This window comes from Perca flavescens, chromosome 18 (genome assembly GCF_004354835.1).
Source record: "Perca flavescens isolate YP-PL-M2 chromosome 18, PFLA_1.0, whole genome shotgun sequence".
Classification (NCBI taxonomy): Eukaryota; Metazoa; Chordata; class Actinopteri; order Perciformes; family Percidae; genus Perca; species Perca flavescens.
The window spans coordinates 11193436-11315331 of NC_041348.1; the positions used below are offsets into that span (position 1 = coordinate 11193436).

A 121896-nucleotide genomic window follows, 5' to 3' on the forward strand; every position below is an offset into this window, starting at 1 on the left:
TATGACTACTGCTGCTAGCCAAAGTGAATGCTGCCATGTTTTTTAATGTTAAAATCTGCCCAATGTCCACCCCAGCTATGAAGCTACTTGGAATTACTGGCACCTATGGGGGTTTACTCCCTGATATGTCCACTGCATTGATGATTATAGAGCAAGGAAGAGTGCATCACTTTGTGGTTCTGGATGTCACGCCATACCAGGCTTTTCACATCAAAAGTGCAAAATCATCATTTCCAATGGAGATGGATTTGTGCAACAAAAGTTCAACTAATTTGAACTTAGAGTCCAATCACGCTGACCTCCACAACCAGCCTGATCTCACAGAAATACGTGAAATAACCACAACCTCTTAACACCACATTAGGTGGTGGTTCATTACGTGCCGGCATCACAGAAACAATGGCAATGGAAATGATCCTTTGTCGTATTCCCCGGTTTGACCCTGTCTCAAAGTCTGCAGAGGATGGGGTGGATGGATAGGTCAAATTAACACAGGACTTTCACCCAGGAGACTGCTGTCTGTGTCCCGTGTGAAGCCAAACGTCAACCTTGACTTTTTTTTTAAACTTTCCTACATAAGTTAAAACACGTAAAATACTTAACTTACGTCTTGTAGCCCACGCAACGTACTTAACATATGTGTAACCTTGGTTTGAGAAGTGGGGGGGACACAAAACAGAGGGTCTGGGGGTCCTACGCATAGACGTGGATATTAGAAGCATTTTTCCGGACAGCGCTGAGCATTACTGCGCAGCCTCCAACTGAGAGAGACGACGTAAATGTGACGTGAGAAACCTGTCTGAAAGTTGTAAGTCTTCTGGTAGCTGTGCCAAGAGAAATCTCAATCATTCCCAATCTTGCAGAGACGGAGAGCGTAGGTATATGTATGGAGATAACATGGACGCAGGCTAATTAGCGATAACTAAAATGCTAATTAACATTAGTAATTAAACTTAAACAGCTCATGTAAGTCGAAACTGCCTGCAAGCTTCTCCTGTACTATACGGTAATTCCTCTACTATGTGACAGTAAGTCGCGTGGTAATGACACAATCGTTAGCCTATTTTTATAAAAACGTCAGCTACGGAGCCTTAATGTGAGATACAAGGTAATGGAGCCTTTTATACATTGTCGTGTTTCTTTAGAAATAAACAACGGACAAAAAAAGTCTTTAAATGCTTCAGATGTAAAGTTATTCGCTGTCAAATTGACGTCAAAATGAATGGCAGTCAATGGAATGCTAATGGCGGGTGATCGTTTGGTATCATCAAAATGGCGCCATAGGAGGTTCGAGTTCTGAAGTGAAGCTTACCCCCTTGGTCCTACGCCAGTAAAATGTTTTCTATTTGAATCCTATTTCCTGCACAGTGGATGGTACTCTACCGCTCAGCAGTGTGATTATTGCCTAAAGGTACTCTATATAGAAGAAGCATTGCAGCACCATAGGCAAGATAAAAAAACAGTCAAGCTAAGCCTTTAATATCATTTTCTGAATAACGGTTTGATATCCTGGGTTTTGTCTGAATAGACTGTATTAATCATTTGATTAAAGACATTTGCACATCTGACTGTACTGCCAATCAAGAGTTTTATTATAAACAGAAAAAATTGAAAGACTGCAAGACAAGGTAAAGAGAAGGAAATGAAAGCAGGATAGAGAGAAAGAAAGAGGAATATGAAGTATGAACCTAAGGAGTGAAAGCATCATCGGGGCGGAAAAAGGGGAGCAAGATAAAGGAGGACGGAAATGAAAAGGGTGTAGTGAAAGTAAGACGGAGGCAGAGTGTGAATGTAAAAGAGGAGAAGATCATTGAGAGGCGCCGGCTAGGAAAAAGTGAGAGATGTGTAAAGACAGACTGAAAAGGAGAGGAAGGGAGATGGAGACAGAGGGAGGGAGGTCTGCATTTGCGGCTCCAGTCCACAGTCAGTGGAGTGTGGACAGGGTTCAATAAAAGCTGCATGCTGTTGATGCCAGCAGAGGCTTGGGCTGGACAGAAAAGCTTGACATTGACTGGGCAACATCAGACTTTAAGCTTGTGTAAAGGTGTCGGTGATATTGCCTCGGCTTGACTGCCTCTGACGGCGAATGCAAGAGAACATATCCAGAATAGCAATTAGCTGCTTGATGTACAGTTTTATGTGGTGTGAAATTGGGTTTTTCAGGTGTTATTTCTCCCTGCATTTACCGTAATTTACTCAAGGACTGTCACAAAGTGCAAACCAGCTGCCACTCCCATAATTGGGAAAATTCAGCAGAGGATGGCATAATATAGCCTACTCGAGTATATATATAGCTTTTTTTTTTTCTGCGTACAGTGAAACTGCCAGTTAGTCAGGCATGTATGACACAGAGCAAAAATGCCATCCAATTTCCTTTTTTCAACGGGAAAAGGCACCTTACTATCAAACATCTCTCTGAGTCTGTCAAAACAGATTGCTCTGACAAACTGGTTTGACACAAGCAAGGGCATTCTCAACTCCTCAGAGAGGCTTGGTAGAAGATACAGAGACGGACACCGCTCATAAAACCTCCTTCACTGACAAACCCGATATCCCATAGGAGACGATGCTGACAAATTGACATAACTTTACAGTATGTGTCGGTATTTCTCATTTTCTGATGCAATAATCCTCATGCAGTACACACTGCGAGGCAGCAGAGATAACACCGTGTTTCTGACACCCGTGGCCATTTGTGATGGGTATAAGTCAGTTAGATAAATTAGGCACACTCGCACATGACACACACACACACACACACACACACACACACACACACCTTCATACACCTCATTCTGCTTATGTCATCAAATGTGGTGTTAAATTTGCGCTCGGAGCAAGAATACACTTTATGTCACCATGGCAGCTGTGTAGGGTGATTGCAATCACACAATCAGCGGAGGCTCGTGGGAAATAAGCTTGAAAGAATGAGTTCTCTTGAGAAACAGAAAGGACAGACAGAAGAAGAGAGAGAGAAGGAGGGAGAAAGAACAATACATCTATGATTAGGAATTATCAAAATCTCGTTGACAACGCTAATCAAACTAAAAATCAAGCCTTGGATCATGATCACAACACATAAAAATTGAGCCACATACTGTTAAAGTATGTGGCTCACTTTTTATGTGTAAGGACAGTATTTGAAATAATGATAATCTTATAACGTGTTTTTTTTGTCTGCTTTTTGCAAACACCATTTCCCCTAAGCCCTAGACCATCTTTATCTGCAACAAGTTCAGACATGTCTGTAATAACAGCAGGACAGAGACTGGCTGGTTTTTAACACAGTCGAGATTACAGCTCAGATTTGGGAAAATGACGTTAGAAGAGAGCGTTGGTGAATTGTATGGATATGGACGAAACCAATGACATAAATGTATGGAAGTAAATCTGTTTCATCGAATTTTGAAATTAAAAAGCCATTGAATTTCTAGCACTGAATATTTATGCATTGAAATTATGCATCTGAATTTTTTGCCACTCAATTTTAATCTTCAAATTTTCACCTTTATCGTTCTAAGTTCATAAATTCAGAATCCAAAATTCAACCAGCTCGTTAACATTACGCCCGCAATCGCTTGTGGACCTTTTTAACTCCGAAAGGCAGATAACAGCAGGTTGCCGTTTATCTTATAATGGATAATTGTGTTTTGTTATTTAAAACTACATTGTGAAATTTTTGGAGTTGATTTTTAGCAAAAAAACCTTTGTTCTTTCACAAATATGGGCTCATTCATGTGTAAATACTTCCACCAACTAATAAAAGTATTGTCGTAAGCGTAGAATCTGCCATTCAGAATCATTCAGAATACATACGAGCGAGCCGCTCGAATGACGGCAGCCATGTTGCGCCTCCATCTTTAAAATACATTAGCCAAAGAGGGACACACCTCCGCCTTTCAAGCTTTTACACTCAGTGGCACCGTGACGAATGCCTGGGGGAGATGACTCGCGACTGCCGGCAGATTTGAAAGCCTGTTGAAGATGGAGGATCACACCTATTCTCAAGGACATGTAACGGAGTCGCCAAGGAAGTTAAAAAGAGAATTAAAACGACAACGCGACAGGCAAAGCAACAAGACCAAAGTTAATATTGGAGTGGCTTTTACATGATGGAAAGAGCTCATAAGGAGCAATGATTTTAAAAGGGATGCTGAAGTTGCCTGCTTTGCGTAATTTAGCCTATTTGTGTAAATTCTAAGTTTTGTAGTTGCTTGGCTAACTATGGCATGGTTGTGCATAACGTTGTGATTTCCCTGGTAGACAACTCACGTCATGCAGTTGTAACACAGACAGCTACAACAGCTGTGTGCAAACGATGGAGATACTAAGAACTAATTTCGTGTTCGGCCACCGTAGGAGTTAAAACGCGCTCGGAATGGGGGCAAGAAAGTAATATTCAGTTGGTTGTCATATACAATTTCACCACTAGATGGGAGAAATACTTACACAATGTAGCTTTAAACAAACGATTGAGGAAATAAACTTGTCCATGAGTCTATTGTAGGAGCCACATATTGTATGTTGTTTATTTTATCATCCATATTATTTATTGATTATTATATTGTGCACTTATATTGTAGGTGATGGGCGTTTTATGATAACATATTGGTTTGCTTCACCTGTTCACCTGGTTTTTTGGGCTTTGACAGAGAGGGGGTGAGCCTGGGAGGGAACACGTTCTGTTGATCGCCACACTAACGCACTTATTTCGTTACATTTGGTAACTGCAGTGCTAGTTGTATTTTACATGTGGAGGAAAGAATCATTGCAATACAATCTCGACAATGCATCTCTGAGTGTTTAGTCCCTCGCGGCAGCACTTTGTTGGACCGCTTACAGCCGCAGCATCTATTGAGAGACTTCCAGCTGACAGCGGGGTCTGTGAGCATCACTGGCCGGCCGGCGAGCAAGTGATCCCAGCTGCCACCAGCTGACTGTCACGTCAGACTGGAGCTTCTCAAGTCCGACAACATCAGAGCAAATGTGCAATTTGCCATCAATTTTTGTAAAAATGCCCATATTCGAACTGTGCACAGTTGATTTCTTGCATAAAAAAGTCTCAGAAGTGAATTTAGTGGTGAAATATCAGACGAAAATTGTAAAAAGTTTCTAGTTGTTGGCTGCTGCTACTATGGCACACACTGAATTTGGCCTGTTGACTTTGAGCAAGTTGAATATGTATTAGTTGAATTTTAAACATTGTATTTTGCAACTGAATTTGTTATATTGAATTTGTTTACGTTGCATTTTTGATTCTGAATTTATGAACTTTGAAAAATAAATGTGAAAATTAGTTGTTGAAATTTTGAAGAGTAAAATTCAGAGGCAAAAAATTCAGATACATAATTTCAATGCATAAATACAGTATTTTGTGCTAGAAATTCAATGGCTTTTTAATTTCAAAATCCGATGAAACAGATTTACTTCCATATAAATGCCCCCAATGCTGCGCCTGTAAATGTTCATGGGAGCTGAAGTGTTTTGTATGCTCACAACATAGTAGTCTCTCTATTGAAAACTCTATTCAAATTCTAAAGTTTCAATATCTAATGTTTATGTAGTGCAGTAGTGGATGCTAACTTGTCTTAGAATATGGAAAGTAAAAGGAATATGCTTTATTTTGAAAGAAATGCATAATGACAGATGCATAAGTTGCATAAGCTGGGGAACAGAGGCTACCCTAACTTGTGGTCAAGGCTTTGGCTGTCTATAGTTACTGGTTACTTTTCAGATTATTTTTTACATTTAAAATAATGGAAAATCTAACATTGTTAAAAATTTGAACCAGTCTGGTTGGAGCTCTTTGTCATGTTGGTAGCAGTTCCACCAAAGAGGTGACTGCTCGAGTGGTTTCATTTAGATAACTGTAGTCAAAAGAGGTGCATTTATCCATTATTTCACACAAAATAGCAAAGATTAGAGAAAAGTGTGTATCATTAGTTTTTCCTCTGTCCTATCACATTAATCAATCACAGCCCCCGTCATTCATCATCAAAATTAACTCAGAATGAAAGATGAATACTCCTCCATAACTGGAGGATGTGTAATAAGCAACTGTTTGCTAACATGTTAGCCATATCAACTTAAAATCTGATCGACTGTATTGCAGGTTAACATAGGATTTTTCCTTGTAATGGAGCAATTTTACATTGTCGAATTGGTACTTTTTATTGAGTCACGGCTCTGAATATTTCTTCCACCCTTGCGAGCAGGTAAACCAAAACAGGTACAACATGAAAATTAAAAGCCAAGAAATGGCAGGCTACTTAATAATGAAAATGAAAATGTAAACAAACAAAAGCTCTTGAGGCCTGTTTTTTTTTTTTTTTTTTTTTTTTTAAAGCACCCAGAGTCGACGGAGCCCCTGGGTGTCTGTGTAGTTTGTTCTGGCAGGAGGGGGGGAGAACAGCAGCAGAGCTCCCTGTGGTGCAGAGCTCCGTCCTGGGGGCTTGGAGGGGCAGGCTATTGCTTGACCTGCCAGTGGAGGATTGTGGGATAACAGGCTTTCTGAGTTATCGTGGCAGAATTTTACTGTCTGTAAAGGCAGCAGAGAGGTTTTATATTCAGTCCTGGAGGAGACAAACTCCCACCTGACCACTCTTTTACAATTCTATGATGTAACTTCTTTCCTCCCCCTTTTATATCTCTTCTATATACCACCCACTCTGTCTGCCTCTCTTGTACATCAGCCCTCTGTGGGAATAAACTGAATGAGTGAACCTGACTGGTTGAGTGAGTCTACTCTTCAGCACATTCCCTGTCCGTATCGCTCCACATTAGCCTCATTGCATTTGCTCTCCCTTCCTTCCCCTCTGGGCGTCAAATTAGCCTTTAGCCCCCGAGCTGATGCGAAACATGACAACACGATTCACCCCTTAACCCGCCCAAGCCCATCTCGCTGTCATACTCCTCATTCCCATAAGCGCTGTGTGTCCCAACATCACCTTCCACAACCCTGCCCTCCACCTCTCCCATCGCTCTCTCTTTCTCTCTCTCTCTCTCTCTCTCTCTCTCTCTCTCTCTCTCTCTCTCTCTCTCTCTCTCTCTCTCTCTTTGTGTCTCCAGCAGCTACCTCCAGCTGCATGAGAGAGCCATATTTAGCATAAGATGTGGAAAATAAAAATAAAAAAATAAATAAAAATAAGCTCTGTTGGAAGATGCCATCGCTGTGTGTTAGTGGGTAAAGTTTCACACTGGGGCCCGGGGTGTGTGTTCTCTCAACTACACGGCTCAAACCGACCAGATGCTCCACAGGGAGATGAAAGAGCACGCATAGCAGTTTTACAGCGCTGCTATTACTTCACGCTTCACGAGAAGAGGATGAAGAGGGAGGCTGAAGGAGAGCTAGTAACACATAGCACCTTTAGAGAAATGGAAACCACAACAATGCTGTATATCAGCAGGGTCCTGTGCAGAGAAACAGACAGTCAGTCAGTACGCCTCTATGTTGTCGTACGTCTTTCCGTGTCTTACCTTTTCGCCCCCTCTGAGGAATCCTGCACATCTCTCAGTAATGTATCCCACAAACCTAAACAAGTGGGTCTGGTTTGACAGAAGTTGATCCTGTCCCTCACCATTAGAGCAGTATAGGATCATGCCTCTCAGTGAATGACTGTCAGACAGGTTCCGTCAGCCACAGCACAGTCAATACAAGTGCAAGCAGAGTGGAATATATTATTAACCCGAGGCATGCTTTTGCCCTGCAGTATGCCCTGGTTATCAATGCCCAACAAAAAAAATAAATAACGATAATCTTCAGCACTGTGAATACTGTGGAGGAATATTGAGGCCCAAAAAAAAACATTCCAGAGAGTCAATTAGAGTTTGGATGACTGGCTGCAGAGGGTGTGGATGAGCAATGTGCTGCACACCGATAAATCCGATTGGCCCTATTTATTGTTGTTTCCTCAGCCTTTTTCCTCCCCAAAAAACTTGTTCCCAGGCTCGGTCGGTTAATGATTGCTGATTGGCTGATTGTTTCATTAATCCGATTACTGGCCAAACTGTCTGTTATCTCAGTTTGGATACAGGAGATTACAGCGAAGAGATGCATGTTATCTTGCTGGGCTTGATGGTAATTACATTCATGTTTTTTAAATTTAAAAGTGCAAAATAGACATTTCTAGAATTAGCTAATTAGAATGATAAAAACAGGAATTCTTTGGGGATCTCCACGGGTTGTTGTTATTATCTCTGCCAACCACAGTCACGGGTCAGAACCTAGGTGCTATGACTGACAATAAACTACATTTTGATGCCAGCACTCGCACCCAGAGACTTCCTGCATATTACATGTTTCTGACATCACAATCACAAAAAATATTCTTTCATTATGTTTGTGCTCTTATCTTCTTTTATCTCATGAACAGAACCAGTGATGACAATTTAGCAATTGTTTTGCTAGATTTAGCAACTTTTCAGACTACCCAGGATACTTTTTTTCCCCAAAAAGCACTTAGATCATTTTAAAATTTATTTCCCTTGAATTTCCAAATTTGTTAATTTTGGTTCCTTGGTTTGTTTTACGTATTAAAAACTACAGTGTTCTTTTTGTCTTGTTTCTGTTTCTAGAAAGCACCATCACCAGACCCAAACAAACTAAATGTAAAGCCCCGTCAACTCCCCCTCATATCAAGCTTGTTCTTGACATTTACATTCCCCTTGTGGCTTGGAGGGGGGTCTGCAGGTCTTTGTCATTGGAAGTGATGTTTGTATTGACTCTCCACTCACACCGCAGCTAGCCCTCTCAATGGAGCTCTAATCAATGGACGCTAATGCCTCTATTATAATCCATGCCCTCAAATTAAGGTCGCATTGATCAACAGGCCTTGGGCTGCTACAGTGTGGAGATGCGTGAGGTACTGGAGGGACATTTTTGGTTAAGGCAAACAAACTCAGAAAGGCAGCAAGAGACGGTGAAGTGAGAGTAATACGGAAACAGTTTGTTTTTTGATTCCTTTTCAAACTCAATCTTTAATTTGTAGCATTTCCCTGAGGCTTTTAAGTATGCATTGTTGCTTTTGGTTTAGAGAGAGTGAGAAAATGCATCATGCGTGTCGATCAAAGATCTGTGCTGGATATTAAATACCACTGAGCTTTGGGGCGCTCAGTGAAGAAATTGCTGCAGGTGTTTTTCGAACAAAACAGAATTGCATCAGTAAGCCCGTTTGAGCATGACATGCATCAATTTTTTTTTCTTGTATGTTCGAAGTGAAATATGGAATGTGGATTTGGAGGTACAGGTATTGCAGATCTGAGCTGTGGAGGAGCATCGTGATCTCAGTGACTCTGCCCTTTAGTTAGTTTTTTTTCTAACAGTGAGATGTGATCGCTAAAGTCTTCATCATATTTCCATCCACCACATATATACCCAGTGTTGGGGAGTAACGGAATACATGTAACGGCGTTACGTATTCAGAATACAAATTATGAGTAATTGTATTCCGTTACAGTTACAATTTAAATAGTTGGTATTTAGAATACAGTTACATTGTTAAAATCAGTGGATTACATGACGATACTTCTCTGTTTCACGAGCTTATTCACTCTGAATAAATTAAGGCAACTTAATGCATTTTCCAGAAGCCCCGATATGAAATAGAAAAAAATTGCTATTTGCGCGATCAGTCACAATGGAGTTGGAACGGGCACGACAGAGCCAGGGCAGGAATAAGTTTCTATCTTGGAAATTCAAACAGTATTTCACATTAAAGAACGAACAGGGAGAATGAAATACAGCTAACTGTGTCGTGCAGCCTCTGCTTGCCAGCAACCAACCTCCTTTCAGCTCCAAATTACTCCACTTCCAACCTGAAGAAGCATCTTAAAGTAAGTTATTTTTTTTAATTAGCCAAGGGTAGTCGTCTGCTGTAGTTTTACTGGTCACCTTGCTATTTTAACATTGACGTGGGACTTTACATTCTCCTATACGTATACGTGCTGATTTACTAGCTCCAGAGCCGTTTAAAGACTGACTAGCCCCGTTTGACATGCTAACTAACGTTAGCTAAAATTAGCTCGTGGTAGCTTAGGTTTAGATTTTTGTAGTATGCAGTTCGGGACTACCAATACAATAATCTATCTGCTTGTTCAGGTACACATTCAGCTAGTTGGAATGAAAAGAACACACCATTATAGGCCTGTTTAGTAAACTGGATGTGATGGTCGCATTCACTTATAAAACGCAATTCAATGTAGAAGTAATCCTGAAGTAATCCAAGTATTCAGTAACGGAATATGTTACAAATTACATTTGTGGGCATGTATTCTGTATTCTGTAACGAAATACGTTTTGAAAGTATCCTTCCCAGCTGTATATACCAGTGGTGGATCAAAATCAAACTTTAAATCGGCTGGTTGTGCCATTTCTTTAAGGAAACATTCATCAATTTACACATCCAACAATGCAAATGTACAGCATGACAAATAAATTAACACATCACGGATGCCATAAGAAAAGAGCATGCGATAGCTTTTAGTATAACAATTGTTAACGCAATGAACACAAGATAATGTTGTTTACAGCTACCTAACTAGAGTGTCATTTGTTTGACAGAGCGATGATTCCCATGTGTTGATATTCATCATTAGGACTCCAGGTGTGATTAGATAAATACATTATCCTGTTCTTGTTTCTTAGCATGCTCTGTCAGACAGACAGCCTTGCTCTGCATCTGCTCTCTCTCTCTCTTTCTCTCTCTCTCTCTCTCTCTCTCTCTCTTTTCTCTCTCTTTGACCTGAAGGCCTGTTCATACAGCCACTCACTTCTCTATTTCCAAGGCTGACCAGGGTAAACTCACCTAGAAAAGGTGAGCAAAACATGATGGAAAAGTCAGAAATACACAATGTCAGGGAGATATGCCAGGGATACATCTGTGAACATTTCACTTGCAGAATATAGAAGTGACTGTTTCTGATTACATAGTGTGAAGCCTCCTTATCATTTAATACTGTACAACGCAGGGTACGAACTACGGGGGAGCTAGGGGGAGCTCGGCTCCCCTTAATAAGACATGGGCTCCCCTGAAAACGTGATTTGTGAAATTTTGGGGGGTCTCTAAAAATATTGACAATGTGTCATTTTGACGAGCAATTTCAGTTTTGTGTAACGTGATCATCGTGGATTATTATGTGTAAAACTGCAAAAATATCATTCATTCATGCATGATGGCGATTTAAACCGAATTCACTTCAATAAAGATAACTATACATGCTATTCTTGTTATGGGCATCAAGGTGTGGTGGCGCTGCGGTGCAAATTCAACTCATTTTTAGTAGGCTACATGTTAACTCAAAGATTCGCAGAGACTGGAGAGACTCCCCCCCCCCATGGAAAAAAAGTGGGCTCCCCCGAAGGCCACGTTATAGTTTGAACACTGGTACAACGCAACACTAAACTCAATAGCCTGCATCACCTACTGCATTTATTGCTGACTCTGTGGCAATATCTGAACTATTGTCACTTTACCATACGATTGTCACTTTACCTTGCAGTGTATGTCTTCTTCAATTTTCTTTTATTATTTAAGTTTAGTTTGTTATATACCTCTTATTTAGGGCTGGGCGATATATCGATATAAAAAATATATCGATATATTTTTAAATGAGATATGGAATTAGACCATATCGCATATATCGATATAGTTCAAATGTGATCCTTGCTCCCATAGATATATACACAGATGTCGCCTTGAGGTTCTAAACATACGTCAAAACCGCCGCCATCTTGGAACAGGGGTCCGAAGCATTCAGATCAACGCTAAAGATGCCGGACTTTTGTACTGCTTAATTATGTTCGATAGAGGAAATGAAAAGAACAAACAGCAATGGATAACATTTAACAGGTGACAATGTGTTTTATGATTATGTATGCCGCCGACCAGCAATCTGAGCTCCGGCGGCAGCGGGAGGCGGAGAGCTCCGTGGCGGCCGCAGCGTCTCTTCCCCGGGAAAAACACAGCTTTGCCTCGCTGCTGCGCTGGGTCCCCGCTGATCCAAATCGGACCAGCCAAAGACAGAGTGGTGATCGGTAGGATCTTACACGTAGTCCAGGACGACCTGTATGTCGATATCGGCGGAAAGTTCCACTAAGTTTGCCGGCGGCAGGCGGACGGAGAGAAGCTACAGCGGGGCAGCAGAGACCGTCTGCGGCTACAGGATCTGGAGCTCAGTGCCCGTTAAAATTACATGTAACGCATAAATACATACAGAAATAAATAGTGGAGGAATGAGCCTGGACATTTCAGTCTGTTTTAAACTTCACCTTGAAGCAGAAACTCTTAGTTCAGAAGGGTGAAGTTTCCGTTTGGACTCAGATCTGTGAACCGATCATAATAAATATTCTTTGTATTAACACATTAATTAGTTTCTTTGTTTTGTAGTCGATAGTTCATCTTTTAGTTTACTTAAGTGTAAGCAGTATCAAGTGGAAGAATGGGACTATAAACCTAGGCTTACAGGCATGAGGCATTACATTTTGAACAAAGTAGATTATATTAATATCAAAAGCTTAATTGACCTTTGGAACGAATCACAAATATGGAGCTTTGATTTCAAAAAAGGTACTCCTGTTATACAGTATTTAGGTTTACATTTTATTATTTGAACAGCTGAGCATTTAATCATGAACCAGGTGAAGAAACCGGTTTATTATTTATTTGATTTTGCAACTGTTTCTATGAAACTACTTGTGACAGGTCATATTTGATTTTGGCTTTGACTGAACATTTGCTCTCACTTTGCGGAAAAAAATATCGGGATATATATCGTATATCGATATTCAGCCAAAATATATCGGGATATGACTTTTGGTCCATATCGCCCAGCCCTACTCTTATTATCTATTTTTTTACTTTCTTTATCTGTCCTAATTGCTCTCTCTGTGTTGGTGCTGCTGCTGCTCGTGCTGCAACAACAACAACCAAATTTCCTCTGGGGATCAATAAATAATCCTTTCTTATATGTTTTAACACAAATCAAGGCAATGTAAGAAAATAAAATATAATAGAACAAATACAATACTTAAAGTGACTATGTGTAACTTTTTAATGTTTCTGAAAATGTAATTTTTCATCTGATGATCATAAATGACCTGTAGCAGGAAACGAGACTAACAGTGAAAAGAACGCTATGTTTATATATTTTTTATTAATGCCTCTGCCTGGGTCCGATTTTTTCCGACAAAATGATTTACGGCAGGTAGACGTTGAACTATAGTTGAACTATCATTGCCTGATTGTATTCTAATTTCATTTTAGAAGTTATCTGATGTAGTTATGGCTGATACTGGGGCAGGACTATCACAGAAAAGATGGAAATTAAACGAAGCACTAATAGCTAAAAGGGAAAGTGAAAGACAAAAGATGATCACGGAGTCACACTTGATCAGGCTTTCAACAGACAACTACGGGATTGTAAATGATTCAAAAACGTCCCTGAATTGGCCCTCTGGTATGAAATAGGTCTATTTTATTCGTAAAATATCTTTACAACGCGCAATGTGGTTGTACGTCAGTAGCCGACAATAAATTATGTCCTCCTTCAATTTAGCGCAAACGTTTTATTCCTTTTACTCCGTGTTTGTGTTGGCCTACTATTTTCTTTTCCCTTGTCCCCCTGTAATAGTGTAAAGCGTCCTTGGGTTTCATGAAATGCATATAGTGCATTTTCATGAGACCCAAGGACAATCTAAGTTATTATTACGTTGATTGCTACAACAATCTCTTAATGCTTTGGCTTGTGACACAGTAAATGCAACGATGCATCTGTAACTTATTCTTTTATTGTGAATTAATAATTTTTTGTCTGAGCAAAATACTCATCGCGACTATATGACCTTAACGCTAACCCAGTAATGTACAGTGGGCAATACAGCACCGTAAAGAAAAGACCTTTACGACAGCAGGTGTGGTAAAAACTAGGGCTGTCCTCGACTAAAGAAATTCTTAGTCGACTAACGCTTATACGATTTTGTCGACTAATCGATTAGTTGATTTAATTGACAGAGCTGTGCGCTTTGAGAGGTGGTTAAGACTAGAAAAGCACAATATAAATGTAGTTAATTAACCATCTGTAAAACTGAGTTTCTCCACAATTAATCCTGCAAAAGCACAACTTTAAATCTTGTGTTTACCATAAATGTGCTCAGAAGTGTCTTGGAAATAAGTAATTAAGCATGAATAAGCATAAAAAATGTAGATTTAGTCGACTAAGACCAAAAGACCGATTAGTCGACTAATCAACTAAGAGGTGGCAGCCCTAGTAAAAACACTACCGCTTTTGTCCAAAGCGGTCGCTAAAATCAACACAAACTGAAAGTTACATATAGCCACTTTAACTATCATTAGATAGATAGTTAGATGTCATATTAATGACATCTTAGTCAAGAAATCTTGAATATCACACTTATCCAGTGAAGTACATTAACATTACTTATTCAGTAGATTTTGTTTTATGGTGTTACTGGAATGCTGGCTCACTGTATTGGGACACTTGAGCCATCGTTAATGTTATTAGTAACAAGTGTACTTTTCTGCTAGGACAAGTCAAAATGTCTGCTGTGAAAAAGGCCAATTACCACTCAGAGTCGCCAAAGTAAGACATTTTACACAGTGGCTTTAAAAGTCAAATGGGGTTTAAGGCCCCTCACACACACACCGGTGCTTTCTTTTATCATTCTCAGGATTGTGTGGGCATGTACATGTTTCTTTTTGTCTTTGTTAGGGTAGGGCAACTTAGTTTTACCATTTGTATTAGTAAATGGATTGTTGTCACTTCACATAATTCCCAGCTCCCACACAATAGCTCCCAATAAACCAAAGTTTGTTAATATAGAGCAGCTTTAAAGGTCCTGCACACCCACATAGATGTTTTCACTTGTTTGTTGATTAGGCCCCTGCTCAGGTGGATTACATATAATGTCAAAGGGGTCAGTGGTGACGTCTGTGTACTTACACTTGCTATTTTGTGTACATAGTGTGTTCACACTGACGAAGTGTGGCCAACTGCAGAGTACCCGGTTGCTGCACTCAAAGCGGTCAAAATGTTGAGTGTGGAAAGCTGGACACTACTCGCACTCAACGGTTGCCATGTTTACTACGGAGCGGAAGCTACGTGACCAACATATTTTCAAATGAATGTGAATGTGAATGTGGCGTGCGAGGAAGCTGCAGCAGTTATTATTGAAACAGGCTACGGACTGTTGTAGCATCTTTCAGCTCATTATTTTCGTTTTCGTTTTACAGCCTGCATCTTTATGTTTGAATTACTCTCTCACCACTCTCTTGTTTTCTAGCAGCAGCAGGCAGTTGTTTTCTGTGTTAGCTACCTGCTAAGCACTAAACAACATATTAGTCACAGTTAGCAGAGTGGAGCATTTATCAGCTATAAATATAGTTTGTTTTTTTCAGGAGTATGTGGAGACCAAAACAGAGCTAAAAGAAGAGATAATATTGGAATTATTTCTTCAGGTGGCCAGAAACATGACTCCAAATAAATGCTAACGCTGCTCTGGGTCTGCCTGTTAGCTATGGTAGAGAGCGCTAGCTATGACATGTAGCTGAAACCAACCTAAATTATAGGAATCTTCTCTTTAGCTTCTTTTAACTTACCCCGACAAAGACAGCCCCAATTCTTGTATCACCACCATTATCTCACAGTCAAGACATTTTGTCAACGCCAACCTTAAATTACATCTTCCTTCTCAGGCTTGCTAGCTGCTCATTTGCACTTCTGTCTTTTTATTCTTCTCCCTTTCTCCCTCTATCTTTCTCTCGCACTCTGCCTTTTCTGTGGTGACATTAATTACAATGAGGAGCAAGTGATGGCACTCATTACTTCAGCATTACAGCGGGCATATTCAGCAAACACGTAGCCTGATGAAGTGTCCACATCACACTGCACCGTTATTTATCACTTATTTCTGCCACAATGCTTTGGCCAATAACTCTCATTCTACTCCATTTACTGCAAAGACGTATGTCTCACACGCAGAGTAGGGGACTGGGTCGTTTCTATTGCAGGCTCTGTGTGTGTGTGTGTGTGTGTGTGTGTGTGTGTGTGTGTGTGTGTGTGTGTGTGTGTGTGTGTGTGTGTGTCGTATGTCGTACCAAAATTATGATATAGTGTGGTTATTTTTGAAGCAACATTATGCACATGACCGGGCTTTTTTCAATCTAAGGACACATATATCTGCCTGTGGGCAATAAGCATACAGTCCAGTTGAGTTGGTCTTTAGTTCTCAGCAAAAGGTCAAGAAAAATGCTTTCCTCATACTGCGAGCCAACTTCCCCTGACTTGTTTTTTTTTTTATTTAGAGAGTAATCTGCCAACTTGCCAAGTCCCTTCATACAGAGCCATTGAGGATGGTTTATCTGTACGTGACATATCACACGAATGGGACATCACAAAAGGAGTAGCTATGTGAACTCGCGCCTTTATAGGTGAGCATAAAATCTGTGAAAAGATATAACGGATATCACAGCTACAGTTTTTCCGGTGGAGAAGATGGTGCAGGAAATTAGAACGAAAAAACAAGACAGGTGGAATCTAAAGGGAGTTTTGACAGAAACAGAGGCTGACGGACAACAGAAAGAGAACGAATGAGACACAGGTAAGACTTAAAATGAAGCCAAAGGGACATAGACGCACAAAACAGATTGAGAATTAAACAAAAAGACAGAAGAGGAGGAAAGATAAAAAAAAGTTCGTTTAAATTAGTCTGAACTCCGAGATGCCAGGAGAGTCTCTAATCCTCTCTCCCTTAGGCCTTGAATCACCTGCCATCCACAAAGTCACCGTCCATCCCACAGGAAAACACTCATTACAGGCTGCCATTACGTTTGACTGCATCTCTCTCCGTAACCTTGAAACACTGTTCACTCAGCCAGAAACACTTCAATCCAGCGGGAGAGCCGGGTCAATTGAGTCAATGTCGAGTGACTCCTTTTTCCCAAAGGCACCGCAATTAAGATATTTTGGTTTTTTGGTTCGAGAATGTTAAAAGGACAAGTGTAGGTATATTACATGGGAACGTAAAGCAGTGGTAAATATGTGCATTGATCTTAGGAAAACCACCAGAGGGGCTCAAACCTCAAATGAAAATGGTTCTTGGCAAGAGATCAATGCCAATGTGCTTGAATACTTATATAAATATGTCCTTTCCATGTATTGTGCTATTTTGGTATCTGTTACCTACTTCTCAAGTAGGTTTGTTTAACCTTTATTTAACAAGGTAAGCCGATTGAGAAAAAATTCTCATTTGCAAAGACGACCTGGCCAAGACAAAGCATAAACATGCTTAAACATAGAGAAATCAAGACTTTCCATCTCATCCCTTCTTTCTTTCTGAGTTCACTGTTGGTGCCATTTTTCTTGTTTGATGTAGCTGTTTGTGGTGATTGGAAATCAGATGGGACATAAAACCTAGACAATCTCAAGGCATCATTGTACCATTTTACGTCCCCCATAAACAATTTCATACTTTTAACAGTCTCGTCTTTAAATAATTGAAAGAGAACCTCTCAGAAACTGCCAGTTAAAAATATGTGTACTCATTTGAAATGCATCACACATTATTCAAATTTGTATCCTATATAGTGGCAGATTATCTTACTGAATTGCATTGAATGTGACTTTTCCACACCACTCTGCAGTGCTGACCCCTAATAATAAGTCTAATCTGTATTTTTCTGCTGGTTTATTTGTAATGGAAAGTATAGCAAAGAAAAACAGCAAGGGATGAACTGATCTCTATAGGGAGAAAGATCACAGAGGAGGGGAGCTGTAGCCAATTTCATGCCTTGTATTTTTCTGCCATGCATGGCTAATTCACAGTTCAGGCCGGCGCGATGAAATGCATGCCCTGTGATCTTCCACAGTCCCCCCTCGCTTGGACCTTGAGTGGTGGAGCCTGAGCTATCTTTATGTGGAAGGCCTTGCAAATCCATATTATGGTTTGCTTTCATACAGTGCTAATTCAGAGAGAGCCTGATAAAACCAAGGGGGAGACAGTAGTGGCAGTTCCATTTGGGTTCGCTACCCCTGACTGGCTCTGAGATGTAAATGACTATCCACCCCCACCATCCAATGTGCATGGTCTTGCTCCATTTGTAATGATATACCTTTGATAGAATTGCACTAGTTGGATGAAAATATGTATAGGAAAAATACTATTTATAATTCTATGGAAATAAAGGCTGTTTTAAAGGAATAGTTTGGCATTTTTGGAAATGCACTTATCACTTTCATGTCGAGAGTTAGGGTTGAGAAGATCGATGCAAATCTCGTGTCTCTACCTGAGACTCTATGTGGCTGGAGCCAGCAGACAGTTAGCTTAGCTTAGCATGTTAATTTCTGAGATTTGAAGGTGTTGAGCTTTAAGCAAGTTTTATGGTTGTCGTAGTGTCCCCGGCGCAAGGTTCGTGCACCAAAGAATGACGTCACCGTGCCTTTCACGTCCAGTTTTGTACAGATTAGATAAACAAGATCTAACATGTTAATTAGCTGTGTTGAGCCAGTTTCTTTACTTATCGAAAAAGCAATTACATTACTGCCTTACCAAGCAGCAAAATAAATTAGTAACATTTCACGTTACATCACTTTCAACTCAGTCCACACTTACATATCACATCTTCTAACACATTCAGAAATTTAAAAAAGACAGATTTTTGTTTAAGGAGAAGCCAGCCAGTTTACAGGGATTTACTGACTATCCACAGCTAGCTTAACATTAGCCCCGTAGGATTGCACGTAGCACTCAAGTTCTTTCCTTACAGTGAAGTCACAGGGTTCACACACCCTCCAACACTGAACAAAACCCATTGTCACGTTAACAGGCCAGCTAAAATTACACAACATATGAATACTTATGCTTCCAGTTTCTATGCTAAGCTAATAAGCTAACCGGCTGCTGGCGGTAGCTTATTTACCGTACACACGTGCGAGTGGTGTCATTTTTCTCATCTAACTCCCGGCAAGAAATCAAATAAGCATATTTCCAAAAATGTTGGAATATTCATTTAAATTAACTCAAAATTTGTTGACATACTGTATGCATTCTCTAAATAATCAGTGAATAGGGTTGCATGTGCCTACATTAAATCCTTCCATCCTTAAATACTAACTCTACAAGGTGAAACGAACCCTGAATATTGCAACTGCAAGTCTCCCTTCTTCCTCAGGAGACAACGCCAGCTGAACTGCTTCCAGGTATGTGTGGGACACAGCTGCGCATTCTACCTCCCGCCTCCTTTACCTGTCTAAAGCAGTTAGGGTGGAGTGGCCCCATTGCACCACCTGCTACCGAAACATGTCGTCTGGTTGCTGTGGAGAATTCAGCTGTCCCTAGGTGAAGCTCGGCGGCACTCATTCTGATAATGAGGTCCATTGCAGCACACTGGGTGCCAGTGGTGGGGTATAGGGTAAGGTTCAGCGAGCATGTGTAGATGGGGGTGAATGGAAGAAATAAAATGTAAAGGAAATGAGGGAAATTGGGGGGTGGACTGCCTCGGGGAACCTCCATGCATAAAGATGAAAGAGCAGGGGCCACCTTTGCTCCAACAAATAAATCAAACAGTGGTTTGAGGGCGTAGCTGGCCTGGCAGTTGCCCAACTGTGACAGGAATATGCCCCACATATAGCTGTGTGGGTGAGCAGATTTATGTGCAACTTTTTCCACTGACATACATAAAAGAATCATGCACCTCACCACAAACACACACACACACACACACACACACACACACACACACACACACACACCGGTTTGTTGTACTATCTTTGTGGGAACCTGTCATTGACATAATGCATTCCTTAGCCCCTTACCCTAACCTTAACCATCACAACTAAATGCCTAACCCTAACCTTTACCCTAACCCTAACCATAACCATAACCTAATTCTATCCCTAATCCTAAAACCAAGTCTTAATATAATATAATAGAAATAAATTGGATAGAATGGCCATTCCCATTCAAATGAACGTAGCAGAATGGTAAGAGCGGCAACCATTTTATATGTACCATTGCCATGGCAATTCCTCTACTATGTGACACAATCGTTAGCCTATTTTTACAAAAACGTTTGCTACGGAACCATAACGTGAGGTACAAGGTAATGGAGACTTTTATACATTGTCACAACAAATAGAGTCTTTAAACTCTTCAGATGTTACATTACATGTCATTTAGCTGACGCTTTTATCCAAAGCGACTTACAATTGCTATATATACATCAGAGGTCGCATGCCTCTGGAGCAACTAGGGGCTAAGAGTCATACTCAGGGACACATTGGTTGATGTATTTCAGTGGGATTTGAACCTGGGTCTCCTGCATCAAAGGCATATGTCATATCCACTGCGCCATCACCTCCAACGTAAAGTTATTTGCTGTCAAGTGGCGCCAAAATGAATGCTAGTCAGTGGAATGCTAACGGGAGGGGATGGCCAACAAAATGGCACCATAGGAGGTTCGAGTTCTGAAGCGAAGCTTACCCCCTTGGTTCGGGCCCGCTGACCCGCTGCCGCTGGGTCCAACGGTCCCTCCGCCTCACTCCCCGCTGCTCTGGAGAATATCCCCCAAGCTGCGTCGGTCCGCTCTTCTCCCAGCGAGCTGCGAAACACTTTTTGGCCCCACTGACGCGTGGTTTGTCCGTGACAACTATACAACAATCGCCATATTGTTTAGCACTAACCATATGACCACAGCAAACAGTTCAATGGCCTTGCTATTCATTTCGTTTCTATATGCACACACTTCCTTTTTACCCTTACAGAACATACACCGGAGGAGGATGCTTTTAAACTTGCCTTTCAAATCCTTTGCTTCACTTCGAGGGCTCTGTCTCAAATCTGGAGCGATACATATCTATACTGCTGGAGCTGCTGCTCACTATCAGCACCCTTCATCGAGCGACATGCTCTGGAGATTAGCCCTGTGCGCTGCTGCTCCCACTACCACCGCCTGCATCTCCCCTTCCCCTTCTCAAGGTCAGATCAGTGGCGAGGCGGTAGAGCGCCACGTGCGACAAGGCAAGAACACGGCATGAAATGGGGTTTATCAGAGAGCAACTCCGCTTACTTCTTTATTTGAGCACACACAGCAGGCTTAGTAATTGCGTAAAAAGGCTGTCGATGTGTGCTGAGAGCGTTTTAATTAGCTCTCCTTCGCCACTCTCAACAAGCTCGCTCCGAATGACAAAGCAATTCTGCGTCGATTAGGAAATTAATGACTTCCTCTCCAAATTGCGAGGCCGATGATGGGACTGCTGGTGCTGATGCTGAGTCCACCTCCCCCCTGGCACCTTAAACGGGATGTGCACTGCACAAGCTGGAAAGAGTCCAAACACAGAAGAGGGGAAGAGTGTCTCAGAGAGCCGCCTGCTGATGTCAAGAGGCCCTGACTGGCCGCTGCTGGCTCCCTCACTCTCACACCCTCTGCTAATGCTTTCTCTGACATTCACAAAGAAGAGTGCACAGGCACACTCACGTAGAAAAAGCGTACAGTCGCCTACAAAGCTACAGCATCATCTCGCCATTTCAACGTCTGTGCCTCTCTCATGCAAAACAGATGCAGTGTAGTAGAGCTCAGTGTCGTGAAAACACCTGCAGGCATCTTTGTTGTCACTAGTGAAAGTGTATGTGCTTGGATTTGTGTGTACAAGACTGACAACCCAGCTTTGAGTGGTGCTGCCATCTAGTGGTGAATGTATGAACTGAAGACCACACTGCATCTGATGTACATGACATGGTTCATTCGTCATATAATCAGCCCATGGGTGAATAAACACATTGCCATGTCACGTACTCATCCTTTCATTTTTAATGAAAAAGGACAACATGCAATTAAACAACCATGCAATTAAGATAACGTTCCCATATTACAGCGCAGTTGAAATACCTTTACATCATATCCAATTTGGCTAAAAGATTGCTCAGTCTAGCTATTACATTTAGTTGAAAGAAAATGTTTTATGATTAACAACCTCAAGCAGAAATGAAAGAGTATGATGTATAAATATGTTTATGCTTTTTGCATCACTGCATAAATGACGTGGTCAGAAACACTGAATCATCCGTTCTGCTGCAGACCTAATCATCCATTCCGATGACCTAATTATGTCCATAAGACAAATGTAGGCCTTTTTTTAAATAAGAGAGCTCAGTGAAACCAAATCAGACTGACAAAATACTGGTACACAAAGATGAAGAGTGACGTTTTTACCAAACAGCACGTCATGCACATGTTTAACCCCCCACACCCCCACCCCCCTCCTTTTGCTCCCCTTCCTTTAGATTAAAGGCTCCACTGGCAGTGCCTGCGGTTTGTTTAGCCCTCATAAGCTGTGCAAGCCCTCTGCTGACCTTGTTTGGCCCTGTCTTTCTCTGAACTCCATCCCAGCGCTGGCACAGAGGAGCACTGAGCAGGAGGGACTCCACTCTGGGAGGGCCAGATATCATTGCGTGCCCCCCCTGAAACAACTCTGGGTTAAGGTCAGTGTTAAAGGTTAAGGAGAATTTACCAACCATTAAAGCAACTTATAGTTTCTCTCATTGTGCTTCTGCTTCTCCGCCTTTCTGTTTCATTGTGTGTCCATCTTCTTTTCTCCCTCTTTTTTCACAGTATGACAATTATTTTTACCTCATATACCCACTAAAAATCCCAACAGCAGTGTAACCAATACATTTATAGATAATAGGCAGTCTGTGAACGCACTAATGACCAGGAAACACCAGCAGCACATACAGTAGCTCTCCATACCTGTCTCCTGGATTTACGAAAGAGGTTTTGCCCAATATACAGGAACACACATCCATGTAATTCAAACTGATCCCCAGAACCGCTGCAGACGGGAACATTAACGACATCCACTGTGTAACCATATTTGGTAAGGAGTGAATGGAAATAGACCTAAAATAATCCAAAACCATCTTCCTGCCATCTATAATCTATGGTGACACATGTGGGATTGTTAAATCAGGTGGAGGGCTGCAGTGCAACAATGAATAAGCAAAGTGCCACTATAGCATTGCTTCACTTTGTCAAACGTGCCGTGCCTCATGCAGTAAACGTCCTCTCGAGCATCTCAATTTGTGCGTGTGAATGCACATTATGCGTGCGTGCAAATGTGTGCGCGTGTCTGTGCGTGTGCATTCACCAGACTGGGAACTGGCAGGCTGCTGACCCACTTTGAGTTGTTTTCATTTTTCATTCACTCCCCATGAGCTGCCACAAGGCTCTTGCTTTCTCTCTACTTCTTTCCTTCTTCCCGTTCTCCTCCCAGTATTTACCTGGTAATAATTGCGACATGAATCATTTCCGACAGGGAGGAGCTCAGCTTTGAGAACAAACTCCCGCTACAAGAGCCAGGGAGAGGAAGAGAAACTTTATTTTGATTCCCACAGCTCAAGCGACTCCCTGTGTTACCGTGTTTACCTTTTGAGTGATTTTAGTGGGAAACAGCATCTGAGGTGGGCAGGGAACAAGAGATGCTCTATGCAGGGAAAAGGCAGTAACTTTCTTTTTTTTACTTCTTCAAATAAAAATAATGTAAGGCACGGTGGTTTGGACAAGTATAGATCACCATATGTTTAGGTAAGGAAATACCTAAAATAGACTGGGTCAGATTGTAGTTTAACAGTATAACAGCGGTCATGAAGTGGTCTAGCATTGCAAGACCTATCTTCACAGCGCTGTGGAGGAAGGTCTTGCTACACCACAGATACATTCTAGGATAGGAAAAAAAAATGCTCTGGGTTGTTTGCATTTCTTTAAACCAATCACAGTTGTCCTGTGATGGTGGCTCTGCAAAATGTTCTCAGGAAGGAACTTGTTTCGGTGGAACAATTAGACCATGCAAAAGAATACACCGCATAGAATATTAAATGAAGTAAACTGTTCAGACAATACACAAATGTGAGCTATTTAAATAAGCTGGATACATGGTTAAACGTAACTTGCTCTTACCAGTATATTGCTGTGTGTACTTCGTCCGTGGCAATCTCGCCATTCAAACCCAAAACATCCCAGTTAGATAAATTCCGCAAACATATTCTTTGTAAATCTTTACAATCATTCACCGAAAGAACCAAGCAGGCCTGTCTTGATGCACGATGCAAATTTTCTTCAAAAGTTGCCATTTTCATTGTGTAGCTTGCTAGCTCGAAGGTTGTTGTTTCCCGTATTGAAGGAATTTTGAGAGACGGCAACACACAGAAAGCAGAAGGTGAGGGGCAAAGCCTGACATCCGGCACGTGTCAGGCTTTATCCTAGAAATTTATTTCTGTTGATCAAGACTATGCTAGAAGAAATACGACTTAGTAATTGCTTCAAACTTTTTATTTTTTATATCACGGTTGTGTGTCTTGATTTACAGTATTTCAAAAAGATCTACAATAAGAATGAAAGATTTACATCTGCTATGAGCTGCACGTCTTGCACGTCTTGCACGTCTTGCCCATTTTCACCACCATATCTGAAAACATCACTTGGATGATACAATACGGATCACAGCTGCAATGGTGAATGTCCACTGGCATTGTATGCTAGGCATGAGAGCCCTGCAGTGATGTGATACGGTGATCCTCATGGATTTGCTCTCTCTAGACATGTTCTTTGGCTCCTCAATCGCAGATGCTATAACAGCGATTTCATTGGTTGAAAGAAGTGAGTGTCATAATGCTATCATCCTTCTCTAGTAGGAAGGGGGGTACCTGTGGTCGAATTTCCAGAAACACCATGTTGTGATAAGATGAGACAAAAGGGGCAACTAAGATAACTCAAATAAATCAGGTCATAGGTTACAAGTCAGGGGACAGGAATAGTCGTCCAGACTCTAATAACCAAACATGTTACAGTTTTTTACGATCGCTATGACACTTTTTTTCAACACTTTTAACAACTTTCCTAAACTCTTAACACAGTTAGCACAACATCTGTCTGTGTAGGCTATACATTTCTTGTTGCTTTGACACAAAATGCATACAGTTAACACACATTTAAAATGCTTAAACTTCTTGTACACACAAGCTCCAACAAGACCAAAACAATGGATCTTTACTGCCAAATTTACAAATGCTTTCACACTGTATGTCAGAACAGATAACATCATGTTCTAAACCTAACTTATAGGCTAAAGTCAAAGTGAACAGCTGATCATATTGTAAATTGAAACACAAATATATCCGCTGCATTTTATACATGCATTTACAGTTTTTTACGATCGCTATGACACTTTTTTCAATACTTTTAACAACTTTCCTAAACTCTCAACACAGTTAGCACAACATCCGTCTCTGTAGGCTATACAATTAACACATTTCTTGATGCTCTGACACAAAATGCATACAATTAACACACACAAGCAACAATGGATTTGTATTGCCAAATTTACAAATGCTTTCACACTGTATGTCAGAACAGATAACAACATGTTCTAAACCTAACTTATAGGCTAAAGTCAAAGTGAACAGCTGTTCATATTATAAATTGAAACTCAAATATATCCCCTGCATTTTATACATGCATTTATTGAGAAACAGCTGATTGAAGTTATGCAAATAGATTGATCACAGCTGATTCCCTTCTAGGAAACACACTCAGGTGTTGAGGTTCTTTCAATCACATGATCATATGGTAGTACAGTAAAAGAGGACCTATTTGAATAATATACTGTAGATGAACACAGAAAATAAGAAAAATGCCTTCACGAGGGATAGGAAGAGGAATACCAGGACAATTCTGTCTCTGTCTCCTTTTTTTCATAAACCGTACATTCTATAAAGCTACTCTGAGATGGGTCAATCATTTTTGTATTGAATCTCTGCAGCAAAAGAAACAAAACAGTGGCCAGGTTGGATCAGTGGGTAGAGCAGGTGCACATATACTTGGAGGTTTGTCCCTCAACACAGAGGTCCAGGGTTCAAATCCAGCTTGTGACAATTTCCTACTTGTCTTCCCCCTCTCTCTCTCTCCCCTTTCTCATCTAGCTGTCCTGTAAAATAAAGATGGAAAAGCCCAAAAAATAAACTTTAAAAAATATTTAATAAACCCAACAAAACAAAAATGTAGAGAGGCTTCAACAGAAACTGCAGTGCAAAACACAATCTGTGATCAATACAATCACCATTGTTTGTTGTATAAGGGCAGACCTGACACATATAAAATAATGCACTTTTCTGTAATTCCATGTGATAAATGTTCCTGTTGGGAGAGAACATGTGTTAGTGTTTTGGAAGAATTATTTGATTTTGAGACATGTTTGCATTGTTTTGGTAGACATAGTGTATTGTATAGTGTATTATTGTATTTTGAAAATTAGTGTTGGAGTTTAGTTTACAATGTGTGATTTTGAGCATGAAATTAACTGTTTTGTCAATTGTGTGTTGTATAACTATCGTGGGGTCCAAAAACCGGGAGTCCAGTATACTTGTGGGGTTCCGAAATGCCAAAATGCTAGACCCCACAACTTTAAAGGGCTGTTTGAGGGTTAAGACTTGATTTTAGGATTAGGGATAGAATTAGGTTATGGTTAGGGTGAGGGTAAGGGTTACGGTTAGGCATTTAGTTGTGATGGTTAAGGTTAGGTTAAGGGGCTAGGGAATGCATTATGTCAATGATGGGTCCCCACAAAGATAGTACCACAAACATGTGTGTGTGTGTGTGTGTGTCACCTTTTGGAGGTCGGTGGAAACAGGGTAAAGGGACCTGACACACTTTAGCATAAATCCATGCCATCAATGTCTTGGCATAACAAACTTGACAGCTTGAGCGAGAGATATATTCATCTGGGGGAGACACAGGAACCTCAGAGTTGGGACGGCACTACCCGATAACACATCATGGTGTCATCTGTACTGTCTGCCTAATTTCTCCTCGATTGAGGTTCCATTAAAGGCTTCTGTGTAAGTCCTCAAAGTCTCCTGAACCTTCATGCATCCAGAAGTCAAGCTGCTCCTGAGGTTTTCTGTAACCACCCATCATGTTACATTGGCCACAGTGAAGTTTAGGTTTATCAAGAGAGAGAGAGAACACCTAAAGACCCACACTCACATGTCAAAAATGATTTCAACAGAAATCCAAGGAGACCTTTGGGCTAGCGTTTGTGTAATAACAGTAATACCAGTAAATGTCATCACCAGCTGTTTTTCTGGGAATTACCGCGGAGACATTTAAATTAGTTCAGGTTTAATTTGGTTTGCTAAAATTACTTCACTGTTGTACTGAAGCCCAGGAGGTTCCGTCTTTTTGTGCATTTCAATGACTTGTCTACAAGTGCAACATGATGTTAAAGGCGGTTTACAGATCACTAAATTAAAATGGGTTGCACCGCACTGCACTAATTCATACGTTTAGATTATTTGTTCCCTTAATATTTACACCCAGTAACCACCAGGTGTAACTGTTATAGCTAACAGACAAAGCTAACGTTAGCTTGCTAATACTATTTGACCTGTTTAGAGAAATGTCGACATATTTGACCCGGCATTATAAAAAGCTGTTTCATAATGATGTAAAGTTACACAAATATAACACAGCATACCTCAATATCCCAACAGCATGAGACTAACAGATTTTGTAACATCAGCTAGCTTAGCATAATACAATATTTCCTTAAACATATTAATCATAGTTTTAATATGCAGATGCACATACAAAAAGTAAAATATAGAATTAGCAGTCAACATAAATAAATAATGTGCCCTAAAACTATAGTTTAGATACAGCTTGTGATGCCAAAGTGACTTCCTGTTTACATAGTTGGTTGCTTTTGATTGGACGGCACTAGAGATGTTTCCTAGAAGCTGATTTACACATTAATAACCTGGCAAAGACATTGGTTAAGTGTTAATGGTGCACCCAGATTTATTACAGTTTTTTACAATTGCTTACACACTAAAATTAAAACTTTCCCACAATTAGCAAAACCTTACACTCAAGGAGCAAAACACTAGGCTAGATTTGCACAACTGTAAGCACATTGTCAGCTTCACACTTTTTGCAAAACATAACACACAGTGATTGCAAAACACTAAACACACTTGTATGCATTTGACACAGAAATTTATCATGATGTCACTTCCTTGCAATTTCAAAGCAAAGGCTTTCAAATGAACACACATGAACCAATTGGTTAAACACAGCCACCAGGTACGCAAACACATGACTGCTAAATTGTAGACACACCAAGCACTATATAAAATGCAGCAGGTAAGTTCACCTGCCTTCAACCAAAATGGAAGGAGTCAGAAGAAGAAGAATGAGAGTGAGAGGGAGAATCCACAAAGGAGGAAAAGGAGGTAGAGGAAGAGGAAGAGGCCCAGCCAGAGGTAGAGGCACACTAGTGGACCATGTTGTGAACCAATGTTGATGCTGAGGGAGACTAGACTAAGGGTCAGCCAAATCTTAGTAGATATACAGCGGCATCTGTCATAAGGCCATTTCAACAAGTAAACAGGTAAAAGAAAATCTGTCTACAGTTACAGTCAGCTGCTCATTGTATGCACCATATCAGCACTTTTGATACCCATCCCTGTGACATGAGGATTGAGGGTCGAGAACGACAAGGAGGAAGGGGGCCCATATTCACGCAAGGGTTTACGATCTCCGGCCCCAGGCTCAGGTAGCCCTCATTCAGGCCATGGAGGACGCCTGTGACCAAATCTACGCTGCAGCTGTGCAAGGATGGATTCGACATTCAAGACGGTTCTTCCCACGTTGTCTTGCCAATGAGGATATCGCCTGTGATGATGAAATTCTCTTGGCCGGATCCAGCTAGGCGAAGAGATAATGTCTGTTATTTTCTGTACTTTTTCAGATCTTTTTTTTTAGTTTTGTCTGTTTTTTCTGTGATTGTAACCTGTACTGGATAGAATATTTTAGGTTTTTTGTTAGTGGAGCTAACAGTTTTATGCACACTACTGTCGTAGAATGAAAACTGGGACATGTTTTGTTGTTGATTCTCCATGTCGACTGATTTGGGTGTATGGAGAGAAATAAATTATATTTCCTCAGTCTGCAGCATTGGTCTTGTGTAGTGTTTGGTGAACTTATTGTAAATGTCTCCGTGTACTTCATTTACAGTACTCTAATCACTGAGAAGTAGAATTGCTAAAAGTGTATTAGGTTAGCAACAGCAGTGTGTATATGGTTAAAACTTAATTAAGTCAAATGAAAGGTGTGTGTTTCATATGGTAACAAAATATGTTTTTTATAAATTAGTGTATAGTTTTTGCAAGAGTGTTTCATTTTCCAACTGTGCAAAGGTGTTTTGCTAATTGGGTGTGTGGTTTTGAAAACACGGGCCCTGTTTTGAAAATCGTGCTTAAGCAATCCAAAAAAACTGTAAAACATTTAACTAGTTTGTTATTATCAAGAACTCAGGAAGGACGTTACCTACAAACCTAAGACGTAATCTACAAATAGCCTGTGCATCCCGATCCTAGCCGATACAGCCTCGTTAGAGCACTTGTCTGCGTGAAGTAGGCCGATTTACAATTTCTAACAGTCAGTTGAAAGGGTGAATCATGACTGCTTATGTGTCTGTTCATCTTGCGCTCCTCCAGTTTGATCTGACTTTGCCCTGGTCCCTGTGTGCACAGTGACACTAGAGATGGGGCATGTGATGAGAATCTGAGGTACCACAGAGCATGTGTTGCCTTCCTCAGCCTCACACACTTCTATTGCTGGGAGCATTAACATAGCAAGTCCCACCTCCATGTCGGCTCGCATCAAAGCCTTCTGCCCCGAGCACGTGGACGCCCCATCCCATTGTTAGTCTGGCCTCATGAGGATGACAATGAACATTGTTGTCCTTGTTGTCATGGTCGGACCTTAAGCTGATGAGTACATTACAAAAGATCCTGCTTTGATTTGTAAATCCCACTCAAGAGACTTTTTTCACAGGCTATATATAAAGTTTTTTGGAAAAAAAAAAAGAATTCAAACATCTCCCACCATCCTCAGGAAAACACTGAAAAATATACAGCTCTTTTTTATAAGCCCCCAGAGGGTGATTTCAGTTGAGTGGTAAGACGATGCCTGCTCCATCAGTCAGCCTGCAGCAAGTCCAGGGAGGGGCGGTCCAAATGATATGGAGCTACTCAATGCCAAATGCCAGGCACTGTCGAAAAACAGAAGCACCCAGATGATTGGGTGTATTAAAAGCTTTCTTGTCCCGTGCTGTATGGTGATTGATCTCCTTTGACGTGTCCTTTTACCCTGTGTCACATTAGTAAAGTACGTCTCCGCTGAGAGACTGACAGACTGCATCCTCCTCCTCCGAGAAACAGAGAGGGAGAGGAAGGAAGAAAGATGGCAAGAGAACAGAGACAGATGAGATAGGGAGATGGAAAAGATGCAGACACTGAGATAAAAGCATTATCAGTGAAAAAGAAAGAAAGAAAAAGAAAGAAAGAAAGAAAGAAAGAAAGAAAGAAAGAATGTGAGTCAGACACAGTATAAGGCAAAGTCAGAAAACCAACAAGTACCACTCACCAGGTAGACTGATTCTACCTAATTCTACACAGTGTGAGAGAGTGTAGAAAAGTTCTAAGCAATGTTTGCACTACGTGAGTATCCCTGGTGTGAAGGACTGGAATCAGTCATGTGCTTATCAGTCACCGTGAGAATAAACGAGGCTATGGTCCATTTATCAAGTCAAGTCAACTTTATTGTCAATTCTGCAATATGTGCCAGACACACAGGGCAATAGAAAATACGCTTCTCTCCGACTCACGGTGCAATAGAGACACGTACAACGTAGTATAAGTATAAGTACAAGTATAATATAAAAGATAAGAAATATATACAAATAAAGATAAAAAAAGATAAGTAGTATATACAAATAAGATAAAGAAAAATAAGTAATATATACAGTACAATAATACATTCTAAATAGTGCAAATGTAAGGCAAAATCAAACAGTACAGAAAAAATATTTGAAATGTGACATATAAAGGAAGAGTTCCTGAGTCTCTTCTTTTATATAGAATGGTCAGTGCAGATGATGGGGGGGTTGGGGGAGGGGGGGTCCAGAGTCCAGAGTTCTTGGGGGCAGAGGGGAGGCGAGGGAGAGAGGGGAGGGTGTTGAGCTTCCAGACAGCCTGGGGAATGAAGCTGTTAGCCAGTCTGGTGGAACAGGCTTGGATGCTCTGGTACCGTCTCCCAGATGGCAAGAGGCTGAAGAGGCTGTGTGAGGGGTGGCTGAGGACACCCACAATGCTGGTTGCTTTGCGGGTGAGTTTGGGTTTGGTAAATGTCCAGGAGTGAAGGGAGTGGGACACCAATGATCGCCCCAGGAGCTTTCACTATGGTCTTACGGTTAAAGGCAGTGCAGCTCCTGTACCACACAGGGATGCAGCTGGACAGGATGCTCTCAATGGTGCCCCTATAGAACACATGATGGGTGGGTGGGGGGCTCTTGCTCTTTTCAGTTTGCGGAGGAAGTAGAGGCGCCACTGGGACTTCTTGGCCAGTGATGCAGTGTTTCAATCAAATGAAATCAATGTCCTTATTTTAAAAACTGAAATCTACAGAAATAAAGAACTTGATGCAATTATAGTATAGTAAAACATAGATATAGGTTGTAAGGATTGCATAGGATGTAAGCAGCATTTATAAATAAAGCAACTTGCTGGAAACCAGCTAAAATTACTGTTAAACTGTGAATGAATTTTCATAAGAAATCATGTAAATAAAAGATTTAATAAGTAGTATATTTTGACTATACACACTGTAACCCTAACCCTGAAAAATGATATGTGTAGTATGATGCTTTTTTCATCTAAAGCCATTAGTCTGCCACCTCTCTCAACGTTGACCAGATCGTTACATGCTAATATCAAATTATGCTCTCTGAGCATTGATAGGCCTGTATACCGTATATACACATGATATGGTCATGGCTTATTTGGACAATTAAACATAACAGAGACATAGTTTATGTTGATAGCATGTGCTTCAAATCAAATGTCTGCTGTAAAAAAAACAACGTGATTTTGTGGATATCCAGTTTGTGACTCAACATGACTTAAGATAAAACTCAACTATCAAATTACTTTGAATGAATTATGGAATAATACTAAGAGTGTATGTAAGCAAAGAAAAAGGTTCTTGCTGGTTGCGCTCTGTTGCTCTGTTTGCTCCTTGTTTGCTGTATTACCAGACTCCTTCAGATACAAATAACAGACTCTTAAATGGGATTGATCACTTTGGAGAGAAACTACATGCAGAGAAATCCAAACAGCTTTGTTGTATTACTTTTTAGCTTGTTAGGAGAGGCTAAAACTTCTCCTGACTATAATAGCTGCATTTCCCTGTTTGATATGTTACATTACTCCAAGAGTAGCCTTTATTATGTACTACTAAGCAATTGACAAGAAGCACACTTTTTGTAACTTGACCTGGAAAAAACATAAGGGTTATAATCAACTAGGTCTAGAAGTTTGTGAAGTTTTTTGGTAAGAAATTTAATATTTTTACCACTATAGGTGATCCCTAAACCATACTGTTCTCTTGGATGTATTCTATTCTAATTTATTTTAATTTAATTCTCTCTCACTCAAATAAGCTTCATTGGCACACTTTTGGATGTTACATTGGCTCATGCTTAATGTCATATTGTTGAATATTACATTTGAAAAATAAAACACAATAAAAGAAATAATCCCCAAAACTATATAAGATTTAATGAAAAGGGTAAAGCAATATTTGTTATATTCTATTCTCGCAGCTCCCTCTTGATGTAACATTTAAGCTGAAGTTCATATTGTTGAAATTACATTAAAAATTAAAAATAATCCCGAAAGAAAACGACACATATCTCACAGTAAAATCCTTAGAATACATAAACTAACAGAAAAGGGCAGAAAAGATCTAGCTATACTAGTCAATTCCAGCACCACCGCGCATGCCCAGTTCATTGCTAAGGAAGAAAGAGGAAAATGTCTCTGGCGAGGTGAGTACCGCGACCAGGTCGTTTGTGTGTTTTTATTCCACGAAATGTTATCAAATGTCGCTTCACTTTATGTTATACGATGTATATATTGCCTCTAATATGTCACATTGATGTCTTTGGCTTGCCCGCTATCGTGCTCTTTTTTTATCGAAGCTATTAGCACCAGCTAATGCTAGCTAAAGTTAGCTGAGCTGAAATTGTAGCTATGTCGATAGCTAGATAAACATTTGGCATTAGCTAGCTAGCTTAGCAGTACGCAGCCATGGTCAACAACACGAGTTTATCAACGGGTTGTTTGTGGTGTGTTAGCTAGCTATATGCCTCAGTTTGGTCCTTGAAAATGGTAACAGCGTGTTATGTGAAGCCTGACTATTAGCTAGCTGGCTAACGGTAGCATTTGTAGCACTTTAAGTATAGGTAACGTTATTCGGTGCCACTATAGGCTAACGCTAGCCATGGTTTGACGTTACAGCTGCCGCTAAGCTACTGTACAAACAATGAGACTTAAACGTGTAACATTTTGTGTCCAGCTTTTTACCGGCGCCGACCCAGCTGTCTCAGGACCAGCTGGAGTCGGAGGAGAGGCTCCGGGCCCAGACGGCCTACTCCACCGCCCTGGTTTCGTCCCGCAGGGAGCCCCCTCCTTATGGACACAGAAAAGCCTGGGTGCCTCGCTCACTTGAGGTAAATAAGCTTATTTACTCACTAGTTAAACACTTATCACAAACATGATTAAAACAGATTTTTGTTTAGTGGTGGTTGGGGGTATTTCTTGTCTGATGTATCACAGCTGGATGGCATACTAAATGTAGAGGAGTATCTGCCATAGTGCTATATAAAACTAATCAACACCACGTCACTCTTCTCATTGCTGTACATGTTTTTGTTTCTGTAGGACTTTGGAGATGGAGGAGCTTTCCCAGAGATCCACGTGGCCCAGTTTCCTCTGGAGATGGGTAGGAAGAAGAAGACCTCCAATGCCCTGGCGGTGCAGGTGGATGCAGAAGGAAAGATCAAATATGATGCCATCGCCCGACAGGGACAGGGCAAGGATAAGGTATACAGGCAATTGAAAAATATCTATAGTATCCGTCTATAACTTGAAAAATATCAACTGTAGATTAAATTACAACTGTAGTCTAATTTTCTCGAAAGATGGTAGTTTAGGTCAAAATGACAAGAGTAGACACTCATTAAGATGAAATACACCTGCACAGTGCACACATCTTTTTATTCATTGTACATATTATGAAGGTTGCTCACAGATCTCAGTCATAGTTGGTATCATACAACACTTGCCAGTGAGTCTAGGCCTGACAAAATCCTGCTTTGATTATTGCAAGAGTTGCAATGCTATTCTTAGTATTACCTACGCTGAATACCATAAGACAAAATCAATCATAAATACACATTTTTAATATGTCCCCTTTGAGTTACAGAATACGCACACCACAGTATGATACACATTGTCAAAACAATCCATTGCCAGGGTGCATGTCATTTTCTGATGTGGTTACAAAAAGGGTCTTAGTTGGCTTCATGAGTTAGTTGTTTCTAAGCATTTCTCATCCTTCATTGTTGCAGGTGATCTTCAGTAAGTACACAGACCTTCTTCCAAAGGAAGTTCTGAATGAAGACACGCCAGAACTACAGAAGCCTGATGAGGAGGCCGTAAAAGAGGTAAGCCAGCTGCAATGGGAATGTTTGGAAAAGTGAGTTACACGCAGGGTGCCATTAGATCAAGTTATTCATGGAACTGTAGATTAGAACACTTAAGGTCATAGAATATTCTTTACACCATTTACCCAAGGAGAGCAGTCAGCGTTTTAAACCATTGGTTACTGTGTGATTTAAAAAAACAACCTTTTATTTAGTTTGTACTTTACTGAGTTAGAATTGGTCATTGTCTTCGTAGCTGACAGAGAAGACCCGCAGTGCCCTGGACAAGGCGGTGTCTCAAAAGATTGCTGCTGCCATGCCTGTAAGAGCTGCAGACAAACAAGCTCCTGCACAGTACATCAGGTATGTATTGTACAACATTTCAGAGCACAAAAATTAAATAGTGAGAGTAGGATTGTTGTTTAGGCTGTGCTTTCATCTAATGCATTGACATCATGTGGGATATAAGGTAGTGATGACATTCAACATTATGAACACAAACACTTAAGTACATACTAGTAAATCAAAATTGTCTTAATCTCCTGTGTTTGTGCATGTGGCTGGTGAAGTTAGGTTTTATGTATTTCTTCCTTGTTGTCTCTCCCCAAGATACACCCCGTCCCAGCAGGGAGTGGCTTTTAACTCCGGGGCCAAACAGAGGGTGATCCGCATGGTGGAAATGCAGAAAGATCCGATGGAACCTCCACGTTTCAAGTAAGTAAATATGTGTCCAACGCAGCAACTTGAATTTCTTTTAATTTCTTCATCATGTGTTCTTCAGTTTGAAGAGTTCCCATTAGTAGTTTTTAAAGGTGTACTTTTCCATCGGAATTGAACATTAAGTAATAGCCAAAGGGAATCTAAGTGAGAATTAAGCACTTAAAAGTAGGGGTGCACCGATCCAATATTAGGATCGGATATCGGCCCCGATATTGCAAAAATAGCTGGATCGGTGGATCGGAAGATCCAGTTTTTTTTTTTTTTTAACTCAGTCGCAGCACCGGGCCCCTGTTAACTGTGTACCCTTCTCACTCATGGAAGTAACTTTCTAACACAACAATTAATAACCCACAACTAAGTCTCTTAAAAGATAAAACACCAAAGCATATAACAATTTGAGACTTCAACAGTTTCTAACACTAATAATTTTACATTTACAAATGTAGCTACACCGCCGAATGGCATTCTGGTTAACACTACAGCTGCTAGCCTAGCTAGCTAGCCAGGTAGCATAACAGTCTGTTAAGCTGGGAGAAGCTACGGTCGCTACTGCACAAGAACTGAGAAGAAAGTTAGTTAGGATGAAGAAAAGACCAGAGATACACCAGAACAACGTGTACTCAAGAGAGGAGCCGTCTGTTGTTCCCAAGTTTTTTCTTTCTAACAAATCTGACGTAATTTAGCCACTGTTGTTGCCTGTCACTCTAACGTTACTCGGCCGTGCTAACATTACTGTGCTAAATATATGTCAGTGTTAAAGACCTGTCACTTCAAGCATGCAGCGGAGCAACGTTATAAACGCAATCCACCTCCGGTCCCGCTACAGACCGCTGAGAAAGACTGGTTCAGAGCAATGACTAAAACTCTGGATTTAAGATGTCTCGCCTCGCTGAAATACGTCCACCAACCTACTAACGTTATTCAAACAGCGAAGGAGGCTGACAGCGGAGCTACGTTCAGTCCCCCACTACAACCACACTACAACTTAACTTATCTGTGGCCAAGGTAGTGGTTAAAGTACTAGCTTACAACTATTTTGTTTTGAAAGGGAAACAGTGTTAAAAGTTGTTTGTATGTGTAGGCTATTCATTCGATTTGAGTTTATTTTACTACTTTGCAGTTTGCACAATACAAATAGTTTAGCTTCTGTAACTGTTTCATGGATTCCCCTTCATATAACATTATTGTATAATGTCGTGGAGCCAAGCAAACCCTTAATCAAAGCTTTTAGTAAACATGATGACATTAACATGTGTTTGTGATATTCTATGTACTCCTGACAGTAGAATAAGCCATTATAAATCTATATAAAGGTGGCCCATTATTGATGGCCCATTATTATGTATTTAAATTTATTTTAAGAGGTTTGATTACATTATATTTTCGATTTGAATGCACAGTTGTTTTTTAAATAACAAATAAATAAGAATTCAATACATTACATCATCACATGTTATTTTGTCTTAGTTAGGAAAGTAATGTTTTAGTAATGTTAGGAAGGTCTGGTGCCTTTAGTGTCTTCCACATGGTGGAAGGAAGGTATGATGTGGAAGGTATACAGTTTAATATTAATTCTGCAACGGTATCGGATCGGTATCGGGTATCGACAGATACACAAAGCCCTGGCATCGGTATCGGGACTGAAAAAGTCGGATTGGTACATCCCTACTTAAAAGCCGGATCATACTCAAAAGTTATATTTAGATATCCAAAGTCCATGATAAATATCTTGCTTTTTTTTTTTACCAAAATCTCAAATGAAACTTGACAGTTACAAGGTCATTTGTTGCAACTATCCTTTAGACCCTCAGTCTGACAAAAATGATGAAGAAATGTAATTGGTGTAATTGTATGTTTCAGGATCAACAAGAAGATTCCTCGAGGACCTCCTTCTCCCCCAGCGCCTGTTATGCATTCCCCAAGCAGAAAGGTACAGTTGTCTGAAATGTTAGAAACATTGTGCTTTTCAGTACTTTGATGCTATATTGAAACATCCAAATGAAATTCCCTTGCATTGTCCAAAAGCTGTTGTGTTTAACAGAATCTCTCCCTTTGCTGTAGATGACCGTTAAGGAGCAGCAGGAGTGGAAGATTCCTCCATGCATCTCCAACTGGAAAAACGCTAAGGTATTGTGACACCAGAATTAATTTGAACACTTGCGCTTTTTTGTAAATGTCAAATATATTGTGAGTGGGTCCTGCAGGCATGTTTTGTTTTCCAGGCTTATTGTTTTAGTATTACATTGCATAAATATTAGATTTTTAGGACTCCAGATGCATAACACTCACGACTAAAACTGTGTCTCTACGTCGACAAGCATGAATTGATGTAGAAACAACCTTAAACATCTGTTTGCATATTCATACCTGTGTCTGCTCTACTACTCACCTGTCAATGAGAAATGGGCAAAGAGTGCAATTTTACAGACTGTGTCACATCGGCAAGGTTCTCCAACAGTGCCACAGGGCTATATGTAGCATCCATTACACTGATTCATTACACATTTCTGCAAACCATCATCTGAGTTATCTCAATCCTCATAGTTATTAAACCGTAGTAACAACCGCTTATCTCACATTTAGCGGGTATAAGACATTGACTGACAGGAGCGTCATGCTTACCAAACGTAACTGGCGCACAACAGCGCAATGCACTAGGCTCACGTTCTGATCAAATAGGACTCAAGCTTCAGTTACTCTATTGCCTATTTCTTGCCTCAAATGTTTTCAGAATCACATTTTAGTGTACGGTTTATTTGAGAACGTTTGTGACCAGCCTGCTTTAAAACTGACCAAGCAACTTGCATGTTTTGCAATCACGTTGCTCTGATAGGTTGTAGGTCTGTACAATTGCAACAAAAATGACATACATACTTGATATCAAACTAAACAATTTACGATTCAAAACCATACCCCTATTACCCGTGCACCCTTCATACAAAATTGAAAGTGCATATTTGCATATCAATACTTGTGTCTGCTCTACTGCTCACCTGTCAAAGAGTCTTTACGGTACCATAAGGTTTTTACACACGGCTGTGGCTATCTGTAGCATCCGTAACGCTAATTCATCACACATTTCTGCAAACCATCATCGCAGTAATTTCAGTCCTTATAGTTAATAACCATCAGGGCCCAGTTGTTCAAAAAAGTTTAATCTGGATCAGAATGAACCAGATCTGGAAATCTCATGTTTTGCTATCCATGATCAAGTAATCCATATTTTGTGCCAGGAAAAAAAGGTCCAAAAAAGGATAATGGGGTGATGATGGCTGAAATGTAAATACTAAAAACAAATGTTGGTCAACTTCAGTTTCCTCCTTATCCTATCACCCACAGCTATCGCAGTTAAAACAATGTGTACACCTCGTCTGAAGTATGTGTGAGGTGCACAATTTCTCACTGCATATTCTTCCTTTTTATATACAGTGAGGAAAATAAGTATTTGAACACCCTGCTATTTTGCAAGTTCTCCCACTTAGAAATCATGGAGGGGTCTGAAATTGTCATCGTAGGTGCATGTCCACTGTGAGAGACATAATCTAAAAAAAAAAAAAATCCAGAAATCACAATATATGATTTTTTTAACTATTTATTTGTATGATACAGCTGCAAATAAGTATTTGAACACCTGTCTATCAGCTAGAATTCTGACCCTCAAAGGCCTGTTAGTCTGCCTTTAAAATGTCCACCTCCACTCCATTTATTATCCTAAATTAGATGCACCTGTTTGAGGTTGTTAGCTGCATAAAGACACCTGTCCACCCCATACAATCAGTAAGAATCCAACGACTAACATGGCCAAGACCAAAGAGCTGTCCAAAGACACTAGAGACAAAATTGTACACCTCCACAAGGCTGGAAAGGGCTACAGGGAAATTGCCAAGCAGCTTGGTGAAAAAAGGTCCACTGTTGGAGCAATCATTAGAAAATGGAAGAAGCTAAACATGACTGTCAATCTCCCTCGGACTGGGTTCCATGCAAGATCTCACCTCGTGGTGTCTCAATGATCCTAAGAAAGGTGAGAAATCAGCTCAGAACTACACGGGAGGAGCTGGTCAATGACCTGAAAAGAGCTGGGACCACCGTTTCCAAGGTTACTGTTGGTAATACACTAAGACGTCATGGTTTGAAATCATGCATGGCACGGGAGGTTCCCCTGCTTAAACCAGCACATGTCAAGGCCCGTCTTAAGTTTGCCAATGACCATCTGGATGATCCAGAGGAGTCATGGGAGAAAGTCATGTGGTCAGATGAGACCAAAATAGAACTTTTTGGTCATAATTCCACTAACCGTGTTTGGAGGAAGAAGAATGATGAGTACCATCCCAAGAACACCATCCCTACTGTGAAGCATGGGGGTGGTAGCATCATGCTTTGGGGGTGTTTTTCTGCACATGGGACAGGGCGACTGCACTGTATTAAGGAGAGGATGACCGGGGCCATGTATTGCAGGATTTTGGGGAACAACCTCCTTCCCTCAGTTAGAGCATTGAAGATTGGTCGAGGCCGGGTCTTCCAACATGACAATGACCTGAAGCATACAGCCAGGATAACCAAAGGAGTGGCTCTGTAAGAAGCATATCAAGGTTCTGCCGTGGCCTAGCCAGTCTCCAGACCTAAACCCAATAGAGAATCTTTGGAGGGAGCTCAAACTCTGTGTTTCTCAGCGACAGCCCAGAAACCTGACTGATCTAGAGAAGATCTGTGTGGAGGAGTGGGCCAAAATCCCTCCTGCAGTGTGTGCAAACCTGGTGAAAAACTACAGGAAACGTTTGACCTCTGTACTTGCAAACAAAGGCTACTGTACCAAATATTAATATTGATTTTCTCAGGTGTTCAAATACTTATTTGCAGCTGTATCGTATAGTTAAAAAAAATCATACATTGTGATTTCTGGATTTTTTTTTTTTTTTTTTTTGATTATGTCACTGACAGTGGACATGCAGCTACGATGACAATTTCAGACCCCTCCATGATTTCTAAGTGGGAGAACTTGCAAAATAGCAGGGTGTTCAAATACTTATTTTCCTCACTGTATTTACCAGTTTATGTGTGGGGAAAAGGCGTATGGATGGTTTTTGTGCATATGCATTGTTTATACTTCTGGCTCCAGATCTTGTCATGGTGATTCCATTTTAATTACCCTTTTTATTTTACTCTGCTCATTTCTTTCTGTCTGTGTGCCTGAAATCTTTCAGGGCTACACCATTCCTCTTGACAAACGTCTGGCTGCTGATGGTAGGGGGCTGCAAACTGTTCACATCAACGAAAACTTTGCAAAGCTGGCTGAGGCCCTCTACATCGCTGATAGAAAGGTACTCCACCATTGTCCCTGAGATATAGATATAGATAGATAGATAGATAGATATATAGATATATATATATATATCTGGTTCAGAATCGTTGCGTTGCCTAAAATATATACCTTTTTACCCATATTTTAATTACATAATGAAATACTGATTTCTTCCATAGGCCAGAGAGGCAGTGGAGATGAGAGCCCAGGTAGAGAAGAAGATGGCCCAGAAGGAGAAGGAAAAGAAGGAGGAGAAACTGAGGGAACTGGCCCAAATGGCTCGAGACCGCAGGGCAGGGATCAAAAGTCATGGGGACAAAGGTGGGTCCTAAAGATAAGGGCCAAAATTGTATTTAGAATATTTTGTCGGTTTCTTATTTTTAGGCCTATGTTTGTGGTTTTCTGAGTGAGTGGAGCAGACTCTGTTGTCAGTGCTGTTGCCAGTTCCAAATCTGGAACACCAGTGGCATAAGTGATGACAACATTTTTCATCCTGCCAGTGTTGACAGGACCAGTAAGCTGTGAAATGATGTTTGCGCTTCCTTGCTTATAATTCACATATATCTTGAGAAGAGAAATCAGTGCTGCATGTCCTGTTTTTGTGCATGCTTTTTGAATTTAGATACATCGAATCAGAATGCAAAGTCTGAGTTTACAATTTGTTTATAAATTCCAAAATCTGTCAGCTGTGGATATATATATATATATATATATATATATATATATATATATATATATATATATATATATATATATATATATATATATATACATATATATACACACATATATATATACACACATATATATATATATATATATATATATATATATATATATATATATATATATATATATATATATATATATATATATATATATATATATATATATATATATATATATATATATATATATATATATATATATATATATATATATATATATATATATATATATATATATATATATATATATATATATATATATATATATATATATATATATATATTTTTTTTTTTTTTTGCAAGTTTCCTGACCACTGGCATGTTTCTCTTGGCCTAATCTTCCCTCTCCTGTGTATCTCCTGCATTGCATTTCTTCCATTCCTATAACATCAATTTTTTCCATTAACCCTTACTTTACCTCCAACATACTTTCACTCTTTCTCACCTGTCATTTCTCTCCTTCTCTATCTTTCTTTTCACCTCTGCTTTTCTATTGCACAATTTCATATCTGTCTCCCACTCCTTTCATCGTGTGGTTTTAAGTCTTTTTTTTTTTTTTTTTTTTTAAATGTTTATTTTTTTTTTTTTTTTTTGCACCCCATTCTCTCATCTTTCCATCCGTCCATCTCCCCCCTGTCTCACACAGCAGGTGGCGAGGACACCGAGGTCAGGGAGCGTGACGAGATCCGTCATGACAGAAGGAAAGAGAGACAGCACGACAGGAACATTTCCAGGGCTGCTCCTGATAAGAGGTGCTGGACACGCACTTTAAACACACTGCATGTGAACTCATTCCCCACCTTCTCCTTATACATACACACACCGATGCACTGCTGAATCATTCATGGGGCCAGCAGTAATACGGAACAAACGCAGCAGGATCCAACAGAGTACTTACGTAGTAGTCCTTGTCCGCAATGATCCACAGACTGTGTATGTATTCGCTGTCGGCTTGTCATTTGATTTGAATTTTGGGTCCCTGGAGGAGTGGAGGAAGTGAAATTCAGAGGAGAGCTCATTACAATCACAATTCCAGCTGTCGAACAGCAGAAACCTAGTTCTCTTAAAATTACCTTTGACTTAACTTTGAGATGGCGTTGCTGAAGGACAGTCAAGATGTTAAAGTCACCAAGAACTTTTTTTTTTATGATGTGCACATATTTCATTATAGATTAAAGCTTGTACATTTATGATTTTAGAAGTAACCTTATGGTTGTACACATGCAAATTTCAGCCAATGTCCTATTATTTATTTTTGAAATTACAGTTCCCCTCATGACTTCAGAGGTTTGATGCTACAGCACTAAAAGTATTAGGCTGGATACCAGACGAAAGCAAGTTTTATTTGCTCTGGCAGATATGTCTGCCCCCCCCCTCGTTCAGACAGATTTCTAGCCGGCCAGGCCCTGGGCGGATCAATCACAACCATTTATCTCACATATGGCGGGTTTAAGACGATGGCTGACAGAGGAGCGTCATGCTTACCAAACGTAGTTACCGAACGTAACTGGCGCACAACAGCGCAATGCACGAGTCTCACGAAACTGTCAAACGGCTTGATCAAATAGGAATCACAATTCAGTTACTGTATTGCCTATTTCTCGCCTCAAATGTTTTCAGAATCACATTTTGCTGTTTAGCTTCAATCTGAGAAAGTTTGTAACCAGGTTTCAAAACCGACCAAGCAACTTGCATGTGTCGCTCAGAGCTACGTTGTTTCGTTGCTCTGATTGGTTGTAGCTGTATTCAATTGCATCTAGAGCTGGGCGATCTGGTAAAAATCTAATATCACGATATTGTTGACCAAATACCTCAATATCGATATAGTAGGGTTGACAATTGGTGCTTACAAAAAATATTTATGCAATGAGATTTTTGATAAATAATCCTCATTAATGTGTATATAATAACTAAGTGGGTAAAGGCAAATAATAGAAAAGATAGAACAGTCTGCTAAGTTAAAAAAAATGACATCACTTTACTGTAATACAGCCATTAAAACCAGGGACGGATAACACTATATCCAAAATCTAAGACAATATCCAGTCTCATCATGATATTGATATAATATTGATATATTGCCCAGCCCTAATTGCATCCGGAGGCATTTTGGTCTGTGCCTGTTGATAACGTCCCATGGAAATGGAAAAATAACTGAGAAGTTTCATACTAATACGCGTTTGAGTTGCCAGGCTATAAAAATATCGCATTCTGGCGCCCAGATAGCTCAGTTGGTAGAGCGGGCGGCCATGTGTAGAGGTTTACACCTCGACGCAGCGGACCCGGGTTCGATTCCGACCTGCGGCCCTTTGCTGCATGTCATTCCCCCTCTCTCTCCCCTTTCACTTCTTCAGCTGTCCTGTCATTAAAGGCCTGAAATGCCCAAAAAAATAATCTTAAAAAAAAAAAAAAAATATCGCATTCTTTGTAGAAGTGTAATATTAATGAAAGTTGTTTTCTATATATATATATATATATATATATATATATATATATATATATATATATATATATATATATATATATATATATATATATATATATATCTCTATCCTATGTTTTTATGTTTGTGTGATTAGTTTTTGCCATGAATCTTTGCTAAATTTCAGACATTGTTCTCTTTTCCAGGTCGAAGCTGCAGAGAGATCAGGACAGGGACATTAGCGAGCTCATCGCTCTGGGCGTGCCCAACCCTCGTTCTGCCAGTGAGGCGCAGTATGACCAGCGACTCTTCAATCAGAGCAAGGTTAGAACATATCATACCTACTTTACTACATCAATATAGACTTAAATGATTTATGTTAACTGGACAAAAATATCAACATGTACAAGACTCATTACCCAGCTCTGCAACATGAGTAAACTTTCCAAAATAGAGTTACAGCATGTCAAAATGTACACTACCGGTCAAAAGTTTAGGGTCACTTAGAAATTTCCATTCCACTCCATTATAGACAGAATACCAGCTGAGATCAGTTGCATTGTTTTTTTTTTAACCAGGGCAGCAGTTTTCAGATTACATTATGTTCTTACATAATTGCAAAAGGGTTCTCCAATGTTTTCTCAGTTAGCCTTTTAAAATGATATCAGATTAGTAAACAGAATTGGAACATTGCCTTTGGAACATTGGATGAATGGTTGCTTATAATGGGCAATGTAGATATTGCATTAAAGATCAGCCACTTCTTTCTACAACAGTCGAGAACCCTTTTGCGATTATGTAAGCACATAATGTAATCTGAAAACTGCTGCCCTGATTAAAAAAACAATGCAACAGATCTCGGCTGGTATTCTGTCTATAATGGAGTGGAAAGGAAATTTCTAAGTGACACCAAACTTTAGATCGGTAGTGTAAGGTAAGAGAGACCTGGAATGGAGTTAAGGTCCCTCAAACATCTGTCCCAGTCGGCATAAAAAATGGCTGAGTTTCACCGTCGGTGTTGGCCGAAGTGGCACAGTCTCCAGTAGTTTGTGTTTTAGGGGACAGGAGGAAAGCCTCAGTTGCAGAACAATCTTGAGAGATTACTGTCTTTTCATAATATCTGAGTCATTTGAGTCCCAAATACAAGAAAGAATCATAATCCATGTGACAATTCTTTTTTTTCTTGAGTATGAACGGAAGCTAAAGCCAATTAGGAAATCACCTCAAAAGATGTAGATATTGCCTTGTTGTACATATATTATATATTTTCCTGAAAGTCCCTCTTTGTTTCTCCCTGTCTCTTCCAGGGTATGGATAGTGGTTTTGCCGGTGGTGAGGATGAGACGTACAACGTTTACGACCAGCCGTTCCGCGGCAACAGAGACATGGCTTCAAACATCTACCGCCCCAGCAAGAACATAGAGAAGGACGCCTACACAGATGACTTCGACACACTCATGCAGAACAGCAGGTACTATAGATTATTTACTTACTTTATTACTACTTCAATAACAAACTACAACATATTATACATTTATTTGACTAATTTGGCTATTCAAATATTTACAGTTGCTGTTCACTTTTTGTCATACATGACACTAAGGCTTCTTTGAATCACTACCTTGTGCATAATTGCATATTAATGGAGTGAATGTGATGTGAACAATTATAACTATGCTTTGTAATTAAGGTTAATAACTTTGTAGATGCTATAGCTGGGATTCCCCTATATATAAGAGTTCAGAGGACCTTTCCGCATGATACATATTAATAAGGAAAACACTTTTTCTTAAACTTTAACCCAATGATTTGCTTAACTGGCTGTTTGGACAGTGATTATCTCAGGACATCAGCCAAATGAAGACTCTTCTGTAAGAGCGAACAATTGATTAAAATAAAATATTTTTGTCTGGAATATGGCTACATATTGCCTTAAAAAAATGTGCAACCCATAGTGGATCCCAAATACCCTGGAAATCCCGAGTTCTTGCTATAGCACAATTTGAATTTGCTCAGTGAATCACTCTGAGTCTCATTGAGTAATGATGCTCATTAACTATGGCCTTGTAGCCGAGCTGTACCAATCACATCGGTGTATCTGATAGAGATACACCGAGGTGAGCTAAACAGATGACGAAGGTTTAATCTACCAGTTAGCTCCGCTGGTAACTAAGCGTATGGGTACGCTCTGGATACGTCACCCCGTGTATTGTTGTGATTGGTCGTAGTTAGGGTTGGGCGATGTCCCCTAAATTGGCAGTTGACGATGTTTACAGTAAAACATCGTCGGGGGGGGGGGGGAGGCGTAGCTCATATCTATTTATATAAATACTTTTTCTACTACTATGGGCCAACAGTTAACATAGAAACAATTATTTAGACATAGAAATTAGATATACATTTAAATGCCCTCTGTAAATGGTGCCCTGCTGGTAGGTTTTACAACTTGACTTACTTTCACTTAAGTACGGTGCAGTCAAATCAATCGGATGTCCGTATTCTGCGTAACGACAGTACAGTGGGACGTTTGCCTTCAACAGAGCGACCGCAATAACCATCATTACTGAGTTTAAATACATTATCGGTTATGTTTGCGCTAAATAACGCATTCATTAAACAGAAACATAACTCTTGCAGCGCACATGAACAGATGCGCAATATTAGCTCACACATAAAAGCATCACGATGGTGGCTATCCATCGTGATGTCGGCCAGCCATCATGATGGACAATGATATCATCCATCGGCACAACCCTAGTCGTAGTGTTATCCAATTGCATGCGGTGAGATTTTCAAATGCATGCTTGGTGCCGCCCCTCGAGTTGGGCCATTTTCATCACTCAATGCCAGACCCTTAATCTTTCAGATTTGGGTCTGGATTTCCAGGCTAGATCCCAAACATCTTGTTGGCCATTGCTGGTTTGAAAACACTTTTTTAAAATCAAATTTAGGACGGTTACATTTATCCGGCTACTTACATAACTGCTGAAGTGGTCACCTTCTCATTCATAATTGTATAAAAAAAATAACAATAAAAGCTTGACTCATTTTGAGGTCATTCATCTATTTTGAGGCACGAGGCAAGGAGGCACATGATGTCCCAGCAGGAGTCCTTGCCCTCGGGGCAGCCGCGCCACACTCCACTAACCGAGCATAGCCTGTCCCATATGTTTAGTCACCAGCTTGTCATTGTCCTCTAGGAATGTTTGCCTGGCTGTAGGGAGTTGCACTGTTGTGCAAAACATTGAAAATCTTTGATTTAAGCAAATTCCCTGAGACATACAAACATATGTTCCATGGAATAATCGGATATTCTGGATCCAGTCCTGTATTTTCTCATAGAAAATTAGAGCTACCTGCTAGCAGTTAGCTTTTAGGTTCAACACGTTGTCTTCTATCCTGCTTTGAGGATAACTGAAGACAAAAAACAAAGATTGTCAGTAAAAGAAACTATGACTTCGGTGCACGCATTAATAATCTTTTATTTATTTTTTGCTTTTCCTTGCAACAAACAGGTTTGTTCCAGACAAAGAGTTCTCAGGTGCCGACCACGGGCAGAGGCGGGAAGGTCCAGTCCAGTTTGAGGAGGATCCCTTCGGACTGGACAAGTTCTTGGAGGAGGCCAAGCAGCATGGCGGCTCCAAGAGGCCTTCCGCCAGCAGCCGCTCAAAGGACGACTACCACGACAAGAAACGCAGGAAGGAGTGAGAGTGGCCGGGCACAGACTCCACGTAGGGCAGCCGCTAGCTTGTTCCAGGATGGGGAGGTAGTCTGCACCCTCTCAAAGGCTGAGAGGTGTTTTGATATGCTCAAGTCTCTATCAGAAATGATCTGTCAGGTTTTCTTTCAGTTTGAGAGAAGGTGATAGATGTATTTTTTATTTGTTGTTTACTCTGCTCTATTCAGAATATGCTGAGGATTCAGTGTCATGCTTAATATGACATGAGTAAACACGTTCCATATATAGCGCAGGTGGTGCTAAACAAATGTTGTACATGTGAGATCAGCCTCTGCATCTGAAAATGTCTCTGTACACTGCAGCAAAGTCGTTTCAAATGTGGACAGGGAGGATTTGGCTCTGGAACGGTGTAGATGTTAGTTTTTCTTTCTTTTTCTTTTTTAAAACCTATATACAGAGTAAACTCAACAGAAACTCAGCAGGACCTGTTCATATTTACCCTTTTCTCATTTCTTCCCACATTCCCCCTCCTTTTGAGTTTTTGTTAACTGTGTTTATTTAAAGCCCCGGTGTATTTGTGAGCACAGTTAAAGCTCTTATTTGATGGCAGATATGTACAGCAATATAAACCTATCTGTAAGATGTGAAGCAAACCAGGTTTATAATTCTTGTACATTACAACCAATGAATAAATTTCATATAATCGTGTGTAATTTGGAAACCTCTGGGATTCTTATTGAGTAAACAATTTTCTATTTACAAAGTTGGAAATGAGATTCAATGTTTTCTCCCTGTCAGCGTTTTTCAGTCCGGTTTAGAGCTGCTTAATCTAAAGCTCCATTAGTTGTGTAATTATTATAGTTTTCTCGTAGTAATTTCCCTTATTTAAATCACTTCCCAAGTAATGCCCACCATTTACATAGATGATTAAATGCCCCAAATGTATTTAGAGAAGCCATCTATTACAAAGTGTGATTAGTGACATTTTTTTTGCCAGAAATGGGCTCTGAGATTTATGTGATGATTGGAACAAAACTGGTTCCATTAATTACAATTAATTATGATTCATGCAGTCTGACAGTTTTATTTTTCCGGGCTTCGGAAAATAATCAACGTGGCATTACACAGCCCAGCAGGCTCCCAAAGCTGCACAGTGCCATCTTTCACTCATGCCTGAATAGGGCCCAGGCAGTTGTTATATGCACATGATTTATCTTTTCTTTGATGGGCAGCATTTGTAGTTATGGCAACCTGTATTAGTGCAGTGTTCTGGAATTACATGATGTGTTTTATTGCTGGTCTTGTACCAGCATCAGAAACATTGGAGCCATAGAACTGAGAAATAACACTTTGAGGAGCTTGAAACCTGAAATAACCCAAGCCAAATGAAATTAATTATATTGGAATATCCAAAAGGGAACACTACTTAGCACATTTTCTGCATGTACTAAAGTTCATGATCAGAGGAACTTAAAAATCCCCAACTTGGTCCAGTCGGAACACGAGAAAAAGGGTTCTAGGAATGTTATGTTCTAGGAACTGCAAAAATCCCTCCAGTCAGAAAGGGACTATTGCCAGACCTTCCTCCACAACACTGCGGAGGAAGGTCTGGTGAGTCCACACAGCATTCTGGGATGGGATTAAAAATCTCTCTGGTTTATTGGCATTTCTTCAAACCAATCCCAATCGTCTGGGCGGTGCAAAATAGCTTTGGGAAGGAAGTTGTTTTGGTGGAACGTGTACGTTCAAAAGTTGTTTTAGTCATGCAACAGAAAACTCAGATTGGACACACAGTCTAGCTAGCTGTCTGGATTTACCCTGCAAAGATCTGAGGAGCAGTTAACCATAGTCCTCAGAAATCCACAGTTTAGAGTTTAAAATGCCAACACAAAGAAAGTGGAAGGTAATTTGAACGATCCCGGAAGTGGATGTAGACTATTGTAATGCTAAGAATGTCTTAATAATACAAGGCCCTGATTTAGAAATGACTTACCAAAACTGCCTTTGAGCTGCTACTTTGTCAGGAATACAGAGAATGGAAGAGGACAAGCAATCTTGTACTGTACTTGTACCAACCCGAAGATGTTCCCTCAAAATGCCTGGGATCGCCATTTGAGCGGCATTCAAATCCATTGCGGGAATGGCGGACTCCGCCACTGGCAATGCTAACAAGTATATGGAGAGGTAAGAAATGAGCGTACACACATTTAATGGCTATGGCAAAATAAATAGTGTCAAACATTCGGTTTAATATGGTGAAAATGTTCCAGATTATAAGTTTAAATGAATTCTCCTCACTGTTTTGAGATCGGAGACAACACAGCTCTCGCTGCCTGCTCCCCAGCTTCCCTCTGCCGACTGAGAAACCAGGCTAACGCACATTAAACCCTCACTCGATTACAGCAAAGTGGCTCTGATGGGATTTAACGTTGAACTATACTCATGTGGAGAGGAGTGGACATGCGCAACAGTCTTCTGATTCCTTACCAGCAGGGGAGGGTGGGGGGGCAGAAACAACACAAACGCATGACTCTGTGGTTGGAGAGGGGGCTGTGATTTAATTTAACTTTGTCCTTTATCATGTCGAGAGGCGTGTCTTATTTTTCATTCCTACCCAGAGGTCTTCCCACTTTCGTTTCTGCATGGACGTATTTGCAGTGTTGGGAAAGTTCACTTTGTACGTGAACTAGTTCAAAGTTCAGTTCACAAATTTTAAAAGGAACTAGTTCAGTTCATAGTTCATACGTCAAAAGTTTGAACTAAGTTCTGCTGCTTTTTGTTTTGATGACGCATGCGGCAGTGCGACCCTGGTGGCTGGTGTTGCCAGATTGGTTTTTTTCCCGCTACATATTAAGGCCTGTTTATGGTGTGTTTTTAGCCGGGTTTTAGCCTGTGAGGCTCTATAGAAATCTGGCACCCTATTAAAGTTAAACTGGCAGAGCGTGCCGTTCACAGACACCAGAATGAACGAGTTCACAGAAAAGTCATCGGGCAGTAATACAGTACGTTCAGTTCACGTTCGCCCAAAATATGAATGAGTTCAGGCACAAGACTGCTGATTTCCATATATACGTAATGCATATCGGTTCCAAATCGGTTATGGGTTTCATTACCTAACGATCATCTGTATCGTCCCTGAAAAAAAAGCTGTATCGTTTGACACCTACTATTTAAATACTTTTTTGTTGGGGGTGGGGCTTTTTCCCTTTATTATGAAGTGACAGTGGATAGACTTGAAAGGGGGGCGAGAGATTGGGGATGACGCACAGCAAAGGGCAGAGGGTCGGGCTCGAACCCGCGCCGCTGCAGGACTCAGCCAACATGGGGCGAACGCTCTTACTGGGTGAGCTAGAGGTCACCCCGTACTCTTTAAATACTTACTATAGTGTTATCCGCTTTGTAACAATGACGTTAAAAGGGAACGTGCTCAAGCTTGTGTCCTACCCCTGGGCATGAATAAATGTTGAATGGATGGATGGAAAATGACTGCTGCCACCAGTGTGAGGTGATTTAAGGGCAGCGGGGGGGTTTATTGTGAGGGCCTGGTATGAGTGTCAGTGTGAAGAAATGCATCCGACATGCCAGCTTAGCGTAACTGACTCATGAGGGGAATATAATGACTGTTGTGTGTGGTTTTGGAGGCACATTTATGAACATTATTAGTCTTTGCAATAGACAAAATCTTTAAAAAACAAATTTACTAAAGTCAACAATTAAATTCAGTTTCAATCCAGCCAGGTTCCTATCTCAAAGCAACAGAAAACAAAAATGTGCTCCCCTCCGCCTGCATTTGTGCTCGGACCATTGTTGAGGACAGCTTGATAATGGGTCCCCACCCGTCTCCACTCAGCGCTTGTCTGCCTTTTATGAATGCGCGCAGAGGAAGATAAATGAGATTCTTATTCAGGAAGGTAAGAGGAAATTGGTTCCCTGGCATTGCTTTTGTGTGCTGTTGGATGTAAACGGTGAGCATGTTGTGTTGGGCCATAATGGAATCCTCAGGTCGCGGACAGAGGCCATGATGGATTGCTTCTTATCTTTCTCCACAAGGTAACAAACCCAGAAATAAACAATATTGAGTTGTTGCAGCGCATCTTTCCACTCTTTGGACTTGACGAGGATAGCTTCATTTGTTCTGCGATGCCATTTGTGATATTTCTCCCTCCTTCCTCCCCTCAGTGGCAACAAAGCAATACGTTTGGTGATAAATGTCCCCACTGCTGATGTTGACCTGGCAAAGACGGTGGCCAGAGAGAGAGATCTTAACGCCCCTCCGTGACATTTGCTCTTTCTTCTTTTTGTTCCAGTATTGAAGGCTGCTGCTGAAACGTAGGCAGCTTTTCGTTTTTGTGTTGTTGAAGAAACGCACCCACATCCATGGAAAACAACGGTTCTACCTGCTCTCTGCCAGTGACACTATTCCTCATCTTTTACATAGACAAACGAGTCATTCTCGGAATAAAAAACCTGAATCACAATATAGGCAGAAAAGTTCATGTTAAAGCACACCTCACCACACCTTAAATATTGATGTCACAGCAGGTGTTTTCCATCAGCATAGGTTTCTGTTGTGACATCATTAAATGGGGTGCGGCCTTTTCTTTTAACGGTAATGTTAGATTGACTAAGCTGCACTAATTACTTTTTTTTTTTTTTTTCTCAGGGCGTTTTCACACAGACGGCCTTTAGTTCGGTTGAATCGAACTAGAGTTTGTTTGCCCCCGCTGGTGCGGTTCGTTTGGGCAGGTGAGAACGCGGCAATCAAACTTTGGTGCTCACGCGTACCGAGACCTGCTTGAAGAGGTGGTCTCGGTACGCTTTCAATCAAACTCGGGATCGGTTCGTATGTGGTGAGAACGTGATCGGTACTCGAACCACACCAACTATACGTACTCCGCTACGTCTGAGCTAATGTCTCCTGTAGTCGGGTGTATTTATCAATCTGCGATGCAGCAAACTGTAGCAACTTGCAGTGTTTCTATCACAGAAATAAGACTGCAGTCAAGCTTGCCGTCCGTCACCCATATCTCCGTGGTCAAACCAGCTGCCGTTAAAATTGGAGACAGACGCCGGCAGAGCAGAGCCAAGTCTCTGTGACCAGAGCAGACGTAGTAACGTCTCTCGCGAAACAACGTCTGATCATTTTAATGAAATGAGCTGGTTTGACCACTAGACCAGAACACAAGACCTTTGGTACGCTTGGATTTTTCCAGGTGTGATACCAGGGCAAATTGCTCCAAGTTTACTAACTCACCATCTGCTTCGGACCAAAGCAAACGAACTACAGGTGTGAAAACGCCCTTAGCAACAATGGATCAAATGACTACATGAGATGTGGAAGGGGTCGCTTGTAGTGATGAACCCACAGAGAATTATCACATTTTAGCTCATTGTTATGGTTTTACGGCTGGTAGCTTTATTGTTTTGGTTACAGAGTCTTCTGAACCCCTTTCCAGCAGCAGGGTTGGGCATCGTTGGGATTTTAACGATTCTGAGTATAAATAAATTAAAAGTCCACATGGGATTTGTTTTAATGTGCTGGATTTAACCAATCATCGAACTTCCACCAACCAAATGAAACGAGTTCTAGCCAATCAGATGCAAAGTAGGGCGGGTCTTTGCCGCAATGTCAGAGTGCGGTGCCGGTTTGGTCTCCGTGGTAACGCGGCTAAAAAAAAAAAGGAGGCAAAGTTTATCAAATTTGGAGCATGTATAGATAGAGCTTTAGTTGAGAAAGGAGTTAAAACAAATGGCGCTGGGCATGAATAGAGGACAAGAAGAAAAGGGTGGAGACGGGAAGTTGTTCAGCACTTGGTGCCTCAAACTGAGGGAGCCGGGTGCTTCTGCAGCTCATGTTGAAGGAAGATACTGTATGGCAGCAGCGGTAAGGAAGTGCTTGCTAGTCATTAGATGCTAGTCACAAAGCTTCGGTCCGTGCACTCTGTCATACGAGCACGTTACCGGCAATGACCGCTACCGTTAAGACTGCTCCTTTACTGACCGACCGTGATACAAACAATACGTGTGTGTACGTTCATAGCGGAACATGATTTGTAAAAGCTATCTGAAGCCCAAACTGCCTTGATACAGCTGTCTGTTTGGAATCAGCATGGCAGGTATTTACACATAACGGCTTTATCCCAGAGTTTAGATGTCTAGCTATATGAAAAGATAAGATAATGCGACGTTCTTAATAAATGTAAATAAAGCAGCTAATATCAACATATTAGCTGCTTTACAATAATGAATGTACTAATTTGCTTTTTTGATGAGGACCTGGCCAAAGTAGTGAAGTTTAATTTTCACAATGATTCATTGTAGGATTATATAATTGCAATATGTAAATCCACATTGACTCTTTATTTAACATATGGTTGGAAGAAGTAAAAATGGATCCAAAACATTTTAGTTTTTAAAAATTATGACTTTTATTATTGTTTGTCAGAAGGACTTTAACTGTTTTGCCAGTCAAATTAACTTTAATGAGTGCATATTGAAATATTACACTGTTGGTTGGCAAAAGAATGCATCTCAAAATGCATCAGATTGATGCTTTAAAATATGGAATATTTAAAATTTTCTTCCGGGGGAGCATGCCCCCGGACCCCCCTAGAGGGGTAATATACTTCTCACCTTTTTCACCCCTGAACTGTTTTCATGCCTGTACTGTGCTCCAAGGCTGCAACCCAACGAGCGCCTGGCCGCTTCAGAGACCAAAACTTGCGCATATTAAATTGGAAAGCGATGATCGGATTTGAAACCAAATCCTGTGAACAATTCCAAATGATTCCAATGAAGAAACGATTCCAAGTAGGAATCGGTTCTCGATGCCCAACCCTATCCAGCAGTGGCAAAGAATTCTGATAAACCCACTACACTGGTCTTGTCCAGCTTCAAATAGCAGACTTCAAAAGTTAGCAACTAAATAAACGGGAGGCAGACACGGCCCCATCATTTAAGAGGAAGCTTGCAGCTCTCCTCTTTGATAAAGCTTATAGTTAAGGCTGGCCCAGGACCAGCTCTTAGTTCTGCTGCTATAGTTTTAGACTGCCAGGGGACTACCTATGACACACTGAGCTCCACTCTCTCTCCATCTGGGTGCATTCATGTCCCTTTAATGCGTGTTACTAACCTCGCTCCGGGGAGCTTATTCCCCAGAGTCCTTGTGCTTTCTCGCCTCGCAGATTTTGGGGTTCAGGTTGATCGTTTTTGGCAGCTGCTGCCGGGGTCCTGCTTGTCGCCCTGCACTGCTACAACTATTATTTGTAGTCATCGTTCGGTTATCTTTATTGTTACTATAATGGCGTCACGGCGCATCATAGCCAACTGCTATCATTATTATGAATCCTATTTCTGTATATCTCTATCATTGTCTCTGTGTCCCAACCGGCAGCGGAAGATGGCCGCCCACCTAGAGCCTGGGTCTTGTCCGAGGTTTCTGCCTGGAAAAAAAGGTTTTCCTCCACACTGTCGCACCGAATGCTTGCTCGTGGGAAATTGTTGGGTCTTTGTAAATTATAGTGTGTGGTCTAGACCTACTATCTGTAAAGTGTCCTGAGATAACTCCTGTTGTGATTTGACACTATAAATACAATTGAATTGAATTAAAATAGTAAACCTAGAGGAGCATGTGGCAGCTAAATAGTCAGACATCATTTTGTGGAGACAAAAACAAAAGGAGATCTTCTTCAGGCAGCCAAAAATAATGACTCCAAAATAAATGCTAATGTTGCTCCATGTCAGCCTGATTTAGCTAGCTGTTTGCTAACACGTTAGCCATCGATGTTGTGTTCACACTTTGTTTTCCTGCCCTCAAGATTAATTCATTAATGCTGATTTTATATAAAACATTAATGTAGTCTAAAGTAATGTGTATGCTAAACATGGGCGACATCATGTTCTGGCTAAGAATTGTTTCAATCCAGCTCAGTTCTTATCTCAAAACAACAGAAAAGATTTGCTAGGATGTGCTGGATTCTATCTAACATTTGTCCCATACTGCAATCTGCAGCTATGCACTGTCACACTAACTCGTATTATGAATTTAGAGTGTGAATACAGTGTACAAAGCCACAGAGTCTGAAATCAAATCTGTCAAACTGACATTTACCATTAGCAGCACACACCTGGGAAACCTGTCTCTCCTCTGTCACACGCTCACTTTCTTATCATTAGTTCCTCATCTGTGCATATGTGGGCTGGAATTCACTTTTCATTATACCAGCATTCTAGAGTCGGACAGAGTCTACTGCTCACTGGAAAATGGTCTGCCTGTCAATCTGTCTGTCCCGTCTGCCTCACCTGAATCCTGGAGAGCAGGAATCCGTCCTCTCGTCAGCGGCTTCCTCTGCGGATAATCTATTATGTTGGCGAGACTTAGACAGGCGTAACAACCTTTTAATGGTTGTGTCAGTCAGAAAGCAGCCTACCCGCTCACACACCAGCGGCAGGGCCCACCCAACCATGGTGGGAGTGCACATGGACTTCTCTGGGATTTGCTGTGACAGGTAGTGATTGACGCCTAAGCCAATGTCTTCATCTGAGCAAAACGGCTGGGCTAGACAGTTGTGGTTAGAATGGAAACATGGTGGTAGAGTTGGATGTATTGATGATGCAAGAAAGTACCACCTATGCTGTTTCTCCAATTGTTTACTTCTGTACTCACACTTCACACTGACCAAGTGTGGCCAAATGCAGTGCATAACAAGTCCCCCGGATGCTCACTGCACCAAAAAACAAAAAAAACACAAGTTAAAACATTGAGTGTGGAACGCTGGACACTATTCAACCCCAACGGTCACCATCTTTGCTACGGAGCAGAAGCCACAGGACCTCCAACGTTGTTTTTTCTTAAACTTGAAACGAACTGTGAAATGACGGCGATTGAAACAGCGAACGCTTAACTACATAAATGTAATTTATACATGTTTTTTTTCAATGTAGTCGAAGACAAGCCCGTATATATCTTGCTGGGTGTCAATAGGTAACAATAATGCTCCATCCGGCTGTAATTTACGGCAACACTTGAAGGTATCTACGTAAGAGTGACATGACACTGTCATGAACCCTAACCCTAACTTGTCATGACAAAAACCGAATAACACTTAATGACAGGAGCGTTATGTCATAAACATTTATGACTTGTTTATCATGTTTATGACATGTTCCTGACATTATTATGTCACTCTTATGTAGATACCTTAGAGTAAAGTGTAACCCAATTTACCTTTTTAAAAAAGAATCATCAGAGTCATTTCTGGTCATTTCTGGTCAGTGCATACTGTAACGGCTGTGAGCAGTGTTGGAGACAACACTATTCTGTCAAAAGTAACACATTACACAAGTGAACATAGTGTGAACAGTGTATTACATGTAAGTGTGCTCACGTTTCCATTAACCCCTACCTGTAGCTCTCCCTTTGCAATATCAACAGCAGTGCTCCGATTGGCTCTTAGTCCTTTCACGATTGTTCGAAACATTGATTGCAGAAATTATCAGTCCGCACTAGAGCGGCTCATTGATTGGGATGTGACTTGCACTCGTTGTGTTTGTGCACGAGCGTAATTCCGAGCAATCAGTACGCTTGTTTATACTAATTTATATGGTTACTTTTGTACTATTGTGATTTCATCATTTGTTATCCGCCACATTTAGACGCCACTGAAGTATGAAAAATGGCTGCTTGCCTAGACTTCCTCTCTTGCAGCGTTGGGTCTTAATAGGCTGCGGGGGGAATAGGAGGAGAGATTGATTCTCCTGATGATTTCATTAGATGACATCAAAGCAGGGAAATTGCAACAGAGAGCGGGAATACATCTTCAGTGAATAGCAAATCATCTGTCATTTGAATGATGCTGTAAGAACATCAACAGTTACATGTGACCGTGTCAGTGGAGAGACACAGTAATTATGATGTTTTTCTCAATAGGGATATTATGTTGGCACTGTTTGAATGACGGGGGGTATTGGGAGGGTCCGACCCCCCCCTAGATGAGACTTGGACCCTCCCAAAAGGGATGAAAATAATAGTTTACTGGAAAAAAATGTAATAAAATGTAATGTTAGTCTATCCAAATACAATTTTCAAACCCTCACTCCCCTTGGGGCTGTACTATTTCTCTGGTACGTTCAGACTGCGTTCTTTGATATCACTTCACTAGCTGTCAAAACGTACGTACCGGGTACGGGCGCAGGTGCTGGTGTGTCGGCGAAATTAAAAGCAAGTGGCTGAATCAACTTTAATCTCTGCCTACGGTTTTTGACTGCCATGTACCGTATATCATCATGCGTTGTGCTTTGTGTTAAATGTTATGAGCAGCTCGTCATCTAAACAGGTTTTCCTCTTAATTTGGCTGTTCATAGTGTTTCTCTCGTCCCGAACAATATACAGTGGCGCGCTATTTCTTCACTCCCGAACATACACCACTACAGCAAGTGAAACAGTTATCAAAAGATCTATGAATTTGAATGCTTGACGTGAACACAATCAACGCAATTCATTTCAAAACGTTGACGCAATCGAGGGAAGTCACTTAGATACAACCTTCTTAAACTTGAAATGAATTTCATTCACAGAGCAACTATGAGTAAGAGAAAAAGGGACAGTGGCAGACATCAAGCCTTGGTTGTTTTGGTTTTCGAAATATCTGTAGGCCTTTTGGTTTTCCATTAACAAAAGTTGTAGATAGTACCTGGTACTTTTGTTGGTACCACCTCGGTCAAGGTTCCAAGCGAGCTGAGCCGATACTAGAAGGTGGAGTTAAACTGCAGACCACTGATTGGTCAGAGAGATATTATTGCAGTGATAATACGTATGCCTAGCAAGCTGGAAAGTGGAAGTTAACCAGCTTGCTTGTCATTGGGCAGTAACATTTTGAGTAAATAAATGCACACGAAAGATATACTGATTATAGCAAAAATGAAGGTTGACTTCATTTCGACTTTCAGATCAGACATTGATTCAAGGACCTCCTGGAATTATGCAATATATATTACGGTTAAATTGTGCTTCTTCTAAATCAATACGCATTTTATCAAATGGCCCTTGGTGATGGGTGTCTGGGACTGGGGCAGTTGCCTCTTTGACCAGTTGTTTACCCAGCCTTGTATATGTGATATGTAGCACTTGTAAAACAAGGGTAATTATGTTATCAAGATCATCAGAGAGATTACATCAATTCCTTGTCACTCCATCAGAACTCACAAAGCCTTTTAAATTATTGGTGAAAATGTCTTTATTCGGTTGAGTCCAGCTGCTCTTGTGATGTTGGATTATTACTGCATATATGGCTCAGTCGAGAACAAAAACACAATTATTGCCAGCGGCTTTTAGATATCACATCAAGAACAAATACAATTGCTCGTTCATGTTAAGTCAGTCTGATTTTCCCAGTCTCATCAGAATGAATCCCAATCATTGTTAAAGCTCCTTGCACTGTCTGTATCAATGAGAGCAGATCCTCTTTCCTTTTAACCCTGCCTCTGATCCTATTAAAGCTGGATCCTTATCACCTTTATCGGGTTTGGAATGGGCGGGAGCTTAACTGCCTTTGTGCACATTGGCAAGAGCTGGACAGACTGTTTCATTATTCCACATTCAAGGTTACAACCTTGAGTGGAAACAAAAGGGAAAGGCTTGGACATTGATTAGAGAAACATATCATCAGATGCTATCATCAATGTCTTAATCATGGATGTCACACACTATGGTACACTAAGATGCACATCACTGACACCTGACACCAAACTATAACCCACGGCACCAGCACAACTCTGAGTGTGGCCCAACAGTGCCATCTGGGAGGTTGAAAGTGGGAGTAGGTTTTTTTTTTTCTTCATATATTTTACTGGATACAGCATTAAAACAGTACAACATAGTATAACATAAGTCACCATTTTGTGTTTTCAGAATGAACAGTTCTTCAAAACAAATGTCCTTTCGTGGTTTTAAAGTGGGAGTAGGTTTAATCAACTGGAGTTAATTTTACCTTTATAAAACAGTAAGTAAAATGTATTTTATAGAGCACTTTTCACACATAAAAATCACCATGCTTTACATAAAACATACAGGATAAATAAGATTGATTAAAAGAGCACTATGTCTGTGTATAAAAAATGCAATATGATATGCACTGCTATTTCATCTCATCAGTACCCCCCTTTCATGTGCAATTCTTATTTTATTTATCTATTTATTTCAATCTTATGTCCTGAATGTACGTGATGTCTTGTTTTGTTTTTATTGGGAAAACTCTCTTTTACTGAACAGAAGAGCTCTCCAAATTTTGAAGAAAGAGTGGGGGAAGGAAGGGGCATTGTAATGCTGCCTTACACATGGAGTGTTACACAAACAATCATACCTTATCTGAAACACATGCAAACAGCAGGGACCGTACCGACAGATACGTTTCACCACACCATTTTTACCAAACAGGAAAGTAAGAACAGGAAGCACAACCTAGGTCCACCGCAACATCCTGGCCATAACTCCAGGAAACTCTCGTATTGTTTTTGCATTCTCTCACACCAGAACACCTCTTCCCTCCCTCTCCTTACCAGAATCTAACCGTTTGCCATGTAGTACAGTAAAAGGAAGCACAGGCCAAAATGCAATACATTCATCGTGTGTGTGTGTGTGTGTGTGTGTGTGTGTGTGTGTGTGTGTGTGTGTGTGTGTGTGTGTGTGTGTGTGTGTGTGTGTGTGTGTGTGTGTGTGGACATCTCTCCATTAGTGCATGTATAGGTACTGAGCATGTGAGTGTAATTCAGGCCTGTGTGTAATATGTGTAATAACAACAGAGTGCAAAACATTGTGATTTCCCCTCGCAGGATTAATAAAGTATACATTATTCTTATTATTAATGAATTCTTTAGTCAGTTTAAGAGGATTAAGCCCTTGTCATGCGCTATGAGATGGTTCAGATAAAGGTTTCTTTCCCAACAGGGCCATATACAGTAGGTTCATCATTGACATGTTATGTTTGTTTTATGTTAATGGGGAGTTGAAATAGTCACATAATCCAATCAAATATTTTTATAGCCAAACAGAAACGTTTTAGTAAAAGAGGTGAGAGATTTTCCTTAATTGCAAAGTGGACTTTAGCCATCTAAAAAGTACTCCATGGGTGAAGTGTAGCTTTGTCATTTTCCCATTCCTGTTTTTCCCGTGGGACCCCACCTTGGAGATAGCCTTGACCCTTGTTTTGCATTTTCCCAGCACAGGTGAGAAATTGCGTCACTGGAAAGGGTTCTTAGCTGACTCCTACATTAAGCAAAGGTCATAGAAGATATTTCCATGGGCTAGGCGTTAGGACGTCCCACGCTGAAGAGAGAGAGAGAAGGGTGACGCCAAGCAAACAGTGAGAAGTAGGTTCGGAGCTCTCACACTATTCAACATTAACATGCATGAGTAGGCTTACAGACAATTCTGACCAATCACCGAAAAAGTCCTCTTTCCTTATTTTTTTAGATTTATTTTTTTAAGTACAAGGAGCCTACTGAAAATGAGCTCAAACTGTATTTTACATAATTTCTGCATATTTGAATTCCGTAAATGATCCACAACTCGAATAAAGTGATGGAGAATTAGTTAATCTGTTAATTAGTAATTGGCACAAAAGTAGTGTATCTGAGTTTGGGAAATACAGCGTTTACAACATCTACATCATTGTCCTCAATGTTATCTACATTCCTGGACATTCCTGGGAAATTGTTTTCTATAGACGATCTCTGTACAGGAGTAAAAGTATTGGCCAATGAAACTGCTTAGGGGCGTGGATTTTCGGCAGGCTCGTGCGGCCACACTGCAGAGTGGGCGTTTAATAAGCCGTCTCGTCTCACTCTAGCTCATACATGACTTCCCAATACATAAGTTGGGTTACTCCAAATCTTGATATTTACAGTCGCGGTCGGCCGACAAAAATGACAGAAAGCTCATCGAACAAGCTGCTAAACGGAGACTCCTGTCACTGGACCTCAAACGGTAAAAAATCGAGTAAAAATGGCTTCGTGAAGAGCCACGGGCTGTTTCAAGAGCCACAGAAGTATCGTCGCCCCAGGGAGAAGGTAAGGCCCAACGGTCAACTGCTCGATAGGGGAGGACCATAAACAAGCATTGATGTGTTCGGTATTGCATGTACTAGACTAGTTTGAATTAACTAAATAAGGTGAGCACATGTTTTATTAATTATTTTTCCCCCGTGTATAATTTGCGGCTATGCATTCTTGTTTTGGAGTATGTTTTGTTTGCAAAAGTGTGAGCTGCGGCTAACTTAAAGTCAACCTTCTATGACGGCAGCCGAACGTCACCTGACATGTAAACAGTGTTACATTAGCTAGCTAATGTACGTTAGTTAATTAGTTTGGTTATATGACGTTAGTTTAAATAACGGCCTATGCCTAGCGTTATTTCCTAGCCTTGCAGCTTGTCCCAATGCGGCAAATTTCAAGCTAGCTACCCGGAAATACATTAAACTTAATTTTGAATCAGGTGGCATTCGAAGTACTACTTTTATATTATTAACATTGTGGTTTTAAAACACACATGTTGCTTGTGACCGGTAACGTTATTATATGCTATGAAAGCTGCACTTGTGTTTGCGTTTTAAACTTCTTGTTTTGTGGTAACGTTACATGCCACCTGATCATGGGGGGGGAATTGTAGTGGTGTCTTTTTATGTAACCTTACACTTGTGTGTGTGTGTGTGTGTGTGTGTGTGTGTGTGTGTGTGTGTGTGTGTGTGTGTGTGTGTGTGTGTGTGTGTGTGTGTGTGTGTGTGTGTGTGTGTGAAGGTCTCTCTTTGTGTGAAGAAGACCAGGACCGTGTTGTGTTATTACTAGAGAGCTGTCTCTTGGGGGGAGGGGGGGGCAGTCCGAGCAAGCCTGCTTCCATATGACACTTTAGAGGGAGAGGAATGTATCCAGGCTGTGAAGGGTGTGGTCCCTCCTGAAGAAAAGCACAGAAAACAGTGTGTGTGTGTGTGTGTGGAGGTGGAGTACACACACACATGCCTTTGTTCTGTTTTCAGTTGTTTAAAGCACAGACGATTTCTCAACACAGTCGAGAAATCAAACCTAAAATCCCAGGCTTGCAACAGCATAAAGCTGCAGGGCTACTGACCTTAACATAAAGTGGATTTACACAATTGGCTCCAGATGCTTTTGGCTGTCGCACCAATTACATCCTAGTGCATTTAATGTCTCCATCCTGCCAGAAGTTAGGCAGAGCTGCAGGTCATATCACTCCTGATAATGCTATCAGGTGTTTGTTGTTTGATTTTTTTTTTTTTTTTTTTTGTGATGTCAAACAATGTGATTTGGCCAAATTATACTATGCGCAGCATTTACCAGTAGTTTAGTAATGCCCAGGATTGCTATCAACACTGAAAAAGTGCCATCATGTCATCCTGTTGCTGACATAAGTTCTGCTTGGTTCTTGATAAGGCAACTGAAATTAGAGTTTGATGCACATAGATCTATGTTTGCAAGAGGAACCAGGGTTTTCAAGAACTCCTTTTCTATTGTAGCTGTACCTGCAGTGTTTCCTAAATCATTCCTTCAAACTGATAGGCCTCTGTCCGTTCATTTAACAAGTACAGTACTAAGACCATTTTACAGTATGCCTGAGTCCCAATCGCAGACCAGTGATAAATGTCCTCCTGGGTCTGTATCTGAAAATGTATCTTTCTTTATTGAGCTAGCCATAATCCCCATATTAAGAATATATGAAAGTGGTTGGAAGCAGGTTAATTATGAGCAGGTTGGAAAAAATGATCTCAGTGAGATCATTTATTGAAAGCCGCTTTCAGAATGGAGATGTCAATAATCACTCAGTAAAAATGAGCTGTGACCTGAATAGGCAAGTAGTGGGGAGAGGACTTACTTATTTACTCTGTTTTAGGCCTAATGTGAAACATACACCACATGCAAGCTTCGCTTATTGTCTATACAATGTAATACGATCCTCATCTGTTGAGAGCAAGCATGTAAACCAGCAGATTTCCACAGAGTTTTTTACGGCTGCTCTTCTGGGGACAGTTGCTGTGCTGTCTTGCCATAAACAGATGGTACAAGTCTACCTCTCAGCAGCCCCTGTTTGTCCACAAGTTAAAAAAAAAAAAGAAGCTGAAATAACATCAGTCAAACTGTATTTAGCTGCTGTGGTTGGCATCAGTATGCAACAGTCTCTTTAAACTGTGTATTTGGATGTGAATGGGTTTTTGTGCTCACTGTTTGACAGTTCACAAACCATGGCTTCTGGTCTCTCAATGCACTTTATTAACCTTTTGAGAAAGGGACCTGTTTGACTGACTGGTTTTAAACACAAACACACACACACACACACAGAGTGCAGCGCTCTCCTGTTTCCTGGCTCAGAGGTATTTCTTGGAGAAGCGTGACTGGTCACATGAGGTATGGTTGCTAAGCTGCAGGGCAGAGCTTGTCATGGATGAACGCCTTCATTTGTTTAATAATGTTGGTTTTGTAGTTAGCCAGTCCACAGTCTCGCTCAAAACGATGCTAGTATTTTAGTTTTTGTGGAGCTTCTCCGATGTGTGACCACATTTATATGGGCCCATAATCCAAGGTCAATATTGCTATTCATAAAACTAAATGAATTAGAACCCTGGATTGATGGCCATTTTAATGCTCACTGGTCCATGGGGACCTGGGCATGGTTTGGTCTTGGTCTCCATGAATTAATGCGCTTTTTGTAGCTTTTATTGGGTTTCTAACTCTTTCCAAGAAAAACAATTTTTAAAATCTGCCCTGCTGTCGTCTAGTGAGTGCCCAGCTTACACTGGATTGGTCTGCTATGCTTTCTATCCGGCTTCATTGGCCTGCCTGGTGAAGCAGACTTAATGAGTAAACAGCCTCTATGTCTGGCTAAATAATTACCTTTTATAAAGGAGAAACCACCACCTGGAGTGTTTTTTTTTTTTTTTTTTTTTTTTTTTTTTTCCCCAACAACATTAGGTGGTATGACTTAGTTAATATTATTACTCCTAAATCTGTTAAATATGTTTGTGGAAAAAAAGGTCTTTGGTTTTACCACTTTTTAAAATTGAATTGTAGTCGTAAGTTAATAAAAAATTATTTTACTTTATTGCCCCCCAGAACCAAAATGTCACACACAACTCAAGCCTGTACAAGAAGCCCTTTGCGGAATCATTTGAGGAGACTCCTCTACTGGTGGCCGTGCTCACCTACATGGGCTACGGCATCCTTACCATCTTCGGCTACCTCCGAGACTTCCTTCGCCACTGGAGCATCGAGAAATGCCACGTGGCTCGGGAGAAAGAGGAGCAGAAGGTAAAAGTAGTTTTTTTTTTGTTTTTTTTTACATCAGACCCCTTTTGAATGCAAAGGCTGATTGGAAAACCAACGGAATGTGAAGCCATTCAGGGCTAATTCAGTGACAGAGAAGTTCAAGCCTTCACTTCGGTCCTAATTCTAGAAAAGCACTGCAGTACAAGTCACCTCTTGCTAAATTAGCTGTCTCAGTGTTGCAAGTCTTTCACACACTCTGTCACACCTTTTTTATATCTGGTTCAACAGCTTTCATTGACTGTTCTCGTCTGCCACAGAACAAAGATAGCTCCTCTGGAATATAATGAACTGCCAAGACATGCCATCAAGGGATCATTTCCACTGTCCCTTTTCCCCCTGCAGGATTTCGTCCCCCTCTATCAGGACTTTGAGAATTTTTACACCAGGAACTTGTACATGAGGATTCGAGACAACTGGAACAGGCCCATCTGTAGTGTCCCGGGTGCAAAGATGGACCTGGTGGAGAGAGTTTCCCACGACTACAATTGGACCTTCGAGTAAGTTGCTGCATTGTGGTGTGTGTGTGGGTGTGTGTGGGTGTCGGGTGTGTGTCGGGTGGGTGTGACTGATCCTTAGCTCAACAGGAAGTTCACTGAATTGCACTTTAAGTCACTGACCTCTTATTTCTGATAATAAGCGTGACGTGTTAGCCATGATTCAGATGGTGATGTTGAAAGCTCGAGTATCTGTCACATGGTACTGAACAGAAGCACTACAGTATATACGCTAACACAAAGAAGCCCTAAACACACAGTCCTCTACAAATGACACAGGTTGTTATAAATGCATATCAATACAATCGAGATGGCACAAAATCATTTTTGTCCCATTACCTTCATTTTTATTACGTCAAGGACATTGTAGATGTCTTAACTCAGTTTTTTTTTTTTACAAGAACTGCTAGAGTTTTGCGATTTTTCTTTTCTTTTTTTTCCTTCTTTTTTTTTTAAGACTCACAAAATAAATACAATAATATACACAAACTGCCCTGATAACGGCGAAGGTTTTGTCATATTTTATAATTTTTTCTTATCTTATTGGAACGTACAGTATAACGTGAACTATGCCAGCTGAATTCCCTTGGCACAATGCACTTTTGTGTAACTGCCACAGTTATCATGCACTGTGATAATTAAGAATAACATTGAGCAGGAAACGGTTGCCGGGCAACCCAGGCAGTCCGGCACACATGTTGAAATCATTCTTTCTATTAACCCAGAGCGAGGGTATCAATTCTCTGTCTCAGACTTCATCTGTCTCTCTCAGGCACACGGGCCGAGTGGTGAAGGACGTCATCAACATGGGCTCGTACAACTACCTCGGCTTTGCTGAGAACATCGGGGCTTGTGCCAATGCTGCTATTGAGGCCACAGAAAAGTATGGAGTTGGAGTGGGCAGCACTCGCTGTGAGATTGGTAAGGTCAAAAAAAAAAAGTTAGATCTTTTTTTTTTTTTTTTATAGAAGCTTTCATGATTTGTCATCATCTATAGGTGCTTTCTATATAAGGTTTCTTATTATAAAAATGATTCAATTCATGATTAAATGGACCTCAGCTGGTACTTTAACAGCTGCTCCCTCTTTTGTCCGTTGCTCTTTCAGCACACAACAGAGGCTACAGGCTTAAGTGGTTTTGAAGGACTAAAAGGTAGAGTTTTGAAATATAGTGAACCATTGTGAAAGCTTTGAAGCTCAAGTGCGTTTCCATTCAGCCCCTAGTTTGCTGCAGCCACCTTTTTGACGTTGGCAGCTACTGATTAGTTTGTCACACTTAATCTTGTTATCTTTTTCTCAAAAGTAAAGCTGAGGTTTGTGGTGTATTTAGCTTAAAATGGCACTGTGGAGTTTTCTTTCAAACAAACAAAAATGTGTTTAATACATTCAGTGTTCTTCACCCAAACATTTTGTGTGTATCCTTGAAGTATACCAAATGTGTCGAGTGCATTTCCTCCCTCATAAGAAGTATTTTAAATCCAGTATTGTTTACTTCCATGCTTGCTAGCTTGCAGTCTTTTCTTCCCAGTAAAATAGTTTGACGCCATTGTTAGGACTTTGTATCGTGTCACTCAAGTGTGCGCATGTGCAAAAAAAAACAGGGACCCACTCCTAGAATAACAGCTCCATTGTGCTACTAGAGGTCAAAAACTCTACTGAGAACCTTTTAAGGAAAGTGGACCAGACCTCTCTGTTCGTTTAACAGGTTTAAGAAAACAAGTGTGACTTTAAACATTTCTCCCGTAAGACAACTCTGCAAGTTACAGTACACTAATGGGAAGTTGTAGTCAAACTGAGATTATGTCATTTCCAAGGGAGCCTGGACATCCACGAGGAGCTGGAGCAGTTGGTTGCCAGGTTCCTGGGCGTTGAGTCATCCATGGCTTTTGGCATGGGCTTCGCAACCAACTCCATGAACATTCCTGCTCTCACCGGGAAGGTATGGAATTTCATTCACTTCCTTTGTTTTGTTTTTTTGCTCTCCCTCGAACATCCTGCCCCCTTTCTTTTTATTTTTTATTTGATTTATTTTTTGATTTGATAACTTTCTTTGATTTAGTTTTCTGTGTTTTTATAGTTACATTGGCCCCCGTACCCATATTGCAATTGTATGCAAGTGCCATTAACAGTTTGAGTGTTAAAGAAAAACAGTTTCCTGTGCAAAGTGAAAAACAAGCAACGTTTTCAGATGTGTGGCCAAGTTTGAAGAGGACAGACTGTTCCACAACACACTAGTTTCCACCCAAAGCTTTCAAAACAGCTTGAGTGCAGCGGAGATTAATATTTGACAAGTCCCAGCCCCTGTTGTTCTAACCCCAACAAATCACACATACCACTCGTCTTTGCGTCATCACCTGCCTTTTTTCTTCTCTAACCAGTTTCTCTTGAACAGGAAGTAGAAATCTGAGCTCACATGCGCTTTCACCTTGTGATTTAAAGAACACATTTCCTGACAACCGCATGATTGAGAGAGAAGATTTGCGTCACTGCCCTTGTCACAAGAGTTCATACATTCTTAACTGTCACTTTTCGGCAACCTTATGTCTTGGCCTAATTGTGTGTTGTGTAGCAACAGAGGAAATGGTGTGACCTGTCTGCATGTTTGGGTTTGTTGGCTTTAAAAGGTCAATAAGTTGTATTTATCCATAAGCAATATTTTTTGATATAATGAACAGTCGACCTGGAAATGTATTATCTTGGTTATGATCTGTGCATGTGAATATTCAATTCAATTTTATTTATAGTATCAAATCATAACAAAAGGTATCTCAAGACGCTTTACAAATAGAGCAGGTCTAGACCACACTCTATAATTTACAAAGACACAACTATTCCCCTAACAGCAAGCATTTAGTGTAACAGTGGAGAGGAAAAACTTCCTTTTAGGCAGAAACCTCGGACAGACCTCGGCATCTGCCGGGGCCAGTTGGGACACAGACACAGATACAGATGTACAGATATAGAGAAATATGATTCACAAGAATTATAGCAGTTAGTATTATGAACAGTGGCAATTATAGTAACAATAAAGTTAATGGCACTATGACTAAAAATAATAGTTGTAACAGTTAAGGGTGTAGCAGGGCATAGCAGGGCGTATGACTTTTTCCTGATTTCCTGAGACCAGAAAACCATGTTTGGACATCATTGTGGTGGTACATATTTATTAAAGGAAAACGCCGACTGATTGGGACTTCAGCTTATTCACCGTATCCCCCAGAGTTAGATAAGTCCATACATACCCTTGTCATCTCCGTGCGTGTCGTCACTCTGTCTGACGCACCCACCGCTAGCCTAGCTTAGCACAGATCCTGGAGGTAACCGGCTCCATCTAGCCTACTGCTCCCAATAAGTGACATATAAGCTAAATTCCCAATAAGTTGGCGTGTTCTTTAATGGCAACAGGTTTACTTAAAAAGGGAGTATTAAAAGTTCATGTGAAGAGCGTAACCCGAACAAGCCTGGCCATCATTGGCCACACTGCGGGCATGTTCCAGAGTCTTCAGTTCAGTCTGTGCTAGAAAATCATTGTTTAACACACAAACACTCCCAACGTGTGAAATCCTGGGGGAATTAGCGTTATGCAAGCAAAGCTCTAAAGAAGGTTGAACTTGAAAAATTCTTTCTGAATAGTGTTTGACTTTCCTGGCTAATTAGGGATTGCTGCACTCGTAATTTAGAAACCGATCACCAGCTAGGAAATCCAAAACTCCTCAACATCAGCTGTTTTTCTTCTTCTTCTTCTTCATCTTTTTCTCCTTGTTTTTAGGGTTGTCTTATTCTGAGTGACGAGCTGAATCACGCATCGCTGGTGCTGGGTGCCCGTCTGTCTGGGTCCACAATTCGGGTCTTCAAACACAACAGTGGGTGACCTCCAATAATGAGCACATTACCTAAAAAAAAAAGTAGAATCGTGACCTACAAGTACACCCAATGTCTGCAGTAGCACAGAACACGTTTGAAAGGATTAAAGTGGCAGCAGTGGATCTTCCAACACTATGAAACAGGATTTAGCTATATTCTGCCCTACCCAACAGCATGTTGCTTCACTCAAGGCAGGTTTTTATTACAACACTTGTTCTCATACTTTACGTCTGCATTTCTACACCTAACTACCGCTTTGTCTTTCTCTTACATACAGTACTATATAGAATAGCACAGTAGTAGGTGTGGTGTGACCTTTTTTTTCGGTTCAGGTTCAACGTGCACAGACGCACATATACACGCAGTCACCTGAGATCCTGACTTACTAGTTATCCGAGGTCACATTCAACAACCAGGAACCAGGCGGGTTTACTGCTAACAAAATGCTCTTACTGCTTCGCATGCGTGTGATCATAAAATATTGACACTCATCCCTTTAATTGAAGAAAGCTCTCATATTACTTTGGGGTAATAAAGGCTATCCTACAATAGCGGGGTTTTTCTTTGTATTGTAGACATGCAAAGTCTGGAGAAGCTGCTGAGAGATGCTATTGCACACGGGCAGCCGAGGACCCACCGACCCTGGAAGAAGATTCTCATTGTGGTGGAGGGCATATACAGGTATACACAATACTCTTTCTCTCAGACACACGTACAGTGCACGACACGTACACACGCAAACGCACACACTTGCTTGAGCTAGATAATTAAGCTTTTTTATTTTTTATTCTTATCTCGCTGCAAGTATTTTTACATCACGGCTGTAACATTATCACATTGTTTACTGCCAATTACTTGACACCCATAGTTGTCTGGGTGAGGGCTCATTCATTCTTTATTTAGCTTGACTGGTAGTTAGGGGTGTCACGATTTTCTCTCCCTACCCCCGCCTACTTGCACACGTCGGAAGACAACGACAACAAACGCAGCGTAACTTACCGGCCGATGGCATGCAGCTTAAGACACAGGGTAACGTTAGCTTACTGGTAGCCTGCGCCTTGACTTTTCCAGACACCATGGCCACTGTCGGAGTCGGAGATGCAAAGTACCCTTCTGCCATCTAGTGACTGTTGATGTACAATGTTGTTCCTGCAAAAGAGAGGCTCCCTCTCAGTGAACCTTCCCTGAATAAAAAAAAAATGTTTAAATCGAAAATTGAATCAAACTGTGACCTTAAAGTCCAAATTGTGGATTTGGACAATTGTGACACACCTACTGGTAGTGCATTTCTCACTTCATTTGTACATTTGAGGAAACACTTTACAGAAAGAAAGTGATGTATAGTATTTCCCTATATTCATCTATGACATTGCCATCGGTGTGTTTAATGCACATCAGTAGTTGGAGTGTTTAGGACCTATGACAGGCTTGGTAATTCAATACCTTTTACAGCGTGATTTAGTAATATCATAAAGGCTGCTTTTTATGATATGAACATGTCCCCATCTGCACTGTAGCAGCAAACTTAATTTGCAGTAAAACAATGAAGCACTGTATATAAGATACATGTGTGAATCAATAATTCAGCAGGTAAGAGTTCAATGTAGGAATGTTTCCCTGCATTTATTTACCTTGATATTACACTCACGGTTGTATAAAACGTACAGAACAAGACCTTTTCAGATGGGAACTGTGAATGCCAATTTCATGGAAGTGTGCCTACTCTCCTTTTCAGCATAATTTATTCATTGTTCTTTGCAGTGTACTTACTATAAAAGCAGTCGATCCTGTTGATCAATAGAGTTCTAAGAAAAACTATACTAATGCAATTTTAATGAGGTTTCCTTTCCAACGGGCCTTTTCAAAGCAACACCTGCACATACGTAACTAAACGAGTTAAGCAGTTGTCTATAGGATCAACTGCTCACACACTCCCTCCATTACACAGCAGCTATCTGATGTTAGGCTTAAATTGTGGGTGTCAGTTTAACATTACGGTGTGAGCTCTGGGCAGAATATTGAGATGGGAGTGAGAAAGCTCATTGCATTCAAATAAACTGTTTATTAGGTCTCCATATGTCATGATGTACTGCTCAGCATTTCATTCATTTTGACTTCGTTTTCTTGTGCTGAAGTATGGAGGGGTCCATCGTGCGTCTGCCAGAGGTTGTTGCTCTAAAGAAGCGCTATAAGGCGTATCTGTACCTGGATGAGGCCCACAGTATCGGGGCCCTGGGGCCTAACGGCAGAGGAGTGGTGGACTACTTTGGCCTGGATCCCAAAGATGTCGACATCATGATGGGAACGTTCACCAAGAGCTTCGGTGCTGCCGGAGGTTACATTGGAGGCAAACAGGTTGGGGAACTCATGTGTAGATGAAACTAAGAATGTGAGCTCAAGACCGTGGAATAGGAAGCCTTTTGTGTAGCTGGAGCACTTAGTCATTCTCTTTAAGAACCTTAGCAATTTTCCAACTGCTGAGAGCCAGCACGTTGTGTGTCATTCCGTTTTTGGTATTGGTCAACACTGTTTACCAGCAATGGGAGATGGCACCTCCCTTTTCTTTTGAAAAGGAACTGACTTAGTGTTAACTTTCTGTTTCAAGTTGAGTAGAGCTGCAAACAAGACTACTTCAGTTGGTCTAGCCCTAGGTTAAGACAAATCTACAAATGCAAAGCAAGAGTAAGCATACCGATACAAGATGGACTTAAAAACAGAAATTCCTCTCCGTCTGAAACACACATTTTTCACAGTGTAAAATATTGGACAGTTGTCATGCCCAAAATGCCCAGAAGATGGTGCATTAACTGAAATATTGTTGGTTTTTTAAATAAAGAAACCCTCAATCTAAATCTACAAATTTGGTTTATTTACAATATTTTTCATTCTAAATTTTGAGAAATTTTAGCAGCGGTGGCCATCATTCTGCAGCAGCACAGAGGAAACACTGTAGTAACTAGTGATTTTTATCCATCAGGCCTGCTACATTGGAACAAAGTTTCTCTTTACAATGTGTTTCCTGTACCGCACAACTGTTTTCTGTGTTGGCACACTAACCAAATTATTGTTATTGGAAAATGAAAGTGACTCATTATATATTCTGTTGTAATTTCTGCGTCAGGAGCTGATCGACTACCTGCGGCGCCACTCTCACAGTGCCCTGTATGCCACCTCCATGTCCCCTCCTGTTGTCCAGCAGATAATCACCTCTATGAGGATCATCATGGGAGAGGATGGGACCACGCTGGGTAGGTGCCAGAAAATGACAATAATCACTAAAAAAGTGCATCTCTGTATTGGCAGCAGCGTTACGTAATGAGAAGAGAGGGCACTAAAGCCAGATTTAATCACCATCCGGTCTCAAAGATGGTGAGGTGACAGACATCATCTTTTAGGCTGTGATCATACAGAGCATATTTGCAGGTTGCAAAACACAAGGCACACTGCACTGCCTTGCTTGTTGAAGACACCCTGGAGTTAAATGACGTCAGGTGTTTGTTTTTTCCACTCGGAGTTGAAGTTTTTTCCATTGGAGGTGTTCAGGATGTTCTGCAAAAAAAAAAAAAAAAGAGGTGCAAAAGCAGCAAGCCAAACGCTTCACTCTCATTGAAAATAATTACAAACCCCCCCACCCCCCAGGCTGTTAAACACACGCTCGGTCTGATCAGGGCCCTAAGATTGTTACCTTGAAGAAGATATGCAGAAGGCTTTGAGTGGGATACACACTGAGCAAGTAGAAATGTAGTCTTGTTGAGTTTTTCTTGCTTTATTTTATGTTTCTTGTGGTTGCAGCAATTCTGAAATGTTAAAGATGTCCGGGGTCACTCACTTTTTGTCAGTCTGATTTGAGCACGTAGTTACACGATACCATCAATGACCACACGGCGGCAGTATAAGCCTGTGTCTCGGACTTAATTCATTCCTGCTAACCAGTCTGTAGCCAATGACTGGCTGCTGGCAGACATCAGTTACTATGGCGTCAACTCCCATCAGCTTTGCCACCTTTTTGTACTTTGACTTGTTGATACTGAGTGTGCTGGTTTACCTTTGAAATGTTTCATTCCCAGCCAAGAGATAAAGGCTACTATCTATGGCCAGCTGGCAATTATTTACCAGTCAATAAAGGTGTGCCAAACGACAGCCTTGTCAAAGTGTATGGCGTGTGAACAGGTGGGTTTTAGAATGTTACATAATCTTGGTTTTCAAAATGAGCGACAGTTGGTAGGTTAAGCTGGATTACTTGGGAACAATATATTTATTATTTTCTAATAGTTTGATGGTTACTTCTGATTTTAAGAACCACTTTTTTTTTTTTTTTTTTTTTTTTTCCCTACCCATTCTGATGATGGCACAATAAAACCTGCAGTATGATTGTGTCTCTTCAGCATGGTTTTGCATATTTCAAGGTCTCTTTCTGTAGTCCTCTATAGCAGCCTCCTCCTGCACATTTTTAAAGCAGATGTGTGGACAGTTCCCCACCTCTGTCCGATTCAGCCCAGGTTGATGGAAGGTCTTGAAGTGCTGGTATGTTGACTCTTCTACCCTCCGCCTTTATGGCTTTCAGATGTGTGTTTCTTTGCCTTCATGCTGGGTGCAAAGCAGCATGGTGCTTAGCACCAGATATCTGTGCAGATCAAACTCTGTTGGACTCATCTCCTCCACACACAAACGGGTCACTAAGGCTTGTTTTTCTTGCGGGGCTTCACCCCTTAACTCTTTACCGGGCTTGATTGATGCAGCCTTTGCTGAAAAGGCTGACTTAAGATCAGATCGCCTTTTTCCACAGTCATTCACTCATTAGGTACAGAATTAAACACCTGGAGCAGCCTTTTCTAGTATGACTGGCTGACCTTACAACATATCCCAGCCTCCTCGTAGGAGACCAACAATGACCGTCTGATTGGTCGCAGCGCTCTCACTGTTTTTGAAATTCAGGCGTTTGAAGATTCAGACGCTGACACAAAGTCAAAGTGACAGTTGAGCTGCCTGCTAACGGTTTGTTGCTGCGGGACGGCTGCTCGTGGTTCCCGGCACAGGCCTGCATCAACATGGACGTTTGTTGTTTGAAGCTTACATCAATCAAATATGTAGATGGGGACATAAGGGTTCTTTTCTTCAATATAAAAAGAATGCGTAAGTGTTTGAAAAGCAAAATGTCTGAATATAATATGCTACAGTTTTTTTTTTTTTTTTTTTTTTTTTTTCCTTTTTCAACTGATCACTCTGTGCTGGGAATAGCTTTGGATTCCTTGACTGCGGAAAAACAAGGTCTGGATAAATATAATGTCTGACTTTGTTGTGTCTCAGGGTGCTTTGAAGCCGTGGTGTTTCTGCTCTGTTTTTCAGCACGGCCAGGCAGATGTGTGTTGCTGTTGGCGCTTTGTGACATATGGTTATTTGTTTTGTTGAGATGCTATCTCTGGAGGCTCGGCCCGAGGATTCAGTGAGTGAATCCACAGTGGACACGTGAGGATTGATGCCTGTTTAGCTTCAGCCCCTTGACCTCGACCTTAAAGAATCCTGCTCGTCTTCAAAGCCAAGTGGCGTAGCGCTGTCTCCAAATAAGTGTAGGACGCTATAAAAGAGTTTTACACTCATCCGATGGATTTCTTTTTTTTTTGTTTGGTTGACGTGGTTTTGTGACTGGAGCAGGACTTGGCGAATGGATGCGGAATTCTCACTCCACCTTGATCAGTTTTATTAAACTAACTTGGGCTTGTGCTGTCAGATGACATTCATGTTCTTCATTTTAAAAGCAGGCTAAATAGAAGAATGCAGAAATAAGCAATGATGGATAACTCTGCAAAAGTACATGCTGTTCCTTGTTTCCTTCACTTGGCCTCTGAACAAGAGCGGATAATACAGTTTTAGGAGTATTACAAACATAACAAATAACATATCTAATAGTGTTGTAGGATCTGCACCCCTTGTGGTGGAAACGCCTGTGTGATGCAAACTGGATCCTCGTCACCGAGGTTGTCTAATTGCAACAGAACTTTAAAAAAAACAAATTCTCATCCGTATGGAAGAAGGTCTTCTTTCAACATCGAGCTACTGTTACTGTAAAGTGAGGCAGGCTTTCTACCTAAAGACCAAGTATAAGTTACTTTGTCAGTTTGCTTTGAGTAAAAAGAATAAGCTCAATAAAACCTGTTTCTCACATTGTGAAACATCCCTCTGTTCATCTCCCCCTTTCCAGGTATCGATCGCATCAGACAGCTCTCCGAGAACACCACCTACTTCCGCAGGGAACTCCGTGAAATGGGCTTCATCATCTACGGCAACGAGGACTCGCCTGTAGTGCCCATGATGCTCTATATGCCGGCCAAAATTGGGTATGGGATTCTCATGCATTTCATATTATTTGATACATTTTCAGTGCTTTACACATCAAAGGAAATTTAGGCTGGCTAATTGGATGCATTTCCCAAATGATTTCACATTTGGAAAAGACATAAAAGGCTTCTGCTCTAATTTTAATGACTTGTTGTAATGTTGCCCTTTTCAAAATAGAATCGGACTTAGTATGTGGAAAACTGTTTATGATGTCAACTTCTCACATTAAAGAGAACACCATCTAAGATTTGCAGAGTGTCGCCCTGTGTCTAACGTCGCCGTTGCTTTTCAGGGCATTTGGTCGGGAGATGTTGAAGAGAAACATCGGCACCGTGGTCGTCGGCTTCCCGGCAACGCCCATAATCGAGTCGAGGGCACGTTTCTGCATTTCAGCTGCCCATACCAGAGAGATGCTTGACACAGTAAGTCATCCTGTAAAAAGTCCAATCACTGTCCAAAACACAAAATGAAATAAGGTTTCTGTATTTATCTTACATTCAAAATAAATAGGTGAATATAGATTTTTGTTTTAACGGTCCCATGGCATGAAAATGTCACTTTATGAGGTTTTTTAACATTAATATGAGTTCCCCCAGCCTGTCTATGGTCCCCCAGTGGCTAGAAATGGGGATAGGTGTAAACGGAGCCCTGGGTATCCTGCTCTGCCTTTGAGAAAATGAAAGCTCAGATGAGCCGTTTTGGAATCTGCTTGTTATGAGGTCATAACAAGCAAGGTTACCTCCCCTTTCTCTGCTTTGCCCGCCCAAAGAATTTGGCCCACCCATGAGAGAGAGACATCATGGCTTTCAAACGAGAAAAGTGGCAGTTGGTCAAGGCCACACCCCCACCCTCCACCTTGCCCCTCCCACTCTCCTCCTCAATAGCTACAGACACAGAAATGGCACATACTAAGGAAAGCTCATTGTGGGACTGGCTCTAGTGGCTGTAGTTCTGCACCAAAGCTGAATTTCGGGAAAGAGACTTCAGATACAGTATTAGGGGACCACTAAGGTCTATATAAAAGCATCCAAAGAGCACCATGTCATGGGACCTTTAAATCAATAATGCAAAAAAAAATTAATCCCAGTTAAAAATTTCAATTTCCATCACAGACCTCCCATAGGTTTACAGTTTTTAATCACTGCAAAGGACCGTGGCTGATTCTTGCCATTTATTTCTTCACTTTCTTGTTGCAGAAGCTTTTCTCCGATGTCTCGCCATAAAAGGGCTGTATTTATTCTAAAAATGGAGTACAAAGATTCTACTTGCAGTGGGAACAAAACAACTTCAAAATGAGCATTAAAATGGTCATTAGCACGTCGGCACAAACTGGAAAAATGCCTCTAATGATATTTGCATTTGCTCCACTGTCATCTCTTATATGCCTCAGCGATGAGTAAAAGTAGTTTCTTGGACACATCTGGGCTCAATGTTTGTATCGAGTGCTGCCACTTCCAATATACAACTGCCATTTGGTCTTTAGTTCTCATCCAAGATGTGAAGAGCGAGACATCTTCTTCAGGGGATGTTGTTACAGGACAAACTAAATTTTATCCTCAACATCATGTAGGAGTTTGTTTGCATTCATGGGTGATCATGTATCCAAGAAGCACTCAGTGGGCTTTTCTCAGCTGTTGATCAACCAGATCTGCCTGCCTGACTGCTGACTGACCGTTTTCTATGTTCGAGTGTGTGTCCTTCTACATACTACGTGTGCCCGTTGAATAATTAAGGCTCCCAATGGGTCCTTTTATTATAAAGAAACTTGGAAGGCCAAGCTGTCTCCGAGTATTACAGCGTGGCTCAGACGGAGACTTTAATTTGAGCAGTTCTGCCTCTCCAAAGACACTTCATTCATCTTACTGAGGAGCATGTCAACACCGTTTGTAATAGTCCATTTAAAGGGCATCAGCTTGCCTTTTGTGGAGTACTTCGAGGAGCCGCTTTTTCCGTCTTTGGAACAGCCAGCCCTCGCTATTTCTCAAACCATGGAATCGGGAAAAAAAAAAAAAAGGTCAAGAGGAAGGTAAATTGTTTCCAGGTGCCCTGCGGTGTTGCAATGCTGATACAGTCTCTTGTGGAAAGACGTGGAGGAGTTTCTGTTCAGTTGTGGTTTATGCAGGGAGCCTTCTGTTCACCTTTTGCTTTCAGAGCCCCCCCCTTCTTCAGCACCGCCATGTTTTAATGCTTGAAAATCCAAGTGTGATTAAGGCTTAACACTTCATGTAGCAGCTACAAACAATTGTCTTTCAGGTTGTCTAGCTATTTGTGCAATCTGCTCTTTCTTTTTTTTTTTTTTTTTACTCTGGCTGTATTCACTTACTTTTGATTGACATAAATAATGTCTTTTTGGATTGAGATTAATAGCATTCCTCCTGTTGTTTTGCCAGGCGTTGAAGGCCACCAGTGAAGTGGGCGACCTGCTGCAGCTGAAGTACTCCAGACGTGAACGGCCTCTCCCCTCGCTTGGTTGGATGGCCGAGGAGAGCCTGCTTCAGGACTGAGCCACATCGCCTCCTTCTTCCTCACAGCTCAATGTTCCTCCCTCACTTGACCTTTTCCTGTCCGATATCCCTCATTTTCCTCTGAGCCACTGTCTCCAACCCGCTTCGCCATATCTCCTCAAATCAGACTCCCGTGGACAGAACCAAAGTCTTCAGTTTTAAAAGCTGCACACTAGCACCACTCATTAGCCCGTGTGCAGTCTGTGACCTGTACAGCTGATTTTACCGATGGCAGGGTGGGACCAAAATCCCCCTACGTCTGTCTGCACATATGTCCCTTCAGTTTGTCCTAACTTATTGTGACTGCATTGGTCTAAAGTCAAGTCTTATTCCTGTGTGCACCTTTTTACATGTGTGTCCTATTCGTGCAATAGCAACAACAACTTGGAGTTTCTTTATAATCCAAAACAACCTAGAGCAAAGTAGACAGATTTTTGCCTCAAGTTCCTACTTGTGCACTTGGAGAAAAAGAAATCTGATCATAGCTGTTGCCGTGATGAACACAAAAGGAAAGAATGATATATGTACAGTAAATATTATTTAACCAGAAGTTGGTATTGCTGCATTAGGGTAGCATCCCAAACCTCAAAGAGAGATACATTATTTTACAAGAGTAACATTAGCATATGTACTCCATTTGTATTTATCCGATGGCTTTTTTTCTTTTCTAATCACTTTTACTTGAATAGAGAGTATAGAATTTTGGGTTCTTTCCCTAACCAAAGGATGTATATGTATAGATATGTTTTATACCTTTTCTCTTAAAATGTAAAGCATATGTTCCAAAAGTAAACATTTAACAGGGAAACGATCCCAGGGAGCAAGAATAAGGAACATTTTTATTCCTTATTTTCGAGAAACTATTTCAGCCTTATTTACACCTGCACTCAAAATCTTGAGCCCAGTGTCTTTAACATTTCTATGAGCTTATGAGCTACATGTGTGATTATTTTTTATTTTTATTCTTTTGCTAAATCTTTCTCACTCAAGTGCTTTCGTGTGAATCAGCGTCGACACCGATCTCTGAGCGCGATGACACGCTGTAACTTAGGTCTGTATGTATGACGATGCCGCTCCCGTGCCCATCTGATTTACAGACTGCTTTATTTATTTAAAATGTCTTTGTCATCTTATTTCTGTGAAACATTATTTTGATCTGGAAGGCAGCTCAAAATGTATCCCAGTTTGTCTTTGAACTACCTACACGTCTTAACTAAAGTGCTCGCACTACTGACAGGCATTGTAAATGCACAGATGACGTAGTCACTCAAATTTGCAAGATTTGTATGTGTATGCTTCAAATGTTAACTTATATTTCATCATCAGTGGTCATCTTCTAGAATGACATTCCATATCCGTGTCAATTGTTTTAGTTGTACTGTTTTTGTCTCCCTTTTCTGTGGGAGGTCACCCCAAACATGGCATACATGCCACTGTCACTGTCAAATATCCTGCTGATGTGTTTATGTTCTACAACCTAATTGATGTGAATTTGGAGTGTAGCCAGTGTCAGAAAGCTGGCCATTCCTATAAATGTTCATCAAAGTGATTAAACGCAACTCAAATTTCAAGAAGCTTTTGTTGATATTTTTTTTGCATTTTAGCATAGCACGACAACTGTTGGGGGGGGGGTTTCTTTTAACTTTACATCCATTAGATATTAATTGTCTTTGAGTGAGTCATTCCAATATTGTTGGGGTGAGGTTTTTTTTCACAGAAAATGGCTTGAATAACAACTAGGAATAGAATATAAAAGGTGGAACACATGACCATGATCTTGAATTGCAATCTTCAGAAATGTGCTCCTACATTAAAATAAAAAAAAAAGATTCTCGTCAAAGTTTCCTCTCAAGCTGTCTGCAGCACCGTGCAGTATGTCAAGTCTCTACATTTCTGTCTATGGAGGCAAGAATGTAATTGCAAACAGCAATGTGACCGTTTCTCTCAGCCAGGTTTCCCTCATTGAAACTGAGGAATTAAAGTCAAAAGAGATTATCTAAATGTTTGAGTTGCTTGGAGCTCTTTGATGTAATGCGAGTTTTCCAGCCTAGCTTTCCACAACTACCTGCAAACTGCAGGGACCATTGGAAACTTGCTTATCAGTTGCTTTTGCCCTTGGAATTGTATTTGGGTTAAAGATAAACCACTCGGAGGAGTTTGTAAAGCTGTGATGTTTGTTGACCACGCTGTTGGAAACAGTGCTGCGAAGATTAAATCACTTTCTTTGTATCAAGTTATGGAATGGATTTTTGTTTATTTACAGCAGGCGCACACAGACAGACTAGTCACTCATGACAAACATGTTTTGAAAGCCTTTTTGACTGATAAGTCACTGACATCCTGCCATCACCACAGCATTCCACATTGACCAGTCATTCATGGTATTTTTGTGAAATAGTATGCCGGTCGGATGAGATAATGACTCCTTACCAGAGAAAAATGGCAAAACAAACCCAAAGAAAAATAACATGTCATTTAAGAGCTTGTAGGAACAAGTACAAAATAATTCCATTTAACAGTTTGGTAGTCTAAATATTTGATTAAATGCACTTTCTCAGTGAGTGAGTGAATGTCCACTTCATGCCCTGCATAATGCAGCCTGCGGAGGTTCTATGTAAACTAAACCTTGTACCTTATCAAGAAACTCCGTGGCCGCGCGCTTCCCCCCCTCCACACAGCTGTGAGCAATAAGCTTCCCACCCCCAACTCCTTCACCATCAACCTTCTGAATGCGTGCGTAAAAGGCAAGTTTACCGAAACCGGTTGGCTGGGCGGTGCACATACAAACACACGCATCCACTCGAACCGGTGGATGAACTTCAGCTGGATAATGGATTAACGCATCAGACAGATAACAACAACAAAAAGAACGCACAGCATACTATGATGTCAATGTAAAAATGTCAATGTATTGGAAGACGACACCCACCCATCCACGACGGATTGACTCACACTTTAAAGTAGTTGAATAAAGCGCGCGCCGGTGCGGACGGTTGAGATTCTACGTGGGTTATTTCACGTCTTTCTGATACCTAAAGCTCTTCCAACTGTGGTATTTTTTTATTATTTTTTATGGGGAAGAGAAGCGTTGAGCTCGAGCCGCCATACGGAGTGACAGTTGCTGCGCGAGGCGCTGGTGCCAGATATGGATAGCACGCGGGATACCTCTAGACGCTGGTGCGCATCTTCATAAAGTGCGACACTTCGAGACTGACGGGGGCCCAAAAACTTCATCTGTCCTGACTCAAAGGTGCTGACAGACGGAGGACGAGCAGGACGCAATCGCTTCTTCCCGACCGACAAGCAAATTTTTTAGGGAGAACAGTTTAAAAAAAGTAAATAAAAGCCTGCACGGTTAGCCTACTTTTACAAATCTTCACAGGAAGCTTTGAAGTAGAGAAGATGCGTCAAGAGGTCGCGAGGAGATTTCACGCGCTGCTCGTGATTTGGTCGATTGTCGTCAGTTTGGGGACCGGGTTTCCTACCAGACACAAGAATGTTGCCCACAAGGTGAGTTTTCTTCAAATAGTGACCATGTGTTGACTTTTCTTTTTCTTTTCAGGTTTATCAAATTGCAACAAGAAGTTTTTCAAAAGCTGCAAAGTCTTAAAAACACACCTGCCGTTGTCAGATAATTAGTTAGCTTAGTGCCCCGGTGCGTCTTTGCTAACGTTAACTGTTGTAAAGTGTCATACTCGTACTAATTAGCCTATTTTACATTAATGTCGACTATAATAGTCTTAATCTTGTAATATCATTGGTAGTATTATACAAATATCCCCAAAAAAAAAAAAAAAAAAAAAAAAAAAAAACGTAACCTAAAACGTGTAGATTTGATAAGAAAATGGGAATGGAAATGAGCTATCGTTTCCAGACTAATGTTGGTTATTATTAGCCTAACTGTTATTGGGTACAACAAACACTAGAATCAGGTGCCTTTTAGGGAATAAAAAAAAAGAAAGATATTATGAGCTATAGTAATTTCTGTTATATCCGAATTCTACGTCTATTGCTTCTGCAGTCACTGCTCTTTGTCAACCATTACCCTCAGTGAGTTTCCATCAAATTATTCAATCAATTAACTCAGCTGAAAATTACAGCATTCCCTCGCCAGTGCGTGCTGCTCTCTTTTGTTGCACTTATCTCTGCATGTATAGTATGGTTTGCCATCACTGGGCATACACCCTGCTATAATAAATCCAAAATCTCTCTACAAACACACACACACACACGCTGTGCAATCTGTGGTGTGTCTATGGGAATGTTTGTGTTACACACAGACATATTTGGATATCAAAGTCTGTTTGTGTGTGTGTTTGTATCAGGGTTCAGTTTTTGCCTTTGAACTCTCCATCTTGTGTGGCCTCCCATGGATGCCCTATTGGGACTCTCTCTCTCTCTCTTTCTCTCTCATCATCTGTCCGATTGATGTCAAAGCGAAAAGAGACAGGAGAGGAAAAGGAGGGAGGGAAGAGGAGAAGGGAATAATTAGTGAGCAGATGAAAAAAAAAATCTCATTGTGGCTGTGTGATTGTTTATTTCATTCACCAAAAGCTGCAGTTGGTGACTCTGTGCCTTGGCCTGTGACCTGCTGGATGCGTGTCCGTGAGTGGTGGATGAAGAGGAGAGATTAGCAGAGGAAGAGAGAAGCAGGAGGGAAAGCTCAGTAAAGCGGGTGCCCAGTAACGAGATGCTTATGTAACCAGAATAAGGCAAGCCCTCGGCATCTCTCACACTAGAGCTCGGGTCAAGTGTCATCCGTCGGATTGTTTACATTGGCTCTTTTTTTGTGCTAATGTGGAATTTCCTGTATTTGGTTTTACCCCCCCATCTCTTAACGAAGAAGGGGTTAGTGTTGAAGTGGCCTCTTCTCTAAATATTGGGACCTGTTTGCCCTCAGTGTTTTGTACCTCCACTTCCCACCCCGACCTCCACAACCTCACCCCGATTCCACCAGGCATGCATTTGTTATCCTGTTTCCATTTGCAAAAGATGGCGATCAAAGAGCGTCCATAGTTTATTGTTCTTGTGTAATGGTTTGGAAACAGCCAAGTGCAGAGGCCTTTGATATCTGCGGGCACATAAATCAGGGCTGCCACACCGCCTGCCTTCCCAGCCTGCCCCCTAACCCCACTGGATTCCATCCCTGCCCCTCACCTCAGCCCCCGCTGCCCCCATCCAGTCTCCTGACCTCCTCTCCCTGACCTGAATATGTGTCACCCTCAGCAGTAGCAATGGCAAGAGCTCAAAATAAGTCCAGTCTTTTCAATCTAGTCAAAGGAGTAGGGCTGGGCAATGTATCGATATTATATCGATGTATGAGGCTGGATATCTTCTTAAATTTAGGATATCGTAATGTCGCAATATGACACAAGTGTTGTGTTTTCCTGGTTTTAAAGGAACATGCCGACTTATTGGGAATTTAGCTTATTCACCGTATCCCCCAGAGTTGGATAAGTCCATACATACCCTTCTCATCTCCGTGCGTGTCGTTACTCTGTCTGACGCACCCACCGCTAGCCTAGCTTAGCACAGATGCTGCAGGTAACCGGCTTCAGCTAGCCTACTGCTCCCAATAAGTGACGCCAACATTTTCCTATTTACATGTTGTGATTTGTATAGTCACAGCATGTACAAATAACAAGGTCACATGAGACACAGCCATCTTCTAACCATATACATCCTGGGAACTATATTCTCAGAAAGGCGAAGCACTGCTTCTCTCTCCTCTCTGCTCCTCACCACGGTGCTTCTCAGGTGCTGCGAGCAAATCACTCCGCCCAAGTAGCAGAAGTAGCAGTGCTTCGCCTTTCTGAGAATATAGCTCCCAGTATGTATACGGTTAGAAGATGGCTGTGTGGCTGTGGCTTATCTAACTCTGGGGGATACGGTGAATAAAGTAAAGTTCCAATAAGTCGGATTGTTCCTTTTTAAAGGCTACATTACAGTAACGTGATGTCATTGTCTGAACTTACCAGGCTTTTCTAGCTGTTCTACTATATGCTTTTACCCACTTATTAGTCATTATATCCACATTACTGATGATTCTTTATCAGAAATGTCATTGTGTAAATATTTTGTGAAAGCACCAATAGTCAACGCTACAACATCGCCGCAATATCAATATTGAGATATTTGGTCAAAAATATTGTGATATTTGATTTTTCTCCATATCGCCCAGCACTACAAAGGTTATTTGTTGCAAAAAGGGTGGATTTAATGTTTGTCTGAGAAGAGAGAAGCGGTCTCCAAACCACGCCGAGGTCCCCCACTGCATCCAGATAGTCTTCCTTTTAAACACACTGCATGCCATCAGCCGTCGGGCCTTTGATCCGAAGCGCTCCATTACAGAGAGGAGGAGAGCAGGATCAGAGAGAATGAGGGGGAGGAAGAGAGGAGGAGGAGGAGGAGAGTGATATACAGGGCGAAAGAATACAGGATCCAGATGTGTAACAAGACGAGATGAGGAGGGTGTGAAAGTATGGGGCCTCTCCTGTAACTCCGGACCCTTGGTGTCTGCGTGAGTGTGGAGGTGTTGGAGCATGTGCGCGAGTGTTGGTGTGTAAGAGTGAATATTGTCACTGCTGGTCAGATTCGACAGTGGTGCACTCGTGCTAATAACAAGCCAGTGATGGGGTGAAATGGAGCATCATGCTGGAGGATTTCTTCACTAAAATCGTAAACCAATCACCAACCATTAGGTTTATCAGAGAGAAGCGGAAGCATGGGGCCTTTATTGCTTGCTATGTTCATTTAGAGAAGAATGTTCTCTGCTCTTTTTTGGTATTCTGACTTATCAATTGACAAACATAATACATAAGATTAGAGGTATTGGCCGTGAAAAAACTGGTATTGGAGCAATTTTATGAAAAGAAATAGATTTTTAAACATAGTGCACAAAGTGTTGACTTTTGTTTGATATTAACTGTTTTTCATTTTTGAAACAACATACTAAACATACAATTCACAACATAAACATACCCCCCACCACTTGTCATCCCCACCCACAAAGAAAACATGACACAATAACCACAATATACAAGTCCATACAAGAAAATAATAGCAAAATAGACCAACTGTAAACCCAATAAACCTATGTATAATGACAACACCATAAACCCATCGTACACGTCTCTCCCCAGCACAAAGCTTCGTAGGAGTCCTCCAGAAAGCTCAGGTACTATTTTCCCGTATAGACATCCAACCTGACAAACCCTTTGTGTGCAGTGTTGACTTTTTAAGTTAGCCAGTTACTTTAAAAAAAACAACTAACTGACCAAGTAATTACCTACATGCAACATTTAGGGCTGCTTTAACGATTACTTTCATTTTTGACTAATCTGCTGATTGTTGTCTTGATTAACCATTTAAGACTACAGTATGTCAGCGCAATAGTGAAAAATGTCCATCCCAGTTTCCCAGAATCCACAGTGACATCTTCAAATGTCTTATTTTGTCCGACAGACCCAATAGCCAAAGCTACTCCTTTTACAATTATATTAAAACAGAAAATGCAGCAAATTTAACAAATTCAGTTTTTGTTTTGTAATATTTGCTTGCAAAATGATTTGGACGACTTATTGATTATCAGAATAGTTGCAGATAATTTTCCTGTTAATTTATTGACTAATTGACCAAGTTACATCATAAACAATAGCTAAATGAAATGTTTGTATTTCGACCCAAAATCTTTTCAAATTGACATAGACTATTCTGTTAAATTGTAGTACTACTTAAACATATTTTATGTATTAACGTGTTAAATGTTCCTGTAAAAAGCCAGAGGAATTTGTGTTTTCAGCAGCATTGCTCTAATTAGTATGTGTAATATTTACTTACAATATTTGCAGTGGATAAAATTACAGAGAGAGAGGCTAAATATGCCAAAAATGTTTTAAAAAGTTTACAGATATCTGGGGAGGGGTCCAACTTCTCTTCGTCCATCATTTATCATGCTTGACGGGCTTCCCATCTAAACAGGCATTATGTGTTCACATGCTTGAATTTGACCGAGCCCATAACTTCTTTATGGGACAATCACAGGCAGTCAGTGAAAAGTACGCCCTGTTCTAGAGGCCATACGTATAAATCATCAACCATTTGGTCATTAATTCGGACATTTCTTCTCCTCTTAAGCGCTCCAACTGCAACTGGTTTGTTTTGAGCAGACCACAAACTGGCTCAGGTTAAATCTCAAGGTCCGGTGCGATCATATGTTTGAGCCAATTTAGCATATTCAGGATGATATAGACATCAGTGGATGACAGACAAGGGTTCATTAGAGGGTTTGGATTTTGGTTTTGACCAGTGTCAGGCATGAAATAGATATGTGCCCTATTAGACATGAAACAGACACACACACTCTGGAGAATCAGACCAACCTAAAAATCCATTTTCAGCAACTATATTCCAGATACATTACATATATCTACCCCCACCATTATAATGTCACCATTAATCACCTTTAATCTCAGAGCTCAGCATTTCCTCTTGCTGGGCTCAGTAACTGTAAAACCTGAAAGGTCAAATGAGTGGCGGCCGTAGTGGCGGCAGCACAGCAGGTTTCAGACACGCTCGCAGCAGCCCAGGGGTCCCACGCCTCCCAGGCCCTCTCATTAAAGCTAAAAGAGGATCTCTCTGGCACAGGCCCCTCTTTGTCCACGGCCCGGATGCCATGACTGTTGTGGGAAAAAAGAATGAAATCAACGAAGGTTGGTTGGTCACTTGGCTGGTTAGTTGGATGCCTCAGGGGCTTTTTGGAATTGCTGACCAAGCTACAAAGTGGTAGATGGTTTCAAGGTTTCTTCCTGGAAACCGAGCACTAATTGTTTGTTCACATTCATCAACGAGTCACTATAAATGATAGATCCTTTTTGTCATTAGTCCTGAAGTAGCCACTAGCTTTTGAATGCATTCCAGTTGTCTCAGTTCCCCTTGTTCTTTACATGATTTAAGGTGGTGTCTACACACAGTCAACCGTGTGAGAGGCAGAAATCAGGCTTTAAGACATTTCCTGCCACCCACACATCTCTTAAATCATTCCTCTAGATTCCACTACACTCTTCTTCTTACGTCTTAACTTGTACTTACAGGCACATGGCCACCCGATTCACAGCGGCGGGGTCCAATATGGCCCTGAGGCTTTGGAGCAGCATAACCAGGTCCAGAGTCTCCTGCCCGGGCCCCAAAACCACCAGAGGAGGTGGCCCCACCCCCAGCACCGCTCCGTTGGGGTTCTTCCACAGCCTGAGCCAGAGGAGGAGACCAAACCTTTCATCCTGGACCTCAAGAACTTTCCAGACCTGGCCAATGCTGACATCAACTCACAGAACCCCAACATACAGGTGAGTCTGGGGAGGGGAGTCGCACACATTCATAGACAGCTTTATTTATTAAATTATGTGTTAAATTGCCATTCATGCAAGGAGAACATTGTGCCTTTTATTGTGTAAAATGATTTATTTCCTTAATGTGTAACAAAATCAACAGTCTCTCTGTCTAATCTTAGCAACCCGGCTGCGTCTTTTTTTGTGCTACTATTTAATTTAAGTGTAATAAATGGAAACAGGCTCTGTAAGCATAAGTGTTAGCCATTAAGTCCTCATCATCTCCTTCTAAATTGACCCAAAAAGTTGTTCTGTTTAACTTATCTCAGGGCAGTTATCCTCTCCAACTCTGGCCAGTGTAATCAGGATGTGGTTAGAGGGACATAATGATGCCGGCCAGAAACCGATAAAATGTCTGATGAGTTTTCATGTAGCATAAAGACCAGATGTACCATACACTGACTGAAAGATTTATTCAGCTAAGACAAATGAAAGCATTACCAATCCTCATCTTCCCTCAACTTCCTAACTGTGAAATTAATTTCACCAAAGTTACAAAAAGATTTCCCCTGTAGTCTCCGTGTTGCCTGGTCTTCACATCAGCTGAAGTGGGCCCTTGGAAGTACTGTAGCATCTAGGATGAGTCATGTGAGGTAATGAGAGGTAGCTATCCAGAATAAATGCTCACATTCTCTCCCCGAGAGGATCGTTTGGTTGGCTGAGTGCTCATGCTCACGTCTGGCTGGCTGACTTAGATCTGGGGAGCGGCTTCGCTTGGTAAAAACCTCTTCGCCAAATTTGAGTGAGTTGATATCTTGGAGAAGAGCTTGTAACTCAAGCGCTAAAGCTGCACAAAAGTATTGGAGGTACTTGACTTTTTTTTTTTTTTTTTTTTTAATGAAAGATTGCGGCAAAAGCATAGTCAACTCATCTGTACTGGACAGTTCAATTGCATGTTGCATGTCATTATCTTCTACTCACCGTTAAGTCATTAGGTTGCTCTGCAAATCACGCTGCAATTGGTAGTCTTGGTTTGCTAGTTTAGACTTTTAAGAGAGAGTTGTCCGGCTTCCCAAATATTGTAGCTGTCCAAGATCATATCAGTGACACAGATGAATGTGTTCATGGGTTACTTCAGATTGACAGAGACGCTCTCTTTTTCAACAAGGTAACCATCGAGGTGGTGGACGACCCCCAGATGGAGGTAGAGATGGACCTGGCCAAGGAAAAAGACTGGCTACCCTCCTCTTCCTCCTCACCCTCTTCCACTGTGGATTGGCTTGGAGGCAAGAAGCTTTTCTGGCCCCTATTCTGGAGCTACACGGACGCCGATTCCAGCGAGGACAGCAACAGCCGGTCAGGCGTTGAGGAAACTGGTGAGGAAGAGGAGGAGGAGGATTACTCCCTGGATTACGGCAGTGAAGAGCCCTTACCCAGCGGAGTGGGCGGAGACTGGGATACGCGTTGGAATGAAGGCTGGGATCCAGTGCAGAGCTACTATGGTAAGGTTTGCCAAGTGGTACGCCCGCCGTCTGCTAGTACAGCCACACAGCCATTTTAAATATGACTTCATCACACTGATTATGGCTTTTAAAAAATTAGCAAAATGTATCCTGTGGGTTTTACCAACGGGGGAAAAAAAATGCAAAAAGGAAAAGTATGGAAATACAATTAGTGAATTCATCAAATCCAGAAAGAGATAATGGGAATGTCTGGAAGAAGAGAGAGTGAGAGAGAGAACGCGGGAGGGAGAACAACAGAGGCACTTAGGAAGGCTGCATGATAACTGTCTTTACAGTCAGAGTGAACCAAGCCATGCCAGTATGCGACGCAGCATGAGCACTCGACCATCAGGACATTGTGGGTTATGGGCACTTTGAAGCCGACACTGGCCGTGCTGGTCGCAGAGGCCTGCCTTTTGAAGATGGGTCCGATGCGCTCGCTAATGGCAGCGTGAGGCCGGCACTGTTCCCTGGGACAAAACAGCCCTCTGCTTGTGGACAATTAGAGGGCAGATTTGGAACACAGAATGACAGGGGCCATTCGGCCGACCCTTTCATCCTTCCCTGGGACCCCATGCCCCCCCTCCCCAGACTCTGGCGGCCCTCAATGCCCTCTGCGGCTCGGCCTTTTGAGCCAGTTCAAGAATTTCGGGGGGCTTTCAGGGCTCTGCATAACTTTTACAGCTCTTTTCCCCTCTTAATTCTGCCTTTCTCTGGTGGGAAAACATGTCGTGTCTCAGCTAGCACAGACCACTTATTCAGTGGTAAAGATAGTCAATAATTAGAGAGAAAGAGATAGGTGTACATAGTGAATGAAAGGGAGAGAAGATGGAAAAGAGAGATTAAAAAAAAATAAAAGAAATGTATGATGGGCTAGGCAGTGGGTAGGCCAAATGTGTGTGTGTGTGTGTGTGGGTGTCTACTGTAGATCAGAGCGCAGTCATGGGCTTACCACAGCCTAAGGCTTTCATTCTTCAGAGAAATTTCCCATAGATGCAAATCTGTACATGATTGATCTATTTATTTATTTTTTAAGTTTTTGAAGGTTGTTGTTGCAGCACAAACCCTCTACTGTTGTATTGTAATCTCAACATGTGGTAGCAGGTTGCTAGTTTTTACTCTTTAATCTTTCCCTTTGCCAATATATAGATTGCATCTGCTTTAACTGTTGTGCATGCAGTCGAGCCAGCAAAGGGCAACAATGCCTATTAAGCGGTCACATCTAAAGACTCAGTGAACATAAATCAAGTATGTCTGCCTTAGCTTCTTCTGTAATTAAGACTCTCCTGAGACCTCATTCCCGTATGGCCACATGGCGAGTTGGCAGTGCCCACAAAGTAAAATTGGGTGCTCGCTACACCCAAGCTGGTATTTCTGCACCCACCTCGCCTTTAATCAAGAATGACTTGTTTTCAGTGTTATTAACACCACAAGGAAACGTGGTGCGGAGGCGGACAGCCACAGCACAGCTTCTCTCTCTCTAATTTTACTGAGGCCTTTTTAAAAAGAATATGGGTTTGCATGGGAAAGGTTAGACCAGGAGAAAATTGTCATTTATATGGACTGAGACAGTCCAGAAACTTTGAAAGCTTATTCTGGATTACACTGAGTTCACTGGTTTGTTGTGATTTGCAGGAGTTTCCCCCTTGTATTCATAATCTCAATCAACCCTTTGAAGCTGCTGCCCAAATACAGTGCATCTGCTAATTGTGCCTGAAAGCATGATGTCGAGTTCCTTTAACTGTACATTTAATTCCATGCTTTCATTTTGTATTCCTCTCATAATGTCTCCGATAGTTTTTGTTGTTGTTGTATATTGTGCTTTAATCTTAGTAGAATCGGATGAATTTTAATAGTAGTACAAAGACAGTTTTGATCCATGTGAAATGTAGCACAAAAGCTCCGTAAACGGCTGAGTTTGTTTTGAATTTTGTCTTCTTTTCCACAGAGAAGGAGACAGATGAGTGGACTCCCTGGTCTCCCTGTTCAGTGACATGTGGAAACGGTGAGAGGAAGAGGACCAAGTCCTGTGGCTACTCCTGCACTCTGACTGAAGCCTCTAAGTGTGACCTGGAGCCTTGTCCCGGTGAGATTATATTTCCACTTTAAAAGATAAAAATAACAACCGCGGCAAGAGTATTTAGATATTTTTGTTCTGCTTTCCCAGCTGTTATTTTTTTTTAATCTAGAGCTGATGTACCACTCTCCTCTTTGTAGGTGATGTCAACACTGTTGTAGAGCCTTTCCCTTTCGAGATGGAGAATGGCACAGAGCCATTTGGGACAGGTGAGTTTTCCATAACAACTTTCATTAGCTTAAAGGATCAAACCATATTTTAACACATTAACTGCAAGCTGTTTATACTGTTCAGTCCACAATTTTACAAAGCATACTCAGTCTAAATAATCGCCGTTTCTTTGCTTAACCGCAATTAATTGCTAACATTAGCTAAGGTCTTAAGGCGTATGACTGTTAATTGTTGATTTGGTTTAGATGTGCCAAATTGTAATCATATAAGTGATTATGGGTCGGACTATATATTTTTATTTTTATTTCAATTGTTAGTTATTGGCACTTGACCTTATACATGTTCATAGCAACAAATATGGCAAGGGGGGATACAGTTATAACAAAAACAAATGATGATAATAAAGAGCCGTTGTTTACTTTATAGGCTGTGTATTTGTGTTATTACATTATCTGGATCACATGACAGCGATATAACCAAAAGATGTATCCTGGAATTCATTCAAAACTTTGATTTGTTTAAAAAATTAAATCTTTTTTTATTTGACTGAAAGAGACAATTATATTGTTAATTGCAATTATTTCTGAGACAATTAATTGTACAGCAACATTTGGAATTGTTACAGCTGTAACTCAGTCAGATATATACTGTAGTTGTAGGTACAGTATATGACGGTACCCCACTGGCTAATAGATTATGGTAACAAACCACTGAGATGCTGTCACAAGGGAATGTAATACTGGCTTGCTCAATACTGGTTATGAAATTCCAATTTCATGTGGTATTGCTGTCCTTCTTCCAATAGATGTGGACAGCTGTGAGAAGTGGCTCAACTGTAAGAGTGAGTTCCTCCAGAGGTACCTCCACCAGGTCCTGTCTGAGCTGCCCAGCTGCCCCTGCTCCTACCCCTCTGAAGTGGGGTACACTGTGGTCAGTGTCTACGATGAGAAGCATGGCCGGCAGTTCCGCTGGCGCGATGCCAGCGGTCCCAAGGAGCGCCTGGACATCTACAAGCCGTCAGCGCGTAGCTGCATCCGCTCAACACTTTCCGGCGATTCATCTACTCTTGCAGCGCAGCATTGTTGTTATGGTGATCGCGGGCGGCTGATCACACGGGGGAAAGGCGCAGGCACGCCGAACCTGATCAGCACGGAGTTCTCACCTGAGCTGCACTTTAAGGTGGATGTGCTGCCTTGGATCCTGTGCAAGGGAGACTGGAGTCGCTTCCACGCGGTGCGGCCACCAAATAATGGATTGAGCTGCCCAGAAAACCCCCATGAAGACGTGTTCATGAATGAACTGGAAGAGGCCAGGGAGTACTGAGGGACCACAGCCAAAACTATCACTACGGAGAGTCAGAGGGCCCAATCCTAATTTGAGAGGAGACTGCCTACTTTAAAGTCATGACATATTACATCTAAACCATGCATCATGCATTTATTAAGTATTGAGGAAATGCACATTTGTGATTGGGAGATTTGTGGGGATGAGGTATGATGGGGATATGTGGCTGTCTCAAGTTAGGATTTGGCACAGTGTCCTGGTATTAGGCTCAACTGAACTGAATTACAAGAATGGAAAAAAGAAAATGCAGTGTTCTCCTATCGCTTGCCAACCTGTTCCACATCTGGCATAACATCAAGCTCTCTCTCTCTCTCTCTTTATATTCATTACACTCTCCTGGGTGCGTGTAAGCATGATGTCTACCTACTGGTATTTTTGACGGTGTCCTGGAGCACTTGTGATTGACAATAGAAACAAATGGTAAACATCCTGATTATGCTTCTTGTAGGTTTTACATTAGGAAATGTATGAATGTGGACTGGTTATATTGATGAAACAAACACATGCATGGGAAGAGTCCACCAGATGAATATCCCAACTATGCTGCTACAATATAAAATCCTTCAGGTTTTACAAAGGTATTAAGGGGAACAAGACAACAGGACATCGGTAAACCCAAAAGATGCCACGTTTATTCACAGTAATGTAGATTTCAGCCAATGTTTTGGGACACTAAAATTGGTAGATTAGCGGTTAGAAGAATTTGGGATCTCAACCAGAGAGGTAAGCTAAAAGGATTTGAAACATTCTGCTGTCATTATCGAGAGCTTGCTAGTGAGAATGATGAGAATAGTCCATTAGCAGTAATGGTACGCAAACAGCACATTTGATTTCAAATGTTTTGTCACACAGATTGAGTTTCCTCACATTTTCACAGCCATGAAGATATATGTGATCTGGGTGCCAAAGAGTTAAAAATCAGACTGTTGGTGCCTGTGTAAATCCAGCCTCCTAAGTCTACGGTGCAAATGTAGGAAAAATGAAGTTGTTCAGTGAGTAGATTGTGCTCATAGATCTCTACAACGTTCTCAGGGGGACTTACTGACCATGATAAACAAATTTGTTCATTTACCTCGACAGCAGAGCACTTTTGGAACTAGTACAAAGTGTATTGGGGTAAAGATTAATAGGAAGGTTTTGGAGGTCTAACCCAGATTGTAACTGATGAACAGATAATGCTTTTTGTGCAGTTTCAGAGAGCAGTTGGAACCCTTTATAAGTGAATAGCTGTTGATGCATTGTGTGTGGTAGAAAGATGTCATTGCTGCTTAGGGCTTAGGGTCTTTGGGTTTATGTACAGAACTTGATTGCATAGAAAGGACATTCCTACTCAAACATTCCTGAGAAGTCATGTAGTTGGAGCCCTTACCCTGGCTTACACGTACAGGTAAAGGCAACGTGGAAGTAGTCACCATTAGCATAGACCCCATAGGTATTAGTGCAAAGGATTGAAAATGCTGATGTAGTAATCTTACATTTACATATAAATACCTTGGGACGCCAGGAATTGCTCTTTCTATCCAGTCTAATTCTATGGATGTTCGCTCCAAACCTTTTTTTCAGGAATTCTGCTTCCAGATGTGTATATGCAAACACGCATTTACATTTCGGAATCACCAATTTTAAAGGAAGGCACTTTATTAAAGATATATCAAAATGTACTCATGTTTGCCATTTGTTGATGATAGTGTTATTGTGATGGGAAACTCGCCAGCAATGCTGCATTGTTCTATGAAAGTGCATATATCAAGTGTTCTGTTGAGGAAAGCATGATCTTTTTGTGATTTCTGAATCTAGTATTACATTTATGGTGTTGTACAGTATTTATTTGTCTGTTCTCTTTTTTTTAAGTTTGCTGAAGTTTTGAAATGTCTCTATACTCAACATGGTGCACTAATCTGACTGAGAAATGAAGGCACCCATTATCAAAAGGGAAACCACTTGCCTCATATCACTTCATACAGCGACATCAAGTGTCTGTGCTTCATTCTACTTATCTTGCTCTATGAATATGTTGTTGCAATTATGCTGAAGAAATATATAAAGACCTTGCATTCATCATCTGACATTTTAATGTGTCGTCTCTTTTTCCACAATTTAGTTACTGTGTAGTGGAGCCAAGCATAGCATGGTACTGTGCAGCAAAATTCCTTAAAACTCAACTGAGTAGTTATACTCGTTTATTGACAGACATACCAAACTTTTCCGTACCTTTCCTCTCCAACAAGACAGGTACAGTGCAGCAAGCATTCCTTTAAAGTGCAAACATGTCACTTCCTTCTTTGCAGCAACGGGCTATATATTAAGACAGCCAATAGGAGATGATGTTCCAAGACCTAGTAGAAATAAAGTGTGACAGACCATTCAGCCTTCACTTTCAAATACCACAAATGTCTGAAACTTCTTTCATATCAGGATATTAGCAAGGAAAAGTTTTATGGTAAACACATGGCATTTTGGGAATTATGCTTATTTGCCTTCTTGCTGAGAGATGTAAAGATTAATACCACTCTCGTGTCTGTTTGGTAAATATGAAGCTACAGCTAGCATCCAGTTAGCTTAGCTTAGCACAAAGACTGTAACCGTGGAAACAGCTAGCCTCGCTCCGTCCAAAGGTAACTAAATCTGCCTACCGTCTCCTCATCTAATTAACATGTTGCATGTTAGGGTTATGTGCCGCACTATTTCTTGGCCAGGAGCAGTAACTTCCACCGGTCAGCTTTAGGTCTTTGTTTAGCGGTTTCCAGTTTTTGTGCTAAGCTAAGCTAACCAGCTGCAAGACAAGAGTGGTATTAATCTTTTCATCCAACTCCAGACAAGACAGGAAATACGCATATCCCCCAAAATGTCAAATCCCTTTAAATGTTCATTCCCTTGTAAAGTTCTTTAACAGTCAAATACAAAGTCATACCACCAAAGGAAGGCCCCTGTATCAGGGATGAGTGTCCTGTCCACACAGCTGATCTGGTGGAAGCTGTGAGGCTAAAGTTTAATAAACTGTAAATACCATTTGTGGTTCTGTGCGTTAGTGTCTGCCTTGATGAGAAGCAGTGCGTAGCATGTGGCTCTAATTATTCCTCTACGTTACCTTTTCCACATTCAACAGATCCTGAACACAGCGATGACAGGATTCAATTAGGTGTCATGCATGAGATCTCTTGCTCGCACGTGTGAGCGGTGAGCACAGTCGATGTTCCCTCAGTTTACTCGGTTTTATCGCCCGTGTGTTCTCAATCCAACGTTGTTTTCTCTTTATAAGTTGAGTTCACGTCTAGAAGTCGAAAGTCCTGCTAACATTTTCTGTCAGACTTCTAAACAATCAACCGCGGCCTTTTTTTTTTTTTAAACCATACATGCTTCAGGATTTACAAATATGTTGTGGGCATTCATTTGGTGATTCACGAGAGTGACACATTTTTTTCATGATTATGATTTTCAGTTGTGGTTGGGGAATATAAAATTTTAGTCCAAGTCCAAGCAAGAGCAAGAGGGAAGGCAGTGTTTGCTACAAAATCCTTTAAATTCAGGTTCCAGAAAAGACCAGCTGGATATTAAAATGACACAGAAGGTTCCACTCAACCAGATGAAAACAGTCCTGCTAATACATAAATGAAACCTCTTAAACCCCTGCATGCCGAAACTAACAGCCAGCATCACTGTCATCCATCCCCGCTGTGCTATCTAGGTTGATACATTTCCTCCCTCATGTTGTCTGAGGCTATACTCTTTCCAGATGATTAAATAACATTGAGATTAACAGTTCAAAGGTCGGGGTAATGCAAATCCATAGGCTTAGGCAATCCCAATACTCCATTTAGATTCTTTAATTCCTGTAGGTCATGACGTCTACCCTTCACTTGCTGGGAAGAAAAAGCCTGGTTTGCGTTTAGCAATAGAACATTTGGTCAAAAGTGGGACACAATTAGCACAGGATGTACTAATGTAATGTGCGTAACTAGAAATCCATCCATCCATCCATCCATCCATCCATCCATCCATCCGTCCATCCGTATGACGAGTATCCACTGTGGAACGCTAAGGAGCTTGGTAGGTCTACTATGGTCCTTCAGTGACTGCTAAGTTGACTACAGATGAGTGCTGCGTGGAGGGAAGCCAGACACATGTTGACCACATTGCTGCCGCAGAATAACAGATAAATAACCGCAGATGTGTAGACAGAGGAGAAAGCAGGGAGAGAGAGAGAAAGAGAGAGAGAGAACAGAAGAGAGAGCAGAAAGGAACATAAAAGAGAGGGGAGGTTTCAAAACTCTGTGGCTAAAAGATGTTATCTGAAATATTGAATGGAGCAAGAGTTCCCGGGCGGATGCATTTAAAAAGCGGGTGAATACACTTCACAGTTTATGGAGGGCATGTGTGTCACGTCACTGAGGGAGTGCACTGTGGTTATACAGAAGTTTAAGCCCATTGTAGTTCAATTTAGCATGGATTATTGTTTTCACATACAAAATGTGAAAAGACTGGATTAACCATAACCATCAAAAAACAACATTCTGACGGGCACGCTTGCCCGTGCACTTACATTTTAGCCTGGTGAATGTGTGTGTGATGTGATTCATTGGTTTAGTCATAGCGCTGGTGGCCCAGGCCCGGCGCCAGGGCTCGGTGGTTACAGATCTGTTTACTTTTGTAGGCTGGCAGGAACATGAGATTTCCTCTGGGTGTACTGCGGCTGGGCGACCTGCAAACAGCATGGCCCTTCAAGTCCCTCGCTGCTCCCGTTACAGGCTGCCCCCCCGACCCACACACACACACACACACACACACACACACACACACACACACACACACACACACACACACCTTCCTCTTTCAGATCACTCGGTCTGAGGGTAACCCCAGAACCCCAACATACACTCACACAGAGACTGACAAGGTTTCAGTGAGCCATCATGGACACACACGTACTGCATTGATGGCAACAAACATATGCTTGTGTGCACACACACACACACACACACACACACACACACACACACACACACACACACACACACACCCACCCACCCACACCCACACACATGCTTCTTCATGCTGCTCCGACTACTCTTATGGATCTTATGGATTATCTGGAGTTTGACTTATCCCATTCCTTTACACAGAGCAAGGCCTTGTTCTGAGATGGTCAACAAGACTAATCTCAAAGTGGAGCCTCCAACTCATAACATCAGAAATCCAAGAAGTGGGAAAAAAAAAATGTAATTTAGTTTTGTAAGTGTAGACCGAATCACCGTGACGTTAGCGCTAATACAAAAATCACTTCCGGGTAAAGGAATGGCAGCTTATTTCAATTGCTGAGATACGTGAAATCGGCAAACTTGTTAATGTAACTGTAACTTTTAAAGATATATAGTTAAACACGGGGGGGTCCGAGCTATCTGACGTTTCTGCTGTGCTTATTTCATGTCCTGTGTTGCTTTGCTAGCGTCTTTGATAAAGCGTTACCAACAGCGACGTCTCACCGCCGCTGGGACCTAAAGGCCTTTTTATGGTTCTGCGGAGGCTCCACGCAGAGCTTTCGCCGTAGCCTACGTTAGTGGCCTGAAGGCATGGTTGTGTGTCTGTGGTGCTTTCATACGTGCTGACATATGAAAGCATCAAACATATATTTTAGATGAATGAGATGACATACTCTCATCTCATTCATCTAAAATATATGTGTATAAATAACTAGCAGTTCCTCGTCCCCGTTTGCTCAACGCTGTTCGTCTGTAGGCTACGTACGGGGCAGGACGCAGGAACTTTCAACCCCAGAAGTTTTTGTAAACAAACGTGATTGGGTCTATTTGATTATAAACCAAAGCACTGGACAAATCAAAGTTTCGGACCTGATGATGGTGCTATAGAAAGAGGAAGAATCCCAAAAGAGAGTTGGATTTCTCCTCTGGGGGACCACGAATGTCTGTACAAATTTGAAAGGCAATCCATCCAATAGGTGTTGAGCTATTTCAGCCTGGAGCAAAGTGGCGGGGCCGACACTGCCATCCATAGAGCCACTGGCACGGCTGAAAATGTATAAGGCTGTGACTGTACATTATTGGCTTACATTCACTTGCAGCTGTTCTATGTAAAAGTACAATATTATTCTTTATGATGTGGAGTGTCAAAATGTCTTCTCCTCTGTAATTCCTTTCATGCTCCTCAGTCTTGCAGACCGAGTACAGGCGAATTGTTTTATCAAGCAAGAACAATATCCAGCCCGATAAAGCCAACACTGGACATCAATATCCTCAGAGAAGTCTGAATAACTGACATTCTTTGGATGAACCAGACTCTTACAAACTTGTGTTTGTTTACTCATGTCCAGTGGCAGTCTTAATTTTCTCCCTCTCTCTCTCTCTCTCTCTCTGTCTCTCTGTGTCTCTGTCTCTCTGTCTCTCTCGATAATATAATCAAAAGAGCAGCCAACACAATACCTTTGGACATGAGAGGGGCCTGCAGATCCAGTAGTAGTGAGGCGGCAGACAGCCAGCCATAACAACATCAAACAGCCCCTAGCCTCCAGCTTTTAGACAGAGCCAAGACCCTGGACCAAAAATATGACTGCTCGTTCTTTTTAAGATAAGAATGCAGACAAGCCCGAAGATTATTGCGAACAATATGTACAGGTATGAAGTGGATGGATGGTAGCAAACACGTAAGAAGAAAAGTGGTACTTTAAGGTCAGGTCAGAATGTGAGAGTCGTTTTAAATGTGCAATGCGCAGGCACGTTTTGACATTAGAAAACATCGAAATCTGTCTTAGTTTTCTTGTGAGTCTACAGTTCACGTTCTATAAGAAAGAAAACAGAGATGGGAAAAATACTGGGAATTCACGAAACTGACATAGAGCACCCCCTGCTGGTCGCCATAGCTAAGTACACCGGCTTTAGTGAACACTGTGACCTCATGCTATTGTGCCCAAACAGCGGAGATTACCACACAACCTCATTCAGAATAACAAAATCTCATATTTGAGAGGATTTCTTTCGTCACATTTAAAAAAAAAAAAAAAAAAAAAAAATTCACTCTAGAATCACATATCTGGAACAAGCTCCCAGAAAACTGCAACTCTCAGTTCTGTCAAATCAAGGCTGAAGACCTTTCTTTTTGATGTTGCCTTTCTTTAAATAATTAATTTAAAAGTCCTCTGCGAGGCCAGGTTTGGAACCTGAGTTGCAACAGAAAACATAAGTCCTCTGGGAGGCCCGAGTTGGACTCGGTTAACCTGTTCTCATACTGCGCTGTAAATTGTATTCTCGTCTTTTATCCGTTTTTAATTTTTTCTATCGTTTTTAACTGCTCTTTAATGTTTTATGTAAAGCACTTTGAATTGCCCCGTTGCTGAAATGTGCTATACAAGTAAAGCTGCCTTGCCTTGCCTTCCAACTACGTTATATTCATTAGCACTTAACCTTTTGCAATTAATCAATTAGTCTTTTGTTCTATAAAATGTCAAATAGTGAAATATCACATTTTCCAACAGCCCAATTTCAAACGTTTCATCCGACCTACAGCCCAAAACCAATACAATTGTTGTTGTTGCTTTAAACCCCATACCCCCAGTCGATCTGCAGGGTTAAATAGAGATGACACCAACATGAGCACAAACTTCTGATTTGTCGTATAGAAGTCCTGTTTTACTTCCAGTGTCCCCATCTTGGCCTTAAAACAAGTGGACTGAGAAATGAGCTAAATGCATGACTCTGAAAAGCTATTAACAGCCTGCTTTACCGTTTAAAAATAATCCTATAGTGTGTGTGTGCACATATCACCACCGATGGGCTGAGATGATGATGACGCTCAGATTAGTGTGCTGTTCATTACTTTAGGCTTCGTGTCAGCCTAAAGAATGTTAAGTTGGTGAGCGGATGAGTTTGAGAAGAGGACATGTTGAGCTTTTTTTGGGGAGGTTTATCTGTTAATGTGACAGCAGTATTTGATCACCAAGAAGGCTGTAGGCTACTCACATTTATATACCTCAATTAGCTATAATCAGTCATAAATAACATTTTTTATCATATGGATGACTGTATTTCCTCCTACAAAAAGGATGCTGTACAGGCTAATGTGTCAGGGAAAAAGAGGGAACGCATCCGAATGCCGTTGGCCGTTTTTAAAGAATAACACAGCTGATTCGAAATTGAATTTTGTGCCTTTCGTGCTTACTTTGTCACAGCCTTTTAGCAATGCAGAGTGTGTTTAATGATGAGCCAATAGATTTACACGAGCAAACATAAGTGCACATTTTGATTCACAATGTCCATCTGCATCACTTAGCCTATCACTTCTGTATGCATCTCTTTATTAAGCCTACGTGGGATTCAGTGTTGACGCAAACAATTACGCTAATAATGCAGTGCTCCTGGAGACGAGTGTAATTGCATAAACTGGTTCTGATGTGTGAAGTGCATCTATCTACGTAGTTGTACGCTCCGATTGGCAATACTGGTCCTATTTTCAGTCATGGAGGAATTCCCTTGTCCCTCCGTGCTGAAACTGATTGGTGAGGGATGAACTCTGAGGTGCAAAGCGGTACAATTTGGTTAAAAGTTTTGAAGTCGTGAAAACTTCTAAACTCTACTGACTAAACTTAACTCAACACCATGTTATAAACTGAAGTTTACAAGGTGCAGTTCCACATATATGCCTACTTCTGTTTAATTAAGGAGGCATAATAGCTCAGAGAAATTTCTGAAGAAATAGCTTAATGATAAAGATCCCTACCAAACTCAATGACAAAACAGTCACTTTAAAATAGATAGGATGAAAGGCTATAGCTTTTACTGCCATCAAGAGCCAATTCTTTAAGACATATTTGTCTCAATAACTATAATCAGGTCTAAACGTGTCTGTTCTAAAACCTGAGTGTTCCTAATGATGGCTCAGTGTTTAGGACTTCAATACAGCTGAAATACACTGACTGTAGGCTACTCATTCCTGGTGCATTTTGGTTGTAAAGGCGAGCAGGTTACAGCTAACGTTAATTTTATATAGCCTAACTTGTTAGCAAGCTAATGAGCCAATAATCAAACCTGTAACAGCTAACGTTACAGGTGGTGTAAAGCTAATTTGCCAATTAGAATTATATATATATATATATGGTTGGTACAAGCTTACTAACAACACTACTGACGTCCAATGGTAAAACTGATTGCCACATTAAAGCAATAAACGAACGCGCGAAAATAAAAACATTAACCCAGCAGGCCCCAGCGAGGATCGAACTCGCGACCCCTGGTTTACAAGACCAGTGCTCTAACCACTGAGCTATGGAGCCCGAACTAGCACTGTCTTCACTACAATAACAATTTAAATGTGTGAGAGATGATGCGGAAGTTGTTTAGACGCAGGTATTGAATTGGAGAACTTCACGAGCGAGTCTAACAGACTTTGGACTAGCTTTCTGGCGGTCTAACGTTACAGTCTATTGAGCTTGAGTTACCAAAATGGCAGTTTTCCATGTACTTTTGAGCTGGACTGCTCTGTTTCTGCTCTTTCTGATTTTCATATCGTTTCTTGGTTATTGCTTATATGTTAAACACATTCATACGAAATATGACCACATACCCGGGCCACCGAGAGACAAGTAAGTTAACGTTAATGTGCATGGTGGTTTATCGTGATTCTAGTGCTAACGTTGTTTGTTTTCATGTCACCTAGCGAGCTAATATTAGCTAAAACTATTGTGTTGTTGACATTACCTGGCACTTTTGGATTTTTTTCGCCCACAGTTTTCTCTTCGGACATTCACCAACCTTTTTAAGGGTAATGAGAAAAGGCGACATCATTCACGACACGTTTCTGGAATGGTAAGCACAATTATGTTTCATGCATTTGCTTAAGACAAGTAGGTTATGTATATTATAAATAACACAGAACAAACGCCATGCAGGCCCCGTGTACCAGATATAAAACAAAATGGTCTAAAAGCCAAGTCTTAAAGTCTGTCTAAAACTTGAGCAAGGTAAAATGGCTGTCATGTGTTTCTATCGCGGTGTTAGCAAGTCAGAATTACATCTCATATCTATTCTATGATGGTACCTGGGACCTGACTTGACGGCATTGGTTCAGATTTTTTGCATTGGATTTTCTGATATTCTGGTGAAAGACGGATGTGATGTAAACTATAGTGCTTAACCCGTGGTGCGCGAGTTATAATTACCTGTAAAAACGATAAAAGGACATGTCATTTACAGGGCCGAGACATATGGGCCTGTTTGCAGAATAAATATTCTGCATTACGTTGCGCTCATTGTGACTTGCCCAGAAGCGACCAAGGTAAACACAGCACCTTACATATAACCATCATGTTGCATAAGCATTGCACAACAAACTGTGTAAAAGTGCGCATAAAGACAGCTATAGTCCTGCTTTGGTTAAAAAAAATGTCCCTACAGTGCCAACTATTGTCCTTTTGGGTAAAAATGGATAAGCAATATCTTGATAATATTAACATTAAAAACACGTCTTTCATGTTCCCTCTTGTGATTGGCCCTGTTTCAGGAGATCCTGATGTCCCCAAAGTATCCAAAAGATATGTTCTACAGCAAAATCTTCAACCTGTTTGGTCAAAGGTAATTTGTCAGACTATCAGATTTTTTTTACTTTTCATACGTTTTCATAACAGTGTAATCTGTGATACTGTCAATATGTTAAATTTCTGAACTGACAACAACTTATGTTTTCTGTATGTGAGTATTATCAGCCCACTTTTGTTTGGTTCCCTTTACTCTTTTGTTATGCCGAATCATTTACAATCTTCTATAGCTATTTTGAATGTCCTGTGTTCCACGTCTCTTTTCAAGGTTCCTAGGTAATGGCCTGATAACAGCAAGAGATCATGAGAAGTGGTTTAAACAGCGGCGGATCATGGACCCTGCGTTCAGCAGCTTGTGAGTTATTTAATAATCACAAAGATGGAATCAACTATCTGCTCAACCTTCATTTTATATGCAGTGTTTGCAATCATTTGTAGATTCATTTTAGATTGTGGGTATCTTTTGCTCTTTATTGTTTTGGAGAACATTGTCCAATTGTGTGTCCTGCTAGTCCACTGTCAAAAACTACTACATTTCCAGGTATTTGAGAGGTGTAACCGGCACCTTCAACGAGAGGGCAGAGAAACTGATGACTACACTTACAGATGTCGCTGATAACATGACAGAGGCCAGCATGCTCCACCTCATGAACTCTGTTACCCTTGATGTTATTGCTAAGGTATTGTGCTATAGTCTGTTTTACGTCTTCCACAGCAGTAATGATCCAAAAAGTTTTTCTTGAATGTGACAAAAGCACCAGCTTATGATGAAAGTAAAAAATATAAGGTATAATCAAGTTGTAACTACCTTATTTTCTTGATAACTCTCAGGTTGCATTTGGGGTGGATTTAGACCTGCAGAAGGATAGATTAATTTTCCCTAAAGCCATCGAGACATGTCTGAAAGGGATGCTCTACATAGCCAGAGACATCTTCTATGAGGTATGACTTCACTACACATTTGTAAGGAGTTTGTGTGGTGACGATATTAGAAACTGTTTGCGATCCTCAAATCTTCCATTTCCAGTACAAGCTGAAGAACCGACCATTCATTAAGAAAGTGAGGGAAGCTTGCCGCCTGCTGCGCACAACTGGAGCCAAGTGGATTAATGACCGAAAGACTGCCATGCAAAACGGCGATGACGTCCCCAAGGACATCCTCACACAGATCATCAAAACCGCTGGCAAAGGTTATCTAAAGTTTGATTCGATTAGATAAGAAGAATTTTTAAAGGGGCATTGGGGGCATTCTAAGCCTTAATTTGACAGGACAGCTAAAGACAGGAAAGGGGAGAGAGAGGGGGAATGACATGCAGCAGGAATCAAACCCGCATCCGCTGAAGATACCAAGAAAGTTTAAACTTCCCTCTGTTGTAATAGGGTCATGGCAGTTGCAAACAATGGCTGTGTCTCAAACCGCACACTTCTGTCAGTATAATGCTAATGTGCACTGACCACTTACTGCCGTAGTGCCCACTTTGGATGGTTAGTGTTGTCCCAAATGGAACACTTATGTTAAAACACTTACCGGAAATGACGAGCGGTCGGCTCGCCCCGCCGCCTCTGAAAATCTGACGAAGATCTATTAAACTGACCTTTGTTGATCTGAAATGAAGACAGATTCAGGAACTGCATGGCCTATTTCTCGCTTAAAATGTTTTCAGAAACACGTTTTGGTTAACTATTTTCGTAAAATACGAGATCGTATTCTGAACGAGCCGCCATTATGCTCGGCTGTAAAATCCGGGGGAGAAGCCAGACCCATGTGACGCATTTGTCCAATCAGCTGCCTGTCAACGTCCCTGGTCCGCTGCGTAGTCAAGATGGCGCCCATTTAGTGCGCGTAGTGTCCATCGTTCCACACTGAACTTTTTGACCGTTTTTAGGGGGTCATCCGGGTACTTTCAGTGCACTGACTTTTTGCGTTATCTACACTATATACTTAAAACTAAGTGCTTGAAGTGTGCAAGTAGGCGGTTTGAGACACAGACAATGGTTTTGGTGGTTTATACCTAAATTAAAACAGACTATTTATTTTCACAATCAGATACAGTAGATAGGACAGGCCAGTTAATATGCATGTATGAATGAGTTCAACTTTCAGTCCAACATGGATTTTAATGTTACAAATTATATGATAAGATAACTTGATATATTGGTTTACTTGTTCATTTTTCTTTTCTTATTATTCCAGAGGAAAGCATAACTAAAGAAGACGAAGAGTCGATGTTGGACAATTTTGTGACATTTTTCATTGCGGGTGAGTCGGTGTTGTCTCTGCTTTGATGTGTGGAATCATCCAAAAAGGAGCTTGAAGCTGTGCTTCTTAGTGAGGCTAACAATGTTAAAGGGACACTTTCAATAAAACATTCTTATCTAGAATGGGAACTATCCACCAGTTTAGGTGTGAATTCTGGACACATTGGGAGTTAAATATTACTTTTGAAGTATAGTGACATAGTTATTCACAAAAATCAATGCTCTTATGTCTGTGTATTATTATTATCATCACCACCACCACTTATATTTAAGTCCTATATTTTATTGTGTTTTTGATGAACTGTTCTTTTAAGCACAACTTTGGGGTTTTGAAGGTGATGTTCTAACATTTTAGGGCAAGAAACAACTGCTAATCAACTGGCTTTTTGCATCATGGAACTTGGGAGACATCCTGACATTCTGGAGAAGTAAGAACCAAAAATGAGGTGCAAAACTGTTTTACATTGTCACTTTTGAATACTGGTTTCTTCAGTTGGGTTTTTATTTCTCAGAGTGAAGAAAGAGGTGGATGATGTCGTTGGGATGAAACAGGAGATCAGTTATGATGATCTGGGACAACTGGTCTACCTCTCACAGGTACATGAAGTTAGGGAAAAGATGGTTTAGCTCTTTAGGACTGAATCACGTTGTGAATCACTGACACTCAAGTTAGCCTATACAATAAGTGTTCTTGTTTTCAATATGAAAAACTAAACTAAGATTTGCCTCCTCTCTGTAATTCTACTTAAAGGTGCAATATGTAATATTATATGTAATACTGGCAGCTAGCGGTTAAAATAGTTACTGCACTACCAATTCAAAATACTTGAGAGTTGTCTCCCCCGCCCCCCCCTTCCCAGGTTTAAAGGTTGCCAGGCAGGTTGCCAGGCTGAGACCGCAGCATTCACAACAATGTTGCTAGGCGCTTTTCTCACATAGCCAGACATTACTCCACAGCACAGCGGAGTAGCTAACGTTAGATGCTGGCTATATTGACAGTCATAAAAGCCCGTGCTCACGCGGAGCTCTGTAACCAACTGACAGACACACTTTTTTGGCTTAAAATTACAGTATGAACCACTAAAAACACAACAACCTCACTGTCCTCTCCACACGCCAGTCAGGCATACTTCCTCGGCTTAGAATTACAATACGAAATGCTAAAAATACCACTACCTTGCCGACAGAACACACTTCATTGGATTAGAATTACGGCAACAATCGCTAAACACACTGCAAACTAACAGTCCTCTCTTTCCGATTCACAGCCCCCCTCTCGTGGCTTGAAATAACTCACCGTTGTCGGCTCCAGCCGCTGAAGAGGCTACACGCTGTAAACAGCCATGGGCTGCTTGCCTGGTCCTCCCGGTAACATTAGCTAGCAGTTAGCAGGGTTAGCATGGCGGCATTAGCCAGGACCAGTCGGGATCACTTTACTGGCTATGTCTCAATTGTTTTTCCGAGTAACCAACTCGGGTACTCTAGCTATATAATTCAATGTGAGTACACAAATGTTGAAATGACAAAAAATGCCCGTCCCTAGTAGCTGTGATAAATTAGCCTGAAGCTCATGCTTACCTGTTCAGGAGAAAATAAGCCAACTCTGCGTCCTTTTGGGCTCTAAGCTGTCTCCAACTTTCAAATACATCTCCAATATTTACCAGGGGGTTGTTACGTCTCTGGTCACGCAACTGTTAGAAACATGCTGTTTTCTTTTTTTTATGTCATGTAGAATCTATCTCCGTTGGGCCGTTGATAACAACACACAGATCAAAACATAAACATAATTCATAATTCCGTCACGGAATGTAAATTTCAAAAAGAAAAAATACTGACATTAGCATTGTTGTCAGAAAAGATAGTATTTCAGTTTAACATGTTTCCTTACTATCTGATGAGGCATTGGTGTCATTTTTGGATTTATTACAGTACAAATATTACATATTGGACCTTTAAATGTACTTAAATACATTTTATTTTCAATAAAAAATTGACCCAAAATCACACTGTGACCTCCTCCCAGGTGCTGAAAGAGACTCTAAGGATGTACTCGACAGCTCCAGGCACATCTCGTGAAATAGTGGAAGATATTGTCATCGATGGAATCCACATACCTGGAGGAGTCTCATGTCATGTGAGTACCTCTAAAGCAGTGTGCAGTGCAGTGTGTCAGAACCCAAAAAAGGTTTTATAGTTAGTTTTTTATTTATTTATGTACATAAGCACAATGGCACCTATGACAAACACACACACACACACACAACGAAAGTTGTTTTTAGAATACTGACAAAGCATTAAAAAAGGTCTCTGAAAACACACACTTGGACCAGCCTCACAACAACACTGCTCTACAAACACCAATCAGACTAAAGCAAATTATAACACAATTTAAAGAAATCTATCTGGAACATTGGAAAGAAGAAACTAAAAGCCAAAGTAGATTAGAATGTTATCTGGCCCTCAAAAGAGATTATGAATTATCAGAATATCTCTCTACTGTCAGTGACAGAATGCAGAGAACCAAGTAAAAGCCACACACTGGCAATCAAAACAGGAAGACACAAAAATCATGGCAGTGACCACATGTGTGTGTGTGTGTGTATATATATATATATATATTTATATATAATCAATCAATCAATTTCTTTTGCCTGCCGTTTACGGGACACTATTGCCTTGCTTTATTAGCCTGCTAATAATAGCCTGTACCTGAGTTGTGCATTTGTGGGTCCATTCTGTGTGGGTGATAAAAACCTCCAGTAACACAAGGAACATTTTATTTTGAGTTCAGTTCTGTAATCTCAGATTTGAAAGATCTGAGGGACTTCTCAAAATTAAAAAATACTCATGGGAGAAGGAGACAAGGTATATCTTGGTGCCCAAAATGTATCAACATGCCACAACCCGAGGGACAGTGAATATTGATCTGCTATCAAAATGTTTTGAAATTCAGTTCAGCTCCTATGCAACTGGGAGAATGGAGAAATTCTTCAAGGACCCGCTGACATTTGATCCAGACAGATTTCACCCAGATGCTCCCAAGTAAGTAGCATACAAGTTTTCACAAAATGACACATTTTATTTTTAGTCTTAACATTTTAGAATACTGATCGTTGTCCCAGATGAAAGGAGGGAAACATTGTACATTAAGTGATGCTGTCTCTTATCTGTTTTACAAGGCCGTATTATTGCTACTTTCCCTTTGCACTCGGCCCACGCTCATGCCTAGGACAGAACTTTGCTCAGGTGGGTGATGTTATTAATAGTCAACACACACAAAAACAACAACACATAAAGTTAACTGTGTTAAAGTGTGTGTTGGTGCGATTGCAGATGGAGGCTAAAGTGGTGATGGCCAAGCTGCTCCAGAGGTTTGACTTCACCCTTGTTCCAGGACAGACCTTTGATATAATGGACACTGGCACACTCAGGCCAAAGAGTGGAGTGGTGTGCTCTGTCAGACACAGGGATCAAAACAAGTAAATGGTCTTACAGGGTCGTATAACACGAGAAGAAACAAAAATGTTTCACGTGGTGTGTATGGGTTTTTGGGTTACTTAGACTAGCTTACTGTCTGCAGCTTTGGACTCCTGCCTTAGCCAAAAGCATCTTATGCTGCAGAGTTGTTTGATCACTTTTCTGTGAATGTTTAGCCTTTATATAGAACATAGTATGATCAGTGCTTGTTTTAATGAAACAAACAGTATATCCACATGCAGTTATGAGAAAGAATTTCCCCTTGTGGCATACAGTTTTCTGTATCTGTTATTACTAACATATTAGTAATAACTAGACTGTTATTAGCAGTTGAATTTGCTGTAACTAGCCCTTTGTATCTCGGTGTAACTGCTCTTCTATACCCACTAAGCTTCTAAACTTGTTTTGTGCCTTTAACACTGATATACAAATGCTGAATAAAACATTTCTAAACTAATGAAAATAATATAACCATTTGACACATTATAGTTTTTTAGAATCAGCTTTATTGTTTTTGTACACATACAGATGTTTTTCTGCTGCAGAAATAAGTTTGCTTGTTTTGCACTTCAATAAACTAATGATTAATGTAATGCCTGACAATGTGATTTTATTCCATGCTGTTTATGTACTCAACCTGCTGTGTCTGGCTGGTACTGACAGTGTACACACGGGGGCGGTGTGACCTTGCAAAAGAAATCTAAACAGCACCTGTTAAGCTACAAATTTATTAGAACTCTTCTTAGCTTAATTTAGGAGATTTTTCATTTCTTTTTTTTGATGTAATACAAGTTGTTGAGTAGGGAATCACAGTTTAGTCATACAAGGGCTCTTAAAGTCAAAGTTTTAATTTAGAAACGATTAGTTATTGGGCCAGTTACTTAAACAACAGTTTATTTGCTTAGAAATGAACAAATACAAAAAAAACTACACACACACACACACTAGCGTGGAACAGATCGTGCAGGTCGTAAATAGTAATATCTTGCGCATGTGCAGAACGGATCGTGCAGTCAGAACGGATCGTGTACTGACAGATATAACAAAGTTTTTTATAGTACGGAACAGGAACACTAGTAACCATAGTAACAGACCTCACCGGCCGGAGAGTGATTCAGAAGCAGCGTCAGACGAACCGCGGACAAGTGGTGCAGGTTTGTGAATCCGCTGTTGTAACACTTGAGTTAAGTGACTGCAGGGCTCTCAAGTGTCACAAATTGAGTGTGACAGGCACTCATTTCGGTCTTTTGTCACGCACTCCCGCCACACATTGTATTTCTCACGTGGAAAAACTATTTATAATAAATTGAATATGCCGCAGCGCCCAAAATGTCTCTGGCGCGCCGCTCTCACTATGGAATTGGCAGGAATCAAGCGCGTCTCCCCTGGAGTTGTTAGTCGAGCCTGCCACTTTTCAGCCAATCAAAAAAAAGAAAGGGGCTACACAATAGCTAATAAGATTTAACACAACAACCAATGAAAAAAAGCAAAGAGCAGCGTACAGACACTTCCCTAAATATTTGCTCATTCAGAGACCAGAGACCCAAACTGGGCTCTGTGTCTGACAGGAGGTCTGAGATCTACCGTATCAGCAGAGCAATCATGTAATGCAGAGCACAGCATTAAAATGAATTAATTTATCATTGACGTGAATAATTGTCATATGCACATTTAAGGAGGTTACTTCCTCAACAAAAGATGCAAAAGAAAAGGGAAGAGTAAATGATGCCTCTAGGCTACATGTGTACTGACTCAGATATAATTAGAAAAGCTGATCTACAGGAGAATAAATAGATGAAAGCAATACAGAATGCCTGAGAGCCTTACTTCCATATATTCCATTATGTTTTTATATTTGGATTATAATCTATGTTTACCTTTTTACATAAAGATTTCCAGCATCAATTTATTCAGAAAAAGGTATAAATAGGTGCATACAAATTCACCAGAATGCAGGAAATTAAGAGTTTAATGTTCAAAATTTTCTGGGGGAGGACCCCCATTCCCCCCCACATCATAAGTCACTATGCGGAAATTGAATAAATACTTTGTATTTGGTTGAATTGTCAGTGCCATGTGTCAAATCTTTTTTTGTGTAAATCTGAGCAATTATTAATAATAACAAAAAAAACACTAATAATAATATTAATGAAACACTCCTATTCCTTTGCATCCTTATGCATTCTATTATCTCAAACAGCCTGAAAAATAGTGCATTTAGCTGACGTAATTGGGAAACAAATCTCCACCTGGGGCCCCCCGGACCCCTCTAGGTTTGGGCTAAGCCCCGAATGTTTGTATCGTCTGGCTCCGCCCCTGGTTTAGACGCAGGTATTGAACTGGAGATCTTCACGAGCGAGTCTTTGGACTAGTAGTAATCTGCCATAACAAGAAGAAGAAGAAGAAGAAGAAGAAGAAGAAGAAGAAGAAGAAGAAGAAGAAGAAGAAGAAGAAGAAGAAGAAGAAGAGTTTTTGGACTAACCTGGCGGTTTAACGTTACAGTCTATTGAGCTTGAGTTACCAAAATGGCAGTTTTCCATGTACTTTTGAGCTGGACTGCTTTGTTTCTGCTCTTTCTGATTTTCATATCGTTTCTTGGTTATTGCTTATATGTTAAACACATTCATACGAAATATGACCACATACCCGGGCCACCGAGAGACAAGTAAGTTAACGTTAATGTGCATGGTGGTTTATCGTTAAGTTGATTCTATCGCTAACGTTGTTTGTTTTCATGTCACCTAGGGAGCTAACATTAGCTAAAACTATTGTGTTGTTGACATTACCTGGCACTTTGGGATTTTTTTCGCCCACAGTTTTCTCTTCGGACATTCACCAACCTTTTTAAGGGTAATGAGAAAAGGCGACATCATTCACGACACGTTTCTGGAATGGTAAGCGCAGTTATGTTTCATGCATTTGCTTAAGACAAAAGTAGGTTATGTGAATATTAAACACTTAAATGGAAAAATGCAGTTGTGTAGTCTACGTGATACGCAGGTATACGCAGTATACCCACTAAGAAAGCTCCAGGATTTCCATACCCTCTTAAAAATGCCCAATGACACGCAACAACAAACTTTCCATTATATTTTTGATATATTTTGAATTTTCATCTGTGTTTTTCTTCTACACATAGGCTAAATAAAGGTATTTTAAAGCTTTAAAAGTGTATCCGAATACAGGAAATGAAGTCGATGATGCTCAAAACTTCCCTGGGGAGGACAGCCAGATCCCCCACTATTGGCGTTTTTCCATTACATGGTACCTGCTCGACTCGCTGTGCGTCCGTTTTCCACATAGACAGTATATAATGGACCAATAGACCCCGTTGCTCTGGACGGAGACCAGTGAAGGCTATTAGAAGCACCTTTCCGGTGATGGCCAGCTTTACTGCGCAGCCTCCAACTGAGAGAATGTGACGTGAGCAACGTGTCTGAAAGTTGTAAGTCTTCTGGTAGCTGTGCCAAGAGAAATCTCAATCATTCCCAATCTTACAGATACGGAGACTGTAGGTGTATGTAAGGAGATAACATGGGCACAGGCTAATTATTGATCACTAACATGCTAGTTAACATTAGTAATTAAACATCTCATGTAAGTCGAAACTGCCTGCGAGCTTCTCCTGTACTATACGGTAATTCCTCTACTATGCGACAGTAAGTCACTTGGTTATGACACAATCGTTAGCCTATTTTTACAAAAACGTCTGCTACGGAGCCATAACGTGAGGTACAAGGTAATGGAGCCTTTTATACATTGTCGTGTTTCTTTGGAACTAAACAACGGACAAATAGAGTCTTTAAACGCTTCAGATGTAAAGTTATTCGCAGTCAAGTGACGTAAAAAAAAAATGGCGGTCAGCGGAATGCTAACAGGAGGTGATGGCCAGTTAGCAACAAAATGGCGCCATGATGGCTCGAGTTCTGAAGCAAAGCTTACCCCCTTGGTTTTCCATTGCAGATTTTAGTATCGCCTCAGCGTGGCTGGTCGTCATAGCGACTGCCGTGGGCGTGGCTTAGTAGCTTGCTTTTCCCATTGACATATTCCCGCATATCCCCCAAGGGGGTAAGCTTCGCTTCAGAACGCGAACCTCCGATGGCGCCATTTTGTTGCTACGAAGCGATCACCTCTTGTTAGCATTACACTGACCGCCATTTTTTTTTTACGTCACTTGACTGCGAATAACTTTACATCTGAAGCGTTTAAAGACTCTATTTGTCCATTGTTTATTTATAAAGAAACACGACAATGTATAAAAGGCTCCATTACCTTGTACCTCACGTTATAGCTCCGTAGCAGACATTTTTGTAAAAATAAGCTAACGATTGTGTCATAACCAAGTGACTTACTGTCGCACAATAGAAGAATTACCGTACAGTACAGGAGAAGCTCGCAGGCAGTTTCGACTTACATTAGCTGTTTAGGTTTAATTACTAATGTTAACTAGCATGTTAGTTAGCAATAATTAGCCTGTGCTTATGTTATCTCCTTACATATACCTACACTCTCCGTCTCTGTAAGATTGGAAATGATTGAGATTTCTCTTGTCACAGCTACCAGAAGACTTACAACTTTCAGACACGTTGCTCACGTCACATTTACGTTGTCTCTGTCAGTTGGAGGCTGCGCAGTAAAGCAAGTGATCACCGGAAAAGTGCTTCTAATAGACTTCACTGGTCTCCGTCCAGAGCAACGGGGTCTATTGGTCCATTGTATATATGTCAATGATATCCCCGACGCATTTCCTGGTTCTCCGTCTCCGTAAACAACATGATATCAAAGAGATAGTTAACGTTTACTGCTCCAGATTTCCCACCGTGGTCACATATATATGACTCTAGATTCGCTACTCGCTTTGTTTCTCTCACATATATATGACTCTAGAGTCGCTACTCGCTTTGTTTCTCTCACATATATATGACTCTAGAGTCGCTACTAAACTTTGTTTCTCTCACATATATATGACTCTAGAGTCGCTACTCGCTTTGTTTCTCTCACATATATATGACTCTAGAGTCGCTACTCGCTTTGTTTCTCTCACATATATATGACTCTAGAGTCGCTACTCGCTTTGTTTCTCTCACATATATATGACTCTAGAGTCGCTACTCGCTGCGGAGATAATCGCCGTCACTCTCTCACTTCTCCCTCGCTCACTAGCTCACCACACACACACTTACGGCGACTCGACACACACACATCACACATGCACACACCAGCGCACCAGTATAACCATCAGGCCACTTGTATGCTACGGAGAAAGCTCTGCGTGGAGCCTCCGGCAGCAAAAAAACACCTCTGGCAAAACTATTTAAAAATGCCGTCTCTCGCTAGCAATGCAGTGATCAGTGACGCTTCTTTCCGACCAATCAGCAGCCTGCAGGGTTTCACGTCACCTTCTCGGCTCACCACAGCTCGCTTGGAACCTCGACTGAGGAGGTACTAAAAAAAGTACCTGTTATCAGGTACCAGGTACTTTTTTTCGTAATGGAAAACCAAAAAAGGCGAGTAGAGTTGAGGCGAGGCGAGTAGGTACCATGTAATGGAAAAGCACCATATGATACGGCCCCCTCTCCCCCAAAAGCAGATTCTCGCAAATATATACAAGACAGTCAAAGAGGGTAGACGGGCTCTGCTACAGTATACCCACTACAATACATTAGACCAGGGTGATAGAGAAAACAGACTACACCAGTGGGAAAATATCAACTCACAACAAATGCCATGCAGATATACCATAGCATTTATAAGTACCAGATATAAAACAAAATTGCAGCAAGTCTAAAACTTGAGCCAGGTAACATGGCTGCCATGTGGTTTTATCCGGTGTTAGCAAGTCAGAATTACATCTCATATCTATTCTATGATGGTACCTGGGATCTGACTTGACAGCGTTTTTGACAGCGATTTTCGGATATTCTGGTGAAAGACGGATGTGATGTAAACTATAGTGCTTAACCCGTGGTGCGCTTGTTAGTTACCTGTAATAACGATAATATGACATGTCATTTACAGGGCCGAGACATATGGGCCTGTTTGCAGAATAAATGTTCTGCATTACGTTTTGCTCATTGTGACTTGCCCAAAAGCGACCAAGGTAAACACAGCACCTTACAGTAGTTATATAACTATCATGTTGCATAAGGATTGCACAATAAACAGTGTTAAAGTGCACATAAAGACAGCTAGTCCTGCTTTGGTAAAAAAAAAATGTCCCTACAGTGCCAACTACTGTCCTTTTGGGTAAAAATGGATAAGCATACTGTATATCTTGATAATATTAATATTAAAAACACCTTGTCTTTCAATCTTCCCTCTTGTGATTGGCTCTGTTTCAGGAGATCCTGATGTCCCCAAAGTATCCAAAAGATAGATTCTACAGCAGAATCTTCAACCTGTTTGGTCAAAGGTAATTTGTCAGACTATCAGGTTAGTTATACTTTTCATACTTTTTCATAACAGTGTAATCTGATACTGTCAATATGTTGAATTTCTGAACTGACAACAACTTGTGTTTTCTGTATGTGAGTATTATCAGCCCACTTTTGTTTGGTTCCCTTTACTGTTTTGTTATGCCGAATCATTTACAACCTTCTATAGCTATACTGTCCTGTGTTCGACGTCTCTTTTCAAGGTTCCTAGGTAATGGCCTGGTAACAGCAAGAGATCATGAGAAGTGGTATAAACAGCGGCGGATCATGGACCCTGCGTTCAGCAGCTTGTGAGTTATTTAATAATCACAAAGATGGAATCAACTATCTGCTCAACCTTCATTTTATATGCAGTGTTTGCAATCATTCAGTTTAGATTGTGGTTATCTTTTGCTCTTTATTCTTTTGGAGAACATTGTCCAATTGTATGTCCTGCTAGTCCACTGTCTAAAACTACTACATTTCCAGGTATTTGAGAGGTCTAACCGGCACCTTCAACGAGAGGGCAGAGAAACTGATGACTACACTTACAGATGTCGCTGATAACATGACAGAGGCCAGCATGCTCCACCTCATGAACTCTGTTACCCTTGATGTTATTGCTAAGGTATTGTGCTATAGTCTGTTTTATGTCTTCCACAGCAGTAATGATCCAAAAAGTTTTTCTTGAATGTGACAAAACCACCAGCTTATGATGAAAGTAAAAAAGAAAAAAAAAAGGTATAATCAAGTTGTAACTACCTTATTTTCTTGATAACTCTCAGGTTGCATTTGGAGTGGACTTAGACCTGCAGAAGGATAGATCAATTTTCCCTAAAGCCATCGAGACATGTCTGAAAGGGATGCTCTACAAAGCCAGAGACATCTTCTATGAGGTATGACTTCACTACACATTTTAAGGAGTTTGTGTGGTGACGATATTATAAACTGTTTGCGATCCTCAAATCTCGCATTTCCAGTACAAGCTGAAGAACCGACCATTCATTAAGAAAGTGAGGGAAGCTTGCCGCCTGCTGCGCACAACTGGAGCCAAGTGGATTAATGACCGAAAGACTGCCATGCAAAACGGCGATGACGTCCCCAAGGACATCCTCACACAGATCATCAAAACCGCTGGCAAAGGTTATCTAAAGTTTGATTGGATTAGATAAGAAGAACTTTTAAAGATTATTTATTTGGGGAATTCTAATCCTTAATTTGACAGGAAAGGGGAGAGAGAGGGGGAATGACATGCAGCAAAGGGTCGTGGGTCGGAATCAAACCTGCGTCCGCTGAAGATACCAAGAAAGTTTAAACTTCTCTCTGTTGTAATAGGGTCATGGCAGTTGCAAACAATGGTCTTGGTGGTTTAGTGCCTAAATAAAAACAGACTATTTATTTTAAACTGTGGAGAAGGGTATGACAAAAAATAGAAGAACTACATGTAAACTACAATTATCTTTATCTCAACATGTCATGTGCATCATTACCATTCCATAGTATTAGATTTGCAGAGCAGAAGTGCAGTGTTAGCTACTACCTGTTCACAATCAGATACAGTAGATAGGACAGGCCAGTTAATATGCATGTATAAATGAGTTCAACTTTCAGTCCAACATGGATTTTAATGTTACAAATGATATGATAAGATAACGAGGTATATTGGTTTACTTATTAATTTTTCTTTTGTTATTATTCCAGAGGAAAGCATGACTAAAGAAGACGAAGAGTTGATGTTGGACAATTTTGTGACATTTTTCATTGCGGGTGAGTCGGTGTTGTCTCTGCTTTGATGTGTGGAATGATCCAAAAAGGAGCTTGAAGCTGTGCTTCATAGTGAGGCTAACAATGTTAAAGGGACACTTTCAATAAAACATATTTCCCTCTTACCTAGAATGGGAACTATCCACCAGTTTAGGTGTGAATTCTGGACACATTGGGAGTTAAATATTACTTTTGAAGTATAGTGACATAGTTATTCACAAAAATCAATGCTCTTATGTCTGTGTATTATTATTATCATCACCACCACCACTTATATTTAAGTCCTATATTTTATTGTGTTTTTGATGAACTGTTCCTTTAAGCACAACTTTGGGGTTTTGAAGGTGATGTTCTAACATTTTAGGGCAAGAAACAACTGCTAATCAACTGGCTTTTTGCATCATGGAACTTGGGAGACATCCTGACATTCTGGAGAAGTAAGAACCAAAAATGAGGTGCAAAACTGTTTCACATTGTCACTTTTGAATACTGGTTTCTTCAGTTGGGTTTTTATTTCTCAGAGTGAAGAAAGAGGTGGATGATGTCGTTGGGATGAAACAGGAGATCAGTTATGATGATCTGGGACAACTGGTCTACCTCTCACAGGTACATGAAGTTAGGGAAAAGATGGTTTAGCTCTTTAGGACTGAATCACGTTGTGAATCACTGACACTCAAGTTAGCCTATACAATAAGTGTTCTTGTTTTCAATATGAAAAACTAAACCAAGATTTGCCTCCTCTCTGTAATTCTACTTAAATGTACTTGAATACATTTTATTTTTTAAGAAATTGACCCAAGATCACACTGTAACCTCCTCCCAGGTGCTGAAAGAGACTCTGAGGATGTACTCGACAGCTCCAGGCACATCTCGTGAAATAGTGGAAGATATTGTCATTGATGGTATCCACATACCTGGAGGAGTCTCATGTTTTGTGAGTACCTCTAAAGCAGGAAGTGTGTCAGAACCCAAAAGGTTTTATAGTTAGTTTTTTATTTATTCATGTACATAAGCACAATGGCACCTATCTCTTAAAAAAAACACACAACAAACGTTGTTTTTAGAATAATTGAATGTATACTTTATTAATCACGCAAGGGGAAATTACATTACTGACAAAGCATTAAAAAAGGTCTCTGAAAACACACACTGACCAGCCTCACAACAACACTGCTCTCCAAACACCAATCAGACTAAAGCAAATTATAACACAATGTAAAAAAATCTATCTGCAACATTGGAAAGAAGAAACTAAAAGCCAAAGTAGATCAGAATGTTATCTGGCCCTCAAAAGAGATTATGAATTATCAGAATATCTCTCTACTGTCAGAGATAAAATGCAGAGACATATCCTAACCAAGTACAAGCTCAGTGACCACAAACTGGCAATCAAAACAGGAAGACACAAAAATCATGGCAACAAACAGAAAACACTTAAATGTGGTCACTGTTTGACAGGAGAGGTTGAGACAAAGCTCCTCTCCTGCAATATAAAACCTCCAGTAACACAAGGAACATTCATTTTAACAAGTTCAACTCTGTAATCTCAGATTTGATAGCGCTGAATGACTTCTCAAAATTAAAAAAAATACTCATGGGAGAAGGAGACAGGGCATACAGTATCTTGGTGCCCAAAATGTATCAACATGCCACAACCCGAGGGACAGTGAATATTGATCTGCTATCAAAATGTTTTGAAATTTAGTTCAGCTCCCATGCGACTCAGAGAATGGAGAAATTCTTCAAGGACCCGCTGACATTTGATCCAGACAGATTTCACCCAGATGCTCCCAAGTAAGTAGCATACAAGTTTTCACTAAATGACACATTTTATTTTTAGTCTTAACATTTTAGAATACTGATTGTTGTCCCAGATGAAAGGAGGGAAACATTGTACATTTAGTGATGCTGTCTCTTATCTGTTTTACAAGGCCATATTATTGCTACTTCCCCTTTGCACTCGGCCCACGCTCATGCCTAGGACAGAACTTTGCTCAGGTGGGTGATGTTATTAATAGTCAACACACACAAAAAAATAACGCATGAAATTAAAAGTGCTCTAAGTGATGTGATTCATTTTTAGGCTACAACATTTTTCGTTACATACAGCAAACATCTCCTCACTATCCGCTAGCTGCCTTTCCCCTGAACACACTGTAAAAACAAAAGAAGCGGTCTCTGTAGACAGCCCAGGCTCCACAAACGGCAACAAAAACAAACTGTGCCAACCTGCACCATGAACCATAACAAACAGTGTTCCAGCCAATAACCGACAAGAAGGAGCTGGTTGAGCCATCACTGCAGCAGCGTTAGCACGTAGGCTACTTCCACAATGCTTATTCATGACTCAACCAACTCCTTCTTGTCGGTTATTGGCTGGAACACTGTTTGTTATGGTTCGTGGTGCTGGGCCCTATTTCAGGTGGGAGGTTTAACAAACTCTGAGTCTAACCCTGATGTCTGAGTTGATTTACCCTGAGATGGGAAACTCAGAGTTTTCGGTTTCAGAACAGCTGATATGAGTTAGTTCAATCAACTCAGAGTAGGTTCACGCGCGTGCACCACCACAATAAAAAGGCGGCATGAATGGAGCCATGATTCTACGATTCACCATGGTAACATGGAAATACTCATGCACATACAGCGAGTTAAAAAAAGCAACACAGCGGCTGCTGCAGAAGAGAGAGAATTTGCGTGGGAGAAAATTGCTGCTAGAGTAAATGCGTATATTCCAATATAGTGTATATCATTTTTAATCATAAGTATAGCCTAACATTACTGGTGAAATGGTATTGAACCTATAATCTATTTCATTTAGGTGCAATCCTGCGGGCGAAAAAGTCCTAGTCCTATTAATTCCATTCTGAGGCTGCAGCACCATCATTAACTGCTTACACATATAGCCGACCGTTGACAGAAAAGCCAGTCGAAATGATCAGTCTCCCCGTTTTGGTCCAAAAAGTGCCACAGAACACACCGACGAGACGAGACGTAATACATCTCTATAACAGCAGGCGGCGCTAATCTGTATTGTTGCCCAGGAAATGAAAACCGACAGCTGATTGGACGAACGCGTCACATGGGTTTGTTTTCTCCGGAAATTCAAAGCCAGACTGTCATGGCGGCCGTTCAGAATAAGATCTCATATTGTATTAAAATAGTTCACTCAAACATGTTTCTGAGAACATTTTAAGTGAGAAATAGGCCGTGCAGTTGGTGAATCTGTCTTCATTTCAGCTCAACAAAGGTCAGTTTAAAAGATTTTCATCATATTTTGAGAGACTCTAGTCACCTCATTCCGCTCCCCATTTCCGGGTGAACATGTCAGGTCGGCCAAAATAAACGGCGACAGCCCCTCAGACTGACGACGGCACGGGACACACCGAACAGACTCGCGTCACTGACCTTGCCAGACTGTCTAACGGCCGATAATCGGCTAAGTGTGTCCCGGCTATAACTCTCTGTGAAGTAAAGCAGCTTCTTCATCAATGGGATTGTAGACAAAAGGAAATGCCATGTTTTGAGAAATAAAATGTTTTATAGTCCGCCTAACATGGTTAATAAACCAACATATTTTTTTGTATTCATGCCGATAACAAACTGCGCTAAAATGTGCCTGATCCAGACTGAATGAATGAATGAGGAAATGAAAGGGCGCTGTGTGTGTGGGAGGAGACTGAGAGAAACTCGAGGTTTCTTGAAGAAAACCTGCTCCCGACCAGGTTAGGTTCACAGGCTCAGTTACCATAGTAACTGACTCTGAGGTGAAGTTACCTCTCTTTCTGAAACAGAAAATCCAGAGTTTCCCTCATCTCAGGGTTAACAAACTCAGAGTTTTCACTAAACATGCTTTCTGAAATACCAGCCAGGTTGGCACAGTTTGTTTTTGTTGCCGTTTGTGGAGCCTGGGCTGTCTACAGAGACCGCGTTTTTTTACAGTGTGTTCAGGGGACAGGCAGCTTGCGGATAGTGAGGAGATGTTGGCTGTATGTGACAAAAAATGTTGTTGCCTTAAAAAATGCGTCACATCACTTAGAGCACCTTTAACTCAATGTGTGTTGGGCCAATTGCAGATGGAGGCTAAAGTGGTGATGGCCAAGCTGCTCCAGAGGTTTGACTTCACCCTTGTTCCGGGACAGACCTTTGATATAATGGACACTGGCACACTCAGGCCAAAGAGTGGAGTGGTGTGCTCTGTCAGACACAGGGATCAAAACAAGTAAATGGTCTTACAGGGTCGTATAACACGAGAAGAAACAAAAATGGTTCACGTGGTGTGTATGGGTTTTTGGGTTACTTAAGACTAGCTTACTGTCTGCAGCTTTGGACTCCTGCCTTAGCCAAAAGCATCTTATGCTGCAGAGTTGTTTGATCACTTTTCTGTGAATGTTTAGCCTTTATATAGAAAATAGTATTATCAGTGCTTGTTTTGATGAAACAAACAGTATATCCACATGCAGTTATGAGGATGAATTGCCCCTTGTGGCATACAGTTTTCTGTATTTGTTATTAATGACCACTAATAAGCATATGGGGAAACAACCACTTTGCCTTCTGTTACAGTTTTTCACGATCGCTATGACAATTTTTTCAGTACTTTTAACAACTTTCCTAAACTCTTAACGCACCAACACACCTACAACACACAATTGGCAAAAAAGTTAATTTCATGCTCAAAATCACACATTGTAAACTAAACTCCAACACTGATTTGCAAAATGCAATAATTCACTAATACAATACACTGTGTCCACCAAAACAATGCAATCATGTCTGAAAATCAAATAATTCTTCCACACATGTTCTCTCCCAACAGGAACATTTAGTCAATCACAGCACAATGTCATAAAAAAACGTAACATCACATGGAATGCATTATTTTATATGTGTCAGGTCTGCCCTTATACAACAGACAATAGTGATTGTATTGATCATAGATTGTGTTTTTGACTGCAGTTTCTCTTGAAGTCTCTCTACATTTTTGTTTTGTTGGGTTTAGTAAATGCATGCATATTTATTTTTTGGGCTTTTCCGCCTTTATT

At 40.9% G+C, this 121896-nt stretch overlaps 5 protein-coding genes and 1 non-coding gene across 7 annotated transcripts; 5 read left to right on the forward strand and 1 right to left on the reverse strand.

Moving 5' to 3' along the window:
• The first annotated feature begins 32854 nt into the window (after positions 1–32854).
• On the forward strand, positions 32855–48180 carry snw1 (SNW domain containing 1). 2 transcript variants are annotated; one of them, XM_028605071.1, is made up of 14 exons: positions 32855–32952; positions 33483–33636; positions 33848–34009; positions 34537–34632; positions 34868–34974; positions 35221–35325; positions 37192–37261; positions 37393–37458; positions 40533–40649; positions 40810–40951; positions 42005–42110; positions 43987–44104; positions 45088–45251; positions 47296–48180. In XM_028605071.1, exons 1-14 carry the CDS (start codon positions 32939–32941, stop codon positions 47486–47488), a joined length of 1614 nt encoding a protein of 537 aa, XP_028460872.1. In that variant the 5' UTR covers positions 32855–32938; the 3' UTR covers positions 47489–48180. The 2 variants fall into 2 exon arrangements, with proteins under 2 accessions (XP_028460872.1, XP_028460873.1); XM_028605072.1 differs by having other exon boundaries at positions 42008–42110.
• A 13072-nt stretch (positions 48181–61252) lies between these two features.
• Positions 61253–79555, forward strand: sptlc2b (serine palmitoyltransferase, long chain base subunit 2b). Its single transcript, XM_028605165.1, has 12 exons — positions 61253–61523; positions 64575–64769; positions 65130–65284; positions 66054–66202; positions 67095–67219; positions 69050–69143; positions 69720–69825; positions 71280–71499; positions 72266–72392; positions 75344–75479; positions 75773–75902; positions 77871–79555. The coding sequence occupies exons 1-12, from the start codon at positions 61311–61313 to the stop codon at positions 77982–77984; spliced, it is 1764 nt and encodes a 587-aa protein (XP_028460966.1). The 5' UTR covers positions 61253–61310; the 3' UTR covers positions 77985–79555.
• Positions 79556–80674: 1119 nt separating this feature from the next.
• ism2b (isthmin 2b) lies at positions 80675–94472 on the forward strand. The gene is made up of 6 exons (XM_028605046.1): positions 80675–81494; positions 87077–87328; positions 88479–88812; positions 90761–90898; positions 91030–91098; positions 91866–94472. The coding sequence occupies exons 1-6, from the start codon at positions 81387–81389 to the stop codon at positions 92381–92383; spliced, it is 1419 nt and encodes a 472-aa protein (XP_028460847.1). The 5' UTR covers positions 80675–81386; the 3' UTR covers positions 92384–94472.
• Positions 94473–101608: 7136 nt separating this feature from the next.
• Positions 101609–101681, reverse strand: trnat-ugu (transfer RNA threonine (anticodon UGU)). The gene has a single exon. It is a non-coding gene; the product is annotated as a tRNA-Thr (tRNA).
• Positions 101682–101716: 35 nt separating this feature from the next.
• On the forward strand, positions 101717–109264 carry LOC114573153 (cholesterol 24-hydroxylase-like). Its single transcript, XM_028605112.1, has 15 exons — positions 101717–101990; positions 102136–102213; positions 102601–102682; positions 102908–102978; positions 103210–103296; positions 103483–103621; positions 103773–103883; positions 103969–104131; positions 105136–105201; positions 105556–105628; positions 105713–105797; positions 107224–107334; positions 108154–108242; positions 108380–108446; positions 108534–109264. Exons 1-15 carry the CDS (start codon positions 101851–101853, stop codon positions 108681–108683), a joined length of 1512 nt encoding a protein of 503 aa, XP_028460913.1. The 5' UTR covers positions 101717–101850; the 3' UTR covers positions 108684–109264.
• Positions 109265–110990: 1726 nt separating this feature from the next.
• Positions 110991–121484, forward strand: LOC114573150 (cholesterol 24-hydroxylase-like). The gene is made up of 15 exons (XM_028605108.1): positions 110991–111342; positions 111494–111571; positions 114696–114777; positions 115019–115089; positions 115315–115401; positions 115580–115718; positions 115876–115986; positions 116071–116233; positions 116792–116857; positions 117219–117291; positions 117376–117460; positions 117678–117788; positions 118560–118648; positions 118786–118852; positions 120928–121484. Exons 1-15 carry the CDS (start codon positions 111203–111205, stop codon positions 121075–121077), a joined length of 1512 nt encoding a protein of 503 aa, XP_028460909.1. The 5' UTR covers positions 110991–111202; the 3' UTR covers positions 121078–121484.
• Positions 121485–121896: the final 412 nt, after the last annotated feature.

Coding starts and splice junctions, on each gene's coding strand:
- snw1 (XM_028605071.1), top strand. Junction 35,326..37,191: donor ATGGAACCTCCACGTTTCAA/GTAAGTAAATAT, acceptor TGTATGTTTCAG/GATCAACAAGAAGATTCCTC. Junction 37,459..40,532: donor CCAACTGGAAAAACGCTAAG/GTATTGTGACAC, acceptor GAAATCTTTCAG/GGCTACACCATTCCTCTTGA.
- sptlc2b (XM_028605165.1), top strand. CDS start 61,311: ATGACTTCCCAATACATAAGTTGGGTTACTCCAAATCTTGATATTTAC. Junction 75,480..75,772: donor TATATGCCGGCCAAAATTGG/GTATGGGATTCT, acceptor GTTGCTTTTCAG/GGCATTTGGTCGGGAGATGT. Junction 75,903..77,870: donor CCAGAGAGATGCTTGACACA/GTAAGTCATCCT, acceptor TTGTTTTGCCAG/GCGTTGAAGGCCACCAGTGA.
- ism2b (XM_028605046.1), top strand. CDS start 81,387: ATGCGTCAAGAGGTCGCGAGGAGATTTCACGCGCTGCTCGTGATTTGG. Junction 81,495..87,076: donor ACAAGAATGTTGCCCACAAG/GTGAGTTTTCTT, acceptor TTGTACTTACAG/GCACATGGCCACCCGATTCA. Junction 88,813..90,760: donor TCCAGTGCAGAGCTACTATG/GTAAGGTTTGCC, acceptor TCTTTTCCACAG/AGAAGGAGACAGATGAGTGG.
- LOC114573153 (XM_028605112.1), top strand. CDS start 101,851: ATGGCAGTTTTCCATGTACTTTTGAGCTGGACTGCTCTGTTTCTGCTC. Junction 103,297..103,482: donor GACCCTGCGTTCAGCAGCTT/GTGAGTTATTTA, acceptor CTACATTTCCAG/GTATTTGAGAGGTGTAACCG. Junction 105,202..105,555: donor TGTGACATTTTTCATTGCGG/GTGAGTCGGTGT, acceptor CTAACATTTTAG/GGCAAGAAACAACTGCTAAT.
- LOC114573150 (XM_028605108.1), top strand. CDS start 111,203: ATGGCAGTTTTCCATGTACTTTTGAGCTGGACTGCTTTGTTTCTGCTC. Junction 111,343..111,493: donor CCCGGGCCACCGAGAGACAA/GTAAGTTAACGT, acceptor TTTCGCCCACAG/TTTTCTCTTCGGACATTCAC. Junction 117,789..118,559: donor CTGGAGGAGTCTCATGTTTT/GTGAGTACCTCT, acceptor TTTGAAATTTAG/TTCAGCTCCCATGCGACTCA.